Consider the following 144,179-nt stretch of genomic DNA (forward strand, 5'->3'; position numbering starts at 1 on the left):
CAAGCGTTTCACCTTTTTAGCAATTTAAACCAAACGTTTAAAAACATTATCAAACAAATCCAAGAGTTTCACCTTTTTAGCAATTTAAGCCAAACGTTTACAAAAGTTAGGAAACAAATCCAAACGTTTTGCCTTTATAGCGAATTAAGCCAAACGTTTACAAACGTTACGAAACAGATCCAAACGTTTCACCTTTTTAGCGATTTAAGCCAAACGTTTACAAACGTTACGAAACAAATCCAAACGTTTCACCTTATAGCTATTTCAGCCAAATGTCGAAAAACGTTACGAAAAAAACCAAACGTTTAAAATGTTACGAAACAAATCCAAACGTTTCACCTTTTTAGCGATTTAAGCCAAACGTTTACAATCGGTACGAAAAAATCTAAACGTTTCCCCTTTTTAGCGATTTAAGCCAAATGTTTACAAACGCTACGAAATCAATCTAAACGTTTCACCTTTTTAGCAATATTAGCCAAACGTTTACAAACGTTACGAAATAAATCCAAACGTTTCACCTTTTTAGCGATTTAAGACAAACATTTGCAAACGTTACGAAAGAAATCCAAACGTTTAACCTTTTTAGCGATTTAATCCGAACGTTTACACACGTTACGAAAGAAATTAAAACGTTTCACATTTTTAGCGATTTAAGCCGAACGTTTCCAAACGGTACGAAACAAATCCAAACGATTCCCCTTTTTAGCGATGAAAGCCAAACGTTTACAAACGTTACGAAACAAATCCAAACATCTCACATTTTTAGCGATTGAAACCAAACCTTTACAAACGTTACGAAACAAATTCAAATGTTTCTCATATTTAACAATTTAAGCCAAACGTTTACAAAATTTACGAAACAAAACCAAGAGTTTCACCTTTTTAGCAATTTAAGCGAAACGTTTACAAACGTTACGAAACAAATCCAAATGTTTCACATTTTTAGCAATTTTAAGCCAAACGTTTACAAACGGTACGAAAGAAATCCAAACGTTTCCCCTTTTTAGCGATTTAAGCCAAACGTTTACAAACGCTACGAAACAAATCTAGACGTTTTACCTTTTTAGTGATTTGAGCCAAACGTTTACAAACGTTAAGAAACAAATCCAAATGTTTCCGCATTTTAGCGATTTAAGCCAAACGTATAAAATGTTACAAAACAAATCCAAACATTTCACCTTTTTAGCGATTTATGCCAAACGTTTAAAAACGTTACGAACAAATCCAAACATTTCCCCTTTTAAGCGATTTAAGCCAAACGTTTACAAACGTTACGAAATAAATCCAAACGTTTCACCTTTCCAGCAATTTAAGCCAAATGTATAAAAACTTTACGAAACAAATCAAAATGTTTCACCTATTAGAGATTTAAGCCAAACGTTTACAAACGTTGGGAAACAAATCCAAACGTTTCTCATATTTAATAATTTAAGCCAAACGTTTACAAACGTTACGAAACAAAACCAAGTGTTTCACCTTTTCAGCAATTTAAGCCAAACGTTAACAAACGTTACGAACAAATCCAAACGTTTCACCTTTTTATTGATTTAAGCCAAACGTTTAACCTTTTTAGCGATTTAAGCCAAACGTTTATAAATGTTAAAACCAAACTTTCAAAACGTTACGAAACGAATCTAAACGTTTATAAAAGCTACAAAACAATACCAAACGTTTCCCCATTTTATGGATTTAAGCCAAACGTTTATAAACGTTACGAAACAAAACCAAACGATGGTAAACGTTATGAAACAAATCCATTTGTTTAACATTTTTAGTGATGTAAGCCAAACGTTACGAAAAAATCCAAACGTTTCGCCATTTTAGTGATTGAAGCGAAACATTTACAAACGCTGTGAAAAAAATCCAAACGTTTCGAAACAAATCAAAAGGTTTAAAACGCTGCGAAACAAATCCAGCCGTTTCACCTTTTTAGCAATTTAAGCCGAACGTTTACAAAGGTTACAAAACAAATCCAAATATTTCACCTTTTCAGTAATTTAAGCCAAACGTTTACAAACGTTACGAAACTAATCAAAACGTTTAAAATGTTAAGAAACCCTTTTTAGCATTTTAAGCCAAATGTATACAAACGTTACGAAACAAATCCAAACGTTTCTTCTCTTTAGTGATATAAAACAAACGTTTACAAATGTTACAAAACAAATCCAAACGTTTGACCTTCTTTAGTGATTTAAGCCAAACGTTTACAAATGTAAGAAAACAAAACCAAACGTTTCACCTTTTTAGCGATTTAAGCCAAACATTTACAAACATTACGAAACAAATCCAAAAGTTTCACCTTTTTAGCGATTTAAGCCAAACGTTTACAAATGTTACGAAACAAATCCAAACGTTTCCCCTTTTTATATATTTAAGCCAAAAGTTTACAAACGTTACGAAACAAATCCAAGCGTTTCACCTTTTTAGCTATTTAAGCCAAACATTTCAAAACGTTACGAAACAAATCCAAATATTTCTGCTTTTTAGCGAATTAAGCCCAACGTTTGCAAACTTTATGAAACAAATTCAAACATTTCACCTTTTTTAGCGATTTAAGCCAAACGTTTACAAATGTTACGAAACAAAACATGACATTTCACCTTTTTTACGATTTAAGTCAAACGTTTACAAACATTACGAAACAAAACAGGACGTTTCACCTTTTTAGCGATTTAAGCCAAACATTTACAAACCTTACGAAACAAATCCAAACGTTTCACCTTTTAGCGATTTAAGCCAAACGTTTACAAACGTTATGAAACAAATCCAAACGTTTCCAATATTTAACAATTTAAGCCAAACGTTTACAAACGTTATGAAACAAAACCAAGTGTTTACAAACATTACGAAACAAAACAGGATGTTTCACCTTTTTTAGCGATTTAAGCCAAACGTTTACAAACATTACGAAACAAAACATGACGTTTATCATTTTTTAGAATTTAAGGCAAACGTTTACAAACATTACGATATGAAACCAAACGTTTAAAACGTTAGGAAACAAATCCAAACGTTTCACCTTTTTAGGGATTTATGCCAAACTCTTACAACCGCTACGAAACAAATTCAAACGTTTCACCTTTTTAGAAATTTAAGCCAAACATTTCCAAACGTTACGAAACAAATCCAAGCTATTCACCTTTTTTAGAAATTTACGCCAAACGTTTACAAAAGTTACGATACAAATCCAATCGTTTCACCTTTTTAGCGATTTAAGCCAAACCTTTACAAAATGTTGCGAAACAAATCCAAACGTTTCCCCTTTTAAGAAATTTAAGCCAAACATTTACAAACGTTACAAAAAAAATCCAAACGTTCCCCCATTTTAGCGATTTAAGCCAAACGTTTAAAAAATTACGAAACAAATCCAAACGTTTTACCTTTTTAGCAATTTATGCCAAACGTTTACAAACGTTACGAAACAAATCCAAACATTTTATATTTTTAGCGATTGAAGCCAAACAAATCCAAACGTTACGAAACAAATCCAAACGTTTCACATTTTTAGCAATTTAAGCCAAACATTTACAAACATTACGAAACAAAAACCAAGCCTTTTACATTTTTAGCAATTTAAGCCAATCGTTTACAAACGTTACGAAACAAATCCAAGCGTTTCACCTTTTTAGCAATTTAAACCAAACGTTTACAAATGTTATCAAACTAATCCAAGAGTTTCACCTTTTTAGCAATTTAAGCCAAACGTTTACAAATGTTAGGAAACAAATCCAAACGTTTCATATTTATAGCGATTTAAGCCAAACGTTTACAAACGTTACGAAACAAATCCAAACGTTTCACTTTTTTAGCGATTTAAGCCAAACATTTACAAACGTTACGAAAGAAATCCAAACGTTTCACCTTTTAGCGATTTAAGCCAAACGTCGAAAAACGTTACGAAAAAAAACCAAACGTTTAAAATGTTACGAAACAAATGTTAGTAGTATATGCCCTTGGGCCATTTGATCGTGTATATTTGTAGAATTAATCCCAATGGCAAAGATATATATGTTCTATTTGAACTAAGTGTCTCATCAACTAAGTGTTCATGTATTACGTATTATCCTTATCACATTGTGATAGAATCTATTCTTAAGGTGTTAAGAATATGAGTGACAGATTCTATTATACAAGTGATCTAAATAACCGTTCACGATCGATGGGATCCTGCGAATAAGGTCATCGCATTATCACGGAAAGATTGTCACCTCTATTTATTCTCCTGATTAGTAAAGAGTTGCTAATTATAGGAAGTAGTGAGTCTCATAATACTTGATGGGGATCATAATAAACATGTGCACACTCAAGGTGTTGAGTAAGTCGAACAAGTGACGCTAGATGACTTATACATGGTAATTCATTAAAGTCAATTTAATGTCATCTAGTTCATAATTGTACATATGTCCTTTGACTTGCGGTGACACTATCTTGTATAGGTGATTAGAGTTTGATACTCCTTAACCCTAGATCTTTCATGAGCTAGGGCCGCGGGATGTGTTGGCTCTAGTTAGTTGTATATGGAGATAGGGGTTTAACCTAGAAAGGATTCATCACTCTGGATGAACGGAGACAAGATTCCATGCTATCTCAAATTGTTCTTGATGGATGATAAAACCTGCGCAGGTGTATATGACTTACATAGAAAGTTGTTTCTAGTGGAAGTCATATTTATCAAGAATTAGAACTGAGAGATGAGGTCATATAATCAAGACATACAGTGTTTGACATAACCGTGAAACTAGTCAAGATTGGAATCTTAGATGAAGGGAATTTTGAGTGTACGGTAATTATGAACATTGGTTCAAAAAGAATGCATCGAAACATTCATCTCTATTTGGGGTCGTGATATGTTGCTAGACGTCACTCTCGATCTACGAGAATTAATAATTAAATGGGATTTAATTATTTAATATAATAAAGGCGTTTCTTATGTCTCTCGTTGCCATATATATGTGAACCTAGTTAGTCACACACAATAGAGTGTGCAACCGATTGAGTTTACGAAAGATCAATTTCATATGGATACTAGCATATCTCGAAAATTAATCTAAGATGAAAAACAAGTACAAATTAGGGACTAATATGTATGACTTATAAATTAGTATGAACCTAATTGTACTATGTCCAAGTTAATTAGGGACTAATTTATAAAAGTTATAAATTAGTAGGAACCTAATTTTATTTTAACCAAATTATGATTAAAAGGCTTAAGTAATTAATTAGTGTAATTAATGATACTTAAATCATTAATCATAAGCTAATGGAATGATGATGTCATGGTGATGATGTAATGAGATAAGCTTATGTCATATATGTGATATCATATGATGACATCACATATATGATGTCACCTATGTGATGTCACCACATGAAAGGTGTCATGTGGTGGCAACACCTTTGCTTGGTGTGTGACACCTAGCATGCAAGGTGTTGCATTCTTAAGACATGCTCTAGCCTATAAATAGAGCATGTCCTTACTCATTTCAATATACCACACAACACACATCTCACTACAAAGTTGTAGAGAGAGAAAGCCCTTGAAGGAGTTCAAGTAGTCATCAATCACGGGAAAAACTTGGCGACGTTTTTCATACATCCTAGCAAGGTAGTGATCGCGGCGAGAGTTTGAACTTAGGGCTGCTCGACAAGAGGAACTCTTGCAGATTACTTCAAGGCGAGGATTCAATCGGACGCATACTCGTGTGGACGAGCTTGAGGTCACCGTACTTTCGGGACTACAAGAATCGTTGGAGAATCGACATAGGTATTCTTCTTATGATTCCTAGATGCGTGCTTTAATTATTAAATGATACGACGATCCATTTGTTGTTGATATGATCAACTTTAGGATCCGGATTGTTGGAAGTTTGATTTTGAATTGAAATATATGATCCGGACCCGCGCCTCCCGCTGCGCCAACAACAAATCCAAACGTTTCACCGTTTTAGCGATTTGAGGCAAACTTTTAGAAACGATACAAAACAAATCCAAATGTTTAACCTTTTTAGCGATTTAAGCCAAATGTTTACAATCAGTACGAAACAAATCCAAACGTTTCCCCTTTTTAGCGATTTAAGCGAAACGTTTACAAACGCTACGAAATCAATCTAAACGTTTCACCTTTTTAGCGATATAAGCCAAACGTTTACAAACCTTACTAAATAAATCCAAACGTTTCCCCTTTTTATCGATTTAAGACAAACCTTTGCAAACGTTACGAAACAAATCCAAACGTTAAACCTTTTTAGCGATTTAAGCCGAACGTTTACACACGTTAGGAAACAAATTCAAACGTTTCACCTTTTCAGCGATTTAAGCCGAACGTTTCCAAACGTTACGAAACAAATCCAAACGCTTCCCCTTTTTAGCGATGAAAGCCAAACATTTACAAACGTTACAAAACAAATCCAAACGTTTCACATTTTTAGCGATTGAAACCAAACCTTTACAAACGTTACGAAACAAATTCAAATGTTTCTCATATTAAACAATTTAAGCCAAATGTTTAAAAAATTTACGAAACAAAACTTAGAGTTTCACCTTTTTAGCAATTTAAGCCAAACGTTTACAAACGTTATGAAACAAATCTAAACGTTTCACATTTTTAGCGATTGAAGCCAAACATTTACAAACGATACGAAAGAAATCCAAACGTTTCCCCTTTTTAGCGATTTAAGCCAAACGTTTACAAACGCTACGAAACAAATCCAAACGTTTCACCTTTTTAGCGATTTAAGCCAAACGTTTACAAACGTTAAGAAACAAATCAAACGTTATGAAACAAATCCTAACGTTTCACCTTTTTATCGATTTAAGCCAAACGTTTTACCTTTTTAGCGATTTAAGCCAAACGTTTACAAACGTTAAAACCAAACTTTCAAAACGTTACGAAACGAATCCAAACGTTTCCCCATTTTAGCGATTTAAGCCAAACGTTTATAAACGCTACGAAACAAAACCAAACGATGGTAAATGTTACGAAACAAATCCAAACGTTTAACCTTTTTAGTGCTTTATGCCAAACGTTTACAGACGTTACGAAACAAATCCAAACGTTTCACCATTTTAGTTATTGAAGCCAAACATTTACAGACGTTATAAAAAAGATCCAAACGTTTCGAAACAAATCAAAACGTTTAAAACGTTGAAACAAATCCAACCGTTTCACCTTTTTAGCAATTTAAACCGAACGTTTACAAAGGTTACAAAACAAATCCAAATGTTTCACCTTTTCAATAATTTAAGCCAAGCGTTTACAAACGTTACGAAACTAATCAAAACGTTTAAAATGTTAAGAGACCCTTTTTAGCATTTTATGCCAAATGTTTACAACGTTACGAAACAAATCCAAACAATTGACCTCTTTAGCGATATAAAACAAACGTTTACGAACCTTACGAAACAAATTCAAAAGTTTCACCTTTTTAGTGATTTAAGCCAAATGTTTACAAACGTAACAAAACAAAACCAAAAGTTTTTACCTTTTTAGCGATTTAAGCCAAACATTTACAAACGTTAGGAAACAAATCCAAAAGATTCACCTTTTTAGCGATTTATGCCAAACGTTTACAAATGTTACGAAACAAATCCAAACGTTTCCCCTTTTTATCTATTTAAGCCAAACGTTTACAAACGTTACGAAGAAAATTCAAGCGTTTCACCTTTTTAGTGATTTAAGCCAAACGTTTCAAAACATTACGAAACAAATCCAAACGTTTCTGCTTTTTAGCGAATTAGGAAACAAATATAAACATTTCACCTTTTTAGAGATTTAAGCCAAACGTTTACAAACGTTAGGAAACAAATCCAATCGTTTCACATTTTTATCGATTTAAGCCAAACCTTTACAAAATGTTTCGAAACAAATCCAAACGTTTCTCCTTTTAAGCAATTTAAACCAAACGTTTAAAAAGTTACGAAACAAATCCAAACGTTTTACCTTTTTAGCAATTTATGCCAATCGTTTACAAACCTTACGAAACAAATTCAAAAGTTTCACCTTTTTAGTGATTTAAGCCAAACGTTTACAAACGTAACAAAACAAAACCAAAAGTTTTACCTTTTTAGCGATTTAAGCCAAACATTTACAAACGTTAGGAAACAAATCCAAAAGATTCACCTTTTTAGCGATTTAAGCCAAACTTTTACAAATGTTACGAAACAAATCCAAACGTTTCCCCTTTTTATCTATATAAGCCAAACGTTTACAAACGTTACGAAGAAAATCCAAGCGTTTCACCTTTTTAGCGATTTAAGCCAAACTTTTAAAATGTTACGAAACAAATCCAAACGTTTCTGCTTTTTAGCGAATTAGGAAACAAATATAAACATTTCACCTTTCTAGCGATTTAAGCCAAACGTTTACAAACGTTACGAAATAAATCCAATCGTTTCACATTTTTATCGATTTAAGCCAAACCTTTACAAAATGTTTCGAAACAAATCCAAACGTTTCTCCTTTTAAACAATTTAAACCAAACGTTTAAAAAGTTACGAAACAAATCCAAACGTTTTACCTTTTCAGCAATTTATGCCAATCGTTTACAAACGTTACGAAACAAATCCAAAATTTCACAGTTTTAGCGATTGAAGCAAAACAAATCCAAACGTTACAAAGCAAATCCAACGTTTCACATTTTTAGCAATTTAAGCCAAAATTAACAAACGTTACGAAACAAAATCCAAGCGTTTCACATTTTTATCAATTTAAGCCAAACGTTTACAAACATTACGAAACAAATCCAAGCGTTTCACCTTTTTAGCAATTTAAACCAAACGTTTACAAACGTTATCAAACAAATCCAAGAGTTTCACCTTTTTAGCAATTTAAGCCAAACGTATACAAACGTTAGGAAACAAATCCAAACATTTCACCTTTATAGCGATTTAAGACAAACATTTACAAACATTGCGAAACAAATCCAAACGTTTCACCTTTTAGCATTTTAAGCCAAACGTCGAAAAACGCTACGAAAAAAAAAACATTTAAAATGTTACGAAACAAATACAGACGTTTCACCTTTTTAGCGATTTAAGCCAAACTTTTAGAAACGATACAAAACAAATCCAAACGTTTCACCTTTTTAGCGATTTAAGCCAAACGTTTACAATCGGTACGAAGCAAATCCAAACGTTTCCCCTTTTTAGCGATTTAAGCCAAACGTTTACAAACGCTACGAAATCAATCTAAACGTTTTACCTTTTTAGCAATATAAGCCAAGCATTTACAAACGTTACGAAATAAATCCAAACGTTTCACCTTTTTAGCGATTTAAGACAAACGTTTGCAAACGTTACGAAACAAATCCAAACGTTTAACCTTTTTGGCGATTTAAGCCGAACGTTTACACACGTTACGAAACTAATTCACATGTTTCACCTTTTTAGCGATTTAAGCCGAACGTTTCCAAACGTTATGAATTTTTTAGCGATTGAAACCAAACCTTTACAAACGTTACAAAACAAATTCAAATGTTTCTCATATTTAACAATTTAAGACAAACGTTTGGAAAATTTACGAAACAAAACCAAGAGTTTCACCTTTTTAGCAATTTCAGCCAAACGTTTACAAACGTTACGAAACAAATCCTAACGTTTCACATTTTTAGCGATTTAAGCCAAACGTTTACAAACGGTACGAAAGAAATCCAAACGTTTCACCTTTTTAGCGATTTAAGCCAAATGTTTGCAAACGCTACGGAATCAATCCAAACGTTTCACCTTTTTAGCGATTTAAGCCAAACGTTTACAAACGTTGAAACAAATCCAAATGTTTCCCAATTTTCGCGATTTAAGCCAACGTTTAAAACGTTACAAAACAAATCCAAACATTTCACCTTTTTAGCGATTTATGCCAAACATTTACAAACGTTACGAAAAAATCCAAACGTTTCCCCCTTTAGCGATTTAAGCCAAACGTTTACAAAAATTACGAAACAAATCCAAACGTTTCACCTTTTAGCGATTTAAGCCAAACATTTACAAACGTTGGGAAACAAATCCAAACTTTTCTCATATTTAATAATTTAAGCCAAACGTTTACAAACGTTACGAAACAAAACCAAGTGTTTCAGCTATTCAGCAATTTAAGCTAAACTTTACGAAACAAATTCAAACGTTTCACCTTTTTATCGATTTAAGCCAAACGTTTCACCTTTTTAGCGATTGAAGCCAAACGTTTACAAACATTAAAACCAAACTTTTAAAATGTTATGAAACGAATCCAAACGTTTACAAAAGTTACAAAACAACACCAAACGTTTCCCCATTTTAGCGATTTAAGCCAAACGTTTAGAATAGTTACGAAACAAAACCAAACGATGGTAAACGTTACGGAACAAATCTAAACGTTTCACATTTTTAGTGATTTAAGCGAAACATTTAAAAACGTTACGAAACAAATTCAAACGTTTCACCATTTTAGTGATTGAAGCCAAACATTTACAAATGTTATGAAAAAAATCCAAACGTTACGAAACGAATCCAAACATTTATAAAAATACAAAACAACACAAAACGTTTCCCCGTTTTAGCGATTTAAGCCAAACGTTTTTAAACGTTAAGAAACAAAACCAAACAATGGTAAAAGTTACGAAACAAATCCAAACGTTTCACATTTTTAGTGATTTAAGCCAAACATTTACAAACGTTACGAAACAAATCCAAACGTTTCACCATTTTAGTGATTGAAGCCAAACATTTACAAACGATATGAAAAAAATCCAAACGTTTCGAAACAAATCAAAATGTTTAAAACGTTACGAAACAAATCCAACCGTTTCACCTTTTTAGCAATTTAAGCCGAACGTTTACAAAGGTTACAAAACAAAACCAAACGTTTCACCTTTTTAGCAATTTAAACCAAACATTTACAAACGTTACGAAACAAATCCAAACGTTTCACCTTTTTAGCGATTTAGGACAAATGTATACAAACTTTACGAAACAAATCAAAACGTTTCACCTTTTAGCGATTTAAGCCAAACGTTTACAAATGTTGGAAAACAAATCTAAACGTTTCTCATATTTAATAATTGAAGCCAAACGTTTACAAACGATACGAAACAAAACCAAGTGTTTCACCTTTTCAGCAATTTAAGCCAAACGTTTCACCTTTTTAGCAATTTAAGCCAAACGTTTACAAACGTTACGAAACAAATCAAAACGTTTCACCTTTTAGCGATTTAAGCCAAACGTCGAAAAACGTTACGAAAAAAACCAAACGTTTAAAATGTTACGAAACAAATCCAAACGTTTCACCTTTTTATCGATTTAAGCCAAACTTTTGGAATCGATACAAAACAAATCCAAATGTTTCCCCTTTTTAGCAATTTAAGCCAAACGTTTACAATCGGTACGAAACAAATCCAAACGTTTTCCCTTTTTAGCAATTTAAGCCAAACGTTTACAAACGCTACGAAATCAATCTAAACGTTTCCCCTTTTTAGCACTATAAGCCAAACGTTTATAATCGGCACGCAACAAATCCAAACGTTTCACCTTTTCATCAATTTAAGCCAAACGTTTCACCTTTTTAGCGATTTTAAGCCAAACGTTTACGAACGTTAAAACCAAACTTTCAAAACGTTACGAAACGAATCCAAACGTTTACAAAAGTTACAAAACAACACCAAACGTTTCCCCATTTTAGCGATTTAAGCTAAACATTTTTAAACGTTACGAAACTAAACCAAACGATGGTAAACGTTACGAAACAAATCCAAATGTTTCACATTTTTAGTGATTTAAGACAAACGTTTACAAACGTTACGAAACAAATCCAAACGTTTCACCATTTTAGTGACTGAAGTCAAACATTTACAAACGTTATGAAAAAAATCCAAACGTTTCGAAACAAATCAAAACGTTTAAAACATTACGAAACAAATCCAACTGTTTCACCTCTTTAGCAATTTAAGCCGAACGTTTACAAAGGTTACAAAACAAATCCAAATGTTTCACCTTTTCAGTAATTTAAGTCAAACATTTACAATCGTTAAGAAACTAATCAAAACATTTAAAATGTTAAGAAACCCTGTTTAGCATTTTAAGCCAAATGTTTACAAACGTTACGAAACAAATCCAAACGTTTCACCTCTTTAGCGATATAAAACAAACGTTTACAAACGTTACGAAACAAATTCAAACGTTTCACCTTTTTAGTGATTTAAGCCAAACGTTTACAAACGTAACAAAACAAAACCAAACGTTTCCCCTTATTAGCGATTTAAGCCAAACATTTACAAACGTTACGAAACAAATCCAAAAGTTTCACCTTTTTAGCGATTTAAACCAAACGTTTAAGATGTTACGAAACAAATCCAAACGTTTAACCTTTTTAGTGATTTAAGCCAAACTATTAGAAATAATACAAAACAAATACAAACGTTTCACCTTTTTAGCGATTTAAGACAAACGTTTATAATCGGTACGAAAAAAATCCAAATGTTTCCCCTTTTTAGCGATTTAAGCCAAATGTTTACAAACGCTACAAAATCAATCTAAACGTTTCACCTTTTTAGCAATATAAGCCAAACGTTTACAAACGTTACGAAATAAATCCTAACGTTTCACCTTTTTAGCGATTTAAGTCAAACTTTTGCAAACGTTACGAAACAAATCCAAACGTTTAACCTTTTTAGCGATTTAAGCCGAACGTTTACACATGTTACGAAACAAATTCAAACGTTTCACCTTTTTAGCGATTTAAACCGAACGTTTCCAAACGGTACGAAGCAAATCCAAATCGATTCCCCTTTTTAGCGATGAAAGCCAAACGTTTACAAAAATGTTACGAAACAAATCCAAACATTTCACATTTTTAGCGATTGAAACCAAACCTTTACAAACGTTTCGAAACAAATTCAAATGTTTCTCATATTTAACAATTTAAGCCAAACGTTTACAAAATTTACGAATCGAAACCAAGAGTTTCACCTTTTTAGCAATTTAAGCCAAACGTTTACAAACATTACGAAACAAATCCAAACGTTTCATATTTTTAGCGATTTAAGCCAAACGTTTACAAACGTTAAGAAACAAATCCAAATGTTTCCTCATTTTAGCGATTTAAGCCAAACGTTTAAAACGTTACAAAACAAATCCAAACATTTCACCTTTTTAGCGATTTATGCCAAACGTTTACAAACGTTACGAACAAATCCAAACATTTCACCTTTTTAGTGATTTAAGCCAAACTTTTACAAACGTTACGAAACAAATCCAAACGTTTCACCTTTTTAGCGATTTAAGCCAAATGTATACAAACTTTACGAAACAAATCAAAATGTTTCACCTGTTAGCGATTTAAGCCAAACATTTACAAACGTTGGGAAACAAATCCAAACGTTTCTCATATTTAATAATTTAAGCCAAAAATTTACAAACGTTACGAAACAAAACCAAGTGTTTCACCTTTTCAGCAATTTAAGCCAAACGTTAATAAACGTTATGAAACAAATCCGAATGTTTCACCTTTTTATCGATTTAAGCCAAACGTTTCACCTTTTTAGCGATTTAAGCCAAACGTTTACAAACGTTAAAACCAAACTTTCAAAACGTTACGAAACGAATCCAAACGTTTACAAAAGTTACAAAACAACACCAAACGTTTCCCCATTTTAGCGATTTAAGCCAAACGTTTATAAACGCTACGAAACAAAACCAAACGATTGTAAATGTTACGAAACAAATCCAAACGTTTAACCTTTTTAGTGCTTTAAGCCAAACGTTTACAAACGTTACAAAACAAATCCAAACGTTTCACCATTTTAGTGATTGAAGCCAAACATTTAGAGACGTTATAAAAAAGATCCAAACGTTTCGAAACAAATCAAAACGTTTAAAACGTTGAAACAAATCCAACCGTTTCACCTTTTTAACAATTTAAGCCAAACGTTTACAAAATTTACGAATCAAAACCAAGAGTTTCACCTTTTTAGCAATTTAAGCCAAACGTTTACAAACGTTACGAAACAAATCCAAACGTTTCACATTTTTAGCGATTTAAGCCAAACGTTTACAAACGTTAAGAAACAAATCCAAATGTTTCCTCATTTTAGCGATTTAAGCCAAACGATTAAAACGTTACAAAACAAATCCAAACATTTCCCCTTTTTAGCGATTTATGTCAAACGTTTACAAACGTTACGAACAAATCCAAACATTTCACCTTTTTAGCGATTTAAGCCAACTTTTACAAACGTTACGAAACAAATCCAAACGTTTCACCTTTTTAGCGATTTAAGCCAAATGTATACAAACTTTACGAAACAAATCAAAACGTTTCACCTTTTAGCGATTTAAGCCAAACATTTACAAAACGTTGGGTAACAAATCCAAACGTTTCTCATATTTAATAATTTAAGCCAAACATTTACAAACGTTACGAAACAAAACCAAGTGTTTCACCTTTTCAGCAATTTAAGCCAAACGTTAATAAACGTTATGAAACAAATCCGAACGTTTCACCTTTTTATCTATTTAAGCCAAACGTTTCACCTTTTTAGCGATTTAAGCCAAACGTTTACAAACGTTAAAACCAAACTTTCAAAACGTTACGAAACGAATCCAAACGTTTACAAAAGTTACAAAACAACACCAAACGTTTCCCCATTTTAGCGATTTAAGCCAAACGTTTATAAACGCTACGAAACAAAACCAAACAATTGTAAATGTTACGAAACAAATCCAAGCGTTTAACCTTTTTAGTACTTTAAGCCAAACGTTTACAAACGTTACGAAACAAATCCAAACGTTTCACCATTTGAGTGATTGAAGCCAAACATTTACAGACGTTATAAAAAAGATCCAAACGTTTCGAAACAAATCAAAACGTTTAAAACGTTGAAACAAATCCAACCGTTTCACCTTTTTAGCAATTTAAACCGAACGTTTACAAAGGTTACAAAACAAATCCAAATGTTTCACCTTTTCAATAATTTAAGCCAAGCGTTTACAAACGTTACGAAACTAATCAAAACGTTTAAAATGTTAAGAAACCCTTTGTAGCATTTTAAGCCAAATGTTTACAACGTCACGAAACAAATCCAAACAATTCACCTCTTTAGCGATATAAAACAAACGTTTACGAACCTTACGAAACAAATTCAAAAGTTTCACCTTTTTAGTGATTTAAGCCAAATGTTTACAAACGTAACAAAACAAAACCAAAAGTTTTTACCTTTTTAGCGATTTAAGCCAAACATTTACAAACGTTAGGAAACAAATCCAAAAGATTCACCTTTTTAGCGATTTATGCCAAACGTTTACAAATGTTACGAAACAAATCCAAACGTTTCCCCTTTTTATCTATTTAAGCCAAACGTTTACAAACGTTACGAAGAAAATTCAAGCGTTTCACCTTTTTAGTGATTTAAGCCAAACGTTTCAAAACATTACGAAACAAATCCAAACGTTTCTGCTTTTTAGCGAATTAGGAAACAAATATAAACATTTCACCTTTTTAGAGATTTAAGCCAAACGTTTACAAACGTTAGGAAACAAATCCAATCGTTTCACATTTTTATCGATTTAAGCCAAACCTTTACAAAATGTTTCGAAACAAATCCAAACGTTTCTCCTTTTAAGCAATTTAAACCAAACGTTTAAAAAGTTACGAAACAAATCCAAACGTTTTACCTTTTTAGCAATTTATGCCAATCGTTTACAAACGTTATGAAACAAATCCAAACATTTCACAGTTTTAGCGATTGAAGCAAAACAAATCCAAACGTTACAAAACAAATCCAATGTTTCACATTTTTAGCAATTTAAGCCAAAATTAACAAACGTTACGAAACAAATCCAAGCGTTTCACATTTTTATCAATTTAAGCCAAACGTTAACAAACATTATGAAACAAATCCAAGCGTTTCACCTTTTTAGCAATTTAAACCAAACGTTTACAAACGTTATCAAACAAATTCAAGAGTTTCACCTTTTTAGCAATTGAAGCCAAACGTATACAAACGTTAGGAAACAAATCCAAACGTTTCACCTTTATAGCGATTTAAGCCAAACATTTACAAACGTTGCGAAACAAATCCAAACGTTTCACCTTTTAGCATTAAGCCAAACGTCGAAAAACGCTACGAAAAAAAAAGGTTTAAAATGTTACGAAACAAATACAAACGTGTCACATTTTTAGCGATTTAAGCCAAACTTTTAGAAACGATACAAAACAAATCCAAACATTTCATCTTTTTAGCTATTTAAGCCAAACGTTTACAATCGGTACGAAGCAAATCCAAACGTTTCCCCTTTTTAGCGATTTAAGCCAAACGTTTACAAACGCTACGAAATCAATCTAAACGTTTTACCTTTTTAGCAATATAAGCTAAGCGTTTACAAACGTTACGAAATAAATCCAAACGTTTCACCTTTTTAGCGATTTAAGACAAACGTTTGCAAACGTTACGAAACAAATCCAAACGTTTAACCTTTTTGGCGATTTAAGCCGAACGTTTACACACGTTACGAAACAAATTCACATGTTTCACCTTTTTAGCGATTTAAGCCGAACGTTTCCAAACGTTACGAAACAAATCCAAACGCTTCCCCTTTTTAGCGATGAAAGCCAAATGTTTACAAACGTTACGAAACAAATCCAAACGTTTCATTTTTTTAGCGATTGAAACCAAACCTTTACAAACGTTACGAAACAAATTCAAATGTTTCTCATATTTAACAATTTAAGACAAACGTTTACAAAATTTACGAAACAAAACCAAGAGTTTCACCTTTTTAGCAATTTCAGCCAAACGTTTACAAACGTTACGAAACAAATCGAAACGTTTCGCATTTTTAGCGATTTAAGCCAAACGTTTACAAACGGTACGAAAGAAATCCAAACGTTTCACCTTTTTAGCGATTTAAGCCAAACGTTTGCAAACGCTACGAAATCAATCCGAACGTTTCACCTTTTTAGCGATTTAAGCCAAACGTTTACAAACGTTGAAACAAATCCAAATGTTTCCCAATTTTAGCGATTTAAGCCAACGTTTAAAATGTTACAAAACAAATCCAAACATTTCACCTTTTTAGCGATTTATGCCAAACGTTTATAAACGTTACGAACAAATCCAAACGTTTCCCCCTTTTAGCTATTTAAGCCAAACGTTTTCAAAAATTACAAAACAAATCCAAACGTTTCACCTTTTAGCGATTTAAGCCAAACATTTACAAATGTTGGGAAACAAATCCAAACGTTTCTCATATTTAATAATTTAAGCCAAACGTTTACAAATGTTACGAAACAAATCCAAGCGTTTCACCTTTTTAGCAACTTTATCCAAACATTTACAAACGTTCCAAAACAAATCCAAGCGTTTCACCTTTTTAGCAATTTAAGCCAAACGTTTACGAACGTTATGAAATGAATCTAAACGTTTCACCTTTTTAGCAATTGAAGCCAAACATTTAGAAACGTTACAAACAATTCCAAACGTTGCACCTCTTTAGCGATTAAAGCAAAATGTTTATAAACGCTACGAAACAAATCCAAACGTTTCCCCTTTATAGCATTTTAAGCCAAACGTTTACAAACGTTATGAAACAAATCAAATTGTTTCACCTTTTTAGCAATTTAAACCAAATGTTAGGAATCAAATCCAAACGTTTCACCTTTTTAGGAATCAAAGCCAAATGTTTACAAACGTTTCGCCTCTTTAGCGATTTAAGCCAAACGTTTACAAACGTTACGAAAAAATCCAAATGTTTCATCTTTTTAGCGATTTAAGCCAAACGTTTACAAACGTTCTGAAACACATCCACACATTTTGCCTTTATAGCGATTTAAGCCAAACGTTTACAAACGTTACGAAACAAATCCAAACGTTTCACCTTTTTAGCAATTTAAGCCAATCGTTTAAAAACGTTACGAAACCACACCAAATGTTAAAAACGTTAAGAAACAAATCCAAACGTTTTACATTTTTAGCGATTTAAGCCAAACCTTTATAAACGTTACGAAATAAACCAAGCATTTCACCTTTTTAGCATTTGAAGCCAAACGTTTACAAACATTATGAAACAAATCCAAGCGTTTCACCTTTTTAGCAATTTAAGCCAAACATTTACAAACATTCTGAAATAAATCCAAGCGATTCACCTTTTTAGCAATTTAAGCCAAACGTTTACAAACATTCTGAAACAAATCCAAACGTTACACCTTTTTAATAATTTTAACCAAACATTTACAAACGTTACGAAACAAATACAAACGTTTCACCTTTTTAGCGATTGAAGCCAAACGTTTACAAATGTTACGCAACAAATCCAAACGTATCCCCTTTTTAGTGATTTAAGCTAAACGTTTACAAACGTTACGAAACAGAACCCAAACGTTTCACCTTTTTAGCGATTTAAGGCAAACGTTTGCAAAGGTTATGAAACAAATCCAAATGTTTCAAGTTTTTAGAAAGTTAAGCCAAACGTTTACAAACGTTGCGAAACAAATCCAAGAGTTTCCCCTTTTTAGCAATTGAAGCCAAACGTTTACAAATGTTTCGAAACAAATCCAAGCATTTCACCTTTTTAGTAATTTATGCCAAGCGTTTACAAACGTTACGAAACAAATCCAAGCGTTTCACCTTTTTAGCAATTTAAGCCAAACGTTTACAAACGCTACGAAACAAATCCAAACATTTCTCCTTTTTAGCGATTTAAAACAAAAGATAACAAACGTTACGAAACAAAACCAAATATTTTAAACGTTACAAAAAAAATCCAAACGTTTCACATTTTTAGCAATTTAAGCCAAACCTTTACAAACGTTACGAAACAAAACCAAACGTTTCACCTTTTTAGAGATTTTAGCCTAATGTTTACAAACGTTTCAGAACAAAACCAAACGTTTAAAACGTTACGAAACAAATCCAAACGTTTTACATTTTTAGCGATTTAAGCCAAATCTTTAGAAACGTTATGAAACCAAACAAAACGTTTAAAATGTTATGAAACAAATCCGAACGTTTCACATTTTTAGCGATTTAAGCCAACCCTTTACAAACGTTACGAAACAAAACCAAGCGTTTCACCTTTTTAGCAATTTAACCCAGACGTTTACAAACGTTACAAAACAAATCCAAGCGTTTCACCTTTTTAGCAGTTTTATCCAAACATTTACAAACGTTCCAAAACAAATCCAAGCGTTTCACCTTTTTAGCAATTTTAGCCAAACGTTTACGAACGTTATGAAATGAATCTAAACGTTTCACCTTTTTAGCAATTGAAGCAAAACATTTAGAAACGTTACAAACAATTCCAAACGTTGCACCTCTTTAGCGATTAAAGCAAAATGTTTATAAACGCTACGAAACAAATCCAAACGTTTCCCCTTTATAGCATTTTAAGCCAAACGTTTACAAATGTTATGAAACAAATCAAATTGTTTCACCTTTTTAGCAATTTAAGCTATATGTTAGGAATCAAATCCAAACGTTTCACCTTTTTAGGAATCAAAGCCAAATGTTTACAAACGTTTCGCCTCTTTAGCAATTTAGGCCAAACGTTTACAAACATTACGAAAAAATCCAAACGTTTCATCTTTTTAGCGATTTAAGCCAAACGTTTACAAACGTTCTGAAACACATCCACACATTTCGCCTTTATAGCGATTTAAGGCAAACGTTTACAAACGTTAGTAAATGTTTGGTTTTGTTTCGTAACGTTTGTAAACGTTTGGCTTAAATCACTAAAAAGGTGAAACGTGTTGTTTTGTTTTTAATGTTTGTAAACGTTTCGATTTGTTTCATAATGTTTGTTTCTTAACGTTTTAAACGTTTGGTTTTGTTTTTAATGTTTGGTTTTGTTTTGTACCGTTTGTAAACGTTTGCTTAAATCGCTAAAAAGGTGAGTGGTTTGGTTTTTTTCTTAACGTTTGTAAACATTTGGCTTGAATCGCTAAAAAGGTAAAACTTTTGGATTTGTTTCTTAATGCTTGTAAATGTTTGGCTTAAATCACTAAAAAGGTGAAACGTTTGGATTTGTTTCGTAACGTTTGTTAACGTTTGCCATAAATCGCTAAAAAGATGAAACGTTTGGATATGTTTCGTAACGTTTGTAAACGTTTCGTTTAAATGGCTAAAAAGGTGAAACGCTTGGATTTTTTTCGTAACGTTTGTAAACATTTGACTTGAATCGCTAAAAAAGTGAAACTTTTGGATTTGTTTCGTAACGTTTGTAAATGTTTGGCTTAAATCGCTAAAAAGGTGAAACGTTTGGATTTGTTTTGTAAACATTTGGCTTTAATCGCTAAAAAGGTGAAACGTTTGGATTTGTTTCGTAACGTTTGTTAACGTTTGGCATAAATCGCTAAAAAGATGAAACGTTTGGATTTGTTTCATAACGTTTGTAAACATTTGGCTTAAATTGCTAAAAAGGTGAAACGCTTGTATTTGTTTCGTAACATTTGTAAAGGTTTGGCCTAAATTGCTAAAAAGGTTAAACTTTTGGATTTGTTTCGTAACCTTTTTAAACATTTGGCTTAAATAGCTAAAAAGGTGAACCGTTTCTATTTTTTTCGTAACGTTTGTTAACTTTAGGCTTAAATCGCTAAAAAGGTGAAACGTTTGGATTTGTTTCGTAACATTTGTAAACGTCTGGCATAAATTGCTATAAAGGTGACATATTTGGATTTGTTTCGTAACGTTTAAATCGTTTGGCTTAAATCGCTAAAATAGGGAAACGTTTGGATTTGTTTCTTAACGTTTGTAAACATTTGGCTTAAATATCTAAAAAGGAGAAATATTTTGTTTTATTTCGTAACGTTTGTAAACGTTCGGCTTAAATCGCTAAAAAGGTGAAACGTTTGGATTTTTGTCCAAATGTTTGTAAACGTTTGGCCGAAATTGCAAAAAAGGCGAAACGTTTGAATATGTTTCGTAACATTTTGTAATCGTTTGGCTTAAATCGCTAAAAAGGGGAAACGTTTGGATTTGTTTCATAACGTTTGTAAACGTTTGGCTTAAATTGTTAAAATGGTGAAATGCTTGGATTTGTTTTTTAACGTTTGTAAACGTTTCGCTTAAATTACTAAAAAGGTGAAATGCTTGAATTTATTTCGGAAAGTTTGTAAACGTTTGGCTTAAATTGCTAATAAGGTGAAACACTAGGATTTGTTTCGGAACGTTTGTAAACGTTTGGCTTAAATTGCTAAAAAGGTGAAATGCTTGGTTTTGTTTCATAACGTTTGTAAGGGTTTGGCTTAAATCGCTAAGAATGTGAAACTTTTGGATTTATTTTGTAACGTATTAAACGTTTGGTTTTGTTTTGTAACGTTTGTAAACATTTGGCTTAAATTGCTAATAAGGCAAAACGTTTGGATTTTTTTCATAACTCTTGTAAATGTTTGGCTTAAATTGCTAAAAAGACGAAACGTTTGGATTTCTTCCGCAATGTTTGTAAACGGTTGGCTTAAGTTGCTAAAAAGGTGAAATGCTTGGATTTGTTTCGTATCGTTTGTAAACGTTGGGCTTAAATTGCTAAAAAGGGGAAACGTTTGGATTTGTTTCGTAACGTTTTAAACGTTTGGTTTTCTTTTGTAATGTTTGTAAACATTCGGCTTAAATCGCTAAAAATGTAAAACGTTTGTATTTGTTTCGTAACGTTTGTAAATGTTTGGCTTAAATCGCTAAAAAGGGGAAACGTTTGGATTTGTTTTGAAACGTTTGTAAACGTTTGGCTTAAATGGCTAAAACGGTGAAACGTTTGGATTTGTTTTGTAATCTTTGAAAAAGTTTGGCTTAAATCGCTAAAAAGTTGAAACGTTTGGTTTTGTTTCATAATCTTTGTAAACGATTGGTTTAAATCGCTAAAACGGTAAATTGTTTGTATTTGTTTCTTAACATTTGTAAACGTTTGGCTTAAATCGTTAAAAAGGTGAAACGTTTGGATTTGTTTCTTAACATTTGTAAACGTTTGGCTTAAATCGCCAAAAAGGGTAAAACGTTTGTATTTGTTCCGTAACGTTTGAAAACGTTTCGCTTAAATCGCAAAAACGGTGAAACGTTTGGTTTTGTTTCGTAACGTTTGTAAACGTTCGGCTTAAATCGCTAAAAAGGTGAAATGTCTGGATTTGTTTTATAACGTTTCTAAAAGTTTCACTTAAATTGCTAAAAATGTGAAACTTTTGGATTTTTTTCGTAACGTTTTAAATGTTTGGTTTAAATTTCTAAGAATGTAAAACGATTGGATTTGTTTCGTAACGTTTGTAAAACGTTTAGCTTAAATTGCTAAAAAGTTGAAACGCTTGGATTTGTTTCGTAAAGTTTGTAAACGTTTGGCTTATATCGTTAGAAAGGTGAAATGTTTGGATTTGCTTCGTATCCTTTGTAAACGTTTGGCTTAAATCGCTAAAAAGGTGAAACGTTTGGATTTGTTTCGTAACCTTTATAAACGTTTGGTGTTTTTTTGTAACATTTTTAATCGTTTTGATTTGTTTCGTAACGTTTTAAACGTTTGGTTTTGTTTCGTAACGTTTGTAAAAGTTTGGATTTGTTTCGTAACGTTTTAAACGTTTGGTTTTGTTTTCGTAATGTTTGTAAACGTTTGGCTTAAATCACTAAAAAGGTGAAACGTTTGGTTTTGTTTCGTAACGTTTGTAAATGTTTGGTTTTGTTTCGTAATGTTTGTAAACGTTTGGCTTAAATCGCTAAAAAGGTGAAACGTGTTGTTTTGTTTTTAATGTTTGTAAACGTTTCGATTTGTTTCATAATGTTTGTTTCTTAACGTTTTAAACGTTTGGTTTTGTTTTTAATGTTTGGTTTTGTTTTGTACCGTTTGTAAACGTTTGCTTAAATCGCTAAAAAGGTGAGTGGTTTGGTTTTTTTCTTAACGTTTGTAAACATTTGGCTTGAATCGCTAAAAAGGTAAAACTTTTGGATTTGTTTCTTAATGCTTGTAAATGTTTGGCTTAAATCACTAAAAAGGTGAAACGTTTGGATTTGTTTCGTAACGTTTGTTAACGTTTGGCATAAATCGCTAAAAAGATGAAACGTTTGGATATGTTTCGTAACGTTTGTAAACGTTTCGTTTAAATGGCTAAAAAGGTGAAACGCTTGGATTTTTTTCGTAACGTTTGTAAACATTTGACTTGAATCGCTAAAAAAGTGAAACTTTTGGATTTGTTTCGTAACGTTTGTAAATGTTTGGCTTAAATCGCTAAAAAGGTGAAACGTTTGGATTTGTTTTGTAAACATTTGGCTTTAATCGCTAAAAAGGTGAAACGTTTGGATTTGTTTCGTAACGTTTGTTAACGTTTGGCATAAATCGCTAAAAAGATGAAACGTTTGGATTTGTTTCATAACGTTTGTAAACATTTGGCTTAAATTGCTAAAAAGGTGAAACGCTTGTATTTGTTTCGTAACATTTGTAAAGGTTTGGCCTAAATTGCTAAAAAGGTTAAACTTTTGGATTTGTTTCGTAACCTTTTTAAACATTTGGCTTAAATAGCTAAAAAGGTGAACCGTTTCTATTTTTTCGTAACGTTTGTTAACTTTAGGCTTAAATCGCTAAAAAGGTGAAACGTTTGGATTTGTTTCGTAACATTTGTAAACGTCTGGCATAAATTGCTATAAAGGTGACATATTTGGATTTGTTTCGTAACGTTTAAATCGTTTGGCTTAAATCGCTAAAATAGGGAAACGTTTGGATTTGTTTCTTAACGTTTGTAAACGTTTGGCTTAAATATCTAAAAAGGAGAAATATTTTGTTTTATTTCGTAACGTTTGTAAACGTTCGGCTTAAATCGCTAAAAAGGTGAAACGTTTGGATTTTTGTCCAAATGTTTGTAAACGTTTGGCCGAAATTGCAAAAAAGGCGAAACGTTTGAATATGTTTCGTAACATTTTGTAATCGTTTGGCTTAAATCGCTAAAAAGGGGAAACGTTTGGATTTGTTTCATAACGTTTGTAAACGTTTGGCTTAAATTGTTAAAATGGTGAAATGCTTGGATTTGTTTTTTAACGTTTGTAAATGTTTCGCTTAAATTACTAAAAAGGTGAAATGCTTGAATTTATTTCGGAAAGTTTGTAAACGTTTGGCTTAAATTGCTAATAAGGTGAAACACTAGGATTTGTTTCGGAACGTTTGTAAACGTTTGGCTTAAATTGCTAAAAAGGTGAAATGCTTGGTTTTGTTTCATAACGTTTGTAAGGGTTTGGCTTAAATCGCTAAGAATGTGAAACTTTTGGATTTATTTTGTAACGTATTAAACGTTTGGTTTTGTTTTGTAACGTTTGTAAACATTTGGCTTAAATTGCTAATAAGGCAAAACGTTAGGATTTTTTTCATAACTCTTGTAAATGTTTGGCTTAAATTGCTAAAAAGACGAAACGTTTGGATTTGTTCCGCAATGTTTGTAAACGGTTGGCTTAAGTTGCTAAAAAGGTGAAATGCTTGGATTTGTTTCGTATCGTTTGTAAACGTTGGGCTTAAATTGCTAAAAAGGGGAAACGTTTGGATTTGTTTCGTAACGTTTTAAACGTTTGGTTTTCTTTTGTAATGTTTGTAAACATTCGGCTTAAATCGCTAAAAATGTAAAACGTTTGTATTTGTTTCGTAACGTTTGTAATGTTTGGCTTAAATCGCTAAAAAGGGGAAACGTTTGGATTTGTTTTGAAACGTTTGTAAACGTTTGGCTTAAATGGCTAAAACAGTGAAACGTTTGGATTTGTTTTGTAATCTTTGAAAACGTTTGGCTTAAATCGCTAAAAAGTTGAAACGTTTGGTTTTGTTTCATAATCTTTGTAAACGATTGGTTTAAATCGCTAAAACGGTAAATTGTTTGTATTTGTTTCTTAGCATTTGTAAACGTTTGGCTTAAATCGTTAAAAAGGTGAAACGTTTGGATTTGTTTCTTAACATTTGTAAACGTTTGGCTTAAATCGCCAAAAAGGGTAAAACGTTTGTATTTGTTCCGTAACGTTTGAAAACGTTTCGCTTAAATCACAAAAACGGTGAAACGTTTGGTTTTGTTTCGTAACGTTTGTAAACGTTCGGCTTAAATCGCTAAAAAGGTGAAATGTCTGGATTTGTTTTATAACGTTTCTAAAAGTTTCACTTAAATTGCTAAAAATGTGAAACTTTTGGATTTTTTTCGTAACGTTTTAAATGTTTGGTTTAAATTTCTAAGAATGTGAAACGATTGGATTTGTTTCGTAACGTTTGTAAAACGTTTAGCTTAAATTGCTAAAAAGTTGAAACGCTTGGATTTGTTTCGTAAAGTTTGTAAACGTTTGGCTTATATCGTTAGAAAGGTGAAATGTTTGGATTTGCTTCGTATCCTTTGTAAACGTTTGGCTTAAATCGCTAAAAAGGTGAAACGTTTGGATTTGTTTCGTAACCTTTATAAACGTTTGGTGTTTTTTTGTAACATTTTTAATCGTTTTGATTTGTTTCGTAACGTTTTAAACGTTTGGTTTTGTTTCGTAACGTTTGTAAAAGTTTGGATTTGTTTCGTAACGTTTTAAACGTTTGGTTTTGTTTTCGTAATGTTTGTAAACGTTTGGCTTAAATCACTAAAAAGGTGAAACGTTTGGTTTTGTTTCGTAACGTTTGTAAATGTTTGGTTTTGTTTCGTAACGTTTGTAAACGTTTGGCTTAAATCGCTAAAAAGGTGAAACGTGTTGTTTTGTTTTTAATGTTTGTAAACGTTTCGATTTGTTTCATAATGTTTGTTTCTTAACGTTTTAAACGTTTGGTTTTGTTTTTAATGTTTGGTTTTGTTTTGTACCGTTTGTAAACGTTTGCTTAAATCGCTAAAAAGGTGAGTGGTTTGGTTTTTTTCTTAACGTTTGTAAACATTTGGCTTGAATCGCTAAAAAGGTAAAACTTTTGGATTTGTTTCTTAATGCTTGTAAATGTTTGGCTTAAATCACTAAAAAGGTGAAACGTTTGGATTTGTTTCGTAACGTTTGTTAACGTTTGACATAAATCGCTAAAAAGATGAAACGTTTGGATATGTTTCGTAACGTTTGTAAACGTTTCGTTTAAATGGCTAAAAAGGTGAAACGCTTGGATTTTTTTCGTAACGTTTGTAAACATTTGACTTGAATCGCTAAAAAAGTGAAACTTTTGGATTTGTTTCGTAACGTTTGTAAATGTTTGGCTTAAATCGCTAAAAAGGTGAAACGTTTGGATTTGTTTTGTAAACATTTGGCTTTAATCGCTAAAAAGGTGAAACAATTGGATTTGTTTCGTAACGTTTGTTAACGTTTGGCATAAATCGCTAAAAAGATGAAACGTTTGGATTTGTTTCATAACGTTTGTAAACATTTGGCTTAAATTGCTAAAAAGGTGAAACACTTGTATTTGTTTCGTAACATTTGTAAAGGTTTGGCCTAAATTGCTAAAAAGGTTAAACTTTTGGATTTGTTTCGTAACCTTTTTAAACATTTGGCTTAAATAGCTAAAAAGGTGAACCGTTTCTATTTTTTCGTAACGTTTGTTAACTTTAGGCTTAAATCGCTAAAAAGGTGAAACGTTTGGATTTGTTTCGTAACATTTGTAAACGTCTGGCATAAATTGCTATAAAGGTGACATATTTGGATTTGTTTCGTAACGTTTAAATCGTTTGGCTTAAATCGCTAAAATAGGGAAACGTTTGGATTTGTTTCTTAACGTTTGTAAACGTTTGGCTTAAATATCTAAAAAGGAGAAATATTTTGTTTTATTTCGTAACGTTTGTAAACGTTCGGCTTAAATCGCTAAAAAGGTGAAACGTTTGGATTTTTGTCCAAATGTTTGTAAACGTTTGGCCGAAATTGCAAAAAAGGCGAAACGTTTGAATATGTTTCGTAACATTTTGTAATCGTTTGGCTTAAATCGCTAAAAAGGGGAAACATTTGGATTTGTTTCATAACGTTTGTAAACGTTTGGCTTAAATTGTTAAAATGGTGAAATGCTTGGATTTGTTTTTTAACGTTTGTAAATGTTTCGCTTAAATTACTAAAAAGGTGAAATGCTTGAATTTATTTCGGAAAGTTTGTAAGCGTTTGGCTTAAATTGCTAATAAGGTGAAACACTAGGATTTGTTTCGGAACGTTTGTAAACGTTTGGCTTAAATTGCTAAAAAGGTGAAATGCTTGGTTTTGTTTCATAACGTTTGTAAGGGTTTGGCTTAAATCGCTAAGAATGTGAAACTTTTGGATTTATTTTGTAACGTATTAAACGTTTGGTTTTGTTTTGTAACGTTTGTAAACATTTGGCTTAAATTGCTAATAAGGCAAAACGTTTGGATTTTTTTCATAACTCTTGTAAATGTTTGGCTTAAATTGCTAAAAAGACGAAACGTTTGGATTTGTTCCGCAATGTTTGTAAACGGTTGGCTTAAGTTGCTAAAAAGGTGAAATGCTTGGATTTGTTTCGTATCGTTTGTAAACGTTGGGCTTAAATTGCTAAAAAGGGGAAACGTTTGGATTTGTTTCGTAACGTTTTAAACGTTTGGTTTTCTTTTGTAATGTTTGTAAACATTCGGCTTAAATCGCTAAAAATGTAAAACGTTTGTATTTGTTTCGTAACGTTTGTAATGTTTGGCTTAAATCGCTAAAAAGGGGAAACGTTTGGATTTGTTTTGAAACGTTTGTAAACGTTTGGCTTAAATGGCTAAAACAGTGAAACGTTTGGATTTGTTTTGTAATCTTTGAAAACGTTTGGCTTAAATCGCTAAAAAGTTGAAACGTTTGGTTTTGTTTCATAATCTTTGTAAACGATTGGTTTAAATCGCTAAAACGGTAAATTGTTTGTATTTGTTTCTTAACATTTGTAAACGTTTGGCTTAAATCGTTAAAAAGGTGAAACGTTTGGATTTGTTTCTTAACATTTGTAAACGTTTGGCTTAAATCGCCAAAAAGGGTAAAACGTTTGTATTTGTTCCGTAACGTTTGAAAACGTTTCGCTTAAATCGCAAAAACGGTGAAACGTTTGGTTTTGTTTCGTAACGTTTGTAAACGTTCGGCTTAAATCGCTAAAAAGGTGAAATGTCTGGATTTGTTTTATAACGTTTCTAAAAGTTTCACTTAAATTGCTAAAAATGTGAAACTTTTGGATTTTTTTCGTAACGTTTTAAATGTTTGGTTTAAATTTCTAAGAATGTGAAACGATTGGATTTGTTTCGTAACGTTTGTAAAACGTTTAGCTTAAATTGCTAAAAAGTTGAAACGCTTGGATTTGTTTCGTAAAGTTTGTAAACGTTTGGCTTATATCGTTAGAAAGGTGAAATGTTTGGATTTGCTTCGTATCCTTTGTAAACGTTTGGCTTAAATCGCTAAAAAGGTGAAACGGTTGGATTTGTTTCGTAACCTTTATAAACGTTTGGTGTTTTTTTGTAACATTTTTAATCGTTTTGATTTGTTTCGTAACGTTTTAAACGTTTGGTTTTGTTTCGTAACGTTTGTAAAAGTTTGGATTTGTTTCGTAACGTTTTAAACGTTTGGTTTTGTTTTCGTAATGTTTGTAAACGTTTGGCTTAAATCACTAAAAAGGTGAAACGTTTGGTTTTGTTTCGTAACGTTTGTAAATGTTTGGTTTTGTTTCGTAACGTTTGTAAACGTTTGGCTTAAATCGCTAAAAAGGTGAAACGTGTTGTTTTGTTTTTAATGTTTGTAAACGTTTCGATTTGTTTCATAATGTTTGTTTCTTAACGTTTTAAACGTTTGGTTTTGTTTTTAATGTTTGGTTTTGTTTTGTACCGTTTGTAAACGTTTGCTTAAATCGCTAAAAAGGTGAGTGGTTTGGTTTTTTTCTTAACTATTGTAAACATTTTGCTTGAATCGCTAAAAAGGTAAAACTTTTGGATTTGTTTCTTAATGCTTGTAAATGTTTGGCTTAAATCACTAAAAAGGTGAAACGTTTGGATTTGTTTTGTAACGTTTGTTAACGTTTGGCATAAATCGCTAAAAAGATGAAACGTTTGGATATGTTTCGTAACGTTTGTAAACGTTTGGTTTAAATGGCTAAAAAGGTGAAACGCTTGGATTTTTTTCGTAACGTTTGTAAACATTTGACTTGAATCGCTAAAAAAGTGAAACTTTTGGATTTGTTTCGTAACGTTTGTAAATGTTTGGCTTAAATCGCTAAAAAGGTGAAACGTTTGGATTTGTTTTGTAAACATTTGGCTTTAATCGCTAAAAAGGTGAAACGTTTGGATTTGTTTCGTAACGTTTGTTAACGTTTGGCATAAATCGCTAAAAAGATGAAACGTTTGGATTTGTTTCATAACGTTTGTAAACATTTGGCTTAAATTGCTAAAAATGTGAAACGCTTGTATTTGTTTCGTAACATTTGTAAAGGTTTGGCCTAAATTGCTAAAAAGGTTAAACTTTTGGATTTGTTTCGTAACCTTTTTAAACATTTGGCTTAAATAGCTAAAAAGGTGAACCGTTTCTATTTTTTCGTAACGTTTGTTAACTTTAGGCTTAAATCGCTAAAAAGGTGAAACGTTTGGATTTGTTTCGTAACATTTGTAAACGTCTGGCATAAATTGCTATAAAGGTGACATATTTGGATTTGTTTCGTAACGTTTAAATCGTTTGGCTTAAATCGCTAAAATAGGGAAACGTTTGGATTTGTTTCTTAACGTTTGTAAACGTTTGGCTTAAATATCTAAAAAGGAGAAATATTTTGTTTTATTTCGTAACGTTTGTAAACGTTCTGCTTAAATCGCTAAAAAGGTGAAACGTTTGGATTTTTGTCCAAATGTTTGTAAACGTTTGGCCGAAATTGCAAAAAAGGCGAAACGTTTGAATATGTTTCGTAACATTTTGTAATCGTTTGGCTTAAATCGCTAAAAAGGGGAAACGTTTGGATTTGTTTCATAACGTTTGTAAACGTTTGGCTTAAATTGTTAAAATGGTGAAATGCTTGGATTTGTTTTTAAACGTTTGTAAACGTTTGGCTTAAATTACTAAAAAGGTGAAATGCTTGAATTTATTTCGGAAAGTTTGTAAACGTTTGGCTTAAATTGCTAATAAGGTGAAACACTAGGATTTGTTTCGGAACGTTTGTAAACGTTTGGCTTAAATTGCTAAAAAGGTGAAATGCTTGGTTTTGTTTCATAACGTTTGTAAGGGTTTGGCTTAAATCGCTAAGAATGTGAAACTTTTGGATTTATTTTGTAACGTATTAAACGTTTGGTTTTGTTTTGTATCGTTTGTAAACATTTGGCTTAAATTGCTAATGAGGCAAAACGTTTGGATTTTTTTCATAACTCTTGTAAATGGTTGGCTTAAATTGCTAAAAAGACGAAACGTTTGGATTTGTTCCGCAATGTTTGTAAACGGTTGGCTTAAGTTTCTAAAAAGGTGAAATGCTTGGATTTGTTTCGTATCGTTTGTAAACGTTGGGCTTAAATTGCTAAAAAGGGGAAACGTTTGGATTTGTTTCGTAACGTTTTAAACGTTTGGTTTTCTTTTGTAATGTTTGTAAACATTCGGCTTAAATCGCTAAAAATGTAAAACGTTTGTATTTGTTTCGTAACGTTTGTAAATGTTTGGCTTAAATCGCTAAAAAGGGGAAACGTTTGGATTTGTTTCGAAACGTTTGTAAACGTTTGGCTTAAATGGCTAAAACGGTGAAACGTTTGGATTTGTTTTGTAATCTTTGAAAACGTTTGGCTTAAATCGCTAAAAAGTTGAAACGTTTGGTTTTGTTTCATAATCTTTGTAAACGATTGGTTTAAATCGCTAAAACGGTAAATTGTTTGTATTTGTTTCTTAACATTTGTAAACGTTTGGCTTAAATCGCTAAAAAGGTGAAACGTTTGGATTTGTTTCTTAACATTTGTAAACGTTTGGCTTAAATCGCCAAAAAGGGTAAAACGTTTGTATTTGTTCCGTAACGTTTGAAAACGTTTCGCTTAAATCGCAAAAACGGTGAAACGTTTGGTCTTGTTTCGTAACGTTTGTAAACGTTCGGCTTAAATCGCTAAAAAGGTGAAATGTCTGGATTTGTTTTATAACGTTTCTAAAAGTTTCACTTAAATTGCTAAAAATGTGAAACTTTTGGATTTTTTTCGTAACGTTTTAAATGTTTGGTTTAAATTTCTAAGAATGTGAAACGATTGGATTTGTTTCGTAACGTTTGTAAAACGTTTAGCTTAAATTGCTAAAAAGTTGAAACGCTTGGATTTGTTTCGTAAAGTTTGTAAACGTTTGGCTTATATCGTTAGAAAGGTGAAATGTTTGGATTTGCTTCGTATCCTTTGTAAACGTTTGGCTTAAATCGCTAAAAAGGTGAAACGTTTGGATTTGTTTCGTAACCTTTATAAACGTTTGGTGTTTTTTTGTAACATTTTTAATCGTTTTGATTTGTTTCATAACGTTTTAAACGTTTGGTTTTGTTTCATAACGTTTGTAAACGTTTGGCTTAAATCGCTAAAAAGGTGAAACATTTGGTTTTGTTTCGTATCGTTTGTAAATGTTTGGCTTAAATCGCTAAAAAGGTGAAACACTTGGATTTGTTTCGTAACGTTTGTAAACGTTTGGCTTGAATTGCTAAAAAGGTGAAACATTTGGATTTGTGTCGTAACGTTTGTAAACGTATGGCTTAAATCGCTAAAAAGGTGAAACGTTTGGTTTTTTTTTCGTAATGTTTGTAAACGTTTGGCTTCAATCAGTAAAAAGGTGAGACGTTTGGTTTTGTTTCGTAACGTTTGTAAACGTTTGGATTTGTTTCGTAACGTTTGTTTCATAACGTTCTAAACGTTTGGTTTTGTTTCGTAATGTTTGTAAACGTTTGGCTTAATTCGCTTAAAAGGTGAAACATTTGGTTTTGTTTCGTAACGTTTGTAAACGTTTGGTTTAAATCGCTAAAAAGGTGAAACGTTTTGTTTAGTTTCGTAATGTTTGTAAACGTTTTGATTTATTTTGTAATGTTTGTTTCGTAACATTGTAAACGTTTGGTTTTTTTTTGTAACGTTTGTAAACATTTGGCTTAAATCGCTAAAAAGGGGAAACGTTTGGTTTTGTTTCGTAATGTTTGTAAACGTTTGGCTTAAATTGCTAAAAAGGTGAAACGTTTGTATTTGTTTCGTGACGTTTGTAAACGTTTGTGTTCAATCGCTAAAAAGGTGAAACGTTTGGATTTGTTTCGTAGCGTTTGTAAACGTTTGGCCTAAATCTCTAAAACTGTGAAACGTTTGGTTTTGTTCCGTAACGTTAGTAAACATTTGGCTTAAATTGCTAAAAAGGTGAAATGCTTGGATTTGTTTCGTAACGTTTGTAAACGTTTGGCTTAAATAGCTAAAAAGGTGAAACGTTTGATTTTGCTTCGCAACGTTTATATACGTTCGGCTTAAATTGCTAAAAAGATGAAACGCTTGGATTTGTTTCGTTACGTTTGTAAACGTTTGGCTTAAATTGCCAAGAAGGTGAAACGCTTGGTTTTTGTTTCGTAATGTTTGTAAACGTTTGGCATACATTGCTAAAAATGGGTTGGATTTGTTTCATAACGTTAGTAAACGTTTGGCTTCAATCGCTTAAAAGGTGAAACGTTTGGATTTGTTTCGTAACGTTTGTAAACGTTTGGCTTCAATCGCTAAAAAGGTGAAACGTTTGGATTTGTTTCGTAACGTTTTAACATTTGGCTTAAATCGCTAAAATTGGGTAACGTTTGGATTTGCTTCGTAGCGTTTTTTAATGTTTGGCTTAAATTGCTAAAAAGGTGAAACGTTTGGTTTTGTTTCGTAGTGTTTGTAAACGTTCGGCTTAAATCGCTAAAAAGGTGAAACGTTTTGATTTGTTTCGTAACGTCTGTAAATGTTTGGCTTAATGTCATGGCCCAATTTCATGAATCTTGACCGGCGCTAGGGTATGGGTATGGTCGTACCGAAACCCGTAGCAAGTCTTGCGAAAAACAATCAAACATATAAACCCGCAGAACACTGCTCGAGGGCAACCGAGACTCCAACCTAATGTAGCAATTTATATCACAATTCTAATATAAATAACTTAATATCTGAAATGCTCAACAGCATGCCTTAAATATAATAATAAAATAATCCAGAGTAAACAAGCTAACAATAAACAATCGGACAAACCGACAATCCCAATGTGCAATAACCAAAGTAATATATAAACTAGTTCTACTGCGGTCTAAGAGTTCGAAAACAGTAACTAGTTTAAATAACATAAAACCTCCGAGGAATCAAAAGAATCGGAGTGGACCAGCTTTCAAATCATAAACCTGCAAAATTTGAAAAAACAACGGGGTCAGATATACTGAGATGAGTTCGCAATACTATTTACATTTATTAATTTTAAAACCATTAAATCAAAACATTTTATACTAATATAGTATGATTATGGAAAGCAGTATTGAAATGATCCCAGCATAAGTATGACATAGCATACTGATAAACCCAGAGTGGACGGGAACATATCCTCGTCATATACCAGCGTAAGCATGACATTTGTCTGCCGATCCCAGAGTATTTACCGGTGCACACAGTCTCGATACAAGCATATCGAGTAGCTTGTTTCAATCATGATCCATAATTGCTTAAAACAGTTCAAAAACATTTATAATACTAAAATACATTGCGGTACTTAATAAAGCGGTAAATAGCACTACAAACTCACTACTTGCTATCCACGTGAATTTTGGCAAACAGCTAACCCTGCGTAGACTCCGAAGTACGATCAGTCGATGGGTCTAAAACAATATATAAGTTAAAATCCGAACAATCCCTAACTCTAAGATCACTAGACACCACATAGGACTTGTATCTTAACACAACCAAAGAACAACATTCAAAACACAGTAAGCCCAAAGGCAAAGTACATTACATATCCAACCAATACAATAACTAATTAAGCTTAGGTGAGTTCTCGTTTTAAAAACAATCCAGAGTAATATAATTGAAACAACACCTTTCGATATCCAAGAAATCCTAGAGTAACGTGTTATCCATATATCAACTATATGATTAACACAACATGTCGGGCGACACAAGTGTAACCCGACCCAGCCAGAGTAAAATCCAAAGTTAAATCCTTTAAAACCAAACCAATGTATTTGAAAACAAAGAACTCACTATAAGCTTAACCCAACACAAGTCAAACTCATATCAACAAAATACAACAATATTGCCAACACCTGGCCACTTTCACCCGAAGTTCATACATCTCAAATAAAACACCTTAACTGTAACTAAACATGATTTCAATCATTTTAAATTAACTAAACTCGCATCTGAAGTATATACTTAAAATAGCCTTAAAATCCTGTAAGAATATCCACAACTCAAATGCTTAGACAATCATCGATTATCAAGATAATTCAAGGTAAACTAACATATTTTATAAGTTCAAATCATTTTCAAAACATATTTTTCAGCCTTTAATAACTTGGTTTAAATCAAAATTAAGCCAAAGCACTCAAATAATCAAGTATGGCAATTTTGCCGAAAATTGCCTAAACTAGCCAAACGATTCAAAACCAACAATCGATGAAACAAAGTATGTTACTACTGATTTAATACCTTTAAAACATCACTTAGAATATATTATATCAGTAGGTATAGAATTTGAAAATCATATTGTATTCGTAACGTTCAATTTCCCTAAAATCGCCATTTTCGCAAATCGTAGAATTTTTACAAACCAAACCAATTTCGATTCTCATTTACAAATAAAAACTTTTTATTTCAGTAGCTATTTATATAAGAACACCTAATAATCAATAAATTTTGATTCAACCATTTAAATAATTCATTAAACGAATCCAATTCGCACAAGTCTAAAAATCGCCTAATCATTGTTTAATTACACCAATTCGTTAATGAATCATGCCAAATTCTCTCCAAAACTTATAACATCAGATTATATATGTAAAACCCATCATTTAATCATATAAGTTCAGTAGCTTAAACATAGCATATCAATAACAACAATTCAATCCATCAAAATCCTATATTATGCATTTCTAGGCAAAATCACAAAACAACGAATCCATAAATCAATTACGAGTAAAATCATTACCTAAGAATAATGAACAAGATTATAATTGATGTATTAACCCAAGGTTCAAAGGGCTGGACCGAAATCAATTGGATCTACAAGCCACCAACAAAGAACACAACGTAGAAATCGCGTAGATCTTGCAAGTATGATGAAAAATCAGGTTCTTAGCGTAATGTATCACATCCGAACTTGTTAGAACAAAATAAATGTGTATTTTCTATGAAGATATTCGTTTTAGGATTTGTGGAAAAGAAAAGGAGGCTGCTCACATGAAAATAAGGGTCTATTTATAGACTTATGCGGGTTTTACATGGGCTTTGATAAAAACCACAGTTTAATTATCATTTTGAGAGTTAGAAGAATCCAAACAACTTGAAAATTTTAATCATGCTATAAAATACTCTTATGAACAACATATCAAAAAATGGGCGTGATCTGACATTTCAATTGGGAGATATCAACGTTTTACTAAAACAGGGCAGTTCTGGAAAACATGCGAATGCTGTTTTGATATATACCCGAAAATAAATCGAATCAATATCAAACACATACGAGATCATGGGATACATATAAGATACTCAAAAAGACACAACCAAGGTATCACAAGTGTTACTTCTAACATATAATCATTCAGAATCAAGTTCGAAACATAACAAGAAAAATGTTGAAATGCAAAATAACAACGAATGCAAGAAAACAACCAATGTGTAACGGATAACCAAACTGACAAATCAACTTTGAAAACATGGGGTATTACACTTAAATTGGTAAAAATGTGAAACACTTGGATTTGTTTCGTGCCGTTTGTAAACTTTTGGCTTTAATTACTAAAAAGGCAAAACGCTTGGATTTATTTCGGAACGTTTGTAAAAGTTTGGCTTTTTTTATGGTAAAAATGATTTCATTGAATCAAATCAGAGGCAGTTATATTTGTGAGAAACTCAGGAAAGTGATATAACCACTCTTGATGACCTGACAAGCACCGGGCATTGTGCGCTAACAAATGCGCAGCCTGATTCGCAGATCGCCTCACGAAAGCAAAAGAAACATTATGAAACTGCCTAACTAGGACCAAACAATCAACTAACAGCATATCCTTCTCGACTAAGTCAGGATTACGTAGCTCTAAAATCACATTCATTGCGTCTGACTCAATCACCATATCATCTACACCCTTCAACCAACTCAAAGCCTCGCGAATCCCCATGATTTCAGCATGACGAGCAGAATACGAACCAAGAAAATTAACTTGCCTCGCTTGAACAATACTCCCTTTCCAATCTCGAACCAATATTCCCACTCCCATCTCCTGCTTACCTGAAAACACGGCAGCGTCGACATTCACTTTCAATCTCCCCTTATCTAGAACGGACCAAATGACGCCTCCCTCATCCCTGCGAACTGCTGCCATACGAAGTTCGCCGGAGTTGCTATTTGCAGCTTGCCAAGAAGCTTGCTGGAACCCCGCTGCTGACACAATAGTCACTGGATTACCCTTCTCCTTCTTCAACACTGTGTTGTTTCTATTCAACCACACATTCCAGCACACAAAAGCAGCTAAGGCAGAATCCTCCTCACTGAAAGCTGACAGCCACGACTCACACCAAGAACCGAAATTCCCATCACAACTCTAAATTGCTAAAAAGGTGAAACGCTTGGATTTATTTCGTAATGCTTGTAAATATTTGGCTTAAATCGCTAAAAAGGTGAAACTTTTGGATTTGTTTCGTAATGTTTGTAAATGTTTAGCTTAAATCGCTAAAAATGTGAAATTTTTGGATTTGTGTTGTAAATGTTTGGCTTAAATCGTTAAAAAGGTGAAACGTTTGGTTTTGTTTCGTAACGTTTGTCAACGTTTGGCATAAATCGCTAAAAAGATGAAACGTTTGGATTTGTTTCGTAACGTTTGTAACCGTTTGGCACTATCGCTAAAAAGATGAAATGTTAGGATTTGTTTCGTAAAGTTTGTAAACGTTTGGCTTAAATTGCTAAAATTGTGAAACAGTTGGATTTGTTTCGTAACGTTTGTAAAGGTTTGGCCTAAATTGCTAAAAATGTTAAACTTTTGGATTTGTTTCGTAACCTTTGTTATTGTTTGACTTAAATAGCTAAAAAGGTGAACCGTTTGGATTTTTTTCGTAACGTTTGTTAACGTTAGGCTTTAATCGCTAAAAAGGTGAAACGTTTTGATTTTTTTCGTATCGTTTGTAAACGTTTGGCATAAATTTCTATAAAGGTGAAATGTTTGGATTTGTTTGGTAACGTTTTAAACGTTTCGCTTAAATCGCTAAAATGGGGAAATTTTTGGATTTGTTTCATAACATTTGTAAGCGTTTGGCTTAAATGTCTAAAAGGGTGAAATATTTGGTTTTGTTTCGTAACGTTTGTAAACGTTCGGCTTAAATCGCTAAAAAGGTGAAACATTTGGATTTGTTTCGTAACGTTTGGAAACGTTTGGCTTAAATTGCTAAAAAGGTAAAACGCTAAGATTTGTTTCATAACGTTTGTAAACGTTTGGCTTAAATTGCTAAAAAGGTGAAATGCTTGAATTTGTTTTGGAACATTTATAAACGTTTGCCTTAATTTGCTAAAAAGGTGAAACGCTTGGACTTGTTTCATAACGTTTGGAAACTATTGGCTTAAATTGCTAAAAAGGTGAAACACTTGGATTTGTTTCATAACATTTTTAAACGTTTAGCTTAAATTGCTAAAAAGGTGAAACGTTGGGATTTGTTTCGTAACAATTTTAATGTTTTGGTTTGTTACGTATAGTTTGTAAACGTTCGGCTCATATTGCTAAAAATGTGAAACGTTTGTATTTGTTTCATAACGTTTGCAAATGTGTGGTTTAAATCGCTAAAAAGGTGAAACGTTTGGATTTGTTTCGTAATGTTTGTAAACGTTTGGCTTCAATCGCAAAAAAGGTGAAACATTTGGATTTGTTTCGAATCGCTTGTAAATGTTTGGCTTAAATAGTTAAAATGGAGAAACGCGTGCATTTGTTTCGTAACGTTTTTAAACGTTTGGCTTAAATTGCTAAAAAGAGGAAATGTTTGGATTTATTTCGTATCGTTTGTAAAGGTTTGGAATATATCGCTAAAATCGTGAAACGTTTTGATTTCTTTCGTAACGTTTGTAAACGTTTGGCTCAAATCGCTAAAAAGGTGAAACGTTTCAAATGTCGTAACGTTTATAAACGTTTGGCTTCTATTTCTAAAAAGGTGAATCGCTTGGATTTGTTTCATAATGTTTTTAAACGTTTGGCTTAAAATGCTAAAAAGGTGAAACGTTTAGATTTGTTTCGTAATAATTTAAATCTTTGGTTTTATTTCGTAACGTTTGTAAATGTTTGACTTAATTCGCTAAAAATGTGAAACGTTTGTATTTGTTTCGTAACGTTTGTAAATGTTTGGCTTAAATCGCTAAAAAGGTGAAAGGTTTGGATTTGTTTCGCAACGTTTGTAAACGTTTTGCTTAAATTACTAAAAAGGTGACACGTTTGGATTTATTTCGTAACCTTTCTAAACGTTTGGCTTAAATCGCTAAAAAAGGGAAATGTTTGGATTTGTTTCGCAACGTTTGTAAACGTTTTGCTTAAATTGCTAAAAAGGTGACACGTTTTCGTAACCTTTGTAAACGTTTGGCTTAAATCGCTAAAAAGGTTAAACATTTGGATTTTTTTCGTAACGTTTGTAAACGTTTGGCTTAAATCGGTAAAAATATTAAACGTTTGGATTTGTTTTATAACGTTTGTAAACATCTGGCTTAAATTGCTGAAAAGGTGAAACGTTTGGATTTGTTCCGTACCGTTTGAAAACGTTTCGCTTAAATCGCTAAAAAGGTGAAGCATTTGGATTTATTTCGTAATGTTTGTAAACGTTTTCTTTATATCGCGAAAAATGTGAAACGTTTGGATTTCTTTCGTAACGTTTGTAAACGTTTGGCTCAAATCGTTAAAAAGGTGAAACGTTTGAAATTTCGTAACGTTTGTAAACGTTTGGCTTAAATTACTAAAAAGGTGAAACGTTTAGATTTGTTTCGTAACGTTTGTAAATGTTTTGCTTAAATTGGTAAAAAGGTTAAACGCTTGGTTTTGTTTCGTGATGTTTGTAAAGGTTTGGCTTAAATCGCTAAAAATGTGAAACGTTTGGATTTGTTTCGTAAGTTTTAAACGATTGGTTTCATTTCGTAACGTTTGTAAACGTTTGGCTTAAATCGCTAAAAAGGTGAAACGTTTGAATTTGTTTTGAAACATGTGTAAACGTTTGGCTTAAATTGCTACAAAGGCGAAACGTTTGGATTTGTTTCGTATCATTTTGTGAACGTTTGGCTTCAATCGCTAAGAAGGTGAAACGTTTGGATTTGTTTCGTAACGTTTGTAAATGTTTGGCTTAAATTGTTAAAAAGGTGAAACGTTTGTAAACATTTGGCTTAATTCGCTAAAAAGGTTAAACGTTTGGATTTGTTTCGTAACGTTTGTAAACATTTGGCTTAAATCGCTATAAAGGTGAAACGTTTGGATTTGTTTCGTCACGTTTGTAAACTTTTGGCTTCAATTTCTCAAAAGGTGAAACGCTTAAATTTGTTTCGTAATGTTTGTAAACGTTGGCTTATATTGCTAGAAAGGTGAAACGCTTGGATTTGTTTCGTAATGTTTGTAAACGTTTCGCTTAGATTGCTAAATAGGTGAAACATTTTGATTTGTTTCATAACCTTTTTAAACGGTTTGGGTTAAAAAGTGAAACATTTGGATTTGTTTCTAAACGTTTGTAAATGTTTGGCTTAAATTGCTAAAAAGGCGAAATATTTGGATTTGTTTCGTAACGTTTGTAAACGTTCGGCTTAAGTCACTAAAAAGGTGAAACGTTTGGATTTGTTTCGAAACGTTTGGTCTAAATTGAAAAAAAAGGCGAAACGTTTTGATTTTTTTCGTAACATTTTGTAAACCTTTGACTTAAATCGCTAAAAAGGGAAAACGTTTGGATTTGTTTCGTAACATTGGTAAACGTTTGGCTTAAATTGCTAAAAAGGCGAAACGTTTGGATTTGTTTTGTAACATTTTGTAAGCGTTTGGCTTAAATCGCTAAGAAGGCGAAAAGTTTGGATTTGTTTCGTAACGTTTGTAAATGTTTGACTTATATTGTTAAAAGGGTGAAACGTTTGTAAACATTTGTCTTATATTGCTAAAAAAGTTAAACGTTTAGATTTGTTTTATAACATTTGTAAACGTTTGGCTTAAATTGCTAAAAACGCGAAACGTTTGGATTTGTTTCGTAACATTTTGTAAATGTTTGGCTTAAATCGCTAAGAAGGTGAAACGTTTGGATTTGTTTCGTAACGTTTGTAAATGTTCGACTTAAATTGTTAAAAAGGTGTAACGTTTGTAAACATTTGTCTTAAATCGCTAAAAAGGTTAAACGTTTGGATTTGTTTCGTAATGTTTGTAAACTTTTGGCTTAAATTTCTAAAAAGGTGAAACGCTTGGATTTGTTTCGTAATGTTTGTAAACGTTTGGCTTATATTGCTAAAACGCTGAAACGCTTGAATTTGTTTCATAATGTTTGTAAACGTTTCGCTTAGATTGCTAAATAGGTGAAACATTTGGATTTGTTTCATAACCTTTGTAAACGGTTTGGGTTAAAAGGTGAATTGTTGGGATTTGTTTCGAAACATTTGTAAACGTTTGGCTTAAATTGCTGAAAAGGCAAAACATTCGGATTTGTTTCGTAACGTTTGTAAACGTTCGGCTTAAATCACTAAAAAGGTGAAACGTTTAGATTTGTTTCGAAACGTTTGTAAACGTTTGGCCTAAATTGCAAAAAAGGCGAAACGTTTTGATTTGTTTCGTAACATTTTGCAAACGTTTGGTTTAAATCGCTAAAAAAGGTGAAACGTTTGGATTTTTTCGTAACGTTCGTAAACGTTTGGCTTAAATTGCTAAAAATGTGAAAGGCTTGGATTTGTTTCGTAAAGTTGGTAAACGTTTGGCTTAAATTCCTAAATAGGTGAAACGTTTGAATTTGTTTCAGAAAGTTTGTAAACACTTGTCTTAAATTGCAAAAAAGGTGAAACACTTTGTTTTGTTTCGTAACGTTTGTAAGGGTTTGGCTTAAATTGCTAAAAATGTGAAACGTTTGGATTTGTTTCATAACGTTTTAAACGTTTGGTTTTGTTTCGTAACGTTTGTAAACGTTTGGCTTAAATCGCTAAAAAGGATAATCATTTGGATTTTTTTTGTAACGTTTGTAAACGTTTGGCTCTAATCGTTAAAAAGGCAAAACATTTGAAATTTCGTAACATTTGTAAACGTTTGGCTTAAATTGCTAAAAAGGTGAAATGCTTGGATTTGTTTCGTAACGTTTGTAAACGTTTGGCTTAAATTGCTAAAAAGGTTAAACGTTTGGATTTTGTTTCATAACCTTTGTAAACATTTGGATTAAATCGCTAAAAAGGTGAAATGTTTGGATTTGTTTCGTAACATTTGTTAACTTTAGGCTTAGATCGCTAAAAAGGTGAAACGTTTGGATTCATTTCGTAACGTTTTAAACGTTTTGATGTGTTTCGTAACGTTTGTAAACGTTTGGCTTAAATCGCTAAAAAGACGAAACGTTTGGATTTATTTCGTAACGTTTGTAAACATTTGGCTTAAATCGCTAAAATGGCGAAACGTTTGGATGTGTTTCGTAACGTTTGTAAATGTTTGGCTTATATCGCTAAAAACGTGAAACGTTTGAATTTGTTTCTTAACGTTTGTAAACGTTTGGCTCAAATCGCTAAAAAGGTGAAACGTTTGAAATTTCGTAACGTTTGTAAACGTTACGCTTAAATTTCTAAAAAGGTGGAACGCTTGGATTTGTTTCGTAGCGTTTTTAAACGTTTGACTTAAATTGCTAAAAAGGTGAAACGTTTGTATTTGTTTCGTAACAATTTAAATGTTTGGTTTTATTTCGTAATGTTTGTGAACGTTTGGCTTAAATTGCTAAAAAGGTGAAACACTTTGTTTTGTTTCGTAACGTTTGTAAGGGTTTGGCTTAAATTGCTAAAAATGTGAAACGTTTGGATTTGTTTCTTAACGTTTTAAACTTTTGGTTTTGTTTCGTAACGTTTGTAAACGTTTGGCTTAAATCGCTAAAAAGGGGAATCCTTTGGATTTTTTTCGTAACGTTTGTAAACGTTTGGCTCAAATCGTTAAAAAGGTAAAACATTTGAAATTTCGTAACATTTGTAAATGTTTGGCTTAAATTGCTAAAAAGGTGAAACGCTTGGATTTGTTTCGTAACGTTTGTAAACGTTTGGCTTAAATTGCTAAAAAGGTTAAACGTTTGGATTTTGTTTCATAACCTTTGTAAACATTTTGCTTAAATCGCTAAAAAGGTGAAACGTTTGGATTTGTTTCGAAACATTGGTTAACGTTAGGCTTAGATCGCTAAAAAGGTGAAACGTTTGAATTTGTTTCGTAACGTTTTAAACGTTTGGATGTGTTTCATAACGTTTGTAAATGTTTGGCTTAAATCGCTAAAAAGAACAAACGTTTGGATTTATTTTGTAACGTTTGTAAACATTTGGCTTAAATTGCAAAAATGGCGAAACGTTTGGATGTGTTTCGTAACGTTTGTAAACGTTTGGCTTATATCGCTAAAAACGTGAAACGTTTGAATTTGTTTCGTAACGTTTGCAAACGTTTGGCTTAAATTTCTAAAAAGGTGAAAGGCTTGGATTTGTTTCTTAGCGTTTTTAAACGTTTGGCTTAAATTGCTAAAAAGGTGAAACGTTTGGATTTGTTTCGTAAAAATTTAAATGTTTGGTTTTATTTCGTAACATTTGTAAATGTTCGGCTTAAATCGCTAAAAATATGAAACGTTTTGATTTGTTTCGTAACGTTTGTAAACGTTTGGCTTAAATCGCTAAATAGTTGAAACGTTAAGATTTGTTCCCTAACGTTTGAAAACATTTTGCTTTAATTGCAAAAAAGGTTAAACGTTTGGGTTTGTTTCGTAATGTTTGTAAACGTTCGGCTTAAATCGCTAAAAAGGTGAAACTTTGGGATTTGTTTCATAACGTTTGTAAACGTTTGACTTAAATTGCCAAAATGGGGAATCATTTGGATTTGTTTCGTAATGTTTGTAAACGTTTGGCTCAAATCATTAAAAAGGGGAAACGTTTGAAATTTCGTAGCATTTGTAAACGTTTGGCTTAAATTGCTAAAAAGGTTAAACATTTGGATTTGTTTCATATCCTTTGTAAACATTTGGCTTAAATCGCTAAAAAGGTGAAACGTTTGGATTTGTTTCATAATGTTTGTTAACGTTAGGCTTAGATTGCTAAAAAGGTGAAACATTTGGATTTGTTTCGCAACGTTTTAAACGTTTGGTTTTAATTCGTAACTTTTGTAAATGTTTGGCTTAAAGCGCTAAAAAGACGAACCGTTTGGATTTATTTCATAACGTTTGTAAACATTTGGCTAAAATTGCTAAAAATGCGAAACGTCTGGATGTGTTTCGTAACGTTTGTAAACGTTTGGTTTATATCGCTAAAAACGTGAAATGTTTGGATTTCTTTCGTAACGTTTGTAAACGTTTGGCTCAAATCGCTAAAAAGGTGAAACTTTTGAAATTTCGTAACGTTTGCAATCGTTTAACTTTGATTTATAAATAGGTGAAACATCTGGACTTGTTTCATAACCTTTGTAAACGGTTGGGGTTAAAACATGAAACGTTTGGATTTGTTTCGAAACGTTTGTAAACGTTTGGCTTAAATTGCCAAAAAGGCGAAACGTTTGGATTTGTTTCGTAACGTTTATAACGTTCGACTTAAATCGCTAAAAAGGTCAAACGTTTGGATTTGTTTCGTAATATTTTGTAAACGTTTGGCCTAAATTGCTAAAAAGGCGAACTGTTTGGATTTGTTTCGTAATATTTTGTAAACGTTTGGCTTAAATTGCTAAAAAGGTAAAACGTTTGAATTTCTTTCGTAACGTTTGTAAACGTTTGGCGTAAATTGCTAAAAAGGTCTAACGCTTGAATTTGTTTCGTAACTTTTGTAAACGTTTGGCATAAATTGCTAAAAAGGTGAAACGCTTGAATTTGTTTCCGAAAGTTTGTAAACGTTTGGCTTAAATTGCTAAAAAGGTTATACACTTTGATTTGTTTCATAAGGTTTGTAAACGTTTGGCTTAAATTGCTAAAAATATGAAACGCTTGGTTTTGTTTAGTAACATTTGTAAGGGTTTTGCTTAAATCGCTAAAAATGTGAAACGTTTGGATTTGTTTCGTAACCTTTCTAAATGTTTTGCTTAAATCGCTAAAAAGGGGAAATGTTTGGATTTGTTTCGCAATGTTTGTAAACGTTTTGCTTAATTTGCTAAAAAGGTTACACGTTTGGATTTGTTTCGTAACCTTTGTTAACGTTTGGCTTAAATCCCTAAAAAGGTTAAACATTTGGATTTGTTTCGTAAAGTAAGTAAACGTTTGGCTTAAATCGGTAAAAATATTAAACGTTTGGATTTGTTTCATAACGTTTGTAAACATCTGGCTTAAATTGCTGAAAAGGTGAAACGTTTGGATTTGTTCCGTAACGTTTGATAACGTTTCGCTTAAATCGCTAAAAAGGTGAAGCATTTGGATTTATTTCGTAATGTTTGTAAACGTTTTCTTTATATCGCTAAAAATGTGAAACGTTTGGATTTCTTTCGTAACGTTTTTAAACGTCTGGCTCAAATCGTTAAAAAGGTGAAATGTTTGAAATTTCGTAACGTTTGTAAACGTTTGGCTTAAATTGCTAAAAAGGTGAAACGTTTAGATTTGTTTCGTAATGTTTGTAAATGTTTTGCTTAAATTTGTAAAAAGGTTAAACGCTTGGTTTTGTTTCGTGATGTTTGTAAAGGTTTGGCTTAAATCGCTAAAAATGTGAAACGTTTGGATTTGTTTCGTAAGTTTTAAACGTTTGGTTTCATTTCGTAACGTTTGTAAACCTTTGGCTTAAATCGCTAAAAAGGTGAAACGTTTGAATTTGTTTTGAAACATTTGTAAACGTTTGGCTTAAATTGCTAAAAAGGCGAAACGTTTGGATTTGTTTCGTATCATTTTGTGAACGTTTGGCTTCAATCCCTAAGAAGGTGAAATGTTTGGATTTGTTTCGTAACATTTGTAAATGTTTGGCTTAAATTGTTAAAAAGGTGAAACGTTTGTAAACATTTGGCTTAAATCGTAAAAAGGTTAAACGTTTGGATTTGTTTCGTAACGTTTGTAAACATTTGGCTTAAATCGCTATAAAGGTGAAACGTTTGGATTTGTTTCGTCACGTTTGTAAACTTTTGGCTTAAATTTCTCAAAAGGTGAAACGCTTAAATTTGTTTCGTAATGTTTGTAAACGTTGGCTTATATTGCTAGAAAGGTGAAACGCTTGGATTTGTTTCGTAATGTTTGTAAACGTTTCGCTTTGATTGCTAAATAGGTGAAACATTTTGATTTGTTTCATAACCTTTGTAAACGGTGTGGGTTAAAAGGTGAAAGTTTGGATTTGTTTCTAAACGTTTGTAAACGTTTGGCTTAAATTGCTAAAAAGGCTAAATATTTGGATTTGTTTCGTAACGTTTGTAAACGTTCGGCTTAAGTCACTAAAAAGGTGAAACGTTTGGATTTGTTTCGAAACGTTTGGTCTAAATTGCAAAAAAGGCGAAACGTTTTGATTTTTTTCGTAACTTTTTGTAAACCTTTGACTTAAATCGCTAAAAAGGGAAAACGTTTGGATTTGTTTCGTAACATTGGTAAACGTTTGGCTTAAATTTCTAAAAAGGCGAAACGTTTGGATTTGTTTCGTAACATTTTGTAAGCGTTTGGCTTAAATCGCTAAGAAGGCGAAACGTTTGGATTTGTTTCGTAACGTTTGTAAATGTTTGACTTATATTGTTAAAAAGGTGAAACGTTTGTAAACATTTGTCTTAAATTGCTAAAAAGGTTAAACGTTTAGATTTGTTTTGTAACATTTGTAAACGTTTGGCTTAAATTGCTAAAAAGGCGAAACGTTTGGATTTGTTTCGTAACATTTTGTAAATGTTTGGCTTAAATCGCTAAGAAGGTGAAACGTTTGGATTTGTTTCGTAAGGTTTGTAAATGATCGGCTTAAATTGTAAAAAAGGTGTAACGTTTGTAAACATTTGTCTTAACTCGCTAAAAAGGTTAAACATTTGGATTTGTTTCGTAATGTTTGTAAACTTTTGGCTTTAATTTCTCAAAAGGTGAACCGCTTGGATTTGTTTCGTAATGTTTGTAAACGTTTGGCTTATATTGCTAAAACGGTGAAACGCTTGGATTTGTTTCGTAATGTTTGTAAACGTTTTGCTTAGATTGCTAAATAGGTGAAACATCTGGATTTGTTTCATAACCTTTGTAAATGGTTTGGGTTAAAAGGTGAATTGTTTGGATTTGTTTCGAAACGTTTGGCTTAAATTGCTAAAAGGGTAAAACATTCGGATTTGTTTCGTAACGTTTGTAAACGTTCGGCTTAAATCACTAAAAAGGTGAAACGTTTGGATTTGTTTCGAAACGTTTGTAAACATTTGGCCTAAATTGCAAAAAAGGCGAAACGTTTTGATTTGTTTCGTAACATTTTGCAAACGTTTGGTTTAAATCGCTAAAAAAGGTGAAACGTTTGGATTTGTTTCGTAACGTTCGTAAACGTTTGGCTTAAATTGCTAAAAAGAAAAATGCTTGGATTTGTTTCGTAATGTTGGTAAACGTTTGGCTTAAATTCCTAAAAAGGTGAAACGCTTGAATTTGTTTCGGAAAGTTTGTAAACGTTTGTCTTAAATTGCAAAAAAGGTGAAACACTTTGTTTTGTTTCGTAACGTTTGTAAGGGTTTGGCTTAAATTGCTAAAAATGTGAAACGTTTGGATTTGTTTCGTAACGTTTTAAACGTTTGGTTTTGTTTCGTAACGTTTGTAACGTTTGGCTTAAATCGCTAAAAAGGGGAATCATTTGGATTTTTTTCGTAACGTTTGTAAACATTTGGCTCAAATCGTTAAAAAGGCAAAACATTTGAAATTTCGTAACATTTGTAAACGTTTGGCTTAAATTGCTAAAAAGGTGAAACGCTTGGATTTGTTTCGTAACGTTTGTAAACGTTTGGCTTAAATTGCTAAAAAGGTTAAACGTTTGGATTTTGTTTCATAACCTTTGTAAACATTTGGCTTAAATTGCTAAAAAGGTGAAACGTTTGGATTTGTTTCGTAACATTTGTTAACGTTAGGATTAGATCGCTAAAAAGGTGAAACGTTTGGATTCGTTTCGTAACGTTTTAAACATTTGGATGTGTTTCGTAACGTTTGTAAACGTTTGGCTTAAATCGCTAAAAAGACGAAACGTTTGGATTTATTTCATAACGTTTGTAAACATTTGGCTTAAATCGCTAAAATGGCGAAACGTTTGGATGTGTTTCGTAACGTTTGTAAACGTTTGGCTGATATCGCTAAAAACGTGAAACGTTTGAATTTGTTTCGTAACGTTTGTAAACGTTTGGCTCAAATCGCTAAAAAGGGGAAACGTTTGAAATTTCGTAACGTTTGTAAACGTTACGCTTAAATTTCTAAAAAGGTGAAACGCTTGGATTTGTTTCGTAGCGTTTTTAAACGTTTGGCTTAAATTGCTAAAAAGGTGAAACGTTTGGATTTGTTTCGTAAAAATTTAAATGTTTGGTTTTATTTCGTAACGTTTGTAAACGTTTGGCTTAAATTGCTAAAAAGGTGAAACACTTTGTTTTGTTTCGTAACGTTTGTAAGGGTTTGGCTTAAATTGCTAAAAATGTGAAACGTTTGGATTTGTTTCGTAATGTTTTAAATGTTTGGTTTTGTTTCGTAACGTTTGTAAACGTTTGGCTTAAATCGCTAAAAAGGGGAATCATTTGGATTTTTTTCGTAACGTTTGTAAACGTTTGGCTCAAATCGTTAAAAAGGCTAAACATTTGAAATTTCGTAACATTTGTAAACGTTTGGCTTAAATTGCTAAAAAGGTGAAACGCTAGGATTTGTTTCGTAACGTTTGTAAACGTTTGGCTTAAATTGCTAAGAAGGTTAAACGTTTGGATTTTGTTTCATAACCTTTGTAAACATTTTGCTTAAATCGCTAAAAAGGTGAAACGTTTGGATTTGTTTCGTAACATTTGTTAACGTTAGGCTTAGATCGGTAAAAAGGTGAAACGTTTGAATTTGTTTCGTAACGTTTTAAACGTTTGGATGTGTTTCGTAACGTTTGTAAACGTTTGGCTTAAATCGCTAAAAAGAACAAACGTTTGGATTTATTTTATAACGTTTGTAAACATTTGGCTTAAATCGCAAAAATGGCGAAACGTTTGGATGTGTTTCGTAACGTTTGTAAACGTTTGGCTTATATCGCTAAAAACGTGAAACGTTTGAATTTGTTTCGTAACGTTTGTAAACGTTTGGCTCAAATAGCTAAAAAGGTGAAACATTTGAAATTTCGTAACGTTTGTAAACGTTTGGCTTAAATTTCTAAAAAGGTGAAACGCTTGGATTTGTTTCGTAGCGTTTTTAAACGTTTGGCTTAAATTGCTAAAAAGGTGAATTGTTTGGATTTGTTTCGTAACAATTTAAATGTTTGGTTTTATTTCATAACGTTTGTAAATGTTCGGCTCAAATCGCAAAAAATATGAAACGTTTTGATTTGTTTCGTAACGTTTGTAAACGTTTGGCTTAAATCGCTAAATAGTTGAAACGTTAGGATTTGTTCCCTAACGTTTGAAAACATTTTGCTTTAATTGCAAAAAAGGTTAAACGTTTGGGTTTGTTTCGTAATGTTTGTAAACGTTCGGCTTAAATCGCTAAAAAGGTGAAACTTTGGGTTTTAAAATGGTTTTAATTCGTAACTTTTGTAAATGTTTGGCTTAAATCGCTAAAAAGACGAACCGTTTGGATTTATTTCATAACGTTTGTAAACATTTGGCTAAAATTGCTAAAAAAGCGAAACGTTTGGATGTGTTTTGTAACGTTTGTAAAAGTTTGGCTTATATCGCTAAAAACGAGAAACGTTTGGATTTCTTTCGTAACGTTTGTAAACGTTTGGCTCAAATCGCTAAAAAGGTGAAACTTTTGAAATTTCGTAACGTTTGCAATCGTTTGGCTTTGATTGATAAATAGGTGAAACATTTGGACTTATTTCATAACCTTTGTAAACGGTTGGGGTTAAAAGATGAAACGTTTGGATTTGTTTCGAAACGTTTGTAAACGTTTGGCTTAATTGCCAAAAAGGCGAAACGTTTGGATTTGTTTCGTAACGTTTGTAACGTTTGACTTAAATCGCTAAAAATGTGAAATGTTTGGATTTGTTTCGTAACGTTTGTAAACATTTGGCGTAAATTGCTAAAAAGGTGAAACGCTTGAATTTGTTTCATAACTTTTGTAAACGTTTGGCATAAATTGCTAAAAAGGTGAAACGCTTGAATTTGTTTCCGAAAGTTTGTAAACGTTTGGCTTTAATTGCTAAAAAGGTTATACGCTTGGATTTGTTTCGTAAGGTTTGTAAACGTTTGGCTTAAATTGCTAAAAAGGTGAAACGCTTGGTTTTGTTTAGTAACGTTTGTAAGGGTTTTGCTTAAATCGCTAAAAATGTAAAACGTTTGGATTTGTTTCGTAACGTTTTACACGTTTGGTTTTGTTTCGTAACGTTTGTAAATATTTGGCTTAAATTGCTAATAAGGCGAAACGTTTGGATTTGTTTCGTAACTTTTGTAAACGTTTGGCTTAAATTGCTAAAAAGGTGAAACATTTGGATTTCGTAAAGTTTGTAAACATTCGGCTTAAATAGCTAAAATTGTGAAACATTTGTATTTTTTTTTGTAACGTTTGGCTTAAATTGCTAAAAAGGGGAAATGTTTGGATTTATTTCGAAACGTTTGTAAATGTTTGGCTTAAATAGCTAAAACGGTGACACGTTTGGATTTTTTTTGTAATCTTTGTAAACGTTTGGCTTAAATCGCTATAAAGTTGAAACGTTTGGTTTTGTTTTATAACCTTTGTAAACGTTTGGCTTAAATCGCTAAAAGGGTGAAACGTTTGGATTTGTTTCGTAACGTTTGTAAACAATTTGGATAAATTGCTAAAAAGATGACAAGTTTGGATTTATTTTCGTAACCTTTATAAACGTTTGGCTTAAATCGCTAAAACGGTGAAACGTTTGTATTTGTTTCTTAACGTTTGTAAACGTTTGGCTTAAATTGCTAAAAAGGTGAAATGTTTGGATTTGTTTCATAACGTTTGTAAACGTTTGGCTTAAATCACTAAAAGGGTGAAACGTTTGGTTTTGTATCTTAACGTTTGTAAACGTTCGGCTTAAATCACTAGAAATGTGAAATGTTTTGATTTTTTTTGCAACGTTTGTAAACGTTTGGGTTAAATCGCTAAAAAGGTGAAACATTTAGATTTGTTTCATAACGTTTGGCTTAAATTGCTAAAAATGTGAAACGTTTGGATTCATTTCGCAACGTTTTAAACGTTTGGTTTAAATTGCTAAAAATGTGAAACGCTTGGATTTGTTTCGTAACATTTGTAAACGTTTGGCTTAAATTGCTAAAAAGTTGAAATGCTTGGATTTGTTTTGTAACGTTTGCAAATGTTTGGCTTATATCGCTAAAAGATGAAACGTTTGGATTTGTTTCGTATCATTTGTAAACGTTTGGCTTAAATCGCTAAAAAGATGAAACAGTTGGATTTGTTTTGTAACGTTGTAAACATTTGGATTTGTTTCGTAACGTTTGTAAACATTTGGCATTAATCACTAAAAAGGTGAAACGTTTGGATTTGATTCGTAACGTTTGTAAACGTTTGGCTTAAAGCACTAAAAAAGTGAAATGTTTGGATTTGTTTCGTAATGTTTACAAACGTTTAGTTTTGTTTGGTAACGTTTATAAATGTTTGGCTTAAATCGCTAAAATAGGGAAAGGTTTGAGGTTGTTTTGTAACGTTTGGAAACGTTTAGATTAGTTTCGTGACGTTTTAAACGTTTGGTTTAGTTTCGTAACGTTTGTAAACGTTTGGCTTAAATCGCTAAAAAAGTGAAACATTTTGTTTTGTTTCGTATTGTTTGTAAACGTTTGGCTTAAATCGCTAAAAAGGGGAAACGTTTGGATTTGTTTCGTAACGTTTGTAAACGTTTGGCTTAAATTGCTAAAAAGGTAATACGTTTGGATTTTTGTCGTAACGTTTGTAAACGTATGGCTTATATCGCCAAAATGGTGAAACGTTTGGTTTTGTTTCGTAATGTTTGTAAATGATTGGCTTAAATCAGTAAAAAGGTGAGAGGTTTGGTTTTGTTTCATAACGTTTGTAAACGTTTGGATATGTTTCGTAACGTTTTAAACATTTCGTCTTGTTTCGTAATGTATGTAAACGTTTGGCTTAAATCGCTAAAAAGGTGAAATGTTTGGTTCTGTTTCGTAACGTTTGTAAACATTTGGCTTATATCGCTAAAAAGGTGAAACGTTTTGTTTTGCTTCATAACATTTATAAACGTTTCGATTTATTTCGTAATGTTTGTTTTGTAATGTTTTAAACATTTGGTTTTGTTTTGTAATATTTGTAAATGTTTGGCTTAAATCGCTAAAAAGGTGAAACGTTTGGTTTTGTTTCGTAATGTTTGTAAACGTTTGGCTTAATTCACTAAAAAGGTGAAACGTTTGGATTTGTTTCGTAATGTTTGTAAACGTTTGGGTTCAATCGCTTAAAAGGTGAAACGTTTGGATTTATTTTGTAGCGTTTGTGAACATTTTGCCTAAATCGCTAAAAATGTGAAACGTTTGGTTTTGTTCCGTAACGTTAGTAAAAGTTTGGCTTAAAGTGCTAAAAAGGTGAAACGCTTGGATTTGTTTCGTAACGTTTGTAAACGTTTGGCTTAAATTTCTAAAAAAGGGAAACGTTTGATTTTGTTTCGTAACGTTTGTAAACGTTTGGCTAAAAGTGATATAAAGGTGAAACGCTTGGATTTGTTTCGTAACGTTTGTAAATGTTTGGCTTTGTTTCGAAACGTTTGTAAACGTTTGGCTTAAATCGCTAAAAAGTTGAAACGTTTGAATTTGCTTCGTAACGCTTTTTATGTTTGGATTTGTTTCGAAATGCTTGGATTTGTTTCGTAACATTTGAAAACGTTTCGCTTCAATCACTAAAAAGGTGAAACATTTGGATTTGTATTATAACGTTTGTAAATGTTTGTCTTATATTGCTAAAAGTTGTAACGCTTGGATTTGTTTCGTAACGTTTGTAAACGTTTGGCTTAAATTGCTAAAAAGGTGAAACGTTTGTAAACATTTGGATTACATAGCAAAATTTGTTTCGTAATATTTGTAAACGTTTCGATTAAATTGCTAAAAAGGTGAAAGGCTTGGATTTGTTTCGTAAGGTTTGTAAATGTTTGGCTAAAATTGCTAAAAAGGTGAAACGCTTGTATTTATTTCATAACGTTTGTAAATGATATGCTTAAATTGCTAAAAAGGTGAAATGCTTGGTTTGTTTCATAACGTTTGTAAACATTTTGCTTAAATCGCTAAAAATGAGAAACATTTTGATTTGTTTCGTAACGTTTTAAATGTTTGGTTTTATTTCGTAACGTTTCTAAACGTTTGGCTTAAATCGCTAAAAAGGTGAAACGTACGTTTGGATTTGTTTTGTAACGTTTGTAAACGTTTGGTTTAAATCGCTAAAAAGGTAAAACATTTGGATTTGTTTCATAATGTTTGTAAACGTTTGGCTTAAATCGCTAAAAAGGTGAAACGTTTGGATTTATTTCGAAACGTTTGTAAATGTTTGGCTTAAATCGCTAAAAAGGTGAAACTTTTGGATTTGTTTCGTAACGTTTGTAAACGTTTGGCTTAAATTGCTAAAAAGGTGAAACGCTTGAATTTGTTTCGAAACATTTGTAAACGTTTGGCATAAATTGCTAAAAGGTGAAATGCTTGGATTTATTTCGTAACGTTTGTAAACATTTGGCTTAAATTAATAAAAAGGTTGAAAAATTTGGATTTGCTTCATACGTTTGTAAACATTTGGCTTAAATCGCTAAAAAGACGAAATGTTTGGATTTGTTTCATACGTTTGCAAAGGTTTGGCTTAAATCGCTACAAAAGTGAAATGTTTGGATTTGTTTCGTAACGTTTGTAAACGTTTGGCTTAAATTGCTGAAAAGGTGAAATGCTCTGATTTGTTGAGTAACGTTTATAAACGTTTGGCTTAAATTCCTAAAAAGGAGAAACGATTGGTTTTGTTTCGTAATGTTTGTAAACGTTTGGCTTAAATCGCTAAAAATGTGAATTTTTTTGATTTGTTTCCTAACGTTTTAAACTTTTGGTTTTGTTCCGTAACGTTAGTAAACGTTTGGCTTCAATCGTTAAAAAGGGGAAACGTTTGGATTTGTTTCATAACGTTTGTAAACGTTTTGCTTAATTCGCTAAAAAAGGGAAACGTTTGGATTTCTTTCGTAACGTTTGTAAACGTTTGGGTTAAATCGCTAAAAGGTTAAACGTTTGGATTTGTTTCGTAACATTTGTAAATATTTGGCTTAAATTGCTAAAAAGATGAAACGTTTGGATGTGTTTTGTATAGTTTGTAAACGATTAGTTTAAATCGCTAAAAAGGTGAAACGCTTGGATTTTTTTCTGCTTAAAAGGTGAAAGGCTTTGATTTGTTTCGTAACTTTTGTATAGATTTGCCATAAATTTCTAAAAAGGAGAAACTCTTGGATTTGTTTCGTAGCGTTTATAAACGTTTGGCTTTAATCGCTAAAAAGGCGAAACGTTTGGATTTGTTTCGTACCGTTTGTAAACGTTTGGCTTAAATTGCTAACAAGGTGAAACGTTTGGATTTGTTTCGTAATGTTTGTAAACGTTTGGATTAAATTGCTAAAAAGGTGGAAACGCTTAGATTTGTTTGGTAACGTTTTAAACGTTTGTCTTAAATTGCTAAAAAGGTGAAAGGCTTCGTTTTATTTCGTAATGTTTGTAAACGTTTGGCTTAGATTGCTAAAAATGGAAAACGTTTGGATTTGTTTCGTAACGTTAGTAAACGTTTGGCTTCAATCGCTAAAAAGATGAAACGTTTGGATTTTTTTCGTAACGTTTGTAAACGTTTGCCATAAATCACTAAAAAGGTGAAACGTTTGGATTTGTTTCGTAACGTTTAAAAACGTTTGGCTTAAATAGCTAAAATGGGGTAACGTTTGGATTTGTTTCGTAACTTTTGTAAACATTTGGCTTAATTTGCTAAAAAGGTGAAACATTTGGTTTTGTTTCGTAACGTTTCTAAACATTAGGCTTAAATTGCTAAAAAGGTGAAACGTTTGGATTTGTTTCGTAACGTTTGTAAATGTTTGGCTTAAATTGCTAAAAAGGGAAACGCTTGGATTTGTTTTGTAACGTTTGTAAACATTTGGCTTGCATTACTAAAAAGGAGAAACGCTTGGATTTGTTTGGGACCGTTAGTAAACATTTGGCTTAAAATTGCTAAAAAGGTGAAACACTTGGATTTTTTTCGTAACGTTTGTAAAAGTTTGGCTTAATTTGCTAAAAAGGTGAAACGCTTGGTTTTGTTTTGTAATGTTTGTAAAGGTTTGGCCTAAATCGCTAAAAATGTGAAACATTTTGATTTGATTCGTAACGTTTTAAACGTTCGGTTTGGTTTTTGTTATATCCCATAAATTTTTTATTTTTATTGTTATGTGTTCCCGGTATTAATTACGGGTCGCTTGTGAATTCGTGACTTGATTTTTTGTTTGAGTAACTTGTAATCAGGATTGGACTCTAGTTGGGTTGGTCTCTTTATTTTTTGGGCGCAAGAGAAATTGGTTACCTTCGGCCCAAGGGAATTGGCCCAAAGCCAATTCCCTCTCTCGACCCAGCACAGGTCTTGAATGAGACCTGTGCTGAATGCATCCGATCTCGAACGAGACCATTGATAGGATGCTGGTCTCGTTCGAGACCAGCAGCTGCACCACATACCTCCTATTTTTGCTGCACTTGTTAATTACGTTCATCCTATTTAATTTAATTCTAAACCTAATTTCATTCTTCACATATTCATCAACCCTAGCCGTCATATACTCGTGAATTTTCTTAGATAAATCGCTGCCAATCCTCTCCAAAATCTTGGTGTTATATCAGTAAGTTCATTCTTCATTGTTTTCCGTTTTAGCTTTTAAACGACTTTCCGTAATTTGGATCGTTCTTGTTCGTTTGTAGATCGAAACCAATTCCGTTTCGTTCCAAAGATTCTAGACTTACGTCTCTACGTTTCCCAATTCGGTTTTTGCAAAACGGTATGCAATCGATATCGTTTCAATCGCCATCGTTTTACCATATTGTTTGTTCATGTAAACTGTTTCATACTTTCTTATTACTTCTGATGCATTCCTTTTCGATTTTCTTTGATCTTGTTATATTTCATGATGTTAGATCTTTAGGAATGTTGTGATTCATAAACAAATTGATAGTGTTGTGATAAATCTATCCGTTTGTCGACGTTTAGATTTGTCGAATCCACGCTATAAATTATGCGGTTTCTTGTTCGTTATGTGGTTGCTGTGTAGATCAAACATAATGCCTATGATCATGCTTAAGGGTTTGCTTTAGCTTCTAGGTTGTCTCTTCTCGATTATTAATGTTGCTTTATTGTTTGAATCTTCATGCATAAGGTTTAATGTTGATGCTGTAACTTCTTGGTGTAATGGTGGGAGTTGTTTGTTTAAAATGAAGATGATGGCTAAATGGCCATTGTGATCATCAAATTATTTTGGCTAAATCAAAATGAATCCTTCTAGTTTTTAACTATTGATTTTGGTTGATAATAACTTTCAATCTTGCTTTAATTTATAAATTGGTAAATTATAAACGATAAGTGTTTTTACAAACTTAATTTAATATAATTACTCGGGTAATTATATTTGTTTTCAAATATCAAGAAAAATTGAATGATATTTAAAACTTATTTGATTAAGTTGTAGGTTAGTAACTTTATATTTCGTTTTGAATTATAAACAAAAATAATTATATTTAATTTCGAATATCAATTTGGCATGAAATTGGCTAAATTACAATTTAGCCCTTGAACATTTTTAAACTTAATTAATTAATTAAATTTTTGGTTTGTAACTCGGGTTACTTGAATTCGAAGTAATTGAGTTCTATTTTAATGGTTTATTATTTTATCAAGTTATCTTAATAAATATAAACTCGGGTTTATATTTGATAAACGTTTTGAGTCGGGTTAGACTTGGATCACCCGACAAGTGAGGTTAGTTTGGTAGTTATTGGTAACTCGACTAACCCACTATTTGGAAATTATTTAATATTTAAAATTTGTTAAATAATATTTATAAATTGCATTTTTAAAACAAGAACTCAATAAACCTGTATTGATTGTGCATTATTACCTATTGGGTATTTTGTGTTGCTCTAGATTGTTTTATTCCGACATGTTATTTGTGCTAGTCCTATGTAGTGTCTAGTACTCTCTAGAGTTAGGGTCTGTTTTTAATAATTATTTATATTGTTTAGACCCGTCGACTGTTCATGCTTCGGAGACGAATCAAGAGTAGTTGCTTGTCAGTTTATCACGTGGATTAGCAAGCAATGAGTTTGTACTTACTACTTACCGCTTTATTAAGTAAATTGTTATTTTAATATGGGTTAAATGTATAAATACCTGATTCGGGTTATGCCTTTCCAAAAATACTCTACCACTAAAAAGATAGCAAATATACGCTTTATTTTCTTTTTTGTTTGCATTTGCACGCTTATTAAAGAGAAGATACCTGACACTTGTTATTATTTCTAGAGACCATATTTCACATATTATATCCATAAAACAAATTAACAACAGTTATTGTTTCACCATCATTAAGAATATTATGTAATATTATGTTTATATTATATGAATTTTCTTTCTTAATTAACTGCAAACGTGATTTATTTTAAATTTTATGTTTTTTGTCGTGAAACTTTGTTTTTGAAAAAAAATTGGTTCGATCATTTTTTTCTAATTTTCATATTTTTCTCCATTTCTAAAAATCTAACTACTCCAAATTAATTTTTCAATTTGAACAATAACTATATAAAAATTTAAAACAAATGAATAATAAAAAAAATTAATCATTAAGAAACATTTTAAATTTATTATGTTTATTGTTGTTATTAAAATAAAAATATTTAATTTTAAGTCAAATATTTAACAAATTTATTTATATGCTAAGACATTTATCTATCTTTAAATATTTATTTATTTTTATATGTGAACACTTGTTTTTTTACTTTGTATCAAAACCCTTTCTAGTCTAAATTTTTTTATTTTTCTTTATTTAATATTTATCATTATTTTTTTAAAATCATTATATATTGATACCTCTTATCTAATTTTACACTTATCAATAATATAGTTTTTCTTATATTTTTTATTTTTAAATATCATTTAATTTATTTAATAAATATTCTTTATGAAATATGAAAATATAAATAATCTAAATAATATTTTTAAAATGTGTACACCTCATTTATATTATACATGTGTGCAATAAGATCATAAGAAAATAATTATATTATCTTCAATTTTTAAAGAAGGATGACTATTTTTTATAAGATTTTTAATTTTTTAAATTTGTTGCTCTTTGATTGCTCGTTGGTAGATTTTTTGTTGCCTGTGTCATTTTTTTTTCATAAATTATTGTAATTACATTCTTTTCAATATTTCACTCAAAAAAACCTTAATCATGAGCATCATTTTAAAGTTGAAAAACATAATATTTTTATATCCTTTTAATTTTTTTTGATCTAATTATAAATTTTTAACCATTTATTTATTATTTATTATATTTAGCCAATTAAAATTATCGACATTAGCCTAATTTAAACATTGTAGTTTATACAAACATATATATGTATGTATGTATGTGAATATATATATATATATATATATATATATATATATATATATTCATAATACGTTTTCTATACAATATCAAATAAGATTTATTTTTAAATTTTAATAAAATTCATAATTTTTATATAATTTAATCATTGTAAATATTGTTAAATAAATTTTTTAATATTAAATTTTTTATGTTTTTTAATTAACTTTAATACAGTCAATAACTAAATTATTAAGTTGTATAACAGATTAAATTATTATATATATAAGTTGGATGTAAATTTTATTACTTTATGAATCGAGTTTGACAAATAAAGTTAAATATATTTATTTAGTTATTTTAATTATCAAAAAACTATGGAAGACGTAATGTATTTATTCATAAAAAACTGCAATTAATAACATAAGAGCAACTAAAATAAATAAAATAAAATAATTAAAACATCAACAACTGGAAAATAATCAATAAGCAATTAAAGAGCAACCAATAATAGACTAAAAAAAAATAAAAAAACAATTAAATATATAGTAGTTAAACAACTAAAGAGCGAGCAATAAAAGACAATTAAAAATAACCATAAAGCTATTAAAAATTAATTAAGGAGCAATTAAAAAAAATTAAAAAGTAAGAAAAGAGAAACCAAAAAGCAACTATATAGCAACTACAAAATAATCAAAGAGCAAATAAAATTGCGATAGAAGTTAAATTTATTACTCCCTCCATTTATTTTTAGTTTTGTCTTTAAACCAATATTTTTATCAATCAATAGTTGTCACTTTCAGATTTTTATGTGAATTTTACAATAGTATTCCAAATTTGACCATTTTATTAAATTACTTAATTAAATGATAGTTCAATTTTTAAAGTTAAATCATTTAATAGTGAGTTAATAATTCTATTTTTAAAACTAATTTTTTTAATGGTGGAGTTTATAAATAGGGTTATACTAGTCTTTATGTTTGTAATTTAATATAAAAGAAGCAATTTTTTAATCTTACCAATATAGTCTAAAGTGACAACTGATACTACAAGAAATTCATTAAATTGTGACAAAAAACTTAGTGATAAAATATTTTTTGTCATAATATGTAAGTTTATTATGACGAATTTTTTATTTGTAGCAATTAACAAAAAAAGAGACAATATTGTGATAATTAATATTTTGTCAGATTTTTTTTGTCACTAAAGATTGTTTTATTTTTTTTGTGATAAATTTTTTATTACAAATTTTTGTTTGTCACTACATACTCATAAAAATGTTTGTAATGATAAAATATATTTTATCACTACATAAAATTTTATCGTGACAAAAAAATATATAAAATTGTTTTAATTTTTCATTTTATCAAATATTTTCATTACTAAAATGAAATATTATTATTTGTGATAAAGAGTTTCCCTTAACAATAGATAGATTATATCGATAGTGGATAGCATAGTGGTTAATAATTTATTGATTTTAGTTTTTGGTAAAAAAATAAATTTTTATTGTTAATTTTTTTCTTTCTAAAAATATAAACAAACCTTTAACCATTTTGAATATTATTTTTAATTTTTAAAATTTGAATTTAAGAATTAGGAGCAATTGGTTAATAAAAACTTGTTTTACATTTTTAAATTTATACTTTATTATGTGATACCTTTCATTTGATTTATAATAAAAATAGTTAAATATAAAATATAAAATAATTAGATATTTAGTTATTTATTAGATATATTACTTCAATTACATTATACTTTTATTTGAAAAATAATTTCTGTTGGTATCAATTATTTTTAATGCTACTGTTTAATTTAATGAAAAGGGATTGATATACTTTTAAAATTTATTATACAAAAAATTACTTAACCTAAAATCATATAGGAGAACCTCTTTTGCTACTATTTCTGTCGACCAACCTGAGATTCAAGCCGCCAACATAAACAATTCTACCGCTGCCGCTTCCGATCGACCTGCCCATTCTTCCCGTTGCACTTCTAAATCCGACACTGCTCCTCGAGTTCTTCCGCCGCCGCTGAACTTCCAGCACTGTTGCCGCATCAATCCAGAGCTCAAGAATCAAGGTAAGAAAACTTTACCAGAAGCATAATCATTATTTGTTAAGAAAAAATAGCTCATTAAGCTATGTCATTTATTTTTTCTGAAACGAGAAATAGAGTGAAACTCTGTATCGAGCACCTCATTTCTCATGAAAATAGCATCTCTTATGTTCACAAACTTGGGAAACAATTAATTTGCTAATGGGTTTCTTTAAATTTTAATGACAGCCATGAAATCTCGTTATGATCTACTGGGTCTTTGTTCAATTTTGGAAGAATTCTAAGTTATACTCTAGTGTAAGAACAGCTGAAATTCAAAATTGGCATGCTTCATATAAATCTTGGGTTAAATTTGGCCAAACAAGTGGTAATAAAAATTTATGGGCGTGCTATTATGAAAGGAACCCAAGCGGCTTTGCTAGAATACTTTCATGTGACTACAAATATTTTATTTAGTAGATTCAGCATAACTAGCAAGATCAATCGAAACCTCACCGATTAAACCATTTTCGACGATCCCTGCAAACAATCCGAAAAAAGACATTCAAATTACAAAATCAAACACTCAAAACAAAACTCAAACTCAATTCAACAACACAATTTCTTACAGTTGAGAATATTGGTGATGTGTTTGACTTTTCCATTGACATTTTTTTATTGGTAATTTCTTATTATATAACGAAATGCATTTCATTTGTATGCATAAAGTGTTGTCCCTGAATCAATTTCAGTCAGAGAGGTATTTTCACTCAGTCCTCAATCAAAATTTATCATATTTCCCACGCTAAAATCCTTTTATTTCATTTTGTTACAAAACATTTCTGACATTTAATTGGCTGTAATGAAAAAGTTATTACCTTAATTTTGTACAATTTTTTTTTTGATTATTGGGGAGGGGGAGCGCTTGTGTGAGGAATTGAACCCACGACCTACCAGTTTGCTGCCTAGCTTTTATACCATTTGAGTTATAGCTAATTGGTTAATTTTGTACATTTTTCGTCTAAAAATATTGATATTGATTTGGATGCCATACGTATCTCTGCAGTATTTTGCACAAATGTATATATATGACATGTTTCTAGTAATTTGTATAGGACACTGTTGGAATATGCCTAGAATTCTAATTTCTATTTGTATTAGGACTCTATTAATGAAGTGCTTAGAAGAAGGATAACTTTGTTATCATTGGCTAACTAGGAAGTATAAATCCAATTAGGATTAATATTCCTAATGCCATATAGACTATTTATTTACTATATATACACTACCTTATTCACCTTTTAGAAGACACCAAAAAACCGAACACACAATGTAGACATTGATGTGAATAAGGGGGAAAGGGGGTGTGTGTGATGTGAGGAATATAAGTTAATTCTTACCCTTTTGGGTATTTCTTGTAGAAAGAGAAACACTTTGTGGGTTTTTCTTTTAAGGGCATATTTACTAAAGATGTTCTCTATTTGGTGATTCTCCACCAATTTTGTACTCCTTTTGATGATTAGTGGATGGCTCGAATCTTTCACCCGTGGATGTACGCTTTAAAGCAGAACCACGTAAATCTCTTGTGTTATTTATTATTTTATTATTTTGTTATATTATTGTTTGTTGATCAAATCCATAATTAAATACCTACCGAATGGTTTCGATTCCGCTGCGCATAGCAATCCGGTCAAGAACCGGTCACGACAATTGGTACCAAAGATTCAACAATCGGTATCAATGTTACAACAATTGGTATCAGAGCCAATTTGGTTTTCAGATTCAATTTTGGATTATGATTATGATGGCAAGGTATTATTTGGAGGATTTCGCAAGGCGCAATTACTTGACACAAATAAGATTATTTGGAGATAGAGAAGCCACCAAATTTGGAAGTGCCGAAAGTCGTCAATTGAAGACAGACTTGGTTATTAAAATTCTTAAGGAGATTTTTGTGATGGAGATTAATATGCTACTTTAAACTACAAAGAAAAAGGTATGACTTTTCTAAACACACAACTAGTTGAGGATTTTATAGAGCCTTTGTAAGATGAATGATTGGGGTAATCTCTTTATACTCTCATAAAATTCTATTAGTAATATAAAAATTGCTTTTAAGAGTTTGTTAAATGAAGAGTTCGTTTGGGCATAATCAGATTTTGATAAAATCATGATATTACAAAAGAGATTTTGTTTTGAATAAGTAGCAATCTTAGACACAAGATGGATTACAACGTTTGTAATTTGAAACGGCGTCACTATTGAATCGCTCATAAGCCAATTTGTTTGGAGATAGGCAGAATATTTTTATCCAAAATTTATGCAGATTCAGGTTGTTCATATCACATATGTGCCAATTTCGATTGGTTTTCCGTCTACAACTGAGTTGATAGTGGAGTGTAGTTATGGGTAACGGTTAATACATGCAGAATTTTGGGATATTGGTTCAGTCAAGGGCAAGATGCATAATGAGACGGTTAGAGCAATAATGAATGTTCAACATGATTTCTATATGCACATGTCTGGTATCTCAATATATAAAACTACGAGTTTTATGGGTTATTTGGCGATGAAGTGCGATTGGATGCTGCACTTGTGATGTATGCTCATTGGGTTTGTCGACTTATGAAGATTAAGGGATATGCTACGACCTCAACATTTGTTTATTGATTTAATCATTATAGGCTACTAATGACGTTTGTTTCTGGTATCAGTTTTAAGACCAACAAAATTCGAAGCTTCGTGAAATTTTGATTGATACACCCGAAGATAGTAAATCTTCAGTCATTTTGGTTTCAGCAAGTTCAAGACGTTCTTGAAACTTGTATGGTCCTCCTTAAAGAACCTCTTTTGGAATAAGTTCAGTTTGGACTTAAATGGAGAAGGTGGAGCACAACAGTAATCACAGTTTATTGGAGAATTCAAGTCAAGGTGGAGATTGTTGGAATATGCCTAGAATTCTAATTCCTATTTGTATTAGGACTCTATTAATGAAGTGCTTAGAAAAAGGATAACTTTGTTATCATTGGCTAACTAGGAAGTATAAATCCAATTAGGATTAATATTCCTAATGCCATATAGACTATTTATTCACTATATATACACTACCTTATTCACCTTTTAGAAGACACCAAAAACCGAACACACAATGTAGACATTGATGTGAATAAGGGGAAAAGGGGGTGTGTGTGATGTGAGGAATATAAGTTAATTCTTACCCTTTTGGGTACTTCTTGTAGAGAGAGAAACACTTTGTGGGTTTTTCTTCTAAGGGCATATTTACTAGAGGTGTTCTCTATTTGGTGATTCTCCATCAATTTTGTACTCCTTTTGATGATTAGTGGATTGCTCGAATCTTTCACCCGTGGAAGTACGCTTTAATGCAGAACCACGTAAATCTCTTGTGTTATTTATTATTTTGCTATATTATTGTTTGTTGATCAAATCCATAATTAAATACCTACCAATGGTTTCGATTTCGCTGCGCATACCAATCCGGACAAGAACCGGTCACGACAATTGGTACCAAAGATTCAACAATCGGTATCAATGTTACAATTCCTATTTGTATTAGGACTCTATTAATGAAGTGTTTGGGAGAAAGATAACTTTGTTATCATTGGCTAACTAGGAAGTATAAATCCAATTAGGATTAATATTCCTAATGCCATATAGACTATTTATTCACTATATATACACTACCTTATTCACCTTTTAGAAGACACCAAAAAGCGAACACACAATGTAGTCATTGATGTGAATAAGGGGAAAAGGGGGTGTGTGTGATGTAAGGAATATAAGTTAATTCTTACCCTTTCGGGTTGCTTCTTGTACAGAGAGAAACACTTTGTGGGTTTTTCTTCTAAGGGCATATTTACTATAGATGTTCTCTATTTGGTGATTCTCCACCAATTTTGTACTCCTTTTGATGATTAGTGGATGGCTCGAATCTTTCGCCCATGGATGTACACTTTAAAACAGAACCACGTAAATCTCTTGTGTTATTTATTATTTTGCTATATTGTTATTTGTTGATCAAATCCATAATTAAATACCTACCAATGGTTTCGATTCCGCTGCGCATACCAATCCGGACAAGAACCGGTCACGACAATTGGTACCAAAGATTCAACAATCGGTATCAATGTTACAACAATTGGTATCGGAGCCAATTTGGTTTTCAGATTCAATTTTGGATTATGATTATGATGGCAAAGTATTATTTGGAGGATTTCGCAAGGCGCAATTACTTGACACAAATAAGATTATTTGGAGATAGAGAAGCCACCAAATTTGGAAGTGCCGAAAGTCGTCAATTGAAGACAGACTTGGGTATTAAAATTCTTAAGGAGATTTTTGTGATGAAGATTAATATGCTACTTTAAACTAAAAAGAAAAAGGTATGACTTTTCTAAACACACAACTTTTTTAGGATTTTATAGAGCCTTTGTAAGATGAATGATTGGGGTAATTTCTTTATACACTCATAAAATTCTATTAGTAATATAAAAATTGCTTTTAAGAGTTTGTTAAATGAAGAGTTCGTTTGGGCATAATCAGATTTTGATAAAATCATGATATTGCAAAAGAGATTTTGTTTTGAATAAGTAGCAATCTTAGACACAAGATGGATTACAACGTTTGTAATTTGAAACGGCGTCACTATTGAATCGCTCATAAGCCAATTTGTTTGGAGATAGGTAGAATATTTTTATCCAAAATTTATGCAGATTCAGGTTGTTCATATCACATATGTGCCAATTTCGATTGGTTTTCCGTCTACAACTGAGTTGATAGTGGAGTGTAGTTATGGGTAACGGTCAATACATGTAGAATTTTGGGATATTGGTTCAGTTAAGGGCAAGATGCATAATGAGACGGTTAGAGCAATAATGAATGTTCAACATGATTTCTATATGCACATGTCTGGTATCTCAATATATAAAACTATGAGTTTTATGGGTTATTTGGCGATGAAGTGAGATTGGATGCTGCACTTGTGATGTATGCTCATTGGGTTGGTCGACTTATGAAGATTAAGGGATATGCTACGACCTCAACATTTGTTTTTTGATTTAATCATTATAGGCTACTAATGACGTTTGTTTCTGGTATCAGTTTTAAGACCAACAAAATTCAAAGCTTCGTGAAATTTTGATTGATACACCCGAAGATAGTAAATCTTCAGTCATTTTGGTTTCAGCAAGTTCAAGACGTTCTTGAAACTTGTATGGTCCTCCTCAAAGAACCTCTTTTGGAATAAGTTCAGTTTGGACTTAAATGGAGAAGGTGGAGCACAACAGTAATCACAGTTTATTGGAGAATTCAAGTCAAGGTGGAGATTGTTGGAATATGCCTAGAATTCTGATTCCTATTTGTATTAGGACTCTATTAATGAAGTGCTTAGAAGAATGATAACTTTGTTATCATTGGCTAACTAGGAAGTATAAATCCAATTAGGATTAATATTCCTAATTCCATATAGACTATTTATTCACTATATATACACTACCTTATTCACCTTTTAGAAGACACCAAAAACCGAACACACAATGTAGACATTGATGTGAATAAGGGGAAAAGGGGGTGTGTGTGATGTGAGGAATATAAGTTAATTCTTACCCTTTTGGGTACTTCTTGTAGAGAGAGAAACACTTTGTGGGTTTTTCTTCTAAGGGCATATTTACTAGAGATGTTCTCTATTTGGTGATTCTCCACAAATTTTGTACTCCTTTTGATGATTAGTGGATGGCTCGAATCTTTCACCCGTGGATGTACGCTTTAAAGCAGAACCACGTAAATCTCTTGTGTTATTTATTATTTTGTTATATTATTGTTTGTTGATCAAATCCATAATTAAATATCTACCGAATGGTTTCGATTCTGCTGCGCATACCAATCCGGTCAAGAACCGATCACGACAATTGGTACCAAAGATTCAACAATCGGTATCAATGTTACAACAGACACATAACATATATTCATTACTCAATTGAATTTTTATCTTTTCTTGCTTTTTATCTTTGTTTAAAATTTTGGAGATTCGTAAGACTACACATGAGTATAGTTTTTTAGACTGACATTTTCACTTATTTGGCAGATAATTTTTTAATTTACTGATTGTGCATAATTGCTATTGCTACAAACATATGTAGAGCAATATTTGTAGTTTTCTGCTGTTATGATCAGCTATAAGAAAACATTATATTATATTAAAACGTGAATAAACATAAATGCATCTTATTTTATGTTTTAGTATTTAATTAGTTAAACTAAGTTATGAAAAATCTAATTCTATTAACTTTGTGATCATATAAATTCGGCTGTCTAGGTATAGATTTTGGCTAGATCTTTAATTATTTATGGTGTCTTGGTTTAAATAAGTTTCATTTTCATTTTAACAAGCTGATAACTGTGACTTTTTATTTTTAAATGCGTTTTTGTCTTTACTTTCTGAAAATTGTTGGTTTAATCAGTTTCAGAATTGAAGGAGCTACAGATTATCATATAACTGCAACAAAAAAGAATAGAAGTAGCCCACGATTAAAATAAGAAGGAAGAACGTAAGAGCTTACCACATCAAAAGTGGTATAGCATCTCCAAAATAGTTAAGGATCTTTATTTTCATAATGGGTAAGTTCAAATTATTTTTTGTACTGATAAATTTTCTTTATGTCTTTAAATGTGTATATGTTTAATTTTATTATTCATTTTTTATTTTTATTTTACTATGTCAAAAATAACACATGATTTTGTCTAATTTTTTTCTTTTGGAATCAAAGGGACATCATCAGACAAAAGTTGGATGAAATTGTATCGATTTGGTCCAGAGTATATTCAGGGGGTTCGAGATTTTCTGAATGTTGGAAAAGATTTTGCTGATTTGAATGGGAGAGTTCGATGTCCATGCAAACACTGTAGCAATTGTTACTGGAAGCCATTACTCGAAGTGAAGAGGGACTTATTTCAACATGGAATTTTTTAGAACTACACACATTGGGTGTATCATGGTGAGCCTTTTCAACCTGACATAGTTGATAATCTTGCTAGTTTGGATAATAATTCCATGAATGAAGTCGAGAATAATTTTAATGATGTTTCAGAAATGTTAGATGATATGTGTAATGCTACTGTTATGGAAACTGATATGGAAGAGACACATACTAATCAAGATAATAACATGCCAGAAGAAGAGGTAGAAAAATTTGCTAAATTGTGGAATGATTCTCATTGTGAACTATACCCTGGTAGTCAATATTCGAAGCTATCTTTTCTTCTTAAGATGATTAATATTAAAGCACTTACTAATTCTAGTAATAAATCATTTACTATGAATTTGGAGTTGTTTATGGATGCACTGCCAAAGGGTGAAACTCTTCCAAGCTCAAATTATGAGATGAAAAAATTGATGCGCGATCTAGGTCTTGGTTATGTAAAGATTGATGCTTGTATAAATGATTGTGTACTATTTTGGAAGGAAAATGAAAATCTTGATAGGTGTCCTAATCCAGCTTGTAAGGCTCCTAGATGGAAATCAGGGTTGGGAAAACACAAGAAGATTGCTCAAAAAGTTCTTAGGCACTTTCCCTTAGTACCTAGACTTCAGAGATTGTTTATGTCTAAAGATATTGGTGAAGATATGAGGTGGCATAAGGAGAAACGTGTAGATGATGAGATGATTAGACATCCAGCTGATGCTATGGAATGGAAAGATTTTGACAATCAACATGATTGGTTTGCTAAAGATGCTCGTAACGTGCGCCTTGGTCTTGCTAGTGATGGATTTAACCCTTTTGGAAATATGAGCACAAATTATAGCATGTGGCCTGTGATTGTGACGCCATATAATTTACCACCATGGAAATGCATGAAGGAGAATTTTTTGATGTTATCTTTGCTTATCCCAGGTAAGGAATCTCCCGGAAATAATATAGATGTATACTTAAGACCATTAATTGATGAGTTAAAAGAATTATGGGAGACTGGTGTGCCAACATATGATGCATATAGCGGTAAAAAAATTTAATTGCATGTTGCATTGTTATGGACAATAAATGATTTTCCAGCGTATGGAATGTTATCTGGATGGAGCACAAAAGGAAAATTAGCATGCCCTGTGTGTAATAAGTGGACTTGTTCGCTAACTTTGAAAAATGGAAGGAAGCAATGTTATATGGGTCATCATAGATACTTACATTCTCAACATTCTTGGAGAAAAAATAAGAAATTTGATGGAAAACTCGAGCGCAGGTCGAAGCTTGAAGAATTGACAAGAGATGAAGTTCTAAGACAATTTGAATTTGTTCCAAAAGATTTGGTATTTGGGAAGACACCTAATAGAAAAAAGCGTGTACGCAGTCCACAAGAGCTCAATTGGACAAAAAGAAGTATATTCTTTGAATTGCCTTACTGGAAAACATTAAAATTACGTCATAATTTAGATGTAATGCATATAGAGAAGAATATATGTGAAAATATCTTGGGGACATCGATGAATATTGATGGAAAATCAAAGGATAATATTAAGGCTCGGATGGATTTAAAAGCTATGGGTATAAGAAAAGAGTTACATTTACAGCCAAAAGGTAATAAATTTCTAATGCCTCTTGCTTGTTATACATTACCGACGCTAGAGAGGAGAAAGTTTTGTGAATGGATGAAATCAATAAAGTTGCCAGACGGATATGCTTCAAACCTTTCTCGATGTGTAAATGTTGAAGATTGTAAAATTTTGGGAATGAAAAGCCATGATTATCAGGTATTCATGCAACGATTACTTCCAGCAGCAATTTGTGGGTCTTTACGTAGTGAGGTGTACATTGCATTATCAGAGTTGAGTTCTTTTTTTAAGGAATTGTGTTCAAAGACTTTAATAATACCCCGTATTCTTATAAGCCACGTGTAAAGGTTTTATTAGCCGGAAATATATAAATTAAATTTAAGCGTAAAATTTAATTTATAAGTATCCCTAAAATTATATCGTAATAATAGAAGTTTAAAATTTAAATCGCGTATTTAAATTTTAATAAAGGGATATGAACGAGACTAATAGAAAAGAAAATACGACTGAAGTCATAAGATAAAAATATATTAATAATTAATATATCAATATACCACTCTAATTGGAGAGTTTAATATTTCGGATAAAACCCCGAAATTAAAATGTCGAAACTCGGAAATCTCGACGTGTTATTAACGAATATAAGTTAAGATATATATATATATATATATATATATATATATATATATATATATATATATATATTATATTATTAATAAAAAAATAAGAAGGATAAGAGAAAGTGAGAGGCGGTTAAGAGTGGGGGAGAAGAAATGAAAAATGATTTCTTTAATCCTTAAACTTTTACTTTAATTAGTTTTAGTTATAAACTAATTAGGTATTATTCGTTAGTCCAAATTAAAATAAAATAATTTATAAGTTCCGAGTGAATAATTTTGGTGTTATTATTCGCGAAATAATTTGACGAAGTTACCATCAAAATTTTATGAAATTTGGACGTAGAAAGTTTAATCAAGTGGGACTGATTTGGACCTAATAAATCTTCAGAGATTTATTAAGAATAAAATATAAGTCGGATAAGAATAAAAATTATATTTTTATTTTTGTTATATTTTATTTGATTTTTGGGTTAATTTTCACGAAATTCGAAAGTCGTTTCCGTTTGAGCTACGGACGACTAGTTTAGAAGTTGGTTTAAAGTGCATGATTGAGCTAGTACCAAACGGCACTTTATCCATTTCCTATATATATAACCACTTGGTTTTAAAATCAGAGGCAGAGCCTCATTCTTTCAAATTGAAGAATAGGTTGAGCTGCTTCCTCTGAAGCAGTGGCGGAAAATTAGGGTTCCGTCCGATTCTCGTCCGTTTTTCGATTTTAACTCCGTTTCTTCAACGATTACTCAAGTAATCGAGGTATTAATCCCGTATTAAACGTTTATTTCAATATATTTCGATATATTTCGAATATATATTCGTTTATAAACGGTTACCGTATCGAACTATTGAAATATACGTTCAAATTGTGATTGGATTGTGTATATGTGAACTAGGACATTAAAATAGTGTTTTTGCAGCGTTTTTAAATTCAATAGCACGTCGGAATGGCCCGGGGATTGATTTTCCCCGGGACTGGCCTGCTGTGCGCCCGCACAGCAGAGGCTGTGCGAACACACAGCTAGTCAACTGTGCGAACGCACAGCTGGCTGTGCGAACGCACAGCCAGTCACGTGCGAACGCACAGTGACTTAGCGGGACGTGTGCGTAGGGACTTTTCCGGACTTTTTCGGCGGACTTTCGAGGGGCGATTCTGAAATGTTTTCGCCTAGTAACTCGATGTGTTGTCTGACCGAAACTAAAATATTTTAAATAAATATTTTTAAACCTAAGTCAAAGACTTTTAAAATGAGATTTTAAAAGTAAAGTTAAACGTTTAAAAAGGACTTTAAAAGAGTTAAAGTCGACGTTTAACCAGTTTAAAAGATTTAGCAAACGATGTTGCTAAATAATTAGTATATGACTGTGAATTGTTTTAACAATCAAGTCTATACTTTTAAATGATTTTAATTAGGTATTGCTATACCTAAAATGACTTCTAGAGTGAAGTCTAAACGTTTTCTCGAGGTGAAAACGGTTTATATGGTTTTTAAAAATAAAGAGACCATAAGTGTTATGTGTTATATGTTTGTATGATTTGTCTGGACCTAGGTTTCAGGACCTAGATGTTTATACCAGAAATGAGTATTGATGTTTGGCTTGTGTGTTTTGTATGTTTGATCCGACTAGCTGTCCAGCAGTCAGACCAGGACTCAGGGGAGTCTGTCACACCTACGACGGTGCTAAGTAGTAACTTAGCAGTACTGTGAGTTTACGTGTTTACTTTTGAATATCAGTATTCAATTATTTTAAATCCATAAATCGCAGTAGTATAACTTAGCCAAGAAAGGTCCATTGGAACGAGCTACCTATTGGGCAGCAATAGGGTTGCGTGATCACCAACACTGATTTCTAGATGTACTTCTGTCGAGGTATAGAGGTATGTCTGTCGTGTAAGTCATTGGGAAAGTAGATGCCCTGACTTCACGGGTAAACCCTGAGACGACAGTAATACAGTTACGGTCGCGGGTAAAACCGCGATGGCAGTTTCATGATTACGGTCCAGGTACCAGAGATACAGAATTGGACGGCAGTGACTCGGGTCACGGTCTTTATTCTGTTGTCTATAAGCTCGTGTTAAGAGTGTGTCTATTAGGACAATTGTGGACTAGGGTTTCATATGGATCGACGCATTGGTAATATTTTATATATATAACTGTTTTATATATATAATGCGATTTTGGTATTTATCTGTAAACTGTTTACTCACTCAGAAATATTTATATTTCTGACCCCGTTGTTGTTATCCCATTTTCAGGAAATGAGCTTTGAGGTCAGTCGAGTTTCCACATCCCTTTTTCAGGAAAGCTCTTCTTTGGTAATGTACATAGGATTTTGCACTCTTAGTATGCTGCAATAGTATAAGTGTAATATGTCAACAGCCGTGCCACTAGTCCTCTGTTTAGATACTCTGATAGGATCTAGTGCACATGTGTACCTTTCGGGTGGCTGCTTAGTGACATATTGTATCTAGTTACCAAGTCGGCCTCATGTGTTTTTATGAGGGTCAAAAACAGTATGCTTTATATACGCCGGCTACGTGTAATCGGTCCGCTGTGTATTTTAATGTGTTTAATACCACCGTTGCGAGACGCAGAGGTGTCCGCATTATTTTATTAAACATATTAACGGTGGCGTGTGGATTGGAACAGGGCTGCCTATGTGTTAAGGCAAGCGAAAGATAAGTCCCTGGTTTCCAGTAATCACCACGCCAGGTTTTCAAAAGGAAGCGAGGGTTGAGATAACAAGGTTATCCAACCAGTACTTCTGAAACCATATTTCGCTTATATGTGTATTTTCAGAAATCGGGTTACGTTAAAAGAGAAAAGTTTTAACGGTATTTTCTGAAAAAAAATCGTACGCGAGGTGCGATCCTTTAATTATATTTGCGAAAAATTTCTAGAGGTTCTAGGCTTGCTACGGGTTTCGGAACAACCATTCCCATTCCCTAGCGCCGGTCGTGACTTGAATTAGGGTGGAATTCGGGTCGTGACAAAAATCCACAATCAAAAAGTTGCAGAGTGATATCGTTTTGATATTATGCAAGCTTGAGATGATATATCCTCCGTCATTTTTTGTAATTATGATGCATCTTGCAATTCATCTACCACGTGAAGTTGAATTAGGAGGACCAGTTCATTATCGGTGGATGTACTTTATTGAGAGGTTAGTTGAGATGTAATATTTTATTTATTTATTTTTTTGCTGCAGCATTAAGCATATATATATATATTTATAATTTTCAATTTGTTGCACAGATTCTTAGGGACTTTGAAAAATTTTGTACGTAATTTAGCTCGACCAGAGGGTTCAATTGCTTAACCATATATCACTAAGGAATGCTTGAACTTTTGCTCACTATATTTTCATGGAGTTGAGACAAGATACAATCGAGTTGAGAGAAACTATGATATGGCTATGCAAGTAGGGGTGCATGATGGTTTTTCTGTATTTTCCCATAATGCAAGGCCTTTAGGGGCTGTAATGTACGAAAAATTATCCCATTCCGATTTTGAAAAGATATTATGGTACGTGCTTAATAACTGCGAGAATATAGAGGAATATCTCAAGTAAGTTACTTTTTTTTAAAAAAAAAATCTCTGAAATTAAATACCTTAATTTTGCATTTTTATCTAATTTTCTAACTCTTTAACAGTATGCACATTGAAGAATTAGAAAAGACAAGTCTTATTGATGTGCGAAAAAGACATCAGGAGGGATTTTCCTCTTGGTTCAAGCAGTATGTAAGTTTTATACTCTAAAATTAAATATGAGTTTAAAAAGTTTGTTCTCTCTATTTATCAAAATAAAAATACTCAAAATTGAACTTGATTTCACAATTACATTAATTTTCCAGGTTGGCCGCTTATGTGTCGATGGTTTGATCACAACGACAGATCATTTATATGTGTTGGGTTTAGGTCCTGATATACGAGTTACTAGGTATAGTGGTATAATTGCGAATGGAGTTAGATTTCACACAACTGAACGTGATAGTTTCCGCCGGACTCAAAATAGTGGGGTTTCAGTTAAGGGAGAGCATAATTTGAAAGAAATTGATTTTTTTGGTGTGGTAACAGATATAATTGACCTACAATATATTCATGGAAATCATGTTTTTTTGTTTAAATGTGATTGGTGGGATGTTGGGGATAAAAAAATGGGATTAAAACATATGGTAATTTACATACCATTAACACGAGCCGTAAATGGTACAAAAATGATCCTTTTGTGTTAATATCTCAAGTACATCAAGTTTTCTATGTCAATGATATGAAAAATGGGGGTCCTTGGAAAATTATGCAAAAATCATATCCTAGGAATATATATGATGTCCCAGAGAAGAAAGAATCATACAATGAAGATTCAGTATTAAATGATGAGCCTTATCAACAATATGAGACTGATTATCTTCATGAAGTTGAACAAGTTGATGGTGAAGATTTAGAATCTTTGCACCATATCGATGTACTTCCAGATGAAGTTGATGTTAGTGATGTGCTTCAAATTCAAAGGTCAAATTCAGTGGAAGAGCATTATAACAAAGGTTCTAGTGATGAAGAGGATGATACTATGATTAATTATGATGATGATAGTGATGAAAATGATGATGAAGATGAAGATGAAGATGAAGATGAAGATGACGAATAGTGTTTTTAAAAAAGGTAATGCAACTAGAGTTTTATATTAACTTTCATATGCTATTGTTTCTATACTAATTATTTGTGGTGCTGTGTTGTTAGTACTATTTTGTAGCTTGTAACTGAGGTTTTGTAATGTTTTTGCTGTACTTTGTAGTGTATCAATGCGATTTGGCTTATGTGTTGCTGTACTTTTGGTCGCTAAAATCATTGTTGCTGCTGCGTCTCTTCTCTCAACAAGGTAACTACATAATCTGTTAATGGAAGAACTTTTTTTTATAGGAGTCGGTCATACTCATGGTAGGATACTATAACTTATTTGTTTGGTTGTTTCTCCATAAGCTTCAAAGGAAGTATGTTTCCTTTTTCTGAATGCTTCAACCTGTCATAATTGCAATAACTATCTCTTTTTTCACGCCTTTTATCCATTTAAAATGATCTAGGTGCATCAAAGATGTATTTTTCCTGACAATAATTATGTAATATTAAAGATAATATAAAAATAAATGCTCAAACCAAATACTGATCCTTAGACCTGCCAGCCATCACAAAACTCACAAATATTTATTTTTCAATTGGAAGTCATCTATGTGACCAATTCACACTTCAACTAAAGTCAAAAAAGGGTTATTAGGGAGGGGGGCAACACTAGAGAAAGAAACAACTACCATCTCGTAAAAATTAATTTTTGTATTACATTATAAATACTCGTACTGATATTTTTTCAAGCACTTGGTGAATGTTGAGGAGTACTCAACAATGCTCTCGGAGTAGAGATAATAGATTAGCAAGTGTTTGATGAGAATGACATGACTTGTTTACACTCATGTACAACATGTTAGGACCATGATTTATTTATTATATTATATGCATGATACAAAATTTCCAAAATTTCTCTTTGAATAGGACTTGGTGTTCTCATGCAGTTACAAGCAATGAATTGTGGCCAGAGTATGAGATAAGAAATGAGGATGAAATGAGTTTGATTCCGAAGTCTGATGATAATGAACACGATAAGCAATTGGTATTGAAGAAGAGATTGGATGGCACCATATTTATATGGAGTCATTGTTAGACTGTTTCAAGTTCTTGTTGACTCCTGCAATAGAAAATAGAACAATGGTAAATTTTGTTAATTTGTGCAATCTCCTCTTAAGGTGTCAATTGACTCAAAGATTTCAATGATTTTTATTTTATTAAATTGTATTAAAATCATAATTTTAATGATTCATTAAGTTTGGGCAGGCATCATTTTGTTCGTTTTTGTTGGGTGATATTGTTAACACGAATTTCTTGTCCTGAAATTGAGACGCAAGAAAATATGAACAAATGTCAATTTATTGAATTTAATCAAATAGCGGAGTACAATCTCTATGGGGTAATTTCTACACGTGTAGAAATTAAATCCTTTGATGCTTTCCTTCAATATTTGTGGATCAAGGGCTTATGAAGCTTGTTCTTGAATCCGTTGTAGAATCTCCTTCAATTTGGTGAAGGAAATAGTTGAATCGTTGACGAGTGATGAACACGCCGTATGAAGATTCGAATATGGAGACTTGATTTGATATGAAGTCGTTTGGTTGGATCTTTGACGGGTGATGAACACAACGTATGAAGATTCGAATATGGAGTCTTGATTTGATGTAGTCACTTGTAGAAATTATGCAGAGCTTCTTTATCGCTTTGTTTGCAGAGTTTCCACGACTTGATAGTGATGTGTGTAGTCGCTTGAAGAAATTATGCAGAGCTTCTATGTTGCTTTGTTTGCAGAACTCCGGCGGCTAGAGAATTATTTATGTCTTTTTATAGAAATTATGCAGAGCTTCTTTATCGCTTTGTTTGCAGAGTTTCCACGACTTGAGAGTGATGTCTTGTCTTTTTTGTGTTGTGAGGGAACTCCTATTTATAGGAGTGTAGAGAATATGTATTTATGCACATATCTCTATACTTGGAAACAATATTAATTTTATTCTAATTAATTAAATAATATATTCACTTAACTAATAGACAAAAATAACATATTCTTTAATATTAGGTAAGTATGATTTGTTGACTTACGCAAAATAATTTATTTAATATTATTTAGACTTTATTTAATAACTAATTTTAAATTATTAAATATATTTGAAAGTCTAATAATACTAAGCCCAATTTATTTTATGAGCCAAAAATTTATGGGTCAACAAATGCCCCCTCGAGACTTGTTCGCGTTTTTTTTTCTTTTTTTTAGCGACCATGTCTCGAAATTGAATTAAATTATTAAAAGTATTTAATACTTTAATAAATTAATTTATGAATAATTTGAATAACCACGCCAGTTTGATATGTACATGAAGCAATATTTTTTAACATGTATCTCAAATGGTAATAATGAAACTTGATAGCCACGTGAAAACCAATTAGAAGATGTATCAAAAATTATTTTGCTGAATAATTTTGTATTCTCCTTATTTGTCATGGACAAATAATAATTCCTATTCAAGAAGACTTCTTTTTTTTTTGAAAGGAAATACTCAGCGATGACCAATTTAGGAAGAGCTTCAAAAGAAATAGTTCTAATTTAAATCTTTCCACTTTTGAGAAATTTCTTCAAATCGCTTCATGAATAATGTATGTCTATAAATAGAGGTCTTAAAACAAAACCCTAAATATCTTTAACTCCATTCGTAACATATTAAAAGCAAAGAGCATTTTAATATCCAGTGTGCTTCAAATTTCAAAGAGAACCACATACCATTCCATACGGACATTATTACATACAGGTCTTTTTTCTTCTTTGTCCAATATGTGCATCGGTGATGTCATCCTTTTCTTTTGATGGAATGCATGTTATATGGTGAACATTTGACTTCATATCCATAAAGAATTTGTTAAACACCACTTTTTATATTTGTAATTTACTTTTGTATTGTGCACTGCTACCTGTAACACAAAAGCACAACAAATCGTGGGTCTTTCAATTAGAAGAACTGGGTATTCGTTGGATATAATTCCGAGGTAGTTGACACTTTTAGGTGCATGATTAGCAGAAATCAAAATTGAGATTAATGTGCGATATTTTTGTTTGGTTGAGCTTTGATTTTTTTTATCTCAATAATTTTCATAATTTTGACAATTGATATTATTACAGTAGGAACAAAATGTCATATTTCAAAATTATGACTGCTGTGTAAATTCTAATGTGTCTTCTTTTTTTTCACGTTTTTTTTTAAATGAAGCTTCAGTGTAGAATCGTTGTTGTCATTGTGAGCTACAAATTTCGAACCCTTCATTAGTCTTCATATTTGGCGCACTCTTCATTTTACGGTAAAAGCTGCACTTTATTCTTCAAAATGGTCATCTTCAAGGAGACTGCATCTTCTACCTCGACAAATCTTCATATCTTAGACGATGAAGCTTCAAACGTGGAGGAGGGTACTACACTTGCGGTCTACACTCCCGTCATTGGTCGTCATGCCCCCACTTGGTCTTCTTCAAATGATGGTCTTCATCTTTCTTCTTGGAGTCTAGAGACGGCGCGAGACACTTATGGTTGCGACAATGCTATCATCAAATCTTCAAGGGTCACATTGGTACAATCTTCTCTTCATAAGACTTCATCTTCACATGACGTGTTACCACTTCTAAGGCATCGCATCCAAAATGGAGAGCTATCATGGGGGTCATCTTCTTCATTCTTCGTTGGAGCTACTTACACCGAATGCTATTGGGAATGGGCGGAGGATGTATTAGCAAGCAACGAGCACAATTTGACTTCATCTCATCTATATGCGCCTATCTTTGCTTCACTCTTCACTTATGATTTCAAGGAGAATGTCATGCGTGGATTTTGTGAGCATTGGGATTCTTCTACAAACACACTTTGTACTGCTAAAGGAGAAGAATCTATCTCTTTGTGGGACTTGAAGATGCTTGGCGGTCTTTCGATAGATGGTTCCTTTTATGATGAAGTCATCACATCTGCAAATGAATTAAATGGGATTGATCGTGATGGCAAGCCTTCTCTACCCATAAGCTGCAAGTTCTTATTTCTCGCTTTTCATAAAGGCTGCAAGAAAATGGGTAACCATTACGAGATGACCATCAGCGATTGGATCAAATGTTGGTTTTGTGGCCCTTCAAGATATAGAGAGCCTCCAAAAAGAGATAACAAGAAGAGGAGTGCAAGACCAAGGGAGACCTATAATCCTTCTGGTGTTATTGACAAATGCCAACGTCGGGCAAAAGGATGGTACAAGCCATTCTCTAATCTTCACGTCAAGGTTAGTGACCGAGAAGAAGTTTACTTGGCCGCCTTCATATCTTGTTGGCTTTGTAAATTTGTGCTTCCCGGAAAAGACGCAGGTTTAATTCGCCCAAGTACTTTCAAAGTTGCAAGTATGATGGCAACTTCTCGTCGTTTTTGCTTGGCAGTTCCAGTTCTAGCAAGTATTTATCATGGTCTGCGAGGAATTTTGACTGCATCTGACTTCAAGACTTGTGCAGTTTCTTTTCCCACTCATTATGTTTATGGATGGCTTGCTCATCGATTTGAGACGCATTTTAGTTCCAATCGCGAACGAGTTCCCTTGATGACCTCTTATGCTGGTGAGAGAATGGCTCGTACTTTTGAAGATTCAGCTGCCCTTGCTCTATTTAGAAATCCGTCGCAGCTCATTATTCCTTCTTTCAATCCTTCAACAAAAAGAACGACATTAACTGATGATAAAGACTTGTCCCTTGGTTATTGGGAGTACCTTGCTAGTCTTAGATCGAGTTATTTGGTTGCACGCCTTAATCATGTCTACATATATGAACCATACAGTCCTCATCGATTCAGCAGACAATTCGGATTTTGCCAAGACATTCCCGGTGATCTTAAACAACACTTGGAGGGCTTGAATTTGGATCAAATAGTTCGTCTTTGGCAATCTTGCACTAGATCTTCGACTCTAGCAAGAATAAAACTTCCTATGGTTCTTGATGATGGGAAAACTTTTGTTACCAAAGATTACTTTGATTGGTGGTCTAGAAAATGGCTAAAGACACCAGTAAAAGAATCAAGGCTAGTCATCAAATTGAAAACCAAGAATGCAGGAGAGAAGATTTCTGAAGCCGCCACCAATGAAATTATTGATGTTGCGTCTACTTGTGCACCGATAGGAGCAACAAAGAAGCGCACAACACAAGCAAGGGCTTATGAAGTTTCTTCTGGAAGTCGAGCAGAAAAGAAGACTCCTTCAAAGAATAATGATTCTACTCATACATTTGAGGATGGCATCAAGGACATGGATCAAGACCGTCTGGATTTCGAAGGAACTGATCAAGATGACTCTGACCGGCATTGGAATAGGCAAAAGAAGACTAAGTTGTGGATTCCTGGGGATCCTAAGGATTTTGGTAGCATCCCAAGTGGTTCATTTCCGCAATGCGACAAATTGGTAATGTTTATAATTTAACTTTGTCTTTATAAACTTTTTTTTATTTACCATTTTACTCATCACCTCTTCTTTTTCTATGTTGAAGCTCGATCTCCATGATCTAAACTTTGAAAGCAATTGTGAAGAATATGGAGACATAGAAGACACAGCACTCAGCTCTGAATCTTTCAAGTTGGTGGCTAGAGCATTAGAAGATGGTCATCACACAAACTTCATACAACCCTCACATGCGATTCTAGTTGATAACACTACTCCTTTAGAGGAGAATGCTTTGGAACAACAAAAGGAGGTCGCACCAAAGGATAAGCGTAACGCTTTTGAGAAGACTCAACTATGTGGTGCTGACATGTTTCTTTGCTTTGAACGTCAAGTAGCCACTTTATCTTGGGAAGCGCTACAAAAAAGACTCATTACTACGCCTTTATCAGAGATTCCTTCAATGGCCGAAGCTATATCTACTTTTCTTGATATGATGAAGAAGTATGAGAGTCTTGACACATCGATTCTAAAAGAACGCCTCAATAGTCTTCTTCAAAATATTAGAGAAGTAAACAAGAAGAAATCTGAACTTCATTCTAGCATGTCAGTGATTGTTCGAGATAAAGAACTTGAGAGGCTTCAAGGAAAACTGGATGCTTTTATCGAAGTTTAGAATGAAGCTGCCAATGATCGTTCCACTTTGCAAACCAGGATTGATGAAGCCAAAGAGGAACTGAAAAAGCTCGAGTCGTCCTTAGAGGTGGTCGAGAAGAAGATTCAAGATAATCAAGAAAATGCTTCGAAGACCCGTGATGAGATTTCCCATGTTGAGGTTGCTTCAGTTCATGATCCAAATGATGAAGCTAAGCTACAAGAGCTTGAAAGCTTATTGGAAGCAAACTTTGATGATTTTAACCATTTTCAATGGTCACCTTAGATCTTATTCTTTTGTTTTTGTCATTTGATGCATTTCCTTTATTTTGTCTTATGTTTATGTAATTAGACTCCTTTGATCATTTAATATGACTTATATTTCCTTCTTCATATCCTCTCTTTTATATTTATCTTATCAATGCACATGTCTTTTAATATATTGTAGTGTTTTGAACAAAATTTTTTTTTTCTTTATTTGAATGAACTTTTTTTGGTTGTGACTGAACTTGATATGATTCAAGCTGCCTACGTACTTTCTTGCGAAAGATCAAGTCAAACGTAGTTCAAGACTTTAGAATTTTTTTTTTTGATTGATTTTTTTTTTGTTATGACTGAACTTGGTGTGATTCAAGCTGCCTACGTACTTTCTCGCGAAAGATCAAGTCAAACGTAGTTCAGGTACAATTTTTTTTTAGGGGAGAGCCGTGCACAGTTTTAGCTCATGCGGGACAGGAGCGTCGCCGAGCTTCAAGCATAGTGCTTTTTCAAGAACTTTTCGTTGATAGGTTCAACACGCAGTCCATTTTGATCAACAATCTTGTATGCGCCATTGGAGTAGACTTCTTGAACAACATAAGGGCCATCCCAATTTGAAAGGAACTTGTTTCCCATTCGGTATGAGATGATTATGGGTCTTCTTACTGGAAGAACTAAATCTCCAAGTTGAAAAGAGCGCGGGCGCACCTTCTTGTTAAAGGCCTTTGACATTCTAGCTTGATAACACTCCAATTTTTGTTGTGCTTCATCATCATTTACTTCTACCATAGTGACATGGTTGACAGTTGCATTCTTCATTTCTTCATTTCTCAAAGTTGAATGAGGCATCTGACAAGTGATTACTACCATATGTTGTTTTCCCTTTAGCACATCACTTGTTGATACTACCCACTCAGTGCACCTTTTCATGCGGGATGTAAACTTGCTGCATATGTCTTTCGAATCAACGACATAGTTTTTATTTTCTTTAGACTTCCACTTATTTGAAACTCCAAGCCTTTTGTGCACTGAAGTTCTCTGAACTCGCGGATTGACATCGTTTTGTTCTCCAATCCTGTCAAAAACAGATACAAAATTGGGAGGACTACCGAGGCGATTAAAAACTGAAGTTCTCGATGTAGACACTTCATTGTCTTGTTGCTCTTCAATTTCTTCAATGGTGATATGTTGTGCATTTTCCTTGCGAATTTTCAGGCGCAATGGCTGACAAGTATTGTATCCAAGACCAGCCTTAGAACCTATAGGTTGGCTTTTCTCTTTCCACACCCTTTGAGGTTTCTTCATACTTCCTTCATTTTCATAGTCATCACATGTTTCTTCCTTTCCTAGGAGAAAGGTATTCTTTTGTCCATACCCTGCTTTAGACAACAATTTATAAGCGTTTGGATCAAATCCATTCGCTCTTTTAGTCGGCAGAACACCATGCTTTATTATAGAAGGTTGTGATGGCTTTGGAGCTTCTTCTGAGGGAAGCTTGCAAACACTAGAAGATGCTAAACCTGTAACTGGGAGAGTTAAATCTTTCAGGCCTTTGATCATCTTTTCTACTTCATGTGCATTCGGCGCTTGTACCCCCTTCTTGAATGCTTCATGAGGCGCACAAACAGGTGGAGAAGATGTGCATGCAGGGATATCAACTTCCTTTCCATAATCTTCTTTGACATATGCTTCTTTACAAGATTCATCGTCATTTGTAGACGAGTCATTATAAAATTTTGCATCGGCGAAGTAAGACTCTACCATTGTAAAAGGTTTAGAATCAGCATCTATCCTTTTCACTTGTCCATCTCGGCAATACTTAAAACATTGATGAAGTGTGGATGAAACTATACCATTCTCATGTATCCACGGCCTTTCTAACAACATTTTGTAAGTAGTCCTTGCATCAATCACATGGAATAATGCATTTGACTCCATATCATCCATTGTCATTGCAAGCCTAATCTTTCCAAGAGTCTTTTGACCTCCTTGATTAAAGCCTTGAATTACCAAACGACTCTTGAAAAGATCATCTATGGGTATGCCTAACTCTTTCATGGTCTTTAGAGGCAAGATATTGACAGCAGACCCATCGTCTATCAAGATTCTATTGACCATTTGTTTTAGAATAAAACCTTGAACAAATAATGGACGGTTATGAGGCTTAGAACCAAGAAATAAGTCCTCGTCGGTAAAGCATATCTTGGCCGTGCAAGGATTAAAAGCGAGTTCTTTACCCTCAGATTTTGCCTCTTCTTCTATGTCATCATGATCTTCTTCGTCAACATGGTAGCATGGAAAACCTTCATCGAATTGTAGCAATTTCTTTGGCAAAAACTCTTTGAGGGTTATGGGCACTCTTGGCTTTTGTGTGATGTCGCCTTCATTCTTTGTCAAAATCAACTTTTCTTTCACTACTTTTGAAGAGATTGATCTTTTAACAGTTTTAGTCTTTATCATCTTAGACCTAATTTGGGCCGCTTTAGGCACAACTGCCTTCTTCTTTCTTCCTTTCCGATGAGTAACAAGAGTCCATCCTTCATCAGAATTGTCTTCAATCTCTCCGTCTTGAATGTTGATGCCCCCAGTAAGGTGTGAGTTGTCACTTGATACTTGTAGAGAATGAGATGCATATTCACTAGGGGAAGACTGTATCCATGCTTTGACAGGTTCAAAATCTCCAAACTTTAAAGCTACAACGTAGGAACTCTCGTTCATAATTGTGGTTACGTTAGAAGTTGCAGCATCTTCATCAAACACTACATCACCCCTTTCATGCAGTCGCATAATTTTATCTTTTAAGACAAAACACTTTTGGAGCGGATGACTAATAAGTCGATGATACTTGCAATAGTTTGGGTCATTCACTTTGTCAGCCTCTTCAGGACGCTTCATTTCCGGCAATTGGATGAGATTAGCCTCAAGCAAGTCATCCAACATTTTAGAAACGTCAGAGTCATTGAAAGGGTAAACTTTTTCTTGTCGCTCCTTTAAAGTACTCTTCTTTACTTCTTGGCGGTTGAAGGTAGGAGGCTTTCCTTCTTGTTTCTTTTCATGCTTGGTGAATTTGAAGGGTGTTGTGGTAACAACCATGGAGTGTTTCCCTTCAACCTTGGTTGATGTTTTGCCCACTTTACGAGCCTCTTGTCTTTCTTTTCCCTTTTGGGGATCTTCTATCATTGAACCTTGAGTTCCCGCAGCGGCGATAGTTAGCTCCATGTCATGTGCACGAGTTGCCAACTCCTCGAAGCTTCGAGGCTTGATACCTTGCAGAATATAGAGCAATTGAAAGTGCATGCCTTGAATGCACATATCTAAAGCGGATGCTTCCGAAAGACGATCTTTGCAGTTAAGGCTCAAGTTTCTCCATCTATGAATGTAGTCAATAACGGCCTCATCTTTCCATTGACGTGTACTTGTTAGCTCTATCATGCTAACAATTCGACGAGTACTATAGAAGCGATTTAGAAACTCACGTTCCAACTGTTCCCAACTATCAATAGTGCCAGACTCTAAGTCCGTGTACCAATCAAAAGCATTTCCTTTCAAGGAGCGAACAAATTGCTTGACCATCAAGTCACCATAAGTACCAGCATTGTTGCATGTCTCAACAAAATGAGCTACATGTTGTCTTGGGTTGCCTTTGCCATCAAACTGTTGAAACTTTGGAGGTTGATAGCTTGTGGGCATCTTCTTGAGGTCAATCCTATGAGAATAGGGTTTGGCATATGAATATGATGGTTGTGTACCACTCTCAACTTGATCTTTGACAGCCTCCTTGATGAGATTCTTCAATTGGTCTCCATGAATAGAACCATTGGTGATTGAAATCTGCGGATCTTTTGAAGCATCACTAGAAGAAGAACCATTCATGGTAGTAGGGGCAAAGATATTCGCAATATCATCCCCTTCTTGTGATTGTAGAGTTTTAGAAACGACAACCGCCTTATCAGTTAAATTGTCCACCTTTTTCATCAAAAAGGAGATTTGCTCATCCTTTTCTTTAATGGAATCAGCAAGAGCTTCCAACACTTTACTCATCTTAGCAACTTGCTCTTCCAAAGAAGTAGTGCTAGTCATCATAACGCTCATAACATTAGAAGAACCTTTTGGCGATGTTGGCGTATATGGAGTGGTTGGCGAATCTTTGCTTGATGGCGACTTAGGATCTCCTTTTTTCTTTGGTGGAGATTGAGTTGGAGATGGAGCTTCTTCATCCGATGGTTGGAAAACGAACATCTTTTGAAGAAGGGGAAGAGTGCGGGCATAAATATCCTCAACCAATCTGTCCTTGATTATCGCTCCAGGGCTAGCATCAGTAGTATTTCGGACGATAAAACGCACTGGTGCCTTGGATTGGCGACCGTAGTTGTTGTTTCGAGAAGTCATGGATCTTGGTTGTTGTTTCTTTGAATTTGCGAAGGAAAGAGATGAAAGGTAGAGATATCCCACTGGGCGTGCCAGAAATTTGTTAACACGAATTTCTTGTCCTGTAATTGAGACGCAAGAAAATATGAACAAATGTCAATTTATTGAATTTAATCAAATAGCGGAGTACAATCTCTATGGGGTAATTTCTACACGTGTAGAAATTAAATCCTTTGATGCTTTCCTTCAATATTTGTGGATCATGGGCTTATGAAGCTTGTTCTTGAATTTGTTGTAGAATCTCCTTCAATTTGGTGAAGGAAATAGTTGAATCATTGACGAGTGATGAACACGCCGTATGAAGATTCGAATATGGAGACTTGATTTGATATGCAGTCGTTTGGTTGGATCTTTGACGGGTGATGAACACAACGTATGAAGATTCGAATATGGAGTCTTGATTTGATGTAGTCACTTGTAGAAATTATGCAGAGCTTCTTTATCGCTTTGTTTGCAGAGTTTCCACGACTTGATAGTGATGTGTGTAGTCGCTTGAAGAAATTATGCAGAGTTTCTATGTTGCTTTGTTTGCAGAACTCCGGCGGCTAGAGAATTATTTATGTCTTTTTGTAGAAATTATGCAGAGCTTCTTTATCGCTTTGTTTGCAGAGTTTCCACGACTTGAGAGTGATGTCTTGTCTTTTTTGTGTTGTGAGAGAACTCCTATTTATAGGAGTGTAGAGAATATGTATTTATGCACATATCTCTATACTTGGAAAGAATATTAATTTTATTCTAATTAGTTAAATAATATATTCACTTAACTAATAGACAAAAATAACATATTCTTTAATATTAGGTAAGTATGATTTGTTGACTTACCCAAAATAATTTATTTAATATTATTTAGACTTTATTTAATAACTAATTTTAAATTATTAAATATATTTAAAAGTCTAATAATATTAAGCCCAATTTATTTTATGAGCCAAAAATTTATGGGTCAACAGATATGTTTTAAAAATGTGAAGGAACAGAGCTCATATCAGGTTGCTCTTTCAAGGCTTGGAAATGTTGTTGCTTTGGGGAATCCATATAAAGAAATTCATGTAGCTTCTTGATTTATTTATGTTTCTCTTATTTTACTCATATTAAATGGGTTATATTTTTAGTTTGGTTAATTAGTTACTTTTTATCGGTTTGCTCCATACAATAAAATTTGTTTCTCAAATAGCTTTGTAATTGGATTAATCTCAAATAAAATAATAAAAAAGCCTACCAAAAAAATATATTATGTTAATTATATAATTTATCATCTGGTTTTTTATGATTATAAAAGTAATGTTATTTTTAAAAAATCCGTTTTCAACTTTTTCATACAATAAACAGTGCAAAAATTCGAAATTTAATTTTTGGCCTTTATGCATTTGATTCTAATAGTTTATGAGATATATCATAATTAATAGTTTGGTAGTTTATGTTTCAAAAATCTATTTAATGGTCCTACAATTTTAATTCTGCTAACTGGAAGACCCGTTTGTTAATTTGGGGAATCAAATCGTTTAACGAATTGAAACTGAGATATCAAATCGTTTGAAAGTGAGGTAACAAATCGTTTAATAAATTTAATTGTCTTAAACCAAACCCTATAGATTAGAAACAATATATCCATCTTTTTATATGACTAGGCAATGCTCTTTGAAACATGAGGTCAATTTTCCAGTTGGAGATCATCTCTTTCTTCATTAAATGTGTTGCAGATACAGACAGACGAGCGCCTATTTTTCCAGATGACCATCTACTTTCACCGGCTCCAAAACCATTTGAATGTAAGCAAACAGACGATCGTCTGTCTCTCTAGACGAGTCGTTTGTTGCTCGTCTGGTAACTCGTCTAAGGGACCAAAAGATTTGAATAAAAGTTGCAGGTGACAGACGATCGTCTATTATATATTTTTCAGTTTTCTTCATAAAAACGCTGAGAAAACATTTGAAAGCCATTATTTACGGATTAATACCAGTTGATTGTTTATATCAAAATTAGGAAAGTAAAGACGTATGGTCTAACAACAAGCTTAAGGGAAGACTTGAAGGTGTGTTTTTGAAATTGTAAGTATCATTTTGCTTTTCAATTATTATTTTTTAAGACAAAAAACCTAGTTGAAATTTCTTATAATACATAGACACATAAAATAAATTAATTAATTATTTAAGTATATAGTTTTATTTTTATTAATATTTATATATTATGAATTTGTTTTTGAAATTTAAATTAATTAATAATAAATTTATATTTAAAGAATCATAAAAGATATTTGTTGTTACTTTTAAAAATAGAGTAGTGTTTAAATAATCTCTTTCAATTAATAATTTTTAAAAGCTAAATATATCAAAAATGTTAACAAGCATTTAATATGTTTAGTTTTTTTGTTAAATTAATAAATAAATTTAATTATATTAATAAATTATAATGTTAGATTGATATAATAAATTGGTAATTTAAACACTAAACCCTAAACCTTAAAACCCTAAAACCCTAAACCCTAAACCCTAAAACACAAAACCCTAAAACCTAAACTCTAAACCCTAAACCCTAATTTGATTTAAGTTATATATTGAAGTAATTTAAATTTAAATAAATAACATTAAATTAATTTATATATATTTAAAATAATATTTTATATATCAAAATTAAAAATTAAAAAGAAAACATGAATAATTTATAAAATTATTTAATCACAACCGTGCATTGCGGTACGTTGACCTAGTAATAATTGAATTAAAATGTCCGTATGATAAAATATAAAACCTGCACTATGAATCTAATGGATGTTTAAACAGATAATATGTTACTATTTTACTGATATGGTCATTAAAAAGTGACACATAAACATAGTGAACCACTTTGTACGTAATTTACGTATTTGAATTAAGTATATTTTTGTATTTTAAAAAGTGGCTGGGCTGTGTTTGATATCTTTTCTTTCTCATCATCAATTTCCTTTCCTTCTTCTTTTGGTGCCAAGAGATTTTCAGATGTTAAATGGTGGGAAAATCCGAAAATAATATTTAAAACATTAGTCTGCAATTAAAAAGAATTAATTAATAATATGCCCTCCAATTTTAAAATTCTATTTTCCTCCTAATTTAATCTTTATCTCTTTTAAAATTGACAATATTCATCACCCACGTTCTTTTAAAACTCAACTCACGTACTATAACCATAAAACTCTCCTCTTTCAGTTTCTTCTCCATATCATCTTTTATCTAAAATTTTAAGTTAAGGACGGCAAAATCAAAGAGACATTGAAGATCAAGAAAGAATAGATTGATTTATGTATCTTTTTGTCAACAGATTCCATAAAAGATGGGACCTGGGGCTGGTATTAAAAAGAGGGTGATTTCCTTAAACAACTTACAAAAAACTGCCAAAGCAAAATCACAATTGAAACCAACGAGTGTTAGTTCACCTATATTTGAAATAGAAGATCAATCTCAGGCTACCGTAGTGAACCGAACTTCTGCTCGAGTGATCGCTCAGTCTCAGCCTTATCTCGTTCCAGTGACATCTATTGTGAATCAAAGAAGTGTTGAAACTCACAGCCGTATTGACTCAGCAGCTGCTGAAGCATTAAATCCTACGATAAATCCGATTGCTCAAGATGAATTCATGGTATTGGAAGAAACAAATATTGACGATGGTTAGTTGATTTTCTATTCAATACTTTTAATATTATACATTAAATTATTTTATTATATGTAATTGTCAATTTTTTTGGTAAATGCACCAAGAGATTATATTAAGCACAAAAACCACGAGCTACAAAGTTAACAGGCCAAAGGCCAAAGTCACAAAGGCCAATACTAAAACCCACAACAGCCAAACAAGCCTAAAGACTCAAACAGAATACTATAGTCAATTCATCCTCTGCCAGTTCTGATACAACTGCAAGAATCTCTGGGAATTGGATCTGTAAGAGAACATCTTCAGCAGAACCTCATTCCTGATACTAGCAACAATTTCATTTTCCTTCACCACTTTGTCTTCAAAAACTGCCTTATTCCTCCCTTTCCAAATATGGTAGATGGAGCTGATAAAGGCTACTCTTCTCACCTTTGCAAGCCAACTTTTTCCATTAGATCTTCTTTCAAACCAGGACCACTCCCTCCTCCACTGAAGCGCCTCTCTGTTAATCATACAAGAATGCAGAATTTTCTTGAAAACAGCAGCAGACACAGAGCAATTGAAGAACAAGTGCTCATTCGTTTCTTTCTCTAACTTGCACAACCCACATAAATCATTATCAACTATTCCCCATTGCTTCAATTTATCTTTAGTTCTAAGTTTCTGGTGAATAGCAATCCAAGCAATGAAGCTATTTTTAGGTATATGTCCTGGACTCCACAGGGTTTTCCACCAACTAACTCTAGGGCCTTTGATTCTAAAATGCTCCCAGGTAGTTTTGATAGTGAACATACCTGTAACACCAAGGTTCCAACAAATCTTGTCTTCTCTGTCAGCAGAAACATTAAAATTATCCCTCACCAACTTCCAGGCTTCCTCAGTTTGGTCATCCAGGGGATCAGGAAGGGTCCAAGCATTTCTTCTCCAAACATCATAAACTTTCGAATGCTTTGGTACATCAGAATCACTGATGGACAGATTGGGGAATCTATCCACTAAAGCTTTACCATCACACCAGGGATCATGCCAGAAAGACAAATCACCTCTGCCCAACTCATACTCAAAGTGAATGTAATTGTCAATTGATTTAAGATATGTTAAATTTTTTTGCCATTTTATTTCTTAGATATCCTTTCTAAGAGGAAGGGTCGAGGGAAAGCGAGAGGGTTTGAAGTTAAAAGACGAACCAAGGATGGTTCCAAAATTGGTGGAGTTATGATCACAAAAAGGAATAATTTACCAGTAGGTCCTTCGGAAAAAACGTTCAAAATGGAAATTGGTGTTCTCACTCGATTAATGGCACCGCTAGGTGTATTTTATTGGTCTGATGTAACTGAAGAAAACAAAAAAGCCATGATTACAACTCTTCAGGTACATAAATTATTTTATATCATAACTGTTTTTATACACTTGTATAGTGATAATTTGTTCTTTCTATTCGTAGAATGAATTTGAGGTTGATTTAAGTGATTTACATGCCAAAAAAGTTGTATATGGGATGATGGCTAGACGATTTTTAAATTATAAGTATCGTTGCCACTTGCACTATAAAGGATTTCCTACTCGAGATGCAGCTGAAAAGAATCCACCCGAAGATGTTAAAATAGACGATTGGAAGAAACTTTGTGAGCACTTTGTTGAAAACGAAAGATTTAAGGTAATAATTTATTTTATTTTATTGACTCTCATCTTTGTGTTAGAAATAAGTTAATTAACATGCACTGTGTATGAACTACTATTACTTGCAAGTAAAATTTAATTAAAATGCACGAGCCAAATGGGATGTGTTTGTTATCAGCCTGGCTGAATGATGTCCAACCTATAATTGATCATCATTCGTAACAGTTACATCATTATTTGGTTTTAGTGACAACTAATCTGTTTAACTTATTCCATTATGAACTTATTTATTTGGATTTGGGTGAAAAATGATACGAATAGCAGCCAACTAAGTGCAAGTAATTAGCCTATCCCTTTAAACCAACCATTAGAATCTATAACAAAACTTCTAGGAGTTAATTTTTTTATATCAATAAATTATTTGTATTAATATGATATTTCTTTTATTTTAAGTCTTAGAATTTCAATTATTAGATAAATATTAATTTTCAATATCGTAATAGGCTCAAAGTGCTGCAAATGTTCTTAATCGAAAAAAATTGGATGTTCCTCACACTTCGGGGTCAAAGTCCTACTGCCAACGCTTGTATGAAATGGTATGGAGAATTTAATTTATATTTTAAATGTAATATACTTTTTAATATGTATTTAAATTTATCATGTTTTTGAGTTTTTGAAATGAATTTATTATATATATATAGTTTATAGGAAACATCTGAAGCTATAGATGAAGAACCGCCTGAAATGAGACTCTATTCTCAAGCACATCATAAAAGAGATGGTTCATGGATTCACCCACAAGCTGAAGAAAAATACGTAAGATGTTTTTTTTATATATAAAATTATCTAAATGGCATCTTATATAATTTTACTAAAATATGCGACAATACTTAGATAAAAATGGAAGTTATTCGTTCACAAGCACTTGAGGGAGGCGTTGGCGTAGATGGAAAAAACATTCTTGAAAAAGTATTGGATAAACCAAAGTCCGGTTATCCTCGTGGACTTGGATATGGGACAAAAAGGATAACAACCAGAGAGTTAGAGTTTGAAGTTCGTTTACATACTGAAAAGTCTGAGTCCGAAAAATGAGCAAATGAATTAAATGTTCAAATTCAAGGTCAACAAGCGACGATTGATAAGCTTACTCAATCGCAAAACAAACTCATACTTCTTGTTCAAAAACTCATAGATGAACAACATGGCGGTGAAACTTCAATTGATTGGTACGTTACAGCTCTTTTAAATATATAGAATTAGATTAGAATCAAAATCCTCGCATTCAGTAAGTTTTAACTCTCATGGAATATCATCAGTGTCATGAAAGTGGTCTACTACCACTACAACAAAATTTACATATAGGGGCGGTTTTTTTGTTCAGTAGGGGCGGTTATAACCGCCCCTACAAGCAGTAACAGCGTTTTATAGCCCCGCCCCTAAATCGCCGTTTATCCCGGCGCCACTACACTGTGCGGGCGGTTTTAGCAGCTGCCGGGGTAATGGTTTTTTTGGGGCGGAAATGTAGGGGCGGTTCAAACCGCCCCTACAATAACAAATTCTTAAAAAATGAAGGGGCGGTTCAAACCGCCCCTACTGTCCGGAACTTTTGAAAAACGGAGGGGCGGTCCAAACCGCCCCTACTGTCAAAAAAAATTCAAAAAAAAATATAGGAAAAACATCCCGGACCTGCATTAAGCCAATGAACCACACGTTTACTGCTGAATAATTAAATTGATTAATTTTACTTAAAACATTCCTATAATCAATCAATTGAAACTCATAATACAGTAATTAACTGAAAAAGAAGCAAACTATCTTCTAGGCTTCAAGGATCATTCATTGGATAAAATAATCTCTGTGTTATTTTCCGTCATCTTTTGCGTTCTATGTTTGTGAACTACAGATCCAATTATGACTATCAGAGGAAGCACAAAACATTCTAGTAAATAACAAAATCAATCACCTTAATATATACAAAGAAAAACATAAGTAAACAAGCTTCAATGAAGTCAAAAAAATTAAAGCTGCTTACTTCCATAGTCTACCAAGTTCAAAACCGAGCTACGAGCAGCACCCTGCAACCAGAAACCAAAAAAAAAATTAATAGTAAATACTTTCAACAGTTATTAATCAACAGTCGATGTTTCATAAGATTGTGAAGAGCTCACTTCTTTTCTGTACAAGCATCATAAACAGAGCATATCAAAACAAAATAAAAAAGAGAATTAAAATCATTGAGTCTTTAACTAGACCTTCTTTTGTCTATGTCATAATGTGAAATCGGTCGCTCTGCTCCTGAATTATATGAGGCCGTGATGGACCTTCTGCTGACTGGCATTTCTGGCCCGTCTTTCTAGTCTTGTGGTTATACGTGTCGAATTTCTGCTGCTCTTCATCGTCAGTTACGGGTGCTTTTCAGGTTACAACGTTATGAGCTGTGATATAATTGAAGTCACAATCATGATAAACAGAAATTAAGCAACAAGAAAAACAGTGGCAAAAGAAAATTGATTTGGAGAAAATTGCAGGACCCCCCAAAAAAGAACAGGATAATACACTCGATCAATGTCCCTAACAACATAATGCTACTAATATATAACAACTGAGAGTGTGTGTAATTGTAGAGTCATGCTTGCTTGAAAGTCTTGTTAACTGGGATATCTTTATTAAGTTGCTACAATTTTGTTGAAAGCTGAAACTATAAAGGACCCTGATTAAATCCTGGTTCAATGCCCGACGACGCAAGAAAATAAGTACCAGCAAAAGAATCTATAGAATCAACTTTTTGTTCATGAAGTTAATGAACATACCTGAGACATGCCTCCCATAAAAAATCCATCACGGAATGATTGATATGGACCTTGGACTATCTTCTAACGCATATGCACTGATATCTTGCACTAAATAAAAATATGTTCTAATTAAGAATTAAATGATTTAAAAAAAGATTGCTAATTGCATATGACTAAGAGATTAAACTCAAGGCTAGAGGTAACTACTTGATACTACTTACAACAAGTTCCAGGAATTGAAAAATCAATTATAGGTACATCAGCAAGAAACTACTTTAATGAAACAAAAACATAAAAACACATTTATGGATCAAACAAAAGCCCTCACCATGCAGTTCGAATCACAGTGTTAGAACTAAGTGGGCAAAGAAGCAACCGCAATCCCATCTGCATCATGATGATGTATTATTAGAGTTCAATTAACACAAGAAATTTGATCATTAATACAAAAATGAAGCTGCAGGTGCAATACATAAGGATTTGCTGAGACAGCAGAAAATGAGATAACAAAACATATGGATGAAATTGAAAAGTGCGAGAAACAGTTAAATAAATTAAGATTCAAATCTTTTTAAATATTAATACAAAATTGGTTTCTGTTTCAAAATTGGAACTGTTTTAAACAATAATTCAATGATAAACCCTAAAAATGTATACAAAGCAACAAAGAAAATTGAATACCTGATATAGCAACGATTTAGGGTTAGATTAGCTACAAATCCAGAATTTCCTGGAACAAAAAATTCGAAATCAATTAATTCTTAATTAGAACACATCTAAAATTTGAAATCAATAAATTCTTAATTAGAACACATCTGCTCTCTATGATTGCTAAAGCATTCCAAAAATCAAAAGAAATAGTTGAAAACTAACCGCATAAAGCAAAATCACGAGATTTGGAAGCTTTCATCACCAAAAAAACTAGCTTCCATCGATTTGGCGAAGAAGAATCCCTAAGATTTCTTGAGAAATAACCGTTGAAAGCTTTCCTCGCGATATTTGGAATCAGAAACCCTAAGAATTTATTCTGTTTAGAAATAGAGAGTATAAATAAAGAAGAAGACATCATTGATTTGGCCAAAAAGAAAAATTGTGTTGAAGAGCATCATAGAGCAGAAGAGAGCATGATTTTTCTTTTTTGTCGAAGAGTGAGGTTTTCATTTAAAAACGCCCCTAAGATCGAAACCGCCCCTGCAAATCGTCACTAATACGAAGACTATTTTTTAAAATATAAACTGTAGGGGCGTTTAATTCAACTGCCTCTGCAAACCTTCACTAATACGAAGATTACTTTTACAAATATAAAATGTAGGGGCATTTAATACAACCGCCCCTACAAAACCGCCTCCAAAAGCTCTTTTTCTTGTGGTGTACTAATCATTCTTCATTATGATATTGAAAAGTTTGAATACAAGGACCATAAAATTGACTTCTTTTTTTATTTTTTGGCGCGATACCTTGAAGGATGCATGAGCCCATACTATAAATTGCAGAGCAGTTACAGTTAAAAACGCATCAACTAATTAATTAAATTTATAAGCTCATCAAATACTGTTAACTTCATAGTCTATGGGCAAATAAATATTTAATTTTATTTTTGATTGCAGATTGAAGTTAATGGCTTCACAAAGAAATAGCAACAAAATGGGCATCTTCTTCTATATCAAATATAATGTTTATTTAAGTTATTTTTATTGTTAGCAAATTTTATGTTTATTTGAATAATTATTATTTTAGAATATTAAAGACTTATACATTTATGAGTTACATTGTGATTTTTATCGATTTAGTGTTTTATATTATTTCAGCAATATGGTACTGGATTGAATATTCTATTATAGATAAAACTGAAATAATGTAGAATTATACCAAATTTTTATTATAAAATTTGGTCATAATTATTATAATCGTATAAATGATGACAAAATAATTTTTATCAAAATAGACATTTGTGACAAACTTTTTTTATCAAAATAAAATTCTGCGAATTATAAAACAGTGACAAAATGTTTTTTATCATTATTTTAGTTTGTCTAGTGACAAATTAGTTACATCATAAAAATTATAATAATTTTATTGTGACAAAATAAATTTATCACAGTTTTTTAATTATTATAAAATTAATTTTATTACAATTATTATAATGACATAAATAACTTTGTCACGACTAAAATTGTGATAAAAATATTTTGTCAAGTAATTAGATTTTGTCACTAAAAATAGGATATTTGTTATGACAAATTAATATTTATTTCATAAAATTTTATCAATTGTGATAAAATTAATCGTCATAATACATATATAATATGACAAAAAAAATTTATCACAATATTAAATTTATAGTGACAAACTATTATTTTGTCATAATAACGTTATTGAGACGAGGTTGTTTTTACGAACTCGGTGACAAATATAATTTGTCACAATATACCATTTGTGACAAAATTTGGTTCTAAAGTGATGAATTTTTTCATCACAATAAGCTAAATTTTTTTATGAAAATGGACGGAATGAGTAGTAAATATATCCCTCTTCTTATCACTTCTCCTAATAAAAATAATCCATCCCAAAAATTATTAATTTTAAAATAAATTAATAAAACATTTATGACCAACTAAAAAGAAAACAAAGAGAAACAGAAAAAAATAGAGAAAAACTAAAGAACAATCAGGAAAAATTCAAAATCAATAATAAAATAAAAATAAAAGTATTTTTCTAAATTAATAATAAAATAAAAATAAAAGTAATCGAAGAAGATGGAATCAACTATTAGATGAAGATTAAATATATGTCTTTAAAATACAACCTTATTATTCATATACAACTAAAAATAATATTTCAATAATATAAAAAAGTTATATATTAAAAAATTCACCAAATAAATATAAAATATGAGAAATTGAAAAGTTATTAAAAATAAGTGAAAAACAATTCAAAAGTAAAAATATCAAATTAAGAAATTAATGGTAAATTTATGTATTTTTTGCAATTAGTGGCAACTTTTTGAAGTTAGTAATTTAATGATTACCTGTGTTAATTTTTGGACATCCAAAAAAAAATGTCAAATTAAAAAATAGAAGTTTGCACATGGACAAGAAATAGAAACATGTAACCAAGTGATCAAGAAAAAGCGTATTTATAAAAAGAAAAAGTCAAGATTATGTACGCTTGACAACACAAACTTTAATAGATTAAGTTTGCAAAGAAGAGGAAAAAAACGTAAGGCGTGTGATTTCCTCTTTTAATATTAAATATATACTGTACGTGTCACGACCCAAATTAATGAGCCAAGACCGGCGCTAGGGAACGAGAGTGGTAGCTCCGGAACCCATAGCAAGCCTAAAACAACTATGAATTTTTTTTCGCGAATTAAATATATTATATTATATAAAACATTTTCAGAAAACCTTTTTAACTTTATCATTAATATTTGAATTACTTTTCGAAAAACATCGCAAATCGTTATTATAGATTAGGATTTTACCGAGCGACACCTCATGTCCAGCCCTGCCCTGTCTCTAATCATAATCGTGACCAATACCACTTATGGAAATTGATTAAAGAAATCAAACGGAAGTAAACATCATTCTTTAAAATTAAATATATATATACCTTTTGACTTCAAAATTATTCACAAACAGACGTCTACGGGCTACTACAGCGCTATGAAGTGATACATCCTTTGCCACATACTTCAACTACTGTAGACTTCCAGAACAAGAAATGGAAATCCATCCTTTACAATGCTTTCACCTGAAAGGAAAGACTGTGAGGGGCCAGTATATGGGAATATACTGAGTGAGTTCATAAGTTTACTAATAAGTATTCAAATAAAAAATAAAACAATATTCAATTATATGCAGCCAAGTATAAGATCCGATTGAAACCCTAATCCTCGAACATGCTAAACATATGTACTCAGAAGAAAACTTATCCAATAGTCTGACCCGGGAGGATTCACACTCAACCACGTCAGTCGCGAAAAATCTCTTTATTCCAATGGTGGGTCCAACCCACTGGTAGGTCCAACCTACTAGATACGGGGCTCAGGTTACACTGTAACCGAGTTCACTCTCGTACCGCATCCGTATATCCAACTTCGAAATTCGTATTCTTTATCGTATTCATAGCTATATCAAATTAAAACTTGTGATCACGCAGTCCTATTGCCGCTCAATTGGTAGCACGTTCCATCAGATCAATACTGGTTTCAAATCAAGCGTATATGCAATTCATATATAGATTTTCGTACTATAAACATGCAAATCAAACATAAAGCAATATAAAATCATTGCTTGCATAAATACTTTAAAAGTAAACTTGTATAAACTCACAGTGACCGCTTATTCCAAAAATACTCTGGTGCTCAGAAACGTCTAGGTTCCCGAGCTCCTGGTCTAGCGGCTCTTTGCCTTGCCGGATCTAAAACTATTTCAAAATAATTGACTCACATCAGAATCCCATTCTAGGATTGATTATAGACTCGAGACACGACGCATTACTCTTATCGATTATTGTGCCTCTCACGTGTATATTCCGATAAAAGATATCTAACTCGTATACGGTTCAAATATCCCTTTTAAATAAATTCTCTTTTAACCTCGTTAGGTTAAATAATTCGAACTAATTGATTATTAGTCGATAAACTAATCCATTCCCATAATTTTACGCGAAAACGGGCAAATTCTTCAAAACGTATCGATCGGCCAAACACTGTGCGAGCGCACGTCTCACTGTGCGTTCGCACAGTGCATGACTGTGCGTTCGCACAGTGCATGACTGTGCGTTCGCACAGTTGGACTGTGCAGCGCACAGCCGCGGGTTTTCACCCCGGCTCTGTTTCCGACGTGTTTTCGATGTAAAAACGATCCTAACGCATCCAAAATGCTTAATCTATATTCAAAACGCTATAATTCAATTCTAATATCGTTTAAAAACATATAATCGTTCCATGGCCTAAAACTTTAACTCGATGTACAGTGAAATTCATCCACCCAAACAATAAAACGTCAATTTTACCGTGATTCGTCACTGAAATACGATCGTTTTGAGCTATAGAACGTCTGGATCTTTCTTTCTTCATTTCCTTTCTTATATATGTTTGGTTAAATTATTCTTTTAATCCTTCATTTATTTAACTTAAACCAATTCTCTTTTAAACTTTCTAATTTAAATAAACGGTTAATTATTTACTTTACTCAATTACGTACGTATTATTTATATCCAAATAAATAATACGATTCTAAAATTATTATTTTACATCAATAAACTTTTGATCGCTATTCTCGGGCTTAACTGGCTAATTTACATTTTGGTTCTTGAACTTTTCAAAAGTTACAATTTAGTCCAAAACGTATCCGTGTCAAAATTTGAAACAGTCTCCGATTGACTCGAGACTTTTATCATAAATATAATAAAATATTTCGCGGACTCTGGCGAAATAATTATTATAATTATTTTATATTAATTTTCAAAGTTATTTCCTTAATTTCCGCTAATCCGCTCAATATCTATTATTCTATTATTCCGATATAATTAAATTAAATTCTTCTTAATTTAATTTATCGGAATTCACAACATGTGGCACAACTTAATTATTCTAAAACATTTAGGGGTATTACATTCACCCCTTCTTCAAAATAAATTCGTCCTCGAATTTAAAACTTTTGCCACGTATCTAAGGTAAACTAATACGAATATTTTTGCCTCATATCTTCTTATGTTGCTCACGTATACTCTTCTTACGGACTAACTTTTCCAATGAACTCTTACCATATATACCTTCTTTATCCGCAGCTTTCATACTCTCACACAGATAATCTTTACTGGTTTTTCTTCATACGATAGCTCTTTGGTCATCTCCACCGCTTGCGGTTGAATCACTCGAGAAGGATTAGATACATCTTCCTCGGAATCGCTTGCCTTTGGCTGGCCATTCTAATGAACTGTTATTAGCAAACATGTGTTCAAATGTTATGTCATCCGTTGCATTGCACGCTTACTCCTTTTCCATATATTTGACGTCGTTTGGACACGACTACCACTAATCCTTTTTAGATTTCTTATGGTAGATTCTCTTCTTTGTGTGGTTCAATTCACTTACTGAAAGTAAGTGCCCTGCTTATGGCGTACCGCAGTCGCTCTTTTTACTGGAATTACTGACAATCTTGTTCTTTATTCTCTTACTACTTTACTCGCAAGTTTTGGCGACTTCATTTCTTGTGCATACTACAAATTTCCATCTTTATAACTCCTCATGTTCTTTGAAATCATGTGTGTCGTCGCTTCTTGACGGGTTTTTTTTTTCACTTGCTTGCATGTAGCAAGGTTCCTTGTTTGCATTACATAAATTACTTTTCCAAAGTAATTATTTCTCATATATTCCTACTAATCTTACTCTTATATCCTTTCTCTTATTGTTATGTATCTTATTATAATGTATAACTTCACTCTAGTTGATCATAGAATGAAATGATGTTATGTCCTTGTTTCTTGTCGACACTCTGCTTGGTTAACTTATTGACTTCATGATCTTGTATCATAAGTCAAATCTCTTTTGAACGTTTGTCTTTATTGTGCTGTCTGTATATGTTTTCCTAAACTTGTATCGTCTAAAACCATATTTCCTTTTCACACTTCATGATTTCCTAATCTCATGAAGTTGAATGCACTCTTGGCATTACTTGATATGTTTAGCATTTATCTTCCCTGGCGTATCTTATTTCTCGATCCTTTGACTTCATTCCTTTTTCTAGTTAGTGTCACTTTTCCTTCATTTAAAATTTTATATCCAATTTCCAAATTCGTAGATTAGTTTTGTAGCCCATCCTTGTCAATAGCTATAACCATTCTTCATGTTACTTTGATCTGCCTCTCGTAGTATCATTGTTCTTTCATGTTCTTTCAATAGCTTTCTGTCTTAGCACTACAAAAAATTTGGCTTCTTGTGACAAAAAAATATGTGACAAACTATATTTTGTCATAATAAATAGGTTAGTTGTGACAAAAAAAATTATTTTGTCACAATGAGAGTTCAATGAAATGATATTGCAACAAATACATATTGTGTCAACCATTTTTGTCACTATAAAAAATAATTATGTTTGTTGTGACTAACTATTTTGACAAAAACATGTTTTGTCGCCGTAATTTAAAATATTTTTATTATGACAAAATTATTCTTATCATAATATTTAAAAAAGTTGTGACAAATTTTATTTTGCAGCAATTAGATATATTTTGTCACTATAAAATTTAATTACGTTTGTTGTGACAAAGTATTTTGCCAATAAAAGATATTGTAATAAATTATTATTGTGTCAAATATTTTCGTCACTTATAAAAAAGTAAATATGTCTTTGTGACAATGTATTTTGCCAAAACAAATGTTTTGTTTTCGTATTTTAAACCTACAGTTATAACGACTGCATATGGACCTGATGTCAACCGTATGTCAACCTTATAAAACACAAACATAAACTCTTTCCACTACTGTTTATTGTGTCAAATTTATTTGTCAATAAAAAAAGTAAATTTTTTTTTCTGACAAAATATTTTGCCAAAACAAATGTTTGGTTCCGATATTTTAAAAAGACAGTTATAATATTTATTGTGTCATATTTATTTGTCACTATATAAAAAAGTAAATATATTGTTGTGACAAAGTAATTTGCCAAAACAAATGTTTTGTGCCTGTATTTTAAACTATAGTTATAATAACCGTAAATAAACCGTTTATTGACCATATGTCAACCTTATGAAACACAAAATACACACAAAATAGAGAAAGAAAAACTAATTGCAGAAAATAAATGGTAAAATAGAAAATATATACAGTTATAATGAAAAAATAAATTTTAGCATAATATTTAAAGACTTTAGTAACGAATTTATTTTTCAGCAATTAATTAAACTTATATAATGTTGTGATAATTAAATATTGTGTCTAATATTTTTGTCACTATACCAATTAATTGTGTTTGTTGTGACAATGGGTTTTGACAAAAATTGTTTTGTCACTGTATATTAAAAATACAGTTATTATGATAAAATAAATTTTATCATAATATGTAAAAATATTGTGAATAATTTTATTTTTCAGCAATTAAGCGAAATTAAATGATATTGTGATTAATAAATGTTTTGTCACCATGGAATTGAAAAAAAAAAATGATAACAGGTTTAAATGGGTTATGAAATTATATTTTATTTTGATAAAAAAAGGTATATGACAATTAAGATTCAAATATCCAAATTAGGTTAATCGAAGCACTCTTCATTAGGGAAAAACTTTTTTTGCTGAATATTGACACCACACTACCGCATCAATTCCATACGTTTGTACGCTTCTCACGCCGCCGCACTTTCATTGATTTGTGTTTGTTGATGCTTATTTGTCCAGGTATTTTTTAACTTATGAAAAGAGACTAAATTGATTAATGTAGGATGAATTTCACATTCAAATTGCTTATTTGTTCAATTGATAATTTAATTTTTTAACTGATTCGTACAAACTCGAGGTCGGGCTTAAAACTCGACGACTTATCACCTATTCTCGAGTTTATTAGCTCAGTAAAATCAAGAACTCGAGGTTTTGCTTCCATTTCGTCGAGTATTAAGACTTACATCAAGTTTGTGCTTTGACAGAGATAAAAAAGTCGAGTTAAGGATGTAACTCGTCGAATATTAAGCATGACATCGAGTTTAACATTGCAAACGACGTATAAACTCGAGTTAAGTTTAAAAATTCGTCGACTATATAGGCTGACCTCGAGTATGTTTTAACAGTAACACTAACCAAATGTTAGCCTTGTTTTAGAACTGCAGGTAGTTCAGGGAAAGAAATTGGATATATTTTTAAAATAGCTAACGGTATCTGATTTGTAATGGGTAAGTTTTAATTATATTTTCAATTGATAGATTTGTACCAAATATTGATGTTGCCTAATATATTATTTTGGTATTAAAGGGACGCCATCAGACAAAAGTTGGATGACGTCGTACCGATTTAGTTCATGTTATATTCAAGGGGTCAAAAATTTTCTGAATGTTGCAAAAGACTTTACTGATTCAAATGGCAGAGTTCGATGTCCATGCAAGAACTGCATCAATATTTATTTGAAGCCATTGCAAGAAGTAAAAATGGATCTATATCAATATGGAATTAGTGAAAACTACACAAACTGGGTGCACCATGGTGAGACTTCTCAACCTCGTGATAGTTTAGATGGCTCTATTAATTCGGACAATGAATTGGAGGATAGTGGAAATGATGTTTCAGAAATGTTAGATGATATGTGTAATGCAACTTTTATGGACACCGACATGGAAGACAGACTTCCCAATCAAGATAATAACATGCTAGAAGGAGAAGTAGCAAAATTTGCTAAATTGTGGAATGATTCTCATTGTGAACTATATCCAGAAAGTCAAAAATATTCAAAGCTCTCTTTTCTTCTTAAGATGATTAATATCAAAGCACTCACAAATTCTAGTAATAAGTCATTTTTTTCGAATTTGGAGTTGTTCAAGGATGCACTCCCGAGAGGAGAAACCCTTCCAAGCTCAAGTTATGAGGTTAAAAAATTGATGCGTGATTTAGGACTCGGTTACGTAACTATTGATGCTTGTGTAAATGATTGTGTGCTATTTTGGAAGGAAAATGAAAATCTTGACACGTGTCCAACTTGTAAGGCCCCTAGATGGAAATTAGGTTTCGGAAAACGCAAGAAGATTGCTCAAAAAATTCTTAGACACTTCCCTTTAGTACCTAGACTTCAGAGGTTATTTATGTCTAAAGATATTGGTGAAAATATGAGGTGGCATAAGGAGAAACGTGTAGATGATGATACGATTAGACATCCAGCTGATGCTACGGAATGGAAAGATTTTGACCAGAAATATGCTTGGTTTGGCAAAGATGCTCGTAACGTGCGACTTGGGCTTGCTAGTGATGGATTTAACCCTTTTGGAAATATGAGCACGAGTTATAGCATGTGGCCGGTGATTGTGACGCCATATAACTTACCACCATGGAAATGCATGAAGGAGAATTTTTTGATGTTATCTTTGCTTATTCCTGGTAAGGAATCTCCCGGAAATAATATCGATGTATATTTAAGGCCATTAATTGATGAGTTAAAAGAGTTATGGGAGACCGGTGTGACAACATATGATGCATATAGCGGTAAGAATTTTCAATTACATGCTGCATTATTATGGACAATAAATGACTTTCCAGCATATGGAATGTTATCTGGATGGAGCACAAAAGGAAAATTGGCATGTCCTGTGTGTAATAAGTGGACGTGTTCGCTAACATTAAAAAATGGAGTGAAGCAATGTTACATGAGTCATCGGAGATATTTACATGCCCAACATTCTTGGAGAAAAAGCAGAAAATTTGATGGCAAACCAGAGCACGGGTCAAAGCCTGAAGAGTTGTCAGGAGATGAAGTTCTAAGGCAATTAGATTTGCTTCCAAAAAGCCTTGTTTTTGGGAAGACACCTAACCAAAAAAAGCATGCACGTGGTCCTGAAGAGCTCAATTGGACAAAGAGAAGTATATTCTTTGAATTGCCTTACTGGAAAACATTAAAATTACGTCATAATTTAGATGTAATGCATATTGAGAAGAATATATGTGAAAATATATTGGGTACGTTGATGAATATTGATGGAAAATCTAAGGATAACATTAAGGCTCGAATGGATTTAGAAGCAATGGGTATAAGAAAAGAGTTACATTTACAGCAAAAGGGAAATAAATTTTTTATGCCACTTGCTTGTTGTACATTACCGAAGCCTGAAAGGAGAAAGTTTTGCGAATGGTTGCAGTCAATCCGGTTGCCAGACGGATATGCTTCCAATCTTTCTCGATGTGTAAGTGTTCAGGACTGCAAAGTTATGGGGATGAAAAGCCATGATTATCATATATTCTTGCAACGGTTACTTCCAGCATCAATTTGTGGGTCTTTGCGTAGTGAGGTTTACACTGCATTATCAGAGTTGAGCTCTTTCTTTAAGGAGCTTTGTTCGAAGACTTTAAAAAGATCTACAGTTAAAAAGTTGCAGAGCGATATCATTTTGATAATATGTAAACTTGAGATGATATATCCTCCATCTTTTTTCGTGGTAATGATGCATTTGGCAATTCATCTGCCACGTGAAGTAGAATTAGGAGGCCCTGTTCACTATAGGTGGATGTACTTTATTGAGAGGTTAGTTGATAAGGAAATTTTATTTTTAGTTTTCTTGCTGCAGTTTTAACTAATTTTTATATATCTATATGGTTTATTCACATTTACAACAAATTTGTTGTGCAGGTTCTTACGTACTTTGAAAAATTATGTACGTAACTTAGCTCGACCGGAGGGTTCAATTGCTGAAGCGTATATCACTAAAGAATGTTTGAACTTTTGTTCACTGTATTTTCATGGTGTTGAGACAATATATAATCGCGTTGAGAGAAATAATTTTCCTGTGCAAATAGGAGTGGAAAATGGATTTTCCATATTTTCAAACAATGCAAGACCTTTAGGAGCTACAGAATATAAAACGCTATCCCATTCTGATTTTGAAAAATTGCAGTGGTATGTGCTTAACAATTGTGAGGATGTTGATGAATATCTTAAGTAAGTTATTTTATTTTGAAAAAACAAAGACTTTAGAGTTTCAAAATAGCTTTATTTTACACTTTTTATCTAATTTTATAAACGTTGTGCAGGATTCACATTGAGGAATTACAAAAGGAAAGTGTTATAGATGTGCAAAAAAGACACCAGGCAGGATTTGCCAGTTGGTTCAAGGAGTGTGTAAGTATGATGCTATAAAAGTACTAAATATTGAATTATGCCTCTAATTTCACCATTAAACTTATTTTTCAGGTTGGACGCTTACGTGCTACTGGTTTGGTTGCAGCAACAGATCATATATATGCGTTGGGATTAGGTCCTGATATACGAATTGCTAGGTACAGTGGGATAATTGTCAATGGAGTTAGGTTTCACACAGTTGAGCGTGATAATTTTCGTCGGACTCAAAATAATGGAGTTTCAGTTACGGGAGAGCATAAGTCGAAAGAAATCGAGTTTTATGGTGTGCTAACAGATATCATTGACCTCCAATATGTTAATGGGAATCATGTTTTCTTGTTTAAATGTGATTGGTGGGATGTTGGCGATAAAAATGGAATTAAAACAGATGGCAACTTAGTTTCTGTTAATGTGAGCCGTAAATGGTATACATGTGATTCTTTCGTGTTGAGTTCTCAAGTACAACAGGTTTTTTATGTCAGCGATATGAAAAATGGAGGTCATTGGAAAATTGTGCAAAAATCATTTCACAGGAATATATTTGATGTGCCAGAAAAGGAAAAAGTGTGCAATGAAGATTCAATATTGAATGATGAGCCCTATCAGCAATACGAGGCAGATAATAGTCATGAAGTCGATCAAAATGGTGGTGAAAATTTGGAACTCTTGCATCCTATAGATGTATTACCGGATGAAGTTGATGTTGGTCAAATGTTTCAAGGTCAAAACTCAAACCCGATTTATTCTAGCGATGAGGAGGATGATACTACGATCAATTATGATGATGCCGACACTGATGTACTAGAAGACTCAAATGACAGTGACAATGAAGACGAAGACGATGATTAGTGACTGAAATTTACCGCTTATTGAACTCTTTTTGGATTCTTGTAGCTTGTTTGAAAGTATGAATTTTACTGAGAGATGCTTTTTTATATTGCCTTGAATGTAGATTGTAGAATTTTGGTGTTTTATGGCAGTAGTTATGCAGCCCAACATGAAATTTGTGGAAAACTGGATAGCAGAAACTCGATGTGTTGATGAAAACTCGTCGAGATATTAGACACACATCGAGTTTGAACGTATGGAATTATATATGAGATATCAGCCAAACATTCAATTGATTCGTTTGGTTTAGTTTGATTTTAAGGTTTGGTGTAATACCAATTATTTTTTCTCAATTTTGTACTTCTACTATAGAACAGAACAAAAAAATAGAATTGAACTCCTGCCTTTTAATATAACTATTGACAATTCACAATTTTGCGGAAATTTGCTAAAACACTACACATATTGTAACTACCTGTTTTTACAAATACTCTAAAATAGACTTCAAATAAGAAATAAATGGACATTTATGTCCTCCAAGCAAAATAAAAGTGTGACAAAAAGGAGACTTTCTTTACAAACAAAAATCAATAACATTCTTCATCTTGAACCTCCATAAATTAGCTTCCTCTTCACTCCCTAGGCAGATGTTCTCTTGAGTTTTAGAGGACCCTCATCTTCACTAACACAAGAAGAGCTTTCCTTCCAACGAGCATACAAATATAATGACGAAGCGTAACGAGCACGGTGTTCTTTGACATCATAATCATGCCCCATAACTTTCCCATCAACAAAGAACTCAGCAGCGGAAAACATATGAACTCCACAATCACTACGAAAAGTGAGAAAAAAATAAAAAAACATAAGAAACAAGGTTGACATTAGGTTCCTATTCTGTCACCATAACTCTTTAATATAACCCAACCAACTAAAGTTAAAAACAAATTATAGACTTACACATCATTTTGGATAGGCATGTTTTCCACAATCTCTATTCTGAACGGATCAGTTATTCTCTTTCCCTCATAAGCACCGGCAGTAGTATCGATGTCATCTCGAGAATCATAAAAATTGGTAGCTTGAAGGAATAGTGGAAGTAACACACTGTAGGAAGTAACATATTCAGTTGCTGATCTGTCATTTTGCGCCGACCTCAACGAATTGTAGATATAGATGCATCGTTCCTTGAAATTCAGGCGAGCCAAAATCCAATGCCAATCGTTAACACAATTGATCGGAAAAAGAACATCGTCAACATCAGCCCAATTCGTATTGCAACGCATAGCACCACCTTTAATGTAGATAGCCACTGTATGTTTCAAAGAAACAAGTGACACATCTTGCTTTTTCTTGTATGCTGTGTAGAGAGTTTGAATACGCCGATCAAAAAAATTATCAGTTGACGTACATCTACTGTTTGCAGCACATCCAGATTTTATTTTCTTTCTCAGATAATAAAAGAGAACATCTACATGCTGCCAAATAAACAAAATTCAAGGTTAAGTAGCCATACAGTCACAACAATGTTATTAACTAAATGAGCATTAAAACAGGATTTACTTACAGAACACTCAAGAGGCTTTCCAACGTGGTAGAGATGGTAAAACCAGGATTTCGTTTCAATATCAACCACGCCAAGAGAAAGACGAGGATGGAATTTATCAATCTTTGGATCGTATATCCAGCTTTGTCTTCTAAACAAACAAAGAAAAAAAAATTAAATAAGTGAGCATTAAAACAGAACTGAAAAAAGTTAGTCGAGATACGAACTTGGCCCCTTTAGGACGTCCTTCTTCCAGCCAATTCTGAATGATGTTTTGTTTGGTAGCATCACTGAATAAAATGTGATTAGCATCAAATGGACAAATACGGACTTTACAACCAGTTTGCGTCGGTATGAAGCGGCTTGAAGAAGGACCAGACTACCAAAAACATAAGAGAGGATACAGTAAGTAAACTATAAAATTAAACTATAAATATAATTTAAAGCAAACAATACCTCCTTTGATTTGAATTCAGCAATCGATTCACTTGCATTTTTTTTAGTCTGATTGATGGTGTCATATGGTGGAGATTTTAAATTCAACTCGCTTTGTCGCGAAACCTAGTAAATTGACAATAAACAAATTAATATAGTTAATCAAAACAGCTTAATATCAAATTATTAAATATACCTCAAAATTCGGAGAGATAACATCAACGTGTTCGGAAGAAACAATAACACAAGGTTCACCACGGTCATCCTTGCCTTCAAGTACAGCCTTCTCGCAAACCAAATCTTCCAATTCGACTTTTTCAGCACCTTCTTCTTCATCAGCAGACTCCCTACCATCCCTTTCTTTGCTGGAAGTAGCTTTAGTATCAGCAGAAACAGGAACAACAGACTCCCTACCATCCCTTTCTTCTCGTTCCGTTACTATAGAAGTACCATTTTTACTTGGTTTCACTGAAATGTCCTCTGCAGGAAGAACAACCTTTTTTCCTTTGTCAACCCTTGTCTGCAAGCCATCAGAAACATCATGTTTCTCACTTTCAACCTGATATAGATATGGAGTTAACATTAGGTTCCCATCAGGTTACAATAACATAATATGAAATAACATAAATTATATTTAACTAAACTCTAAGTGATAAAAGTACAAAATACATAAATCAAAACAAATTACCGTTTTAGAATCACCAATCAGAGTTAGCCTATCATTCAATGAATTGACAACTGTCAAAAGTTCGGAACATTTGGAAGTGAATAAACGTTTCAAATCCATTATATCATCCTTAATCGTCTTTTGACCAGCCATCAAAATTTCCAGCCTCTCTTCCATAACATTTAAATTCGAAGTGTTCGACGTTGATTCACCGTCCTTCAATATATTAAATGCCGGACAATAACCCTCCTCGTTTCCCTTAATTTTTTTGAATAAGTCACCTAGACGAAGGGCATTCATCTCTGCCGGGGTTGGAACAATTGATCGGAAAATCATCTACACATAACAAATGAACACCATATATGAAAACAGAGTCAATGATAAATTACATTTGAAAAATTGAAAATTTAACACATACGAACCTCATCGGATGCAATCTCAACAAATAAATCCCTGTCAACATCAATGTATTTTGCAGGAACGAATGCTTGCCACCTCAGAATCCGCGGGATAGCATCTTTGTTCACTAGCTGAGCAAAGGTATTTTCCACCGCCGGGCAACACTCGTAGAACCAACATACCAGTGCATATGGTAAACCTTGAAGTCGATACTGGTAAATGTTGTCTTCAATAATAAGAGATCCCGGACTAAGAACAGCTCTTTTTGACAAAGAATCAAACGTGTACTTGAAAACGTCAATACCCCATGGATAGTCGTTCAAATCAGCCGAATCAACTACGTCAAAGTCCTTCAAAGGGATACGAGCAGTCCTCGGTAAAGCAAGCAAGAAGTTATGCAAAAAATGCATAAATGCTATCTTAAACCCATCCTCCTCCGACTCCCAACGCCTAGCTTTGAAAAAATCCTGAAGGGTCTGTTTAGAAACAGATTGCAGCCCGCTGAAGTACTTATCCAAAATGCCGTTTTCAACTTTTGTATAGGCATACTTACTGCTGTCACCTTGACAGTTTAAACCCGAGATCAAAGCAAATTCGTCGATTCCGAATTTCAGCCTATGACCGCCAACCTCAAACCACAATTCAGACTTCTTTAGCTGCTCCACCTCCCTCAACAATAAACAATGTATGATCTGATTTTGCACTTTGATCTTGGGAATATCAAGAAAGTAGCCAAAGCAAGATTGTCTAAACTTTTCCAATTCACCTGGAGTCAGAGTCGATTTGATATCAGAAATGACATCGTATGACATGCGCGTATCAATCTTCGAGTGAACACGATCTTCTCGGCTTACTTTAAACTGCCATAGCTGTATGGAAATTAGAGTGAAAACAGTTAGATATCAAAAATTTCACAAAGAACATGTTGACATCAGCCAGACGAAAATAGGAATTCGGAAAATAACAAAAGCCAGAAATTAAACCCATAGTATGCACACAGATTTACAGCACTCTTTTTCAGATATTTATAGTGCTTGTCAAAGTAAAACTGCTGGTCCAATTCAGCAGTGCAAAAAGTAACATTTTGTAGGTTAAGGTAATAAACCTCCAAGGCAAGTAAAACAACACTAAGCTGGCTCAGGTTCACTTCAAGCTTTCAAATTTTAGAGCTCCAACATAAAAGTCTCCCAGTATCTACATAAATGTACACTAAAACTGCCAAGCTATGTAACACGGACTCGGAAACTTGTAAACAAGACACTTAGATATGGACACGTAGACGTCAAGTCATTGTTATTTCAAGATTTTCCATAATAAAAATTGCAATTTTGTGTCTGAAACGCCAAGTTTCCAATACATGAATGTTGATTGAGTAAATTGTCCATCCTACTTAGCTGCCAATTAGTAAGGGTAATTTAGAGTTCATAACAATTTCTAACATTCCTCTCAATACAATGCCCAAAAATAACCAAATCAAAACCTGAAATTTCATTGTCAAACCCAGTAGAATGGAGGAATTAGCCTTCAAAAACTGAAATTTCAGTATCCTAAAAAAATAGAGTTCATAACTGTACCTTCAAAACTATCTACCAACCAACCTAACCACAATTTTATATAAACATAATTCCAAACAATCATACTTAAACATATTTTCAAACAATCATATAAACAGAGTCAATTTATTATTTTAAGACATAAAACAATTCTAATGCAGTAGGTTCTTAATTGACTTATAAACTAATGAAATCATACCTTAGGAGGAGATTTCTTGGATTCAGTTCTGGAAATGCCTTTGTGTTTCTTCGATTTCGGAGGTGAATCATTTGCATGTCTCTTCTTACTCAACTGCACAGGAGATGGAGGAACTGAAGCTTCTCCGGTTGACACTACCTTTTTGTTTTTTGAAGCTTTTTTTGCAACGGATTTCTTACCCATATCAGCGATTCTGATATTACCGTCGTTCTCAGTGGCAGCCCGTGTAGTCACCGTGGATTTAGGTCATAAAGAAGAACACGGCAAATTAGGAAGGAAGAAAAGAGTTTTGATTATTTAGGAATGAAATCAAATTTTGCAATATCAAATGGGTATTTCCCGCTAGCGACTTAAGCCAAACGTCGAAAAACGTTACGAAAAAAAACCAAACGTTTAAAATGTTACGAAACAAATCCAAACGTTTCACCTTTTTACCGATTTAAGCCAAACTTTTGGAAACGATACAAAACAAATCCAAATGTTTCACCTTTTTAGCGATTTAAGCCAAACGTTTACAATCGGTACGAAACAAATCCAAACGTTTTCCCTTTTTAGCAATTTAAGCCAAACGTTTACAAACGCTACGAAATCAATCTAAACGTTTCCCCTTTTTAGCACTATAAGCCAAACGTCTATAATCGGCACGAAACAAATCCAAACGTTTCACCTTTTCATCGATTTAAGCCAAACGTTTCACCTTTTTAGCGATTTTAAGCCAAACGTTTACGAACGTTAAAACCAAACTTTCAAAACGTTACGAAACGAATCCAAACGTTTACAAAAGTTACAAAACAACACCAAACGTTTCCCCATTTTAGCGATATAAGCAAAACATTTTTAAACGTTACGAAACTAAACCAAACGATGGTAAACGTTACGAAACAAATCCAAACGTTTCACATTTTTAGTGATTTAAGACAAACGTTACGAAACAAATACAAACGTTTCACCATTTTAGTGACTGAAGCCAAACATTTACAAACGTTATGAAAAAAATCCAAACGTTTCGAAACAAATCAAAACGTTTAAAACATTACGAAACAAATCCAACTGTTTCACCTTTTTAGCAATTTAAGCCGAACGTTTACAAAGGTTACAAAACAAATCCAAATGTTTCACCTTTTCAGTAATTTAAGTCAAACATTTACAAACGTTAAGAAACTAATCAAAACATTTAAAATGTTAAGAAACCCATTTTAGCATTTTAAGCCAAATGTTTACAAACGTTACGAAACAAATCCAAACGTTTCACCTCTTTATCGATATAAAACAAACGTTTACAAACGTTACGAAACAAATTCAAACGTTTCACCTTTTTAGTGATTTAAGCCAAACGTTTACAAACGTAACAAAACAAAACCAAACGTTTCCCCTTATTAGCGATTTAAGCCAAACATTTACAAACGTTACGAAACAAATCCAAAAGTTTCACCTTTTTAGCGATTTAAACCAAATGTTTAAGATGTTACGAAACAAATCCAAACGTTTAACCTTTTTAGCGATTTAAGCCAAACCTTTAGAAATAATACAAAACAAATCTAAACGTTTCACCTTTTTAGCGATTTAGGCCAAACGTTTACAATCGGTACGAAAAAAATCCAAATGTTTCCCCTTTTTAGCGATTTAAGCCAAATGTTTACAAACGCTACGAAATCAATCTAAACGTTTCACCTTTTTAGCAATATAAGCCAAACGTTTACAAACGTTACGAAATAAATCCAAACGTTTCACCTTTTTAGCGATTTAAGACAAACGTTTGCAAACGTTACGAAACAAATCCAAACGTTTAACCTTTTTAGCGATTTAAGCCGAACGTTTACACATGTTACGAAAGAAATTCAAACGTTTCACCGTTTTAGTTATTTAAACCGAACGTTTCCAAACGGTACGAAGAAAATCCAAACGATTCCCCTTTTTAGCGATGAAAGCCAAACGTTTACAAAAACGTTACGAAACAAATCCAAACATTTCACATTTTTAGCGATTGAAACCAAACCTTTACAAACGTTTCGAAACAAATTCAAATGTTTCTCATATTTAACAATTTAAGCCAAACGTTTACAAAATTTACGAATCAAAACCAAGAGTTTCACCTTTTTAGCAATTTAAGCCAAACGTTTACAAACGTTACGAAACAAATCCAAACGTTTCATATTTTTAGCGATTTAAGCCAAACGTTTACAAACGTTAAGAAACAAATCCAAATGTTTCCTCATTTTAGCGATTTAAGCCAAACGTTTAAAACGTTGCAAAACAAATCCAAACATTTCACCTTTTTAGCGATTTATGCCAAACGTTTACAAACGTTACGAACAAATCCAAACATTTCACCTTTTTAGCGATTTAAGCCAAACTTTTACAAACGTTATGAAACAAATCTAAACGTTTCACATTTTTAGCGATTGAAGCCAAATATTTACAAACGATACGAAAGAAATCCAAACGTTTCCCCTTTTTAGCGATTTAAGCCAAACGTTTACAAACGCTACGAAACAAATCCAAACGTTTCACCTTTTTAGCGATTTAAGCCAAACGTTTACAAACGTTAAGAAACAAATCCAAATGTTTCCTCATTTTAGCGATTTAAGCCAAACGTTTAAAACGTTACAAAACAAATCCAAACATTTCACCTTTTTAGCGATTTATGCCAAACGTTTACAAACGTTACGAACAAATCCAAACATTTCACCTTTTTAGCGATTTAAGCCAAACTTATACAAACGTTATGAAACAAATCTAAATGTTTCACATTTTTAGCGATTGAAGCCAAACATTTACAAACGATACGAAAGAAATCCAAACGTTTCCCCTTTTTAGCGATTTAAGCCAAACGTTTACAAACGCTACGAAAGAAATCCAAACGTTTCACCTTTTTAGCGATTTAAGCCAAACGTTTACAAACGTTAAGAAACAAATCCAAATGTTTCCTCATTTTAGCGATTTAAGCCAAACGTTTAAAACGTTACAAAACAAATCCAAACATTTCACCTTTTTAGCGTTTTATGCCAAACGTTTACAAACGTTACGAACAAATCCAAACATTTCACCTTTTTAGCGATTTAAGCCAAACGTTTACAAACGTTACGAAACAAATCCAAACGTTTCACCTTTTTATCGCTTTAAGCCAAATGTATACAAACTTTACGAAACAAATCAAAACGTTTCACCTTTTAGCGATTTAAGCCAAATATTTACAAACGTTGGGTAACAAATCCAAACGTTTCTCATATTTAATAATTTAAGCCAAACATATACAAACGTTACGAAACAAAACCAAGTGTTTCACTTTTTCAGCAATTTAAGCCAAACGTTAACAAACGTTATGAAACAAATCCGAACGTTTCACCTTTTTATCGATTTAAGCCAAACGTTTCACCTTTTTAACGATTTAAGCCAAACGTTTACAAACGTTAAAACCAAACTTTCAAAACGTTACGAAACGAATTCAAACGTTTCCCCATTTTAGCGATTTAAGCCAAACGTTTATAAACGCTACGAAACAAAACCAAACGATGGTAAATGTTACGAAACAAATCCAAACGTTTAACCTTTTTAGTGCTTTATGCCAAACATTTACAAACGTTACGAAACAAATCCAAAAATTTCACCATTTTAGTGATTGAAGCCAAACATTTACAGACGTTATGAAACAGATCCAAACGTTTCGAAACAAATCAAAACGTTTAAAACGTTGAAACAAATCCAACTGTTTCACCTTTTTAGCAATTTAAACCGAACGTTTACAAAGGTTACAAAACAAATCCAAATATTTCACCTTTTCAATAATTTAAGCCAAGCGTTTACAAACGTTACGAAACTAATCAAAACGCTTAAAATGTTAAGAAACCCTTTTTAGCATTTTAAGCCAAATGTTTACAACGTTACGAAACAAATCCAAACAATTGACCTCTTTAGCGATATAAAACTAACGTTTACAAACCTTACGAAACAAATTCAAAAGTTTCACCTTTTTAGTGATTTAAGCCAAACGTTTACAAACGTAACAAAACAAAACCAAAAGTTTTACCTTTTTAGCGATTTAAGCCAAACATTTACAAACGTTAGGAAACAAATCCAAAAGATTCACCTTTTTAGCGATTTAAGCCAAACGTTTACAAATGTTACGAAACAAATCCAAACGTTTCCCCTTTTTATCTATTTAAGCCAAACATTTACAAACGTTACGAAAAAAATCCAAGCATTTCACCTTTTTAGCGATTTAAGCCAAACGTTTCAAAATGTTACGAAACAAATCCAAACGTTTCTGCTTTTTAGCGAATTAGGAAACAAATATAAACATTTCACCTTTCTAGTGATTTAAGCCAAACGTTTACAAACGTTATGAAACAAATCCAATCGTTTCACATTTTTATCGATTTAAACCAAACCTTTACAAAATGTTTCAAAACAAATCCAAACGTTTCTCCTTTTAAGCAATTTAAACCAAACGTTTAAAAAGTGACGAAACAAATCCAAACGTTTTACCTTTTTAGCAATTTATGCCAATCGTTTACAAACGTTACGAAACAAATCCAAAATTTCAGAGTTTTAGCGATTGTAGCAAAACAAATCCCAACGTTACAAAGCAATTCCAACGTTTCACATTTTTAGCAATTTAAGCCAAAATTAACAAACGTTACGAAACAAAAACCAAGCGTTTCACATTTTTATCAATTTAAGCCAAACGTTTACAAACATTACGAAACAAATCCAAGAGTTTCACCTTTTTAGCAATTTAAACCAAACGTTTACAAACGTTATCAAACAAATCCAAGAGTTTCACCTTTTTAGCAATTTAAGCCAAACGTATACAAACGTTAGGAAACAAATCCAAACATTTCACCTTTATAGCGATTTAAGCCAAACATTTACAAACATTGCGAAACAAATCCAAACGTTTCACCTTTTAGCATTTTAAGCCAAACGTCGAAAAATGCTACGAAAAAAAAACGTTTAAAATGTTACGAAACAAATACAGACGTTTCACCTTTTTAGCGATTTAAGCCAAACTTTTAGAAACGATACAAAACAAATCAAAATGTTTCACCTTTTTAGCGATTTAAGCCAAACGTTTACAATCGGTACGAAGCAAATCCAAAAGTTTCCCCTTTTTAGCGATTTAAGCCAAACGTTTACAAACGCTACGAAATCAATCTAAACGTTTTACCTTTTTAGCAATATAAGCCAAGCGTTTACAAACGTTACGAAATAAATCCAAACGTTTCACCTTTTTAGCGATTTAAGACAAACGTTTGCAAACGTTAAACCTTTTTGGCGATTTAAGCCGAACGTTTACACACGTTACGAAACTAATTCACATGTTTCACCTTTTTAGCGATTTAAGCCGAACGTTTCCATACGTTACGAAACAAATCCAAACGCTTCCCCTTTTTAGCGATGAAAGCCAAATGTTTACAAACGTTACGAAACAAATCCAAACGTTTCACTTTTTTAGCGATTGAAACCAAACCTTTACAAACGTTACGAAACAAATTCAAATGTTTCTCATATTTAACAATTTAAGACAAACGTTTGGAAAATTTACGAAACAAAACCAAGAGTTTCACCTTTTTAGCAATTTCAGCCAAACGTTTACAAACGTTACGAAACAAATCCAAACGTTTCACATTTTTAGCGATTTAAGCCAAACGTTTACAAACGGTACGAAAGAAATCCAAACGTTTCACCTTTTTAGCGATTTAAGCCAAACATTTGCAAACGCTACGGAATTAATCCAAACGTTTCACCTTTTTAGCGATTTAAGCCAAACGTTTACAAACGTTGAAACAAATCCAAATGTTTCCCAATTTTAGCGATTTAAGCCAACGTTTAAAACGTTACAAAACAAATCCAAACATTTCACCTTTTTAGCGATTTATGCCAAACATTTATAAACGTTACGAACAAATCCAAACGTTTCCCCCTTTTAGCGATTTAAGCCAAACGTTTACAAAAATTACAAAACAAATCCAAACGTTTCACCTTTTAGCGATTTAAGCCAAACATTTACAAACGTTGGGAAACAAATCCAAACTTTTCTAATATTTAATAATTTAAGCCAAACGTTTACAAACGTTACGAAACAAAACCAAGTGTTTCAGCTATTTAGCAATTTCAGCCAAACTTTACGAAACAAATTCAAACGTTTCACCTTTTTATCGATTTAAGCCAAACGTTTCACCTTTTTAGCGATTGAATCCAAACGTTTACAAACATTAAAACCAAACTTTCAAAATGTTATGAAACGAATCAAAACGTTTACAAAAGTTACAAAACAACACCAAACGTTTCCCCATTTTAGCGATTTAAGCCAAACGTTTAGAATAGTTACGAAACAAAACCAAACGATGGTAAACGTTACGAAAAAAATCTAAACATTTCACATTTTTAGTGATTTAAGCCAAACGTTTACAAACGTTACGAAACAAATTCAAACGTTTCACCATTTTAGTGATTGAAGCTAAACATTTACAAATGTTATGAAAAAAATCCAAACGTTACGAAACGAATCCAAACATTTATAAAAAATACAAAACAACACAAAACGTTTCCCCGTTTTAGCGATTTAAACCAAACATTTATAAACGTTACGAAACAAAACCAAACGATGGTAAAAGTTACGAAACAAATCCAAACGTTTCACATTTTTAGTGATTTAAGCCAAACATTTACAAACGTTACGAAACAAATCCAAACGTTTCACCATTTTAGTGATTAAAGCCAAACATTTACAAACGTTATGAAAAAAATCCAAACGTTTCGAAACAAATCAAAACGTTTAAAACGTTACGAAACAAATCCAACCGTTTCACCTTTTTAGCAATTTAAGCCGAACGTTTACAAAGGTTACAAAACAAAACCAAACGTTTCACCTTTTTAGCAATTTAAACCAAACGTTTACAAACGTTACGAAACAAATCCAAACGTTTCACCTTTTTAGCGATTTAGGACAAATGTATACAAACTTTACGAAACAAATCAAAACGTTTCACCTTTTAGCGATTTAAGCCAAACATTTACAAATGTTGGGAAACAAATCTAAACGTTTCTCATATTTAATAATTGAAGCCAAACGTTTACAAACAATACGAAACAAAACCAAGTGTTTCAATTTTCAGCAATTTAAGCCAAACGTTAACAAACGTTACGAAACAAATCCAAACGTTTCACCTTTTTAGCGATTTAAGCCAAACGTTTACAAACGTTACGAAACAAATACAAATGTTTCACCTTTTAGCGACTTAAGCCAAACGTCGAAAAACGTTACGAAAAAAAACCAAACGTTTAAAATGTTACGAAACAAATCCAAACGTTTCACCTTTTTACCGATTTAAGCCAAACTTTTGGAAACGATACAAAACAAATCCAAATGTTTCACCTTTTTAGCGATTTAAGCCAAACGTTTACAATCGGTACGAAACAAATCCAAACGTTTTCCCTTTTTAGCAATTTAAGCCAAACGTTTACAAACGCTACGAAATTAATCTAAACGTTTCCCCTTTTTAGCACTATAAGCCAAACGTTTATAATCGGCACGAAACAAATCCAAACGTTTCACCTTTTCATCGATTTAAGCCAAACGTTTCACCTTTTTAGCGATTTTAAGCCAAACGTTTACGAACGTTAAAACCAAACTTTCAAAACGTTACGAAACGAATCCAAACGTTTACAAAAGTTACAAAACAACACCAAACGTTTCCCCATTTTAGCGATTTAAGCAAAACATTTCTAAACGTTACGAAACTAAACCAAACGATGGTAAACGTTACGAAACAAATCCAAACGTTTCACATTTTTAGTGATTTAAGACAAACGTTACGAAACAAATACAAACGTTTCACCATTTTAGTGACTGAAGCCAAACATTTACAAACGTTATGAAAAAAATCCAAACGTTTCGAAACAAATCAAAACGTTTAAAGCATTACGAAACAAATCCAACTGTTTCACCTTTTTAGCAATTTAAGCCGAACGTTTACAAAGCTTACAAAACAAATCCAAATGTTTCACCTTTTCAGTAATTTAAGTCAAACATTTACAAACGTTAAGAAACTAATCAAAACATTTAAAATGTTAAGAAACCCTTTTTAGCATTTTAAGCCAAATGTTTACAAACGTTACGAAACAAATCCAAACGTTTCACCTCTTTAGCGATATAAAACAAACGTTTACAAACGTTACGAAACAAATTCAAACGTTTCACCTTTTTAGTGATTTAAGCCAAACGTTTACAAACGTAACAAAACAAAACCAAACGTTTCCCCTTATTAGCGATTTAAGCCAAACATTTACAAACGTTACGAAACAAATCCAAAAGTTTCACCTTTTTAGCGATTTAAACCAAACGTTTAAGATGTTACGAAACAAATCCAAACGTTTAACCTTTTTAGCGATTTAAGCCAAACTTTTAGAAATAATACAAAACAAATCTAAACGTTTCACCTTTTTAGCGATTTAGGCCAAACGTTTACAATCGGTACGAAAAAAATCCAAATGTTTCCCCTTTTTAGCGATTTAAGCCAAATGTTTACAAACGCTACGAAATCAATCTAAACGTTTCACCTTTTTAGCAATATAAGCCAAACGTTTACAAACGTTACGAAATAAATCCAAACGTTTCACCTTTTTAGCGATTTAAGACAAACGTTTGCAAACGTTACGAAACAAATCCAAACGTTTAACCTTTTTAGCGATTTAAGCCGAACGTTTACACATGTTACGAAAGAAATTCAAACGTTTCACCGTTTTAGTTATTTAAACCGAACGTTTCCAAACGGTACGAAGCAAATCCAAACGATTCCCCTTTTTAGCGATGAAAGCCAAACGTTTACAAAAACGTTACGAAACAAATCCAAACATTTCACATTTTTAGCGATTGAAACCAAACCTTTACAAACGTTTCGAAACAAATTCAAATGTTTCTCATATTTAACAATTTAAGCCAAACGTTTACAAAATTTACGAATCAAAACCAAGAGTTACACCTTTTTAGCAATTTAAGCCAAACGTTTACAAACGTTACGAAACAAATCCAAACGTTTCATATTTTTAGCGATTTAAGCCAAACGTTTACAAACGTTAAGAAACAAATCCAAATGTTTCCTCATTTTAGCGATTTAAGCCAAACGTTTAAAACGTTGCAAAACAAATCCAAACATTTCACCTTTTTAGCGATTTATGCCAAACGTTTACAAACGTTACGAACAAATCCAAACATTTCACCTTTTTAGCGATTTAAGCCAAACTTTTACAAACGTTATGAAACAAATCTAAACGTTTCACATTTTTAGCGATTGAAGCCAAATATTTACAAACGATACGAAAGAAATCCAAACGTTTCCCCTTTTTAGCGATTTAAGCCAAACGTTTACAAACGCTACGAAACAAATCCAAACGTTTCACCTTTTTAGCGATTTAAGCCAAACGTTTACAAACGTTAAGAAACAAATCCAAATGTTTCCTCATTTTAGCGATTTAAGCCAAACGTTTAAAACGTTACAAAACAAATCCAAACATTTCACCTTTTTAGCGATTTATGCCAAACGTTTACAAACGTTACGAACAAATCCAAACATTTCACCTTTTTAGCGATTTAAGCCAAACTTATACAAACGTTATGAAACAAATCTAAATGTTTCACATTTTTAGCGATTGAAGCCAAACATTTACAAACGATACGAAAGAAATCCAAACGTTTCCCCTTTTTAGCGATTTAAGCCAAACGTTTACAAACGCTACGAAACAAATCCAAACGTTTCACCTTTTTAGCGATTTAAGCCAAACGTTTACAAACGTTAAGAAACAAATCCAAATGTTTCCTCATTTTAGCGATTTAAGCCAAACGTTTAAAACGTTACAAAACAAATCCAAACATTTCACCTTTTTAGCGTTTTATGCCAAACGTTTACAAACGTTACGAACAAATCCAAACATTTCACCTTTTTAGCGATTTAAGCCAAACGTTTACAAACGTTACGAAACAAATCCAAACGTTTCACCTTTTTATCGCTTTAAGCCAAATGTATACAAACTTTACGAAACAAATCAAAACGTTTCACCTTTTAGCGATTTAAGCCAAATATTTACAAACGTTGGGTAACAAATCCAAACGTTTCTCATATTTAATAATTTAAGCCAAACATATACAAACGTTACGAAACAAAACCAAGTGTTTCACTTTTTCAGCAATTTAAGCCAAACGTTAACAAACGTTATGAAACAAATCCGAACGTTTCACCTTTTTATCGATTTAAGCCAAACGTTTCACCTTTTTAACGATTTAAGCCAAACGTTTACAAACGTTAAAACCAAACTTTCAAAACGTTACGAAACGAATTCAAACGTTTCCCCATTTTAGCGATTTAAGCCAAACGTTTATAAACGCTACGAAACAAAACCAAACGATGGTAAATGTTACGAAACAAATCCAAACGTTTAACCTTTTTAGTGCTTTATGCCAAACATTTACAAACGTTACGAAACAAATCCAAAAATTTCACCATTTTAGTGATTGAAGCCAAACATTTACAGACGATATGAAACAGATCCAAACGTTTCGAAACAAATCAAAACGTTTAAAACGTTGAAACAAATCCAACTGTTTCACCTTTTTAGCAATTTAAACCGAACGTTTACAAAGGTTACAAAACAAATCCAAATATTTCACCTTTTCAATAATTTAAGCCAAGCGTTTACAAACGTTACGAAACTAATCAAAACGCTTAAAATGTTAAGAAACCCTTTTTAGCATTTTAAGCCAAATGTTTACAACGTTACGAAACAAATCCAAACAATTGACCTCTTTAGCGATATAAAACTAACGTTTACAAACCTTACGAAACAAATTCAAAAGTTTCACCTTTTTAGTGATTTAAGCCAAACGTTTACAAACGTAACAAAACAAAACCAAAAGTTTTACCTTTTTAGCGATTTAAGCCAAACATTTACAAACGTTAGGAAACAAATCCAAAAGATTCACCTTTTTAGCGATTTAAGCCAAACGTTTACAAATGTTACGAAACAAATCCAAACGTTTCCCCTTTTTATCTATTTAAGCCAAACATTTACAAACGTTACGAAAAAAATCCAAGCATTTCACCTTTTTAGCGATTTAAGCCAAACGTTTCAAAATGTTACGAAACAAATCCAAACGTTTCTGCTTTTTAGCGAATTAGGAAACAAATATAAACATTTCACCTTTCTAGTGATTTAAGCCAAACGTTTACAAACGTTATGAAACAAATCCAATCGTTTCACATTTTTATCGATTTAAACCAAACCTTTACAAAATGTTTCAAAACAAATCCAAACGTTTCTCCTTTTAAGCAATTTAAACCAAACGTTTAAAAAGTGACGAAACAAATCCAAACGTTTTACCTTTTTAGCAATTTATGCCAATCGTTTACAAACGTTACGAAACAAATCCAAAATTTCAGAGTTTTAGCGATTGTAGCAAAACAAATCCCAACGTTACAAAGCAATTCCAACGTTTCACATTTTTAGCAATTTAAGCCAAAATTAACAAACGTTACGAAACAAAAACCAAGCGTTTCACATTTTTATCAATTTAAGCCAAACGTTTACAAACATTACGAAACAAATCCAAGAGTTTCACCTTTTTAGCAATTTAAACCAAACGTTTACAAACGTTATCAAACAAATCCAAGAGTTTCACCTTTTTAGCAATTTAAGCCAAACGTATACAAACGTTAGGAAACAAATCCAAACATTTCACCTTTATAGCGATTTAAGCCAAACATTTACAAACATTGCGAAACAAATCCAAACGTTTCACCTTTTAGCATTTTAAGCCAAACGTCGAAAAATGCTACGAAAAAAAAACGTTTAAAATGTTACGAAACAAATACAGACGTTTCACCTTTTTAGCGATTTAAGCCAAACTTTTAGAAACGATACAAAACAAATCAAAATGTTTCACCTTTTTAGCGATTTAAGCCAAACGTTTACAATCGGTACGAAGCAAATCCAAAAGTTTCCCCTTTTTAGCGATTTAAGCCAAACGTTTACAAACGCTACGAAATCAATCTAAACGTTTTACCTTTTTAGCAATATAAGCCAAGCGTTTACAAACGTTACGAAATAAATCCAAACGTTTCACCTTTTTAGCGATTTAAGACAAACGTTTGCAAACGTTAAACCTTTTTGGCGATTTAAGCCGAACGTTTACACACGTTACGAAACTAATTCACATGTTTCACCTTTTTAGCGATTTAAGCCGAACGTTTCCATACGTTACGAAACAAATCCAAACGCTTCCCCTTTTTAGCGATGAAAGCCAAATGTTTACAAACGTTACGAAACAAATCCAAACGTTTCACTTTTTTAGCGATTGAAACCAAACCTTTACAAACGTTACGAAACAAATTCAAATGTTTCTCATATTTAACAATTTAAGACAAACGTTTGGAAAATTTACGAAACAAAACCAAGAGTTTCACCTTTTTAGCAATTTCAGCCAAACGTTTACAAACGTTACGAAACAAATCCAAACGTTTCACATTTTTAGCGATTTAAGCCAAACGTTTACAAACGGTACGAAAGAAATCCAAACGTTTCACCTTTTTAGCGATTTAAGCCAAACATTTGCAAACGCTACGGAATTAATCCAAACGTTTCACCTTTTTAGCGATTTAAGCCAAACGTTTACAAACGTTGAAACAAATCCAAATGTTTCCCAATTTTAGCGATTTAAGCCAACGTTTAAAACGTTACAAAACAAATCCAAACATTTCACCTTTTTAGCGATTTATGCCAAACATTTATAAACGTTACGAACAAATCCAAACGTTTCCCCCTTTTAGCGATTTAAGCCAAACGTTTACAAAAATTACAAAACAAATCCAAACGTTTCACCTTTTAGCGATTTAAGCCAAACATTTACAAACGTTGGGAAACAAATCCAAACTTTTCTAATATTTAATAATTTAAGCCAAACGTTTACAAACGTTACGAAACAAAACCAAGTGTTTCAGCTATTTAGCAATTTCAGCCAAACTTTACGAAACAAATTCAAACGTTTCACCTTTTTATCGATTTAAGCCAAACGTTTCACCTTTTTAGCTATTGAATCCAAACGTTTACAAACATTAAAACCAAACTTTCAAAATGTTATGAAACGAATCAAAACGTTTACAAAAGTTACAAAACAACACCAAACGTTTCCCCATTTTAGCGATTTAAGCCAAACGTTTAGAATAGTTACGAAACAAAACCAAACGATGGTAAACGTTACGAAAAAAATCTAAACATTTCACATTTTTAGTGATTTAAGCCAAACGTTTACAAACGTTACGAAACAAATTCAAACGTTTCACCATTTTAGTGATTGAAGCTAAACATTTACAAATGTTATGAAAAAAATCCAAACGTTACGAAACGAATCCAAACATTTATAAAAAATACAAAACAACACAAAACGTTTCCCCGTTTTAGCGATTTAAACCAAACATTTATAAACGTTACGAAACAAAACCAAACGATGGTAAAAGTTACGAAACAAATCCAAACGTTTCACATTTTTAGTGATTTAAGCCAAACATTTACAAACGTTACGAAACAAATCCAAACGTTTCACCATTTTAGTGATTAAAGCCAAACATTTACAAACGTTATGAAAAAAATCCAAACGTTTCGAAACAAATCAAAACGTTTAAAACGTTACGAAACAAATCCAACCGTTTCACCTTTTTAGCAATTTAAGCCGAACGTTTACAAAGGTTACAAAACAAAACCAAACGTTTCACCTTTTTAGCAATTTAAACCAAACGTTTACAAACGTTACGAAACAAATCCAAACGTTTCACCTTTTTAGCGATTTAGGACAAATGTATACAAACTTTACGAAACAAATCAAAACGTTTCACCTTTTAGCGATTTAAGCCAAACATTTACAAATGTTGGGAAACAAATCTAAACGTTTCTCATATTTAATAATTGAAGCCAAACGTTTACAAACAATACGAAACAAAACCAAGTGTTTCAATTTTCAGCAATTTAAGCCAAACGTTAACAAACGTTACGAAACAAATCCAAACGTTTCACCTTTTTAGCGATTTAAGCCAAACGTTTACAAACGTTACGAAACAAATACAAATGTTTCACCTTTTAGCGACTTAAGCCAAACGTCGAAAAACGTTACGAAAAAAAACCAAACGTTTAAAATGTTACGAAACAAATCCAAACGTTTCACCTTTTTACCGATTTAAGCCAAACTTTTGGAAACGATACAAAACAAATCCAAATGTTTCACCTTTTTAGCGATTTAAGCCAAACGTTTACAATCGGTACGAAACAAATCCAAACGTTTTCCCTTTTTAGCAATTTAAGCCAAACGTTTACAAACGCTACGAAATTAATCTAAACGTTTCCCCTTTTTAGCACTATAAGCCAAACGTTTATAATCGGCACGAAACAAATCCAAACGTTTCACCTTTTCATCGATTTAAGCCAAACGTTTCACCTTTTTAGCGATTTTAAGCCAAACGTTTACGAACGTTAAAACCAAACTTTCAAAACGTTACGAAACGAATCCAAACGTTTACAAAAGTTACAAAACAACACCAAACGTTTCCCCATTTTAGCGATTTAAGCAAAACATTTCTAAACGTTACGAAACTAAACCAAACGATGGTAAACGTTACGAAACAAATCCAAACGTTTCACATTTTTAGTGATTTAAGACAAACGTTACGAAACAAATACAAACGTTTCACCATTTTAGTGACTGAAGCCAAACATTTACAAACGTTATGAAAAAAATCCAAACGTTTCGAAACAAATCAAAACGTTTAAAGCATTACGAAACAAATCCAACTGTTTCACCTTTTTAGCAATTTAAGCCGAACGTTTACAAAGCTTACAAAACAAATCCAAATGTTTCACCTTTTCAGTAATTTAAGTCAAACATTTACAAACGTTAAGAAACTAATCAAAACATTTAAAATGTTAAGAAACCCTTTTTAGCATTTTAAGCCAAATGTTTACAAACGTTACGAAACAAATCCAAACGTTTCACCTCTTTAGCGATATAAAACAAACGTTTACAAACGTTACGAAACAAATTCAAACGTTTCCCCTTTTTAGTGATTTAAGCCAAACGTTTACAAACGTAACAAAACAAAACCAAACGTTTCCCCTTATTAGCGATTTAAGCCAAACATTTACAAACGTTACGAAACAAATCCAAAAGTTTCACCTTTTTAGCGATTTAAACCAAACGTTTAAGATGTTACGAAACAAATCCAAACGTTTAACCTTTTTAGCGATTTAAGCCAAACTTTTAGAAATAATACAAAACAAATCTAAACGTTTCACCTTTTTAGCGATTTAGGCCAAACGTTTACAATCGGTACGAAAAAAATCCAAATGTTTCCCCTTTTTAGCGATTTAAGCCAAATGTTTACAAACGCTACGAAATCAATCTAAACGTTTCACCTTTTTAGCAATATAAGCCAAACGTTTACAAACGTTACGAAATAAATCCAAACGTTTCACCTTTTTAGCGATTTAAGACAAACGTTTGCAAACGTTACGAAACAAATCCAAACGTTTAACCTTTTTAGCGATTTAAGCCGAACGTTTACACATGTTACGAAAGAAATTCAAACGTTTCACCGTTTTAGTTATTTAAACCGAACGTTTCCAAACGGTACGAAGCAAATCCAAACGATTCCCCTTTTTAGCGATGAAAGCCAAACGTTTACAAAAACGTTACGAAACAAATCCAAACATTTCACATTTTTAGCGATTGAAACCAAACCTTTACAAACGTTTCGAAACAAATTCAAATGTTTCTCATATTTAACAATTTAAGCCAAACGTTTACAAAATTTACGAATCAAAACCAAGAGTTACACCTTTTTAGCAATTTAAGCCAAACGTTTACAAACGTTACGAAACAAATCCAAACGTTTCATATTTTTAGCGATTTAAGCCAAACGTTTACAAACGTTAAGAAACAAATCCAAATGTTTCCTCATTTTAGCGATTTAAGCCAAACGTTTAAAATGTTACAAAACAAATCCAAACATTTCACCTTTTTAGCGATTTATGCCAAACGTTTACAAACGTTACGAACAAATCCAAACATTTGACCTTTTTAGCGATTTAAGCCAAACTTTTACAAACGTTACGAAACAAATCCAAACGTTTCACCTTTTTAGCGATTTAAGCCAAATGTATACAAACTTTACGAAACAAATCAAAATGTTTCTCCTTTTAGCGATTTAAGCCAAACATTTACAAACGTTGGGTAACAAATCCAAACGTTTCTCATATTTAATAATTTAAGCCAAACATTTACAAACGTTACGAAACAAAACCAAGTGTTTCACCTTTTCAGCAATTTAAGCCAAACGTTAATAAACGTTATGAAACAAATCCGAACGTTTCACCTTTTTATCTATTTAAGCCGAACGTTTCACCTTTTTAGCGATTTAAGCCAAACGTTTACAAACGTTAAAACCAAACTTTCAAAACGTTACGAAACGAATCCAAACGTTTACAAAAGTTACAAAACAACACCAAACGTTTCCCCATTATAGCGATTTAAGCCAAACGTTTATAAACGCTACGAAACAAAACCAAACGATTGTAAATGTTACGAAACAAATCCAAGCGTTTAACCTTTTTAGTGCTTTAAGCCAAACGTTTACAAACGTTACGAAACAAATCCAAACGTTTCACCATTTTAGTGATTGAAGCCAAACATTTACAGACGTTATAAAAAAGATCCAAACGTTTCGAAAAAAATCAAAACGTTTAAAACGTTGAAACAAATCCAACCGTTTCACCTTTTTAGCAATTTAAACCGAACGTTTACAAAGGTTACAAAACAAATCCAAATGTTTCACCTTTTCAATAATTTAAGCCAAGCGTTTACAAATGTTACGAAACTAATCAAAACGTTTAAAATGTTAAGAAACCCTTTGTAGCATTTTAAGCCAAATGTTTACAACGTTACGAAACAAATCCAAACAATTCACCTCTTTAGCGATATAAAACAAACGTTTACAAACCTTACGAAACAAATTCAAAAGTTTCACCTTTTTAGTGATTTAAGCCAAATGTTTACAAACGTAACAAAACAAAACCAAAAGTTTTACCTTTTTAGCGATTTAAGCCAAACATTTACAAACGTTAGGAAACAAATCCAAAAGATTCACCTTTTTAGCGATTTAAGCCAAACGTTTACAAATGTTACGAAACAAATCCAAACGTTTCCCCTTTTTATCTATTTAAGCCAAACGTTTACAAATGTTACGAAGAAAATCCAAGCGTTTCACCTTTTTAGTGATTTAAGCCAAACGTTTCAAAACGTTACGAAACAAATCCAAATTTTTCTGCTTTTTAGCGAATTAGGAAACAAATATAAACATTTCACCTTTTTAGAGATTTAAGCCAAACGTTTACAAACGTTAGGAAACAAATCCAATTGTTTCACATTTTTATCGATTTAAGCCAAACCTTTACAAAATGTTTCGAAACAAATCCAAACGTTTCTCCTTTTAAGCAATTTAAACCAAACGTTTAAAAAGTTACGAAACAAATCCAAACGTTTTACCTTTTTAGCAATTTATGCCAATCGTTTACAAACGTTACGAAACAAATCCAAACATTTCACAGTTTTAGCGATTGAAGCAAAACAAATCCAAACGTTACAAAAGAAATCCAATGTTTCACATTTTTAGCAATTTAAGCCAAAATTAACAAACGTTACGAAACAAATCCAAGCGTTTCACATTTTTATCAATTTAAGCCAAACGTTTACAAACATTATGAAACAAATCCAAGCGTTTCACCTTTTTAGCAATTTAAACCAAACATTTACAAACGTTATCAAACAAATTCAAGAGTTTCACCTTTTTAGCAATTTAAGCCAAACGTATACAAACGTTAGGAAACAAATCCAAACGTTTCACCTTTATAGCGATTTAAGCCAAACATTTACAAACGTTGCGAAACAAAGCCAAACGTTTCACCTTTTAGCAATTTAAGCCAAACGTCGAAAAACTATACAAAAAAAAGGTTTAAAATGTTACAAAACAAATACAGACGTTTCACCTTTTTAGCGATTTAAGCCAAACTTTTAGAAACGATACAAAACAAATCCAAACGTTTCATCTTTTTAGCGATTTAAGCCAAACGTTTACAATCGATACGAAGCAAATCCAAACGTTTCCCCTTTTTAGCGATTTAAGACAAACGTTTACAAACGCTACGAAATCAATCTAAACGTTTTACCTTTTTAGCAATATAAGCCAAGCGTTTACAAACGTTACGAAATAAATCCAAACGTTTCACCTTTTTAGCGATTTAAGACAAACGTTTGCAAACGTTACGAAACAAATCCAAACGTTTAACCTTTTTGGCGATTTAAGCCGAACGTTTACACACGTTACGAAACAAATTCACATGTTTCACCTTTTTAGCGATTTAAGCCGAACGTTACGAAACAAATCCAAACGCTTCCTCTTTTTAGCGATGAAAGCCAAATGTTTACAAACGTTACGAAACAAATCCAAACGTTTCATTTTTTAGCGATTGAAACCAAACCTTTACAAACGTTACAAAACAAATTCAAATGTTTCTCATATTTAACAATTTAAGACAAACGTTTACAAAATTTACGAAACAAAACCAAGAGTTTCACCTTTTTAGCAATTTCAGCCAAACGTTTACAAACGTTACGAAACAAATCTAAATGTTTCGCCTTTTTAGCGATTTAAGCCAAACGTTTACAAACGGTACGAAAGAAATCCAAACGTTTCCCCTTTTTAGCGATTTAAGCCAAACGTTTGCAAATGCTACGAAATCAATCGGAAGGTTTCACCTTTTTAGCGATTTAAGCCAAACGTTTACAAACGTTGAAACAAATCCAAATGTTTCCCAATTTTAGCGATTTAAGCCAACGTTTATAACGTTACAAAACAAATCCAAACATTTCACCTTTTTAGCGATTTATGCCAAACGTTTATAAACGTTACGAACAAATCCAAACGTTTCCCCCTTTTAGAGATTTAATCCAAACGTTTACAAAAATTACAAAACAAATCCAAACGTTTCACCTTTTAGCGATTTAAGCCAAACATTTACAAACGTTGAAAAACAAATCCAAACGTTTCTCATATTTAATAATTTAAGCCAAACGTTTACAAACGTTACGAACAAAACCAAGTGTTTCAGCTATTCAACGATTTAAGCCAAATTTTACGAAACGAATTCAAACGTTTCACATTTTTATCGATTTAAGCCAAACGTTTCACCTTTTTAGCGATTGAAGCCAAAAGTTTACAAACATTCTGAAACAAATCCATGCGTTTCACCTATTTAATAATTTAAACCAAACATTTATAAACGTTACGAAACAAATACAAACGTTTCACCTTTTTAGCGATTGAAGCCAAACGTTTACAAATGTTACGCAACAAATCCAAACGTATCCCCTTTTTAGTGATTTAAGCTAAACGTTTACAAACGTTACGAAACAGAATCCAAACGTTTCACCTTTTTAGCGATTTAAGGCAAACGTTTACAAAGGTTATGAAACAAATCCAAATGTTTCAAGTTTTTAGCAAGTTAAGCCAAACATTTACAAACGTTGCGAAACAAATCCAAGCGTTTTCCCTTTTTAGCAATTGAAGCCAAACGTTTACAAATGTTTCGAAACAAATCCAAGCGTTTCACCTTTTTAGTAATTTATGCCAAGCGTTTACAAACATTACGAAACAAATCCAAGCGTTTCACCTTTTTAGCAATTTAAGCCAAACGTTTACAAACGCTACGAAACAAATCCAAACATTTCCCCTTTTTAGCGATTTAAAACAAACGATAACAAACGTTACGAAACAAAACCAAATATTTTAAACGTTATGAAAAAAATCCAAACGTTTCACATTTTTAGCAATTTAAGCCAAACCTTTACAAACGTTACGAAACAAAACCAAACGTTTCACCTTTTTAGAGATTTTAGCCTAATGTTTACAAACGTTTCGAAACAAAACCAAACGTTTAAAACGTTACGAAACAAATCCAAAAGTTTTTACATTTTTAGCGATTTAAGCCAAATCTTTACAAACGTTATGAAACCAAACCAAACGTTTAAAATGTTATGAAACAAATCCGAACGTTTCACATTTTTAGCGATTTAAGCCAAACCTTTACAAACGTTACGAAACAAAACCAAGCGTTTCACCTTTTTAGCAATTTAACCCAGACGTTTACAAACGTTACGAAACAAATCCAAGCGTTTCACCTTTTTAGCAACTTTATCCAAACATTTACAAACGTTCCAAAACAAATCCAAGTGTTTCACCTTTTTAGCAATTTAAGCCAAACGTTTACGAACGTTATGAAATGAATCTAAACGTTTCACCTTTTTAGCAATTGAAGCCAACATTTAGAAACGTTACAAACAATTCCAAACGTTGCACCTCTTTAGCGATTAAAGCAAAATGTTTATAAACTCTACGAAACAAATCCAAATGTTTCCCCTTTATAGCATTTTAAGCCAAACGTTTACAAACGTTATGAAACAAATCAAATTGTTTCACCTTTTTAGCAATTTAAGCCAAATGTTAGGAATCAAATCCAAACGTTTCACCTTTTTAGGAATCAAAGCCAAATGTTTACAAACGTTTCGCCTCTTTAGCGATTTAAGCCAAACGTTTACAAACGTTACGAAAAAATCCAAATGTTTCATCTTTTTAGCGATTTAAGCCAAACGTTTACAAACGTTATGAAACACATCCACACATTTTGCCTTTATAGCGATTTAAGCCAAACGTTTACAAACGTTACGAAACAAATCCAAACGTTTCACCTTTTTAGCAATTTAAGCCAATCGTTTAAAAACGTTACGAAACCACACCAAATGTTAAAAACGTTAAGAAACAAATCCAAACGTTTCACATTTTTAGCGATTTAAGCCAAACCTTTATAAACGTTACGAAATAAACCAAGCATTTCACCTTTTTAGCATTTGAAGCCAAACGTTTACAAACATTATGAAACAAATCCAAGCGTTTCACCTTTTTAGCAATTTAAGCCAAACGTTTACAAACATTCTGAAACAAATCCAAGCGTTTCACCTTTTTAGAAATTTAAGCCAAACGTTTACAAACATTCTGAAACAAATCCAAGCGTTTCACCTTTTTAATAATTTTAATCAAACATTTACAAACGTTACGAAACAAATACAAAGTTTCACCTTTTTAGCGATTGAAGCCAAATTTTTACAAATGTTACACAACAAATCCAAACGTATCCCCTTTTTAGTGATTTAAGCTAAACGTTTACAAACGTTACGAAACAGAACCCAAACGTTTCACCTTTTTAGCGATTTAAGGCAAACGTTTGCAAAGGTTATGAAACAAATCCAAATGTTTCAAGTTTTTAGCAAGTTAAGCCAAACGTTTACAAACGTTGCGAAACAAATCCAAGCGTTTCCCCTTTTTAGCAATTGAAGCCAAACGTTTACAAATGTTTCGAAACAAATCCAAGCGTTTCACCTTTTTAGTAATTTATGCCAAGCGTTTACAAACGTTACGAAACAAATCCAAGCGTTTCACCTTTTTAGCAATTTAAGCCAAACGTTTACAAACGCTACGAAACAAATCCAAACATTTCCCCTTTTTAGCGATTTAAAACAAACGATAATAAACGTTACGAAACAAAACCAAATATTTTAAACATTACGAAAAAAATCCAAACGTTTCACATTTTTAGTAATTTAAGCCAAACCTTTACAAACTTTACGAAACAAAACCAAACGTTTCACCTTTTTAGAGATTTTAGCCTAATGTTTACAAACGTTTCGAAACAAAACCAAACGTTTAAAACGTTACGAAACAAATCCAAACGTTTTACATTTTTAGCGATTTAAGCCAAATCTTTACAAACGTTATGAAACTAAACCAAACGTTTAAAATGTTATGAAACAAATCCGAACGTTTCACATTTTTAGCGATTTAAGCCAAACCTTTACAAACGTTACGAAACAAAACCAAGCGTTTCACCTTTTTAGCAATTTAACCCAGACGTTTACAAACGTTACGAAAAAAATCCAAGCGTTTCACCTTTTTAGCAGTTTTATCCAAACATTTACAAACGTTCCAAAACAAATCCAAGCGTTTCACCTTTTTAGCAATTTAAGCCAAACGTTTACGAATGTTATGAAATGAATCTAAACGTTTCACCTTTTTAGCAATTGAAACCAAACATTTAGAAACGTTACAAACAATTCCAAACGTTGCACCTCTTTAGCGATTAAAGCAAAATGTTAATAAACGCTACGAAACAAATCCAAACGTTTCCCCTTTATAGCATTTTAAGCCAAACGTTTACAAATGTTATGAAACAAATCAAATTGTTTCACCTTTTTAGCAATTTAAGCCATATGTTAGGAATCAAATCCAAACGTTTCACCCTTTTAGGAATCAAAGCCAAATGTTTACAAACGTTTCGCCTCTTTAGCAATTTAAGCCAAACGTTAACAAACGTTACGAAAAAATCCAAACGTTTCATCTTTTTAGCGATTTAAGCCAAACGTTTACAAACGTTCTGAAACACATCCACACATTTCGCCTTTATAGCGATTTAAGCCAAACCTTTACAAACGTTACGAAACAAAACCAAGCGTTTCACCTTTTTTGCAATTTAACCCAGACGTTTACAAACGTTACGAAACAAATCCAAGCGTTTCACCTTTTTAGCAACTTTATCCAAACATTTACAAACGTTCCAAAACAAATCCAAGCGTTTCACTTTTTTAGCAATTTAAGCCAAACGTTTACGAATGTTATAAAATGAATCTAAATGTTTCACCTTTTTAGCAATTGAAGCCAACATTTAGAAACGTTACAAACAATTCTAAACGTTGCACCTCTTTAGCGATTAAAGCAAAATGTTTATAAACTCTACGAAACAAATCCAAACGTTTCCCCTTTATAGCATTTTAAGCCAAACGTTTACAAACGTTATGAAACAAATCATATTGTTTCACCTTTTTAGCAATTTAAGCCAAATGTTAGGAATCAAATCCAAACGTTTCACCTTTTTAGGAATCAAAGCCAAATGTTTACAAACGTTTCGCCTCTTTAGCGATTTAAGCCAAACGTTTACAAACGTTACGAAAAAAATCCAAATGTTTCATCTTTTTAGCGATTTAAGCCAAACGTTTACAAACGTTCTGAAACACATCCACACATTTTGCCTTTATAGCGATTTAAGCCAAACGTTTACAAACGTTACGAAACAAATCCAAACGTTTCACCTTTTTAGCAATTTAAGCCAATCGTTTAAAAACGTTACGAAACCACACCAAATGTTAAAAACGTTAAGAAACAAATCCAAACGTTTCACATTTTTAGTGATTTAAGCCAAATCTTTATAAACGTTACGAAATAAACCAAGCATTTCACCTTTTAGCATTTGAAGCCAAACGTTTACAAACATTATGAAACAAATCCAAGCGTTTCACCTTTTTAGCAATTTAAGCCAAACGTTTACAAACATTCTGAAACAAATGCAAGCGTTTCACCTTTTTAGCAATTTAAGCCAAACGTTTACAAACATTCTGAAACAAATCCAAGCGTTTCACCTTTTTAATAATTTTAATCAAACATTTACAAACGTTACGAAACAAATACAAAGTTTCACCTTTTTAGCGATTGAAGCCAAACGTTTACAAATGTTACACAAGAAATCCAAACGTATCCCCTTTTTAGTGATTTAAGCTAAACGTTTACAAACGTTACGAAACAGAACCCAAACGTTTCACCTTTTTAGCGATTTAAGGCAAACGTTTGCAAAGGTTATGAAACAAATCCAAATGTTTCAAGTTTTTAGCAAGTTAAGCCAAACGTTTACAAACGTTGCGAAACAAATCCAAGCGTTTCCCCTTTTTAGCAATTGAAGCCAAACATTTACAAATGTTTCGAAACAAATCCAAGCGTTTCACCTTTTTAGTAATTTATGCCAAGCGTTTACAAACGTTACGAAACAAATCCAAGCGTTTCACCTTTTTAGCAATTTAAGCCAAACGTTTACAAACGCTACGAAACAAATCCAAACATTTCCCCTTTTTAGCGATTTAAAACAAACGATAATAAACGTTACGAAACAAAACCAAATATTTTAAACATTACGAAAAAAATCCAAACGTTTCACATTTTTAGTAATTTAAGCCAAACCTTTACAAACTTTACGAAACAAAACCAAACGTTTCACCTTTTTAGAGATTTTAGCCTAATGTTTACAAACGTTTCGAAACAAAACCAAACGTTTAAAACGTTACGAAACAAATCCAAACGTTTTACATTTTTAGCGATTTAAGCCAAATCTTTACAAACGTTATGAAACTAAACCAAACGTTTAAAATGTTATGAAACAAATCCGAACGTTTCACATTTTTAGCGATTTAAGCCAAACCTTTACAAACGTTACGAAACAAAACCAAGCGTTTCACCTTTTTAGCAATTTAACCCAGACGTTTACAAACGTTACGAAAAAAATCCAAGCGTTTCACCTTTTTAGCAGTTTTATCCAAACATTTACAAACGTTCCAAAACAAATCCAAGCGTTTCACCTTTTTAGCAATTTAAGCCAAACGTTTACGAATGTTATGAAATGAATCTAAACGTTTCACCTTTTTAGCAATTGAAACCAAACATTTAGAAACGTTACAAACAATTCCAAACGTTGCACCTCTTTAGCGATTAAAGCAAAATGTTAATAAACGCTACGAAACAAATTCAAACGTTTCCCCTTTATAGCATTTTAAGCCAAACGTTTACAAATGTTATGAAACAAATCAAATTGTTTCACCTTTTTAGCAATTTAAGCCATATGTTAGGAATCAAATCCAAACGTTTCACCTTTTTAGGAATCAAAGCCAAATGTTTACAAACGTTTCGCCTCTTTAGAAATTTAAGCCAAACGTTAACAAACGTTACGAAAAAATCCAAACGTTTCATCTTTTTTGCGATTTAAGCCAAACGTTTACAAACGTTCTGAAACACATCCACACATTTCGCCTTTATAGCGATTTAAGCCAAACGTTTACAAACGTTACGAAATAAATCCAAACGTTTCACCTTTTTAGCAATTTAAGCCAATCGTTTACACACGTTACAAAGCCACACCAAATGTTAAAAACGTTAAGAAACAAATCCAAACGTTTCACATTTTTAGTGATTTAAGCCAAACCTTTATAAACGTTACGAAATAAACCAAGCATTTCACCTTTTTAGCATTTGAAGCCAAACGTTTACAAACATTATGAAACAAATCCAAGCGTTTCACCTTTTTAGCAATTTAAGCCAAACGTTTACAAACATTATGAAACAAATCCAAGCGTTTCACCTTTTTAGCAATTTAAGCCAAACGTTTACAAACATTCTGAAACAAATCCAAGCGTTTCACCTTTTTAGCAATTTAAGCCAAACGTTTACAAACATTCTGAAACAAATCCAAGCGTTTCACCTTTTTAATAATTTTAATCAAACATTTACAAACGTTACGAAACAAATACAAAGTTTCACCTTTTTAGCGATTGAAGCCAAACGTTTACAAATGTTACACAACAAATCCAAACGTATCCCCTTTTTAGTTATTTAAGCTAAACGTTTACAAACGTTACGAAACAGAACCCAAACGTTTCACCTTTTTAGCGATTTAAGGCAAACGTTTGCAAAGGTTATGAAACAAATCCAAATGTTTCAAGTTTTTAGCAAGTTAAGCCAAACGTTTACAAACGTTGCGAAACAAATCCAAGCGTTTCCCCTTTTTAGCAATTGAAGCCAAACGTTTACAAATGTTTCGAAACAAATCCAAGCGTTTCACCTTTTTAGTAATTTATGCCAAGCGTTTACAAACGTTACGAAACAAATCCAAGCGTTTCACCTTTTTAACAATTTAAGCCAAACGTTTACAAACGCTACGAAACAAATCCAAACATTTCCCCTTTTTAGCGATTTAAAACAAACGATAACAAACGTTACGAAACAAAACCAAATATTTTAAACATTACGAAAAAAATCCAAACGTTTCACATTTTTAGCAATTTAAGCCAAACCTTTACAAACGTTACAAAACAAAACCAAACGTTTCACCTTTTTAGAGATTTTAGCCTAATGTTTACAAACGTTTCGAAACAAAACCAAACGTTTAAAACGTTACGAAACAAATCCAAACGTTTTACATTTTTAGCGATTTAAGCCAAATCTTTACAAACGATATTAAACCAAACCAAACGTATAAACGCTACGAAACAAATCCGAACGTTTCCCCTTTATAGCATTTTAAGCCAAACGTTTACAAACGTTATGAAACAAATCAAATCGTTTCACCTTTTTAGCAATTTAAGCCAAACCTTTACAAACGTTACGAAACAAAACCAAACGTTTCACCTTTTTAGAGATTTTAGCCTAATGTTTACAAACGTTTCGAAACAAAACCAAACGTTTAAAACGTTAAGAAACAAATCCAAACGTTTTACATTTTTAGCGATTTAAGCCAAATCTTTACAAACGTTATGAAACCAAACCAAACGTTTAAAATGTTATGAAACAAATCCGAACGTTTCACATTTTTAGCGATTTAAGCCAAACCTTTACAAACGTTACGAAACAAAACCAAGCGTTTCACCTTTTTAGCAATTTAACCCAGACGTTTACAAACGTTACGAAAAAAATCCAAGCGTTTCACCTTTTAGCAGTTTTATCCAAACATTTACAAACGTTCCAAAACAAATCCAAGCGTTTCTCCTTTTTAGCAATTTAAGCCAAACGTTTACGAATGTTATGAAATGAATCTAAACGTTTCACCTTTTTAGCAATTGAAACCAAACATTTAGAAACGTTACAAACAATTCCAAACGTTGCACCTGTTTAGCGATTAAAGCAAAATGTTAATAAACGCTACGAAACAAATCCAAACGTTTCCCCTTTATAGCATTTTAAGCCAAAAGTTTACAAATGTTATGAAACAAATCAAATTGTTTCACCTTTTTAGCAATTTAAGCCATATGTTAGGAATCAAATCCAAACGTTTCACCTTTTTAGGAATCAAAGCCAAATGTTTACAAACGTTTCGCCTCTTTAGCAATTTAAGCCAAACGTTAACAAACGTTACGAAAAAATCCAAACGTTTCATATTTTTAGCGATTTAAGCCAAACGTTTACAAACGTTCTGAAACACATCCACACATTTCGCCTTTATAGCGATTTAAGCCAAACGTTTACAAACGTTACGAAATAAATCCAAACGTTTCACCTTTTTAGCAATTTAAGCCAATCGTTTACAAACGTTACAAAGCCACACCAAATGTTAAAAACGTTAAGAAACAAATCCAAACGTTTCACATTTTTAGTGATTTAAGCCAAACCTTTATAAACGTTACGAAATAAACCAAGCATTTCACCTTTTTAGCATTTGAAGCCAAACGTTTACAAACATTATGAAACAAATCCAAGCGTTTCACCTTTTTAGCAATTCAAGCCAAACGTTTACAAACATTATGAAACAAATCCAAGCGTTTCACCTTTTTAGCAATTTAAGCCAAACGTTTACAAACATTCTGAAACAAATCCAAGCGTTTCACCTTTTTAGCTATTTAAGCCAAACGTTTACAAACATTCTGAAACAAATCCAAGCGTTTCACCTTTTTAATAATTTTAATCAAACATTTACAAACGTTACGAAACAAATACAAAGTTTCACCTTTTTAGCGATTGAAGCCAAACGTTTACAAATGTTACACAACAAATCCAAACGTATCCCCTTTTTAGTGATTTAAGCTAAACGTTTACAAACGTTACGAAACAGAACCCAAACGTTTCACCTTTTTAGCGATTTAAGGCAAACGTTTGCAAAGGTTATGAAACAAATCCAAATGTTTCAAGTTTTTAGCAAGTTAAGCCAAACGTTTACAAACGTTGCGAAACAAATCCAAGCGTTTCCCCTTTTTAGCAATTGAAGCCAAACGTTTACAAATGTTTCGAAACAAATCCAAGCGTTTCACCTTTTTAGGAATTTATGCCAAGCGTTTACAAACGTTACGAAATAAATCCAAGCGTTTCACCTTTTTAGCGATTTAAGCCAAACGTTTACAAACGCTACGAAACAAATCCAAACATTTCCCCTTTTTAGCGATTTAAAACAAACGATAACAAACGTTACGAAACAAAACCAAATATTTTAAACATTACGAAAAAAATCCAAACGTTTCACATTTTTAGCAATTTAAGCCAAACCTTTACAAACGTTACGAAACAAAACCAAACGTTTCACCTTTTTAGAGATTTTAGCCTAATGTTTACAAACGTTTCGAAACAAAACCAAACGTTTAAAACGTTACGAAACAAATCCAAACGTTTTACATTTTTAGCGATTTAAGCCAAATCTTTACAAACGTTATGAAACCAAACCAAACGTTTAAAATGTTATGAAACAAATCCGAACGTTTCATATTTTTAGCGATTTAAGCCAAACCTTTACAAACGTTACGAAACAAAACCAAGCGTTTCACCTTTTTAGCAATTTAACCCAGACGTTTACAAACGTTACGAAAAAAATCCAAGCGTTTCACCTTTTAGCAGTTTTATCCAAACATTTACAAACGTTCCAAAACAAATCCATGCGTTTCTCCTTTTTAGCAATTTAAGCCAAACGTTTACGAATGTTATGAAATGAATCTAAACGTTTCACCTTTTTAGCAATTGAAACCAAACATTTAGAAACGTTACAAACAATTCCAAACGTTGCACCTGTTTAGCGATTAAAGCAAAATGTTAATAAACGCTACGAAACAAATCCAAACGTTTCCCCTCTATAGCATTTTAAGCCAAAAGTTTACAAATGTTATGAAACAAATCAAATTGTTTCACCTTTTTAGCAATTTAAGCCATATGTTAGGAATCAAATCCAAACGTTTCACCTTTTTAGGAATCAAAGCCAAATGTTTACAAACGTTTCGCCTCTTTAGCAATTTAAGCCAAACGTTAACAAACGTTACGAAAAAATCCAAACGTTTCATATTTTTAGCGATTTAAGCCAAACGTTTACAAACGTTCTGAAACACATCCACACATTTCGCCTTTATAGCGATTTAAGCCAAACGTTTACAAACGTTACGAAATAAATCCAAACGTTTCACCTTTTTAGCAATTTAAGCCAATCGTTTACAAACGTTACAAAGCCACACCAAATGTTAAAAACGTTAAGAAACAAATCCAAACGTTTCACATTTTTAGTGATTTAAGCCAAACCTTTATAAACGTTACGAAATAAACCAAGCATTTCACCTTTTTAGCATTTGAAGCCAAACGTTTACAAACATTATGAAACAAATCCAAGCGTTTCACCTTTTTAGCAATTTAAGCCAAACGTTTACAAACATTATGAAACAAATCCAAGCGTTTCACCTTTTTAGCAATTTAAGCCAAACGTTTACAAACATTCTGAAACAAATCCAAGCGTTTCACCTTTTTAGCAATTTAAGCCAAACGTTTACAAACATTCTGAAACAAATCCAAGCGTTTCACCTTTTTAATAATTTTAATCAAACATTTACAAACGTTACGAAACAAATACAAAGTTTCACCTTTTTAGCGATTGAAGCCAAACGTTTACAAATGTTACACAACAAATCCAAACGTATCCCCTTTTTAGTGATTTAAGCTAAACGTTTACAAACGTTACGAAACAGAACCCAAACGTTTCACCTTTTTAGCGATTTAAGGCAAACGTTTGCAAAGGTTATGAAACAAATCCAAATGTTTCAAGTTTTTAGCAAGTTAAGCCAAACGTTTACAAACGTTGCGAAACAAATCCAAGCGTTTCCCCTTTTTAGCAATTGAAGCCAAACGTTTACAAATGTTTCGAAACAAATCCAAGCGTTTCACCTTTTTAGTAATTTATGCCAAGCGTTTACAAACGTTACGAAACAAATCCAAGCGTTTCACCTTTTTAGCAATTTAAGCCAAACGTTTACAAACGCTACGAAACAAATCCAAACATTTCCCCTTTTTAGCGATTTAAAACAAACGATAACAAACGTTACGAAACAAAACCAAATATTTTAAACATTACGAAAAAAATCCAAACGTTTCACATTTTTAGCAATTTAAGCCAAACCTTTACAAACGTTACGAAACAAAACCAAACGTTTCACCTTTTTAGAGATTTTAGCCTAATGTTTACAAACGTTTCGAAACAAAACCAAACGTTTAAAACGTTACGAAACAAATCCAAATGTTTTACATTTTTAGCGATTTAAGCCAAATCTTTACAAACGTTATGAAACCAAACCAAACGTTTAAAATGTTATGAAACAAATCCGAACGTTTCATATTTTTAGCGATTTAAGCCAAACCTTTACAAACGTTACGAAACAAAACCAAGCGTTTCACCGTTTTAGCAATTTAACCCAGACGTTTACAAACGTTACGAAAAAAATCCAAGTGTTTCACCTTTTTAGCCGTTTTATCCAAACATTTACAAACGTTCCAAAACAAATCCAAGCGTTTCACCTTTTTAGCAATTTAAGCCAAACGTTTACAAACGCTACGAAACAAATCCAAACATTTCCCCTTTTTAGCGATTTAAAACAAACGATAACAAACGTTACGAAACAAAACCAAATATTTTAAACATTACGAAAAAAATCCAAACGTTTCACATTTTTAGCAATTTAAGCCAAACCTTTACAAACGTTACAAAACAAAACCAAACGTTTCACCTTTTTAGAGATTTTAGCCTAATGTTTACAAACGTTTCGAAACAAAACCAAACGTTTAAAACGTTACGAAACAAATCCAAACATTTTACATTTTTAGCGATTTAAGCCAAATCTTTACAAACGATATTAAACCAAACCAAACGTATAAACGCTACGAAACAAATCCGAACGTTTCCCCTTTATAGCATTTTAAGCCAAACGTTTACAAACGTTATGAAACAAATCAAATCGTTTCACCTTTTTAGCAATTTAAGCCAAATGTTAGGAATCAAATCCAAACCTTTCACCTTTTTAGCAATTTAAGCCAAATGTTTACAAACGATACGAAATAAATTTAAACGTTTCGCCTCTTTAGCGATTTAAGCCAAACTTTTACAAACGTTACAAAAAAATCCAAACGTTTCATCTTTTTAGTGATTTAACCCAAACGTTTACAAACGTTCTGAAACGCATCCACACATTTTGCCTTTATAGCGATTTTAGCCAAACGTTTACAAACGTTACGAAACAAATCCAAACGTTTCACCTTTTTAGCAATTTAAGCCAATCGTTTACAAACGTTACGAAACAACACCAAAAGTTAAAAACGTTACGAAACAAATTCAAACGTTTCACATTTTTAGCGATTTAAGCAAAACCTTTATAAACGTTACGAAATAAACCAAGTATTTCACCTTTTTAGCATTTGAAGCCAAACGTTTACAAACATTATGAAACAAATCCAAGCGTTTCACCTTTTTAGCAATTTAAGCCAAACGTTTACAAACATTCTGAAACAAATCCAAGCGTTTCACCTTTTTAGTAATTTAAGTCAAACATTTACAAACATTACGAAACAAATACAAAAGTTTCACCTTTTTAGCGATTGAAGCGAAACGTTTACAAATTTTACGCAACAAATCCAAACGTATCCCCTTTTTAGTGATTTAAGCTAAACGTTTACAAACGTTACGAAATAGAATCCAAACGTTTCACCTTTTTAGCGATTTAAGGCAAACGTTTACAAAGGTTATGAAACAAATCCAAATGTTTCAAGTTTTTAGCAAGTTAAGCCAAACGTTTACAAATATTTCGAAACAAATCCAATCGTTTCACCTTTTTAGTAATTTAAGCCAAGCGTTTACAAACGTTGCGAAACAAATCCAAACGTTTCACATTTTTAGCAATTTAAGCCAAACGTTTACAAACGCTACTAAACAAATCCAAACGTTTCCCCTTTTTAGCGATTTAAAACAAACGATAACAAACGTTACGAAACAAAACCAAATGTTTTAAACGTTACGAAAAAAATTAAAACGTTTCACATTTTTAGCAATTAAAGCCAAACCTTTACAAACGTTACGAAACAAAACCAAACGTTTAAAACGTTGCGAAACAAATCCAAACGTTTCACATTTTTAGCGCTTTAAGGTAAACCTTTACAAACGTTACGAAACAAAACCAAGCGTTTCACCTTTTTATAAATTTAGGCCAAACATTTACAAATGTTACGAAACAAATCAAAGCGTTTCACCTTTTTAGCAATTTAAGCCAATCGTACAAAACAAATCCAAACGTTTCGCCTTTTTAGCGATTTATGCCAAACATTACAAACGATACGAAATAAATCAAAACGATTCACCTTTTTAGCGATTTAAGCGAAACGTTTATAAACGTTACGAAACAAATCCAAACGTTTCATCTTTTTAGCGATTTAAGCCAAACGTTACGAAACAAATCAAAACGTTTCGCCTAGCGATTTATGCCAAACGTTTACAAACTTTACGAAACAAATCCAAACGTTTCTCCTTTTTAGCGATTTTAGCTAAACGTTTACAAACGTTACAAAACAAAACCAAACTTTTAAAACATTATGAAACCTATTCAAAGATTTCACATTTTTAGTGATTTAAGCCAAACCTTTACAAACGTTACAAAACAAAACCAAGCATTTCACCTTTTTAGCAATTTAAGCCAAACTTTTACCAACGTTACGAAACAAATTCAAAAGTTTTGCCTTTATAGCGATTTAAGCTAAACGTTTACAAACGTTACGAAACAAATCCAAACGTTTCTCCTTTTTAGCGATTTTAGCCAAACACTTATAAACGTTACGAAACAAAACCAAACATTTAAAACGTTACAAAACCTATCCAAACATTTCACTTTTTTAGCGATTTAAGCCAAATCTTTACAAACGTTACGAAACAAAACCAAGCATCTCACCTTTTTAGCACTTTAAGCCAAACGTTTACAAACGTTACGAAAGAAATCCAAACATTTCACCTTTTAGTGATTTAAGCCGAACGTTTACAAATATTACGAAACAAATCCGAACGTTTCACCCTTTTAGCGATTTAGACAAAACGTTTGCAAACGTTGCAAAACCAATCGAAACTATTCCCCATTTTAGCGATTTAAGCCAAACGTTTACAAACGCTACGAAACAAATTCAAAAACTTTTCCCCTTTCTCCGATTGAAGCTAAACGTTTACAAACATTACGAAGCAAATTCAAAGCGTTTCACCGTTTTAGAAATATAATCCAAATGTTTACAAACGTTACGAAACAAATCCAAACGTTTCACCTTTTTAGTGATATAAGTCAAACGTTTACAAACGTTACGAAACAAATCAAAATGTTTTCCCATTTTTGCGATTTAAAGCAAACGTATAAAACATACCGAAAGAAATCCAAACGTTTCACCTTTTTAGAGATTTAAGCCAATTGTTTACAAATGTTACGAAACAAATCCAAACATTACACCTTTTCAACGATGTAAGCCAAACGTTTACAAACGTTACGAAACAAATCCAAATGTTTTCCCATTTTAGCTATTTAAGCCAAACGTTTTGAAATTAAACCAAACGTTTCCCCTTTTTAGCGATTTAAGTGAAAAGTTTACAAACGTTATGTTGGTAGTTTGTGCCCTAGGGCCATTTCATATTGATTCTTGTATAAACAAATCCCATTGGCAATGATATATATGTTTTTATTTGAACTAAGTGTCTCATCAACTAAGTGTTTATTTAATACATATTGTCCTTATCACATTGTGATAGAATCTATTCTTAAGGTAGTAAGAATATGAGTGACAGATTCTATTATACAAGTGATCTAAATTATCGTTCACGATCGATGGGGTCCTACGAATAAGGGCATCGCATTATCCCGGAAAGATCGTCACCTCTGTTTATTCTCATGATTAAGTAAAGAGTTACTAATTATAGGAAGTAGTGAGTCTCATACTACTTGATGGGGATCAGAATAAACATGTGGACACTCAAGTTGTTGAGTGAGTCGAACAAGTGACGATAGATGACTTATACATGGTAATTCATTAAAGTCAATTTAATGTCATCTAGTTCATAATTGTACATATGTCCTTTGACTTGCGGTGACACTATCTTGTATATAGGTGATTAGAGTTTGATACTCCTTAACTCTAGATCTTTCATGAGCTAAAGCCGCGGGATGTGTTGGCTCTAGTTAGTTGTATATGGAGATAGGGGTTTAACCTAGAAAG

General features: G+C 32.4%; 7 protein-coding genes and 2 long non-coding RNA genes across 10 annotated transcripts; 6 read left to right on the top strand and 3 right to left on the bottom strand.

Moving 5' to 3' along the window:
- Positions 1 to 59,727: 59,727 nt before the first annotated feature.
- Positions 59,728 to 66,735, top strand: LOC126675279 (uncharacterized). Its single transcript, XR_007639724.1, has 3 exons — positions 59,728 to 59,936; positions 66,368 to 66,524; positions 66,674 to 66,735. It is a non-coding gene; the product is annotated as an uncharacterized LOC126675279 (long non-coding RNA).
- Positions 66,736 to 66,957: 222 nt separating this feature from the next.
- On the top strand, positions 66,958 to 68,728 carry LOC126672508 (uncharacterized). Its single transcript, XM_050366459.1, has 4 exons — positions 66,958 to 67,903; positions 67,958 to 68,278; positions 68,348 to 68,649; positions 68,723 to 68,728. The coding sequence occupies exons 1-4, from the start codon at positions 66,958 to 66,960 to the stop codon at positions 68,726 to 68,728; spliced, it is 1,575 nt and encodes a 524-aa protein (XP_050222416.1).
- Positions 68,729 to 72,719: 3,991 nt separating this feature from the next.
- Positions 72,720 to 73,305, top strand: LOC126672509 (uncharacterized). The gene is made up of 2 exons (XM_050366460.1): positions 72,720 to 72,811; positions 72,925 to 73,305. Exons 1-2 carry the CDS (start codon positions 72,725 to 72,727, stop codon positions 73,303 to 73,305), a joined length of 468 nt encoding a protein of 155 aa, XP_050222417.1. The 5' UTR covers positions 72,720 to 72,724.
- Positions 73,149 to 74,815, top strand: LOC126675277 (uncharacterized). Of its 2 annotated transcripts, none has more exons than XM_050369891.2 (3): positions 73,149 to 73,732; positions 73,866 to 73,949; positions 74,615 to 74,815. In XM_050369891.2, the coding sequence occupies exon 1, from the start codon at positions 73,341 to 73,343 to the stop codon at positions 73,716 to 73,718; it is 378 nt and encodes a 125-aa protein (XP_050225848.1). In that variant the 5' UTR covers positions 73,149 to 73,340; the 3' UTR covers positions 73,719 to 73,732; positions 73,866 to 73,949; positions 74,615 to 74,815. The 2 variants fall into 2 exon arrangements, with proteins under 2 accessions (XP_050225848.1, XP_050225847.1); XM_050369890.2 differs by having other exon boundaries at positions 74,635 to 74,815.
- Positions 74,816 to 88,004: 13,189 nt separating this feature from the next.
- LOC126675276 (uncharacterized) lies at positions 88,005 to 90,759 on the top strand. The gene is made up of 5 exons (XM_050369888.2): positions 88,005 to 88,084; positions 89,195 to 89,439; positions 89,513 to 89,725; positions 90,192 to 90,284; positions 90,397 to 90,759. Exons 1-5 carry the CDS (start codon positions 88,054 to 88,056, stop codon positions 90,526 to 90,528), a joined length of 714 nt encoding a protein of 237 aa, XP_050225845.1. The 5' UTR covers positions 88,005 to 88,053; the 3' UTR covers positions 90,529 to 90,759.
- Positions 90,760 to 91,399: 640 nt separating this feature from the next.
- LOC130015361 (uncharacterized) lies at positions 91,400 to 92,401 on the bottom strand. Its single transcript, XR_008790494.1, has 2 exons — positions 91,941 to 92,401; positions 91,400 to 91,763 (listed from the first exon to the last, which is right to left on the bottom strand). It is a non-coding gene; the product is annotated as an uncharacterized LOC130015361 (long non-coding RNA).
- A 10,852-nt stretch (positions 92,402 to 103,253) lies between these two features.
- LOC126672510 (uncharacterized) lies at positions 103,254 to 105,307 on the top strand. Its single transcript, XM_050366462.2, has 4 exons — positions 103,254 to 103,699; positions 103,805 to 104,113; positions 104,206 to 104,293; positions 104,366 to 105,307. The coding sequence occupies exons 1-4, from the start codon at positions 103,254 to 103,256 to the stop codon at positions 105,140 to 105,142; spliced, it is 1,620 nt and encodes a 539-aa protein (XP_050222419.1). The 3' UTR covers positions 105,143 to 105,307.
- Positions 105,308 to 105,604: 297 nt separating this feature from the next.
- Positions 105,605 to 106,626, bottom strand: LOC126674984 (uncharacterized). The gene is made up of 2 exons (XM_050369550.2): positions 106,079 to 106,626; positions 105,605 to 105,953 (listed from the first exon to the last, which is right to left on the bottom strand). Exons 1-2 carry the CDS (start codon positions 106,402 to 106,404, stop codon positions 105,761 to 105,763), a joined length of 519 nt encoding a protein of 172 aa, XP_050225507.1. The 5' UTR covers positions 106,405 to 106,626; the 3' UTR covers positions 105,605 to 105,760.
- Positions 106,627 to 107,720: 1,094 nt separating this feature from the next.
- Positions 107,721 to 110,100, bottom strand: LOC126672511 (uncharacterized). Its single transcript, XM_050366463.2, has 3 exons — positions 109,918 to 110,100; positions 108,189 to 109,034; positions 107,721 to 108,102 (listed from the first exon to the last, which is right to left on the bottom strand). The coding sequence occupies exons 1-3, from the start codon at positions 110,098 to 110,100 to the stop codon at positions 107,734 to 107,736; spliced, it is 1,398 nt and encodes a 465-aa protein (XP_050222420.2). The 3' UTR covers positions 107,721 to 107,733.
- Between the last annotated feature and the right edge of the window lie 34,079 nt (positions 110,101 to 144,179).

Source organism: Mercurialis annua, linkage group LG3 (genome assembly GCF_937616625.2).
Source record: "Mercurialis annua linkage group LG3, ddMerAnnu1.2, whole genome shotgun sequence".
Taxonomy (NCBI): domain Eukaryota; kingdom Viridiplantae; phylum Streptophyta; class Magnoliopsida; order Malpighiales; family Euphorbiaceae; genus Mercurialis; species Mercurialis annua.

Bases quoted from the DNA above. Each gene is read 5' to 3' on its own strand.
- LOC126675276 (XM_050369888.2), top strand. From the start codon at position 88,054: ATGGTATTGGAAGAAACAAATATTGACGATG. The intron at 88,085-89,194 runs GTTAGTTGATTT...TTTATTTCTTAG, and splicing joins AGAAACAAATATTGACGATG to ATATCCTTTCTAAGAGGAAG. The intron at 90,285-90,396 runs GTATGGAGAATT...TATAGTTTATAG, and splicing joins GCCAACGCTTGTATGAAATG to GAAACATCTGAAGCTATAGA.
- LOC126672511 (XM_050366463.2), bottom strand. From the start codon at position 110,100: ATGGGTAAGAAATCCGTTGCAAAAAAAGCTTCAAAAAACAAAAAGGTA. The intron at 109,035-109,917 runs GTATGATTTCAT...ATTTCCATACAG, and splicing joins CCAAGAAATCTCCTCCTAAG to CTATGGCAGTTTAAAGTAAG. The intron at 108,103-108,188 runs GTTCGTATGTGT...TGTTATGTGTAG, and splicing joins TTGAGATTGCATCCGATGAG to ATGATTTTCCGATCAATTGT.
- LOC126672508 (XM_050366459.1), top strand. From the start codon at position 66,958: ATGAATGAAGTCGAGAATAATTTTAATGATGTTTCAGAAATGTTAGAT. The intron at 67,904-67,957 runs GTAAAAAAATTT...ATGATTTTCCAG, and splicing joins AACATATGATGCATATAGCG to CGTATGGAATGTTATCTGGA. The intron at 68,279-68,347 runs GTATATTCTTTG...TAATGCATATAG, and splicing joins GCTCAATTGGACAAAAAGAA to AGAAGAATATATGTGAAAAT.
- LOC126672509 (XM_050366460.1), top strand. From the start codon at position 72,725: ATGCACATTGAAGAATTAGAAAAGACAAGTCTTATTGATGTGCGAAAA. The intron at 72,812-72,924 runs GTAAGTTTTATA...TTAATTTTCCAG, and splicing joins CCTCTTGGTTCAAGCAGTAT to GTTGGCCGCTTATGTGTCGA.
- LOC126672510 (XM_050366462.2), top strand. From the start codon at position 103,254: ATGCCACTTGCTTGTTGTACATTACCGAAGCCTGAAAGGAGAAAGTTT. The intron at 103,700-103,804 runs GTTAGTTGATAA...TTTGTTGTGCAG, and splicing joins TGGATGTACTTTATTGAGAG to GTTCTTACGTACTTTGAAAA. The intron at 104,114-104,205 runs GTAAGTTATTTT...AACGTTGTGCAG, and splicing joins GATGTTGATGAATATCTTAA to GATTCACATTGAGGAATTAC.
- LOC126675277 (XM_050369891.2), top strand. From the start codon at position 73,341: ATGAAAAATGGGGGTCCTTGGAAAATTATGCAAAAATCATATCCTAGG.
- LOC126674984 (XM_050369550.2), bottom strand. From the start codon at position 106,404: ATGCGTTGCAATACGAATTGGGCTGATGTTGACGATGTTCTTTTTCCG. The intron at 105,954-106,078 runs GTAAGTCTATAA...CACTTTTCGTAG, and splicing joins ATGCCTATCCAAAATGATGT to TGATTGTGGAGTTCATATGT.